This window comes from Coffea eugenioides, chromosome 6, assembly GCF_003713205.1.
Source record: "Coffea eugenioides isolate CCC68of chromosome 6, Ceug_1.0, whole genome shotgun sequence".
Taxonomy (NCBI): domain Eukaryota; kingdom Viridiplantae; phylum Streptophyta; class Magnoliopsida; order Gentianales; family Rubiaceae; genus Coffea; species Coffea eugenioides.
Genome location: NC_040040.1, coordinates 11,651,768 through 11,759,620, shown reverse-complemented (window position 1 = coordinate 11,759,620; position 107,853 = coordinate 11,651,768). Strand labels below are relative to the sequence as shown.

General features: G+C 37.2%; 15 protein-coding genes across 25 annotated transcripts; 11 read left to right on the top strand and 4 right to left on the bottom strand.

Annotated features, from left to right (window-relative positions):
- The first annotated feature begins 10,452 nt into the window (after nt 1-10,452).
- On the top strand, nt 10,453-13,981 carry LOC113776285 (protein LAZ1 homolog 2). Its single transcript, XM_027321411.1, has 8 exons — nt 10,453-10,587; nt 10,856-10,912; nt 11,190-11,298; nt 11,651-11,829; nt 11,907-11,995; nt 12,310-12,559; nt 13,353-13,586; nt 13,689-13,981. The coding sequence occupies exons 1-8, from the start codon at nt 10,453-10,455 to the stop codon at nt 13,857-13,859; spliced, it is 1,224 nt and encodes a 407-aa protein (XP_027177212.1). The 3' UTR covers nt 13,860-13,981.
- A 1,130-nt stretch (nt 13,982-15,111) lies between these two features.
- Nucleotides 15,112-22,716, top strand: LOC113776454 (pentatricopeptide repeat-containing protein At1g71210, mitochondrial). Of its 4 annotated transcripts, XM_027321620.1 has the most exons (5): nt 15,112-18,015; nt 19,170-19,221; nt 20,016-20,164; nt 20,247-20,460; nt 20,602-20,878. In XM_027321620.1, exon 1 carries the CDS (start codon nt 15,284-15,286, stop codon nt 17,945-17,947), a length of 2,664 nt encoding a protein of 887 aa, XP_027177421.1. In that variant the 5' UTR covers nt 15,112-15,283; the 3' UTR covers nt 17,948-18,015; nt 19,170-19,221; nt 20,016-20,164; nt 20,247-20,460; nt 20,602-20,878. The 4 variants fall into 4 exon arrangements, with proteins under 4 accessions (XP_027177421.1, XP_027177422.1, XP_027177419.1 ...); XM_027321621.1 differs by lacking the exons at nt 20,247-20,460; nt 20,602-20,878 and adding an exon at nt 22,663-22,716 and having other exon boundaries at nt 20,016-20,172; XM_027321618.1 differs by having other exon boundaries at nt 20,247-20,878.
- A 142-nt stretch (nt 22,717-22,858) lies between these two features.
- LOC113776455 (inter-alpha-trypsin inhibitor heavy chain H3) lies at nt 22,859-32,916 on the bottom strand. 2 transcript variants are annotated; one of them, XM_027321623.1, is made up of 13 exons: nt 32,385-32,916; nt 31,586-31,738; nt 31,279-31,491; nt 31,105-31,194; nt 30,800-30,913; nt 29,004-29,273; nt 27,390-27,546; nt 26,231-26,308; nt 25,646-25,746; nt 25,273-25,443; nt 24,159-24,233; nt 23,352-23,438; nt 22,859-23,227 (listed from the first exon to the last, which is right to left on the bottom strand). In XM_027321623.1, the coding sequence occupies exons 1-13, from the start codon at nt 32,775-32,777 to the stop codon at nt 22,880-22,882; spliced, it is 2,250 nt and encodes a 749-aa protein (XP_027177424.1). In that variant the 5' UTR covers nt 32,778-32,916; the 3' UTR covers nt 22,859-22,879. The 2 variants fall into 2 exon arrangements, with proteins under 2 accessions (XP_027177424.1, XP_027177425.1); XM_027321624.1 differs by having other exon boundaries at nt 22,859-23,224.
- A 1,136-nt stretch (nt 32,917-34,052) lies between these two features.
- Nucleotides 34,053-39,608, bottom strand: LOC113775567 (protein trichome birefringence-like 16). 4 transcript variants are annotated; one of them, XM_027320506.1, is made up of 7 exons: nt 39,321-39,608; nt 39,130-39,237; nt 38,950-39,040; nt 37,847-38,081; nt 36,867-37,049; nt 36,231-36,426; nt 34,053-35,436 (listed from the first exon to the last, which is right to left on the bottom strand). In XM_027320506.1, the coding sequence occupies exons 4-7, from the start codon at nt 37,998-38,000 to the stop codon at nt 34,608-34,610; spliced, it is 1,362 nt and encodes a 453-aa protein (XP_027176307.1). In that variant the 5' UTR covers nt 38,001-38,081; nt 38,950-39,040; nt 39,130-39,237; nt 39,321-39,608; the 3' UTR covers nt 34,053-34,607. The 4 variants fall into 4 exon arrangements, with proteins under 4 accessions (XP_027176307.1, XP_027176308.1, XP_027176306.1 ...); XM_027320507.1 differs by having other exon boundaries at nt 37,847-38,072; XM_027320505.1 differs by lacking the exon at nt 38,950-39,040.
- A 2,481-nt stretch (nt 39,609-42,089) lies between these two features.
- On the top strand, nt 42,090-44,885 carry LOC113773551. Its single transcript, XM_027318188.1, has 6 exons — nt 42,090-42,351; nt 42,474-42,533; nt 42,638-42,700; nt 42,790-43,478; nt 43,644-43,707; nt 43,813-44,885. Exons 1-6 carry the CDS (start codon nt 42,090-42,092, stop codon nt 44,883-44,885), a joined length of 2,211 nt encoding a protein of 736 aa, XP_027173989.1.
- An 87-nt stretch (nt 44,886-44,972) lies between these two features.
- LOC113773550 lies at nt 44,973-47,144 on the top strand. The gene has a single exon (XM_027318187.1). The coding sequence runs from the start codon at nt 44,973-44,975 to the stop codon at nt 47,142-47,144; it is 2,172 nt and encodes a 723-aa protein (XP_027173988.1).
- Nucleotides 47,145-47,335: 191 nt separating this feature from the next.
- Nucleotides 47,336-49,297, top strand: LOC113773549 (replication protein A 70 kDa DNA-binding subunit B-like). Its single transcript, XM_027318186.1, has 8 exons — nt 47,336-47,482; nt 47,603-47,879; nt 47,970-48,063; nt 48,155-48,279; nt 48,366-48,444; nt 48,560-48,692; nt 48,797-48,957; nt 49,198-49,297. Exons 1-8 carry the CDS (start codon nt 47,336-47,338, stop codon nt 49,295-49,297), a joined length of 1,116 nt encoding a protein of 371 aa, XP_027173987.1.
- Nucleotides 49,298-57,208: 7,911 nt separating this feature from the next.
- On the top strand, nt 57,209-61,269 carry LOC113773182. Of its 2 annotated transcripts, none has more exons than XM_027317758.1 (7): nt 57,209-57,438; nt 57,587-58,069; nt 58,225-58,374; nt 59,580-59,672; nt 59,869-59,916; nt 60,023-60,449; nt 60,586-60,719. In XM_027317758.1, exons 1-7 carry the CDS (start codon nt 57,384-57,386, stop codon nt 60,620-60,622), a joined length of 1,293 nt encoding a protein of 430 aa, XP_027173559.1. In that variant the 5' UTR covers nt 57,209-57,383; the 3' UTR covers nt 60,623-60,719. The 2 variants fall into 2 exon arrangements, with proteins under 2 accessions (XP_027173559.1, XP_027173558.1); XM_027317757.1 differs by having other exon boundaries at nt 57,210-57,438; nt 60,023-60,456; nt 60,586-61,269.
- Nucleotides 61,270-61,852: 583 nt separating this feature from the next.
- Nucleotides 61,853-66,671, bottom strand: LOC113773259 (protein ACCELERATED CELL DEATH 6-like). Of its 3 annotated transcripts, none has more exons than XM_027317864.1 (7): nt 66,569-66,671; nt 64,998-65,698; nt 64,732-64,881; nt 64,335-64,499; nt 63,829-63,876; nt 63,308-63,741; nt 61,853-63,118 (listed from the first exon to the last, which is right to left on the bottom strand). In XM_027317864.1, the coding sequence occupies exons 2-7, from the start codon at nt 65,617-65,619 to the stop codon at nt 62,504-62,506; spliced, it is 2,034 nt and encodes a 677-aa protein (XP_027173665.1). In that variant the 5' UTR covers nt 65,620-65,698; nt 66,569-66,671; the 3' UTR covers nt 61,853-62,503. The 3 variants fall into 3 exon arrangements, with proteins under 3 accessions (XP_027173665.1, XP_027173667.1, XP_027173666.1); XM_027317866.1 differs by having other exon boundaries at nt 64,377-64,499; XM_027317865.1 differs by having other exon boundaries at nt 64,335-64,490.
- Nucleotides 66,672-67,007: 336 nt separating this feature from the next.
- LOC113774492 (methylthioribose-1-phosphate isomerase) lies at nt 67,008-71,069 on the top strand. The gene is made up of 9 exons (XM_027319019.1): nt 67,008-67,266; nt 67,381-67,436; nt 68,363-68,521; nt 68,599-68,698; nt 69,089-69,231; nt 69,354-69,459; nt 69,990-70,128; nt 70,211-70,479; nt 70,570-71,069. The coding sequence occupies exons 1-9, from the start codon at nt 67,189-67,191 to the stop codon at nt 70,642-70,644; spliced, it is 1,125 nt and encodes a 374-aa protein (XP_027174820.1). The 5' UTR covers nt 67,008-67,188; the 3' UTR covers nt 70,645-71,069.
- An 806-nt stretch (nt 71,070-71,875) lies between these two features.
- Nucleotides 71,876-80,910, top strand: LOC113775376 (ATP-dependent DNA helicase Q-like 3). The gene is made up of 20 exons (XM_027320219.1): nt 71,876-72,004; nt 72,315-72,486; nt 72,653-72,760; nt 72,893-72,900; nt 73,000-73,083; nt 73,243-73,383; nt 73,475-73,509; nt 74,363-74,446; nt 74,829-74,917; nt 76,177-76,329; nt 76,406-76,502; nt 76,993-76,996; nt 77,089-77,238; nt 77,334-77,426; nt 77,508-77,573; nt 77,675-77,802; nt 79,268-79,362; nt 79,484-79,608; nt 80,011-80,117; nt 80,278-80,910. The coding sequence occupies exons 2-20, from the start codon at nt 72,336-72,338 to the stop codon at nt 80,729-80,731; spliced, it is 2,172 nt and encodes a 723-aa protein (XP_027176020.1). The 5' UTR covers nt 71,876-72,004; nt 72,315-72,335; the 3' UTR covers nt 80,732-80,910.
- Nucleotides 80,911-81,868: 958 nt separating this feature from the next.
- LOC113774951 (proteasome subunit alpha type-6) lies at nt 81,869-87,046 on the top strand. The gene is made up of 9 exons (XM_027319619.1): nt 81,869-82,097; nt 82,282-82,376; nt 82,528-82,609; nt 83,359-83,455; nt 83,805-83,863; nt 83,952-84,034; nt 84,516-84,611; nt 86,012-86,071; nt 86,642-87,046. The coding sequence occupies exons 1-9, from the start codon at nt 82,019-82,021 to the stop codon at nt 86,732-86,734; spliced, it is 744 nt and encodes a 247-aa protein (XP_027175420.1). The 5' UTR covers nt 81,869-82,018; the 3' UTR covers nt 86,735-87,046.
- Nucleotides 87,047-89,093: 2,047 nt separating this feature from the next.
- Nucleotides 89,094-91,757, bottom strand: LOC113773422 (protein STRICTOSIDINE SYNTHASE-LIKE 4-like). Its single transcript, XM_027318069.1, has 6 exons — nt 91,544-91,757; nt 91,179-91,391; nt 91,023-91,090; nt 90,428-90,664; nt 89,668-89,800; nt 89,094-89,522 (listed from the first exon to the last, which is right to left on the bottom strand). Exons 1-6 carry the CDS (start codon nt 91,700-91,702, stop codon nt 89,259-89,261), a joined length of 1,074 nt encoding a protein of 357 aa, XP_027173870.1. The 5' UTR covers nt 91,703-91,757; the 3' UTR covers nt 89,094-89,258.
- A 3,658-nt stretch (nt 91,758-95,415) lies between these two features.
- LOC113773547 lies at nt 95,416-95,880 on the top strand. Its single transcript, XM_027318185.1, has one exon. The coding sequence runs from the start codon at nt 95,416-95,418 to the stop codon at nt 95,878-95,880; it is 465 nt and encodes a 154-aa protein (XP_027173986.1).
- Nucleotides 95,881-103,939: 8,059 nt separating this feature from the next.
- LOC113773546 lies at nt 103,940-104,974 on the top strand. The gene has a single exon (XM_027318184.1). It carries the CDS (start codon nt 103,940-103,942, stop codon nt 104,972-104,974), a length of 1,035 nt encoding a protein of 344 aa, XP_027173985.1.
- The last annotated feature ends 2,879 nt before the right edge of the window (nt 104,975-107,853 follow it).

The window sequence follows — 107,853 nt, the reverse complement described above, 5'->3', positions numbered from 1 at the left end:
TTGTGATGTTATAAGATATTTAATCAAAAGTTATCTTTTTTGTTAATTTTTGTTATGACTATACCGCATATTTATGAATAGACATACCTTTATAATTAAATTTAATATTTGATATTTTTAGATGTCATATATTTAAATAGAAGAAAGTTATTTTGAACATAATATATTAAGATAATTTTATTAGGAAAAAATTTTGGCCCCCCCCAAAAAAAATCCTGGCTCCGTCACTGCTAACCATCCCCTTATGCAGAATTGGGAACGTCAAATGCACTTTAGGAACTAGGAAATAGCAACATGCATCGTTAGTGATGGATTCTGGTTCAATATGAACAAAAAGCAACAATAAAAACTGACCGCAGATTAACAAACAAATATTCATCCCGCAAGCGTTAATTTGGTTTTTGACTGTTTCAGCTTGCAATTAAGTCAAATCAGTAAATAGCAAAAATGGTTGGCACAGATTGAATCAAGGGGTTTTAAGAGTTGACATGTCTACTTGCCCAAAATGGTGTTTGAGTATGGCATGTATGAAATATGAATTTCCTCAAGTCAATAATTTGTTTCTCCTACAAATGATTAATGAAGCAACTATTGTGGCCCTCCATGTCTTAGTAGGTGGACGTAAAACGAAACTTGCAAAACATGCAATCAAATCACACTGGGCTCAATTATTGTTGCCTTCTTTATTTATCCCTAATTCATGACGCTAAAACAAAACATTAGCATATTGGCTCTGATGATTAATTACCAAAATTTGACACCTAGTTTGTTTAATTTGGCGGGGTTGGATCATGGCTGAACAACTCGAGGGACAAGAGATAAAGTTGTGGGGGTTCTTTTCTTTTTTCTTTTTTTTTTCTTTATGAATAAAACAGTCGTGATAGTATTGATTTTTATTTTTATTTTTTGAGTAACTATTGGCACTTTAGTTTTTCGTTATAGAATTGCTTCTTTGTTGACTCCTGCAAATAGATGACAATTAACCATCTACTTTAAACTTTTAGACATTTTAACGTTACATTAACATTTCTTTGGAAGGCAATTAGCTTTCCTTTTTTTTCCCCCCTGAAAAACAGTGAAATGATGTGATAATTCATTGCGATTGCTTGGCAGTATCCTTTTTGTATTTACACCTTAAAAAAAAGCAAGAAAGAAAGAAAGTGCGATGAAACATGCTCAGACAACCAAACATGGAGCAGGAAAAAATATGTAACACATTTTTGGGGAAGGTTTGGTAGGAAGTATGGGATAGACTGGTTTAGGTAGGGCAATATGTGCAGTCCATTTTCCAATGAAGATGTTTCTTTGTAACCAATCCTCCTGGCTCTCTCTTACATTCTCTATTCCACCGAAATATTTGACTTGACAAGTACATCTTTATGCAAGTTGAAGCTTAATTTCTTCTTCTTCTTCTTCTTCTTTTTATGCATTGCTTGGTCGAAATACTTATCTCAAAATTCCATGCTTGGGTAGAACACTACTATGAAAAACCCTTGATTGGATTTAGTTTTTTCGTAGACTATAATTTATAATCTTCGTATTCTTAGACGACACAAAATTTAAATGCACCTGATACAAAAGTTACTTGAACCCACGATTGTTAAGGGTTTACAAGGGCTTTTTATTTACGAATCCACAACATATGACATTCGAGGGAACATTTGTGGTAAGTTGGGGCGATACTTGTATTTCCTACAAGAAGTTGTGCACAGGAAAAGATGCTTGTTGATTATATTTTATAGTTTACAACTCTGCTGGGATAATGCATTCGCCTGCAAAAAAAGCATTAGCCAACTGCCTAATTCACATTCTGCTCAAGCTCTTGTTCGTTTCAAGAGTTGAGACTAAACCTAAGCCAGGAATGGGAGAACTTCATTTATCTGCAAGCTCTTCCTGTCTCTTCAGTCTTCCAATTAATCCTTCTATTTTTCTCTTAAAAAATGGCATAAAACATGGTTATTCTAGATTGAGGTTTCAGAAGATTGTACTTGTCTTCATGGTCCAGACATGCCAAATGAGACAACGTACATGAAACAGTACTTAGTTCGGCATATTAAAAGAAGTGCACGTAAATGCAGCCAGGATCTGTTCTAGCGCGGGATGCAAGAATTGCTAAATTGGGTCAGCAAAATCTTGGATTCTTCCACACATGACACCGGAAAAAATTTATGGTGTTTAAAATTCAAAGGCCAGCAAGGAAAAAAAGAAAAAGACCAAAAACGAAATTAGGAAGAGTCTGAGACACCAAAGAAAGAGTTATTCGATCAACATATACAGCTCCAGTGTTATGCATATCCCTAGATTTTGGGGCATGTAACTCGCAAGAAATGCAATCAAAATGGCACCCATGAATTACAGCCCTTGGAAGCAGTATACGGACAGGTTTTAATTCGTACTTCAAAAGTTCAAACGCATTCCATTTCCATATATACAAACTTGTGAGCTGCTCCTGTGGCTTGATCTTGATTAAGTCTTAGATTTGTATCAAGAATTTTGTAAATCAAGGGCACAAGACAAAAGCAGGCCTCCTCACTTTTTGAGAAACAATGTCACCACCTGAAGCTTGAAACTAAACTTGAATTTAGCTATTATGAAACGGATGGATACATGTGGATAGCTTATTGATCACAAATGAAAACAGGTTTGTGTTAGAATCTGAACATTTATTTAGTCCTGATATCTAACGACACTTATTAGTGGAACAGAGAGCAGTCTCGTCTCATCTCATGCCACAGAAATCGTACCAATGGGCGTCAAAAGTAGCCAAGCATTAGAAGCCAGAGACAACTACACCATAAAATTCACCCAAAAGAATGTCCATTTTATCGCCAACAAAACTCTGATAGGCCCGCCAATGATATTATATACTCCTACTTAAGGTTCTTCAAATTAATCCACCACATGATTTTCGATATCTTTAGTCTCACTTGGCATCCTTGCTACTCCTCCAAAGAATAATTAAGGCTGGATTTTTTCGCTGAACTTCTAATCTTCTATAGACTCTGTCCTGCCCTTTGTGCTGCAACTTATTTACTTTCCACTTATTCTAACATATTTTTACCCCCCTATTCTAACTTGTTTACCTCCAGGACAAATTTATTTGAAATCAAACTAGCGAGGATCCATCCATGCATTTTCTTACAAGGAGCTCCCACCGGAAATGGAAGACCACCCTGACACGTGAAATTGTCCGATTCACATGGCCCTAGAATTTTTGTCCAATTTCTGGGCTGATTTTTTTTTTCACCAAAATGGAGGACACTCACTCGGCAGCAGCCAGCAGCAATGGAAATAAATGGGAAGTTCGTCGCTTCTCCCGCAAGTTGGCAATGGCTGCCGGGGAAGACCCTACGTGTCAATTGACAACATTTTGATGAATGTTCATCGTACCATACCAGATAAACACGTGTGTTTCGTCAAAGAGGCCAACCATTCAGTCTCTTGGGCTGGATTCCCTATACATTTCGATTTCAGTTAACAACATTTTTCCATTTGTTTTTTTAACTGAAGAAAGAAATCTAGGAAACATTCTTCACTTCTTTTTAATCTATGTCTAGTATATGAGCTAGCTGATTGGCTGTTTATTATTAGTATCAACTTGCCTACCCTTTTTCTTGTTATCTTCCCAATGTACTGGTTTCTTGCAGACACTATTCATGTCTCATTGCCCAAAGGAAAACGGCTCAACTTATGGAAGCTGAGCGTGACTAAATGATGATACATATCCATTGTTAGTCCACTCAATTGATAGATTAGGGAATAATTAATAGAAGTCATAAACTAATTGTGTATGCAAAACATGTTTGACGCCCAATTATCCTGCGGCATATGTTGGTTAGAGCATAGATTAAGTTCAAGATGCCATTCCCAATCAAAGTAAAGAAAAGCAGAATCCTATATCATCGTGCAGGGATAGTTACTGATCATTATTCGCGATAGCTAGATTTGCTTGTCCATATTAAGCCTGTGCTCCTTGAAAATTCTCGTATAATGCACAGATGCATGCACTCTTGTACATCAAAAGAAAAAAAAAACTGATAAAGGAAAGAAGATAAAAATTTATTACTACTTTCTTAGCAACTACCAGTTAACTTCTTGTATGGTGTTGGTCCCCCACAAAAAGCAGTAGGGTTAAACTTTAAAGGGTTGAATAATCAAGTCTTCATAATTCAGGCAGATCGTTTTAGGCATATGTGCCCCCATTCGTGGAGGAGTCCTAAGAGCCTAAAGAGCTTTTTCTTGTAGCTTTCTCTTGGAGGATTACTCCTGGAAACTTTTCCTTGTTCTCTTCCGCTTGAGAAATGGAAGGTTTATAGATGTACACTCGAGCGCAGATTTATGATGAAAATTATTGTGGGAGGGATAAAAAAACTAATTTTAGTAGGTCATAATCAGAGTTTCCATTTTTTTCTTTTTTCCAGAGGTGATAAAGTAGCAATTTATGAGATATTGGGGGAGAGGCTGCTGCCACCATCCCACCATGCATGCTTCCAGGTTCTGCACGATCTTCACATTGAGCTCACAGGTGATATTAATCTCGACAGAAGCTCGTGATATCGATCAAGAGCAAAGGGCCCACATCGGAGAAATCCCCACTACCTCCATAACAAGGTCAAAGGAAAATGTCTTCACGAGGAGAAGTAACATGTTTGGCACGGTAATGCAGCAAAGTTAATCTTCTCTGATAATTTTTTTTTTTTTTTTTTTTGGTAGTGGTTAACTTATTGCACCTACAAAATAAGAATATAAGAGATGTGCCTACATGAAACTTTTCTTGTGTTCAGTTTGTCTGAAGGTTCCTACAATGCATAATACACAAGAATGTAGAGTATTGGAGGTCTCGACACAACTTTAAGAAAGAAGAGATAAATTCTCGACCTTGTACAAGCTGTCATGATGAATTCCTTACAGAACTTGCTTGGACTAGGGTTTTCTCCTTTTTGTTTGACGCATTTAATTATGCTTGATAACTGGCTTAATTAGTATGAAGAGTATCACAGATTAGCCATCACATTGATGATGATGAGTTCTTCAACCATTCACAAATAGCTTTAATATCTGCATCACATCAAAAGTTTTAGACTTCCAAAGTACTCACTAGATCTCTACTAATGCATGGATAATCCAGTTTACTCCAATATGGGTAAATGTCAAGCAAGCCGGCACGGCTATCCTGATTTAGAACCGAGGCAGTGGAACGTGGAGGTGGGTCTCCGATTAGGTGAGCAGCTGTTAAGCACACTTTTATGATAAGAATTCAGTGTGCAACTTTTAACACAAGAAGCCATGTGATTTTTCTTTACAAGGGGGCTATAAGCTGTCTTAGATGTTGGAGAAGGAACATATGTTCTACTTGAAAATCCCCAACATGACTTTCCCAAATGGGTAATTTTCACAATCAAGGAAAACGCAGGAGGCCGTGTGAATAGTTTTCCACCTTGGAATTTTGAAAGTGCAACTGTGGGAGGGTAAATCTTGTTGACCATGTTGGTTGATGAATGAGTTAAGAAACAGCAAATCAAGAGATGAATATCTTCCGTAGCACCATGTAAATCACCATGATCCGATGCCTTGAACAGATCAATCTTCCTTGGATACACAACGAAGATTATATATAGTACAAGTTTTTTTTTTTTTTTTTTTTGGCATTTTTGCTTACACGTTGAAGATGATTCCTGTGATAAGCTACTCAGTGTTAGTATGCTCCACACTAGACAGGTAAAATGGAAAAGGGGCCAAACAAATTGGAGTGGAATTAATTATAATAGACGCGAAAATCCTGCATCCATTACTGCTTGAGCATCTTCCATAATTAGGATAATGTGACTTTGAAATAAATCGAGTCAGTCAACTTTGGTTGTGCACTGATCAAGTTTAACTCCACATATTTTGTCAAACATCGAGAATATTAGATATTCGACTAGCCTGGGTTGGAACTTAACTCTAATTCCTTTTTAGATATTACAGTCAAATTCGAGCTCAAACTTGATCCAGCTTGAATTTGAGCTTAATTCAACTCTGTAACATAAATTAACATACTTATATCTCTATACAAGAGATACAATACATACCTGATCAACAATTAAGCTCCATGAGTTTTCAAATCTCACTCATATATGCTCCAACTTGAGTTTGAAAGTTATTTAAGCGTCCCAAGATTGAGAAACTAGGGGTTTTAGGGCATGCAAGGTTGAGATTTTCATTCGATTGTATAATTATTGTAGTAAATTTTGGTTAACAATAACATTACTTTATTACATATGTGAATTTTTTTACATGCACCAATTCAAAATGTGCTCTAATTTTTTGAAAGAAGTACAATAATCGCAGCAATTATACCTATTCCAATCCTAGAAACTAGACAACAAAACCTGTCTAGAGTACACCACGAGATGCTAGATTTGTGTACAACCCTCGCTGCCAATGAATGGGAGATAAGCCTCCGATCATTGGTGTTTGGACTCTTTGAGAAGAACATCAAATAGTGCTTAAGTGGTGAAGGGACAAAATGACATTTAGAACAATCACAAAATATAAGAGCGAGTCTGAATCATTATTATGAGAAATACAACAATTATCATTTATGAATTTAAAAATTTTGACTTCAAATTTTCATTCTTCCATTATCTTTCTCCTGCTGGAGAGAGAGATTCTTGAACCTTGCACGTGGAGAATGACATCTAGAAAGACTCTTTTTTTTTTTTTGGGAAGGAGACAACTAGAAAGGCTGAAACTAAGAAGCGATTGTTAACGATAACGTGCGCGACACCGCTACTCAAAGGCTACTGTTTTGCTTACCTGGATATGAAAAGAGTTCCCGACAAAAGGTTAGTGGGTAGATTTCGGACGAGCAATCCTAATGAGTGAAAATGGCTGGCGAGGCCCATGTGAAGTTGGACTGAAGCACTTGGGATTTTCCCAAAATGGACCTTAAATGGATTACCGTCCCTTCCTTATCTAACACCGGCTAAAAGACAACACTTAGCTGAAATTATGGCCACCAGCTGGTTGTCCCTAATTTTAGATTATTATTTAGTGGCTTTCAAGTTTGGACCCAAAGAAAGAAAATTACTATTAGCGGCTGGATTCGTCAAAAACAGGTATTCTTAGAGAATAGAGACATAAAAGGGTATCTAACACAGTAGTGAGTGTCAGTAATTTATGTTCATGATAGAGCAGCAGCAATTGCTGACAATGGTTTTGGAAATCTCGAGTTTGGTCAATTGTACCCACAAAATAAATATCACAGTAGCTGGGAATATAAAAAAATAGATTAAAAAATGTGTTTATGATACAAGCGAAAAATTTTTTTAGAAAAATTTGCTATCCAAACATAGCCACAGTTTCTGATTATTTTGCATTCTCAAATAATAAAAGACACAACATGAAACAATACTACATGTATCCGTAAGTAAGTCAGAGGAGAACGATTTTGGTGTTGACTCTTTGTAGGTTTCTAACTTACCTTTTCACTCTTGCAACAAAATAAAGGTAAAGTGGTAGTTGTTTTCCATGACTATTGATGGGTAGCAAATAATTACTTTTGCAGAAAATGTTGGAGATTAGATGCATAAATTTTTGGGATAATTTCAGGAACCTTCCCTGAGGTTTCTGACAGTCTCACTCTCCTCCTTTGTAGTTTCAAAAATATCACAAACTTCCCCTGTAAGAATTTAGGTCCCATTTCTTACATCATCATGGCCAAAAAGACTTAAATACCCTCACAAGTCAGCTAATATTTCGTGATTATCAGGACAAATACATTCCAACTCACGTAATTACTTTTTTCTACGCTATATCTAATCTCCCTTTTACATGTATACATAGTCAAACAACTAACACCTAACATGATGTACATTTTTTTTACACCTAACCATTCCAAATTTATGCGTACCATTACACTACCACCTTTTATAGGTATACACAGTCAAGTAACTAACATCTAACATAATGTATATATTTGTAAACTGATTGTACCTCATAAATCACTCCTGTGTAAGGTGTTTATAGGCAAATTAGTATTAGTCATGTAGATAAAACTACATACCCACTGCAGCTTGTAAGAAGATGCACAAGTGGATCAAAGCACCAATAATCATTCCAAATGTATACATACCATTGCACTTTGCATATTGCTGTGATGACTAATTGCAATATGCATGTGAACAAATAACTTCATGTTCAACAATTTCTATGCATGTCGATAACATGGTGTATATTATTTCAACCAAATTGTACATTCACTAAGTATTTATATACATGCTACTTATTGAAGTAAACTACCTCTCTACTAAATATTTAATGCACTCTCATAAGCACTAATGGTTGATTTAATATGCAATTGGAACAAATAACTATCTAGTAAAAGCTTTTAATATAATATTATTGATGAATAACATATTGTATCTGAAATTATCCCTTTTTTCTAATTTATTTTTTATTTTTATTAATTTTCATTATTTCACTAATATAACTTGTACACTTATCTCAGGGGCATTTATGGAAACAAAATTCCCTCTCTTTTCTGAAAACACTTTTTTATGTTCACTTTTGACATCATGGGCTGATTTTGTTACAAAATCCTAAACCTCAAGGGAGGTTTGTGATATTTTTAAAACCATAGGGGAGGAGAGTGAGACTGTCATAAACCTCAGGGAAGGTTTCTGAAATTATCCCTAAATTTTTTGAAGTAACAATGTAGTAACACTTTTGATGAGACAAAAAGGTCGCTAAAAAAAATAAGGAGGCAATTAAAAAAACGTGTTAATCATACAATTTTTTTTTTTTTCACTCTAGAGGAAGGACGGGTTGAGTGATACTAAGCGAGAGCCCTGAATCCAAAACCTCCCACTTAAACAATTTTTTTTAATTTTTGGCAAATAATAGCTTAGCCAGACAAATCTAATTTTATTTCGACAAAAATTCTCTACAAATTAAATTACAGAGAGTAAAATTTTGTAAAAATAATTTAATGCACGCTAAAACAGTAGTCAAGGCTGAAATAAGATATTTTATTTCATGAACCCGTGGAAATAGTTCTTTATTATAACTGCAAGTTCTATTGGATGCATACACATAGAGTATGCTTTAATCACTTGTAATAGTAATAATAATTAGAGGGAGCAGCTAAGTTGGAACCCTAACGTCCAAAATTAACACCTTCCTTTCAATAATGACTTGCATTACTCGCGTCAACAGTTGCTGTAAGCGCGAATTGGATTTGGGGCAGGGACGGTCATCAGTATGACCGTCCCTGCACGGTTCATGGTCCAGATTGGACCTCAAAAAAATGTGCGGCTCAGATAACAAGTGGTAACTCGATTTCCGCGCCAAGTGTGGGGCCCACCACTATCTGTTGTGAAAATACAACCTGTGGAAAAAAAGTTACACGGTGAACAAAAGAAGTTACGCGCTGTTGATGAAGAGGAAATTTGTCAGGGACGGTTGCACCTGCAACCGTCCCTGCCCCGAGTCCCGCGCGAATTCTTTCACGGTGAAAGAGTGTAGATTTAGCATTTAAAATGGCAAATTCAGAAAAATAGAAAGAGGCCCGAACTACAATTTTGGCCCATACCCCAATTGAAATGATGGGCCGAACTCCAAAACGGCTAAACGTGTCAAGTTTCCAACTGACATGGTAGCATACTCAACAGCCGAAACGTGTCAAAATTTTCTGACCCCAAAAAAAAAAAAAAAGAAACGTGTCAAATTTTAATCAAAGCCTAAACTTTAAAAAACAGATGACTAAAAATGAAAAAACCTCGTAACTGGTTGCATTGTCCTGAACTTCTTCAAAGTGGAGATACCAGACACGAGATTACATCACCTGATGAAGATTGTAATCTGATGACACATTCTCAAGCATAATTTTTGCAAGGAAAATTAACGGGAAAAGTTACAGAGGTCAGATTTTTGATAGATCGGTCAAATTGCATGCATTCATTTGTTGTACTGGCAATCTTTATTCTAGTAATGCCCTGTATGCTTATTTTTTATGATCTAGTTCTTCTCTTTTCTTTCTTTTTCCCTCCCAATTTTGTGGTGTGTGTTGTTAACAATTTCTTTTCATTGACCACAGTGAATATGAGGAGTCCATCTCTGGGGAGAGTTGAATGAATGGATTATCATAAAACGTTTCTCATTTTCTGCAGTAGTTGGAAGCCGCCTAAAATCTTGATAGTAAAATTTTGAGAACCCGGATAGATGGCAGAGGCATGCATAGCTTTGTTGTTGGATTAGGACCTAGTCAGTGGTCAGGGATGCTCATAGTCATTGGTACTTCTGATAATTTCATGGTCATCATGCAATTAACATTTCTCACTGTGTTTTCCGTTTGTGGATTTTTTTTTTTAAATTCTACATGTATGGTGGATTTCAAAATGAATCCAGGCCTCAGAACAAGTTTTAGAAAGTTGGCAGCAAAGAGATACATCTGGCAGAGTTGTAGTGTACATGTCACTCTCTCAAAGCTCATTCAGTTATCTCCACCATCCAGCCACCTTAATTGCAGGATGCTTTGGTTTGCTGGCTGTAGTGCTCTCCATTCTCTTGATTCTCCAACATCTTAGATCTTATACCAATCCAGCGGTTAGTTCTGCGAGAAGTTGGCTCATGCTTCTATAACAACTAGTACTACTACTTATGCAGCATTTTCCACGGAATGCTTTGATTCACATCCTGTTATTTGTCTGACTGTTTCCCTTCCACCTCTTATTATAGTCAAGAATATGCACGGGACTAATGTCTTGTTGGCTAAAGAGCAAAGAGAGTGCAATCTGAGTGAAGAAAAGACTAGAATTGATGTTCCGGAGTAGCCATTGTCCTCGTAAAATCTATATTTTCTTTTTCCTTGCAGGAGCAAAAGTGGATTGTAGCTGTTTTATTCATGGTTCCTGTTTATGCAACAGAGTCAGTAAGGATCTCTCTACCTTGGAGCGTTGCTTCTGTTCTGCACTTGTTACTTAGTCAGATCTTTGTTCAAATTTTAAGCCATATAGCCTTTTTACTGACATTTTGCTGCTCTTGATCTATCCAAGTCCAAAGTTAAAGAATCACTTTACTACCTTCCATTTGCTTGGTGAAGTGTCACTTATTATAACTGGAAATCATGACATAACGGGGCTTATGTTGAGAAGTAAATTTCATTTTATTGTCAAGTTTATGAATTTATTCTCTCCTATCTTTTCTAGATTTTATCACTGTGGAATCCAAGTTTCTCCCTGGCATGTGACATCCTAAGAAACTGCTATGAAGCATTTGCACTTTATTCTTTTGGGAGTTACTTGATTGCATGCCTTGGTAAGAGAAATTTTTAGCTTTTTCAAAATTAAGCATGAAGAATGGTGCAGATGATTGCATTCTGTCTTTCTAGCTTCCTGATCTAGACATCAAGAATTTAGTCTTATGGTATGAAGATTTTCTTTTTCTTTTTTTTAATCTATTTTGGAATTGCCAAGATAAAATCCCACATTAATTTTCTGTGCAGTCAAGAAATATGTCAACATATTAAGTTTCTCTAATACTCAGCTTTCTATATTATGCACCTTTTGTGAAGTTTTTGACAATGTACGCACTAAAAAGATTCATCTTCTCTAAAGTTTATCTCTGAAAAGCCACTCTGACAAATTACTTTCTCTATAACCTCTGGCAGGTGGTGAACAGAAAGTCATAGAACTGCTGGAAGATGAATCAAGACAAATGAAAGAGCCATTACTAGAAGGTGAGGAGAATCCTGAGTCAAAAGGAAGAAGAATTTGCAATTTCATCTTCCAGCCTTGTGTGCTTGGGAAGGACCTTCTTATAACAGAAAAATTTGGTCTAGTACAATATGTAAGTCAAAAAGAATAAATCTCCTGACTGTGTTGATTCTTGTCATTGTAAATCTAACATCCTCGCATAGTTTGCAGATGATTTTGAAGACTGTTTGTGCATTTTTAGCTCTTATCCTTGAGCTCTTTGGAGTGTATGGTGATGGGGAGTTTAAGTGGTACTACGGGTAGGTATCGTTTAATGGTGAGAATTTTCATTTTCATAACAGAAAGTTCGACCATCTCTATTTTATATTGTTTTATTAAATTCTAGAGCACAAAAAAATGTGATTCCTGGACCTGAAACATTATTACTTGCTATATTGTCGGAATCTTCAAAAACTTCTGCTGACAGTATCCTTAATATCAGTATTTTTAGTGCTTTCTTCAAGTTTAGGTTGCTTAAGAGAGTGGTGATTCATTAGCTCAATAGTTTATGCAGTGAGTTCAGATACTCACTTCAATGCAGTGGTTTTGGGATAGTCACTCAATGCTTCTGCAGGTACCCATATTTTGCAGTGGTTTTGAACTTCAGTCAGATGTGGGCATTGTATTGCCTTGTTCAGTTCTATAATGTAACTCATCAAAGACTTCAGGCAATAAAACCCCTTGCAAAATTCATTAGCTTCAAGGCAATTGTTTTTGCTACATGGTGGCAAGGAGTAGGTATTGCATTGTTGTGCTCTTTTGGTTTTCTGCCAAGGGAGGGGAAGTTTCAGACAGGGCTGCAAGATTTTTTGATCTGCATAGAAGTAAGCAAGTCGTCGCTTCACTTTGTATAAAAGCAATTTTCTTCTAGGAACCAAGTTAAGCAATTGCAACTTCTCTTTTGATATTTGTTATTTCTGAACGTTTGGGAAAACACCTAAAATGTCTGAAGACCTATAGCAGACTCCAGAAAGCGATTTTTGTGTATGAATGCTATAGAATGAGATAGCAGATTAGTAGAAAACATACCATTCATATGTTGTGTCGAAATGATGTTTGGCCACACTGCATGCTCAATAATGTCAGGTGCATACGCTATTAAAGAAGAAAGGGTGAAGTTTGTGGTACTAAGCATTGCTGCACCTGCTCTGTCACATAGATATGGCCATTGTCTTCTAAGTACTCCTGGAATATTTGTCAGGGAAAGCGAATTTATATCTTTGATCCGACTTTTAATTTAGTTTTATGATATTTTCCTAAATATAGGTATTGATTGGACTTTCTAGTATTTCTAACTATGAGTGTTTGAAAGCAAGTGGAGTCAACATTTATTATTTATTTGGCCATTTTTGTAACATATACCTAGAGAAACCTCATTGACTTGGATTACAGAAGATTGGCATATTTTTAGCTGTCAGATTTTTTAAACTTCTTCCTTTTATTCGTTTTTCCCTTCTGGGTTTTTTTTTTTTACATTTATTAACATGCTAAGTGAAGATAGTTTATCAATCATATAAAACTTGTCAGCTCTTTTTCATTCTGTCCCTGTATAAATACGCAAAAAAGACTTTCTCTGTTGCTTTCTTTATTGACATTCTTGATTTCTCATTTTAACAGATGGCCATTGCAGCTGTCTCTCACATGTTCGTTTTCTCAGCCAAGCCTTATCATTTTATTCCGGCTTCTGAGCACGGGAAAATTACCTCCCAGAAAACAGAAGCAGTGGTGAAGATAGAAGAAGACGGTGAAGTAAAACCAACTATTCTTGAAAAGACAGAAACCGAGGTAGAGGCTGCTGGAACAAGCGTAAAAGAAAGTGTCCAGGATATTGTTGTTGAAGGAGGTCAAAAGGCGAGAATCTTTACACTTGTCCATTTCCAATTCTAAACAAATCATGCAACAACCATTTCTTTCTCTGTTAAAATCTTGATTCTATTTTCACTCTACAAGCAGGTTGTCAAGGATGTCGTCTTGACCATAAACCAGGCAATCGAACCTGTAGAAAAGGGTGTGATTAAAATTCAGGAAACCTTCCACCACACATCAGTTTCATCCAATGACAACAAGGAAAAGCCAGAAGTAAAGGTTGAAGAACATGAGCAGAATGTCATGAGCGGCGGATAAGTATAAATTTGTAGTTCATAACCGCACTAACTGTGTATCCACCTTTTTATTTGTAAGTGTTCGACGTTTCAAAGTTCTTTTGTACAAAGCAGGGTGCCGAAATGAAGGAAAGCTTTTACTACTGTTTGTTATTACTCGCAGCAAGACAACAACAATTCCCTCCCATTTAAGGGAATGAAGGAAAGTGTGAGAGAATGTAAAAGTTAATCTGGCCTTTATCAAGTTGAATGCTATAACCCTTAATAAAATGGGAACTTTTTAATAAAATGTCAGAGAAAGTGTGGCTGCTGCTTAAATCGTTGGAATTTATGTCACTAAACCATTCGCATAGTAAGTAGATTGTCTGTCTCGTTGAGCTCACAAATTCAAACCATTGGCTTCTTATTCCTAGTATGAAGAGATGATCTTGAAGGGTTAAAGTTAAGATGAAAGTTAAGATGAAATGAAACAAAGCATTTGAAAACAAATTTAAGTAAAAGAGCTTTCTCAATCGAGAGTAGATTATACTTAATGCGCATCGTAAACAACACGATGATAATTGAAAAAATACATGATCGTAAACAACACGATGATGATTGAAAAAATACATGATGTAAGGTGTGAATTAAAAATCTAACCCCCTAACTTCAACTCGTTAAATAATATAATGAAATAACCTAATGAAATAAAAAGAAAAAAAATCATTCTCAACCATCAGCCAGACTATATAGTCTAGCTTAGGCTAATCTACGTTTTAAAAAAAAAAAAAAGAGTTTAGGCTAATGTACCATATAGTTTTACCAAACTCTAATACTTGATTACTCCACTTGCGAGAATAAGCTCAAAATCAAGCTAATTTTTTTAATGGTACTACAGGATATGTTTTTAATATCATCTAAAGTTTGAGTATCATTTTGTACTTTTTAATTTTCAAATTTATCCTAAATGACAAGGGTAAATTCATCCCAATTCAATGAAAAAAACTTCCCCACAATTACCAGCGAACTATTAATTGCACAGACATTAGGGTGTGCCTCAAGTGCTAGTATCTAATTAAGCAAAGCTGAAATTTCAAGGTCAAACTCAAATCAAGTAGAAAAGAGTTCCATATAGCAGAGCCAAGTTTAGGCTGAAATTGGGAGGCAAAACTCAAATCAAGATTCAAGAAGAAAAGAGTTTAATGATGTAGAACTGGATTTACAACTTTGCCCCCAGCGTCGTCCCCATCGAGCGGGAGCTTCGGCTTCCCAGTCCCCTCCTCCGTTTCAAGAAGCCGCTTTCTACAATGTGGCCGCCACTATTTTCAAAACCAAATCCATAATCGTGGCCAGTCCCCGCCACCCCTTCCTCCTTCCGCCACCATGATTACTGCTATCGTAAATCCAATCCCTCCATTATTTCTCTCCAACTTATAAGAAAGTAAAGCGTCCAAAACTTGGGTAATTATGCTAACCGTTCGATACGCTCGCCAAACCAGGTCCTCCTATCTCTACCCTCTTCCCCTCTACTTATTATACTCCACTTCCTCCGCCGCCGCCTCCAAACTACAAGCCCACCAAGCTATCCTACCAACTTCACCATCTTCATCCCCAACGTCGCCAGTTTCCTCCTTTTCCCGCGCCGAAGTACATCAAGCGAGTGATGTCTTATTGCCATTCAAAGAATGGTTTTTGTCCCGGAAAATCCCATTACTGGATCGAATCTTCGAGATTTTGCGGATGGACGATAACGCCGCCGCTGAGGCTTCCCTCTGCCGTTTGAACCTCAGGTTATCGGAGTCCTTAGTTCTCGATGTATTGAATTATGGCAAATCCGACAGGGATTTGCTTTCTTGTCTGAAATTTTTTGATTGGTCTGGGCGGCAGGTCGGTTTTGAGCACACTCGGGCGACTTTTCACGCGATTTTTACCATTCTTTCCAAGGCTAAGCTAATGTCTTTGATGCTAGAATTTTTAGGGAACTATAAGAAGCAAAAATATGTTCAACAAGGGCGGTTTTATAGTACTTTAGTGATTGGGTACTCAGTTGCGGGCAAACCTGAGATTGCACTCCAACTGTTGGGTAAAATTCGCTTTCAAGGAATTGACTTGGACGATTTCTCTTACCATGTTTTGTTGAATTCTTTGGTTGAACATGGCTATTTTGATGTTGTGGATGTGGTTGCCGATCAAATCAGACTTCGTGGATATGTGAATGGTATCACGCATTCCATATTGGTGAAGAGTTTTTGCAAGCAGAAGGATTTGGATAGGGCCGAGAAGTATTTAAGGCAGTTGATGACGGAGGATGTGAATGGGAAGGTAGCGTTAAATGGGATTCTTGTGGCCACATTTGTGGATGCTTTGTGTAAGAATAAAGAGTTTGAGAGGGCTGGTATGTTGGTGGAGGAGCTGAAAAAATTGGGTAGTGTTCCATTGCAGCCTGCCTATGGTGTGTGGATTAGGGACCTTGTTCAAGCTGGGAAGTTAGATGGGGCATTGGAGTTGAAGGCTAAGATGGAAACTCATGAGTATGTCCCGGATATATTTCGGTACAACAGTTTGGTGTCTAGACTGTTGAGGCAGAATAGACTGGAGGAGGTGTTTGACTTGTTGATAGAGATGAAAGAGCAGAACATAATACCTGACGGGTTTACTATGAATGCTACATTGTGTTTTTTTTGTAAGGCAGGGATGTTGGATGTTGCAATGGGGTTGTATGATTCGAGGGCAGAGTTTGGTCTTTCCGTGAATAGCATGGCTTACAACTATCTTGTAAACAGTCTCTTTGAGGATGTGACTATTGATGACGCCTATCAGGTACTAAAAGATGCAATTGAACAAGGTTATTTCCCTGGTAAAAAGACTTTTTCTATCATTACTGACGCTCTCTGCAGAGAGAAGAAGCTTAATAAGATGATGGAGTTGGTTCTTGTTGCTCTTGAGAAGAATTTTGTGCTTAGCGAATCGATCTATGACAAGTTCATATCCGCTTTGTGTAGGTCCAACAAATTGGAGGATGGTTACTTGTTACATGGGCAGCTCAACAGATTAAACAGGGTACCTAGCAGGATCACTTATTTTAACTTGATTAGAGGCTTTTACCAGTCTGGTAGGGGGGATATTGCTGCTAATCTACTAATAGAGATGCAAGAAAAGGGTCACATGCCAAACAGGAAATTATTTAGAGCTGTTATTTGCCATTTATGTCAGATGGATGATCCAGAGAAGCAGTTCTTCAGATTGTTGGAAATGCAACTCTCTCGCTATGAACCTACCTGCAATTTTTACAATTCCTTCATTGATGGAGCTGGGCATGCTGGAAAATATCATTTGGCTAGACATGTTTATAAAATGATGGAGAGAAGTGGTATTATACCAAATATGAGGTCTGACTTATTAATGTTGCAAAGTTATCTAAAAAGTGACAAGATCTCTGATGCTTTAAATTTCTTCCGAGATTTGTTGAAGAGAACGAAGATTGGGAAAAAGCTATGGCACACGATGATTGTTGGTCTTTGCAGAGCCTGTAGGCCAGACTATGCCCTGGAGATCTTCTGGGAGATGAGGGGAAACCAATTGAGACCAAGTATTGAATGCTATGAAGAACTTGTAAAGTTGCTTTGTGCTCGTAAAGAGTATTATGCGGCTTTAGAAGTTATTGATGATTTGTCAAAAATTGGTCGCCCAATGTCATCATTTATAGGGAATGTACTACTTTTACATTCTTGTAGCTCTCGTGAACTCTTCAATGCTTGGTATAATTCACGAAATCTGCAAAATTTGACAACTCATAGTATGGCAATTGGCAAGCTAATTGATGCCTGTTCTGATTCTATTGGAGGGGACCAAGACATTAATGCTATGGAAGAACTGATCCGACAATGCTTTCCTCTTGACTTGTATACATACAATATGTTGTTGAGAAGGATAAGCTTAAGCCAGATAAATCTTGCCTATGAATACCTTAACCAGTTACGCAAAAAGGGGCATGAGCCAAATCGATGGAGTTACGATATAGTAGTGCGTGGTCTTCTGAAATTTGGTCGGATTGCAGAGGCTAGAAAAATTATGGAAGTGATGTATCGTAAAGGATTTGATCTCACTGAGCGAACAAGGCTATGTGTGTAGCACATACTAAGAAGCTCTCCATGGAGGACAGCAAAGTATTGATAAGTTGTAGAACCATTTTTGAGCTTGTGAGTTCTTATTTACTTCCTTGGAACAAATATTTCATTTGTTGTACGCTACCCTTCAAAATTTTTCTGCTAGCAGGAAATGAGGAAAAGCCTGATAGTTTAAATTTTTAAAAACTGCTGGAAAATCGTGTTAAAATTCACTTCTTGTTGTATTCCATCTCACAAGTTAAGGACAATTAACTGCAAATTTGAATTCAATTTCTGCAGTTGATATTCTTCGGTAATGATACAAGTCGCTCTTTTCCATCTTTTCTGCTAAGATCTTATTTGAGTTCTAGGTTGTAGACATGTGAGAGAGAGAGAGAGAGAGAGACTCAGAAAAGTGGTAAAACAAAATTAGTGGTACCTTTAATTGAAAGTTTTTCCTTTTGTGAAATGGAATAAGAAGCCTTATCAAGTTGTGGTTATCAATGTGAATGGTGCCTTCTATGGCAAACTGTGTAAATACTAGATACCAGCATACTGGAAAGAAGAAAAAGCTCATATCACGACACAGCCTATATTTGGAGGAAAAAAACTTCTAGTAAACAACAGAAATTGCACATGGGTATATCAATTTTGGCTTCAGAAAAAATGAACTAATCCTGCAGTTTAAGAAGAACTAATCAAGATCTTATTTTCTGGAGCAGAACAGTTCAGTGAAAATTAATCTAGAATTGTGGAGTGATATTTAATAGCTGCTTTAAGACTTTAGAAGCAAGGTGGGCACGTGGGACTGAGAATGAAGGTACAAATGTTGGCATACACAGAATAGTTGATTACCTAGTATCACAATGTGTCTAAAATAGTTTATTTAACGAGAATCATACTTGAAATCTAAATGTGATTGCCATTCAAACCATACCTAATTCTTGGAACTTCAGGCTTCAATATTTTTGAATTATAGTTTCTCCTTTCAGCTCTATATATATTTTTACTGTTTTGAACTGAATTTCATGCTCTTCATGTACTTACTCTGAACCCCATTAGAAATACAAGGACAAGAATTGTCCTCATGATCAGTGCATTTTACTGTTGCTAGTTGGGGTAAGGCTTTCTTGAGTTTCGTCCTTAATATCATGTTAGGTTTCAGTTATAAATGAGTGGTTCACTTATTTTTGTCACTCGTTCTGATGTATCATGTAATTTATCTTTCTTTTCCTGATTTTCTGCAGGGAGACATTTCTTTTCCTACTCAGGATTTGCTTTCTGTTACAGAGGCCTGAGGTAACTTGTCAAAAAGACTTCAGTTAAAGAAAACTTGTGAATTTTATTAGGTTACGACATTGAGAGACATTGTAAAGCTGTTCATTTAGAGGTCTAACAGGGGGGCACATTGGAAAGGACAGTGCATTGGGATTAGAACCTCTGAGCACTATGTCTAGTTAGAATTCTCCTTTCTAAGTACTTTTAAACTTCTCAAGTATTTCTGAATCTTGCAGTGCATAAGGAGGTTGCTGATTGTAGGTGGCCTTAGATAAGATAATTGAGTAACAAGTGTATCTGTGGTTTATAGAGGGGAGGAAGGAAGGTTTTGTTTTCTTTTTGTTTTTTTGTGTTTTTGTTTTTGTTGGGGAGGGGGGGGGGGGTGTGTTTTGTGTGTTTGACATCATTTTGTTAATATTACTACTGCATTGTCCTGTTTGCTACAAAAGCCTCGAGCAAAACTTCATGATGGTTTAGCAGCTCCTGCCCGGTCTCAAATCAAACTTAGTACTTCATGTGCTACTTGTTATCTGAAGTCCTTTGGATTTGACAAAGCTGGTACAAAAAACCTACTACTGTGGCTAGTACCTTTTCTGACATCATGAAGAATGGAATTTAGTTATTACATTGAAATGTGAAGGTTTGTAAAGGAATTCATATTAGACTTAATTTGTATTAATTTTGATAAAGTAAAATTGATAAATGTCCCGAGTGACTGAGGCATCAAAATAAATGGAACTATGACACTGTATCTTGCTCTTCAAATTTGTGCGTTCAATAAGACTATGATCAATATGTTTTTCTTGTTTTAACAGGGTGTTATTGCTGCTAATGGGCACATTTTTCTTTGTCCTCACCAAAATCATCCCATTTCCAGCTGATGGAAAATTAAAGTAAAAGCTGCTGGCCTTGAATAGATGAAAGGAGATTTGCCTCTGAAGCTTAGTAAAAATTCTTGAAGCAGGTCAGAAAGTAAGAACTGATCTCTTTATCTATCGGTATATGTATGTATATATGTACATGTAACCTGGGTGTGATACTTCTAGGAAAGGGCAACAATGTCGTCTCGTCATAAAGTAGACAGTGAATCCTGGAAGAAGGAAAGATGTGGGGAACTTCTAGGAATTTTCTGTGTTTTGATCATGTCACAAGAAGTGGGATTTTACATCTTAAATCTTTTAAGTAGATGAGCAGAAGGCTTGGAACTGGTGCATGATCTTGGAGATTCAAAGCCTTGCTAGGAGCTGAAACTAAGACAAGGTCAGAATTGAATTAGCTACTCTGACATTCATCTTTTTGAGAGAAGATTATAGAGTGGGGGCAAATATATGGACCTGTTTACTGCTCTGATAACCCTCTTTAACTCACCTGAAGTACGGCATTTTCTGTTCCTGATCTCAGATAGCGGTTTGCTAATCCTTAGAATCTTCTTTAGATGGAGCTATTTAAGTGAAGAATTTGAGGATCAAAGTGCCGGTGCTTATTCAGGATAGTCTTTGATACGGTAATGATCTGCAGCCAATGAGATGTTGCTGATATTGAAGGCCTGGTTTGACCATATAAAGAGGGATGAGGTGAGAAGAAACAAGGAATAAAAAGATGTAAGAGAGGACTAGCATTGTGATTGAACCTAATATTTTAATGAAATATGGAAGTTTGGTTAAATTTGTTGATGAAATGAGACATAGTGGTTACTTTATAATCGATAAAACATCTTTTTTTATTAAAGCTTTCTTTTGATAGTAATTGTTAAGTAGTTGAAGTATACTGATCTTGTTATCTTAAGGGCATTTGCCCTTTGTGTTCTTGAAGGCCATGCTATTGCTGCTTCCCAAGTTATTTGTCATGATTTGAATCTCATTCCTGATAGTTTCAGCACCCAATCCTCCTTTTCCTCTGTATTCAGAAAAGAAATAGTGAATTTTACTATTCTTTTTTTTTCCCAACCTTATCCTTTTTTTTTAATTTTTTTTTCAGCATGAAAAAAGTGGGATTTAAGAAGCGAGAAATGGGAAAGGAGATTTGAACCTAGAACCTTTAGGTCGTGAGACCTCAACTTTGCGTTAAATTATGGCCTCTTTTGTAATAAATTTTACTATTCAATAACAACGTTCTAAAAAAAGTATTTTATAATATAAAGTATTTTTATTTTTCACTTTGAGGTATTCCAACCTTTCCATCAATATGGACAAGCGAATTATTCAGAGAACACAAGTAGCAGTTGTTTGAAAAGAGTTAAGATGAATGGCAGCTATATTGTTATTACTTCTTGAACCTAAGATTTCTTACACAGAAAAAGACAAATGGTTGGGGGAAGGGAAGATGGAGAGGGATGGGATAATGAATAGATAATGTACTAAATTTTTTGAGGGAAATATGACTCTGTACTGTTGCAAAGCAAACCACTGAATTTACAGGGAAGGAAACCTTTGCAAATATCAAATTTCGGGAATAAATTCAGCCCTTTAAGTTTTGTAATTTGTTATCCACAATTAGCAGCTTAGTGATTTGGTGTATTTATAAATCTTTAGATCTCTTATTCTGTTGCATGATTTGTGCCTGTTTTTTTGCCATTAATGCATATTTAATAACATGAAATTTTGAAGTTTTTTAAAAAAAAAGTGATTGATGTGCACTCAAACGTGCTAATAAATTGAGGGAATTTTTTTTAAAAAAATGATAATAAATTAGTGACTAATACACATTTAGCGCACAGTTTAGAACTGCGGTATAACAAGCGGCTGAATTGGGAACGCATCAAGTTGGAGGTGTCTACTAAAACTTTTAAAAGAAAAATATTCTTATCAATTTAAATTGGGCAGATCGCATCGGGTCCAAGCTGGTATAGCTCCATATCCAAACCCTCGACGTGTTGCACTGGCAACCAAGCCCGACCCGCAAATATACATTTTTCACTCCTATCATCTGAACGAGTTCTTAGGGGTAACTGCTTTGCAAAAATACGCTGCCAACATCCTCTAAATGTTCAGCTCGAAAGTCAGCCGCTTTGTTATATTCACGGAATACATTAATTATTGTCAAAGAAAGGCAAAAGCATTTGTATCTTTGATTGCATTTGAAGGCTCCTCCTCTAGGGACATATATATGTACTCGTTCTTGACATTGCAATAGCTGCACTGGAATCCGATCTCATATCTTATTCTTCGCCAAATGAAGACCATCTCTAATTGCTGCAAGCTTATGGAACAAAATATCTCGACTTTGTACTGCCACCATTACCAATGATGCGATGCTCCTTGGAAGATTTGAATCCTGAACCTACTGATATATCATATATGAATATTGCATTTTGCCAGAAAGTAGAAAAATATAGATAATCGAAAAAATGCATTTTTTTTTTTAGATATACAAATTGACAGATTTGAGTAACTAAATTGGTTGCTCCCATTTTTGCCATTCGAAAGATAACTCCAAAAAGATTGATTACATTTATGCATGCAGGTGTCTCTGGCATTGTTACAACAAAGTCAGTAGTGTGTTTGCAAGATACAGGGGGCTAACACAGGTCAACACAAACGAAAAACATACAACTGTATTACCAACAGTACGAGGTGCCATGGCTGGGTTGGTATAATTTTGTACATTGAACAGGATAAATACAGTATGCCGTATCGAGCACAAACATACAAGATGGTTAATTGCAAGACGCGATAAGTTCTCATCCATCCTGCCCGGGGCAGCATGCACCACAACAACTGTAGCAGCCTAGGCATGCCAAGGAACCGCAGAGTTGCGTTAGGACAACTGCACACTGGTCATTCAACCGTGAGCATACTTTAATACAGCACATGCAGCAGCAGTAATCGCAGAGTTTCCCACAACAGTTAGATGCTGCCTTTACTATAAGCTCAGCTGCTTCTGGAGGTTTAGTTTCATCAGATCCTGGCGGAATATTGTCAGCTGTAGCCGTTAAGTTGCCAAAACCAACTCCAAGGTTCCGTTTCACTATTATTTTCCGAGCCTTTGGATCTTCAGCTCTTTGAGGATCAACTTTCTTTGGAACCTGCTAGAATCAGCTCCAATTAAACAGGTGATAACTTACCATCATTGGAAAGTATAAAGCAATGAAAAAAAGAAGTCGAGCAATTAAAAAACTTGTAATTTAAAGCTTTTCTGGGAGTAACATAAACCTGTTTTTTGTTCACCGTGTCAGTCTCAAGCAAGAGTAAATGAGTGAACTCAGAAATTACAGAATTCTGAAGGCTCAATTTTGCAATCTGCGAATAGGAAAAGCAACTCCGTGATGACTTACTACTCAAAAGTAACTGGAAGATCGCGATAATAATGGTGAACTGCTGAGCAAACTCAAATGCTGAGGTTCTTTTTGGGCAAGCAAATATAAGCAAGAAGGCCAAATCCCCGAAATTTTTGCAGAAGAATCCAGATGATGATAAAAAATATATATATATATCTTCCAAAACCTTTTCTACATCAATTCTTGATAAGCCAAAATTTCATCGCACTTTCCTTGCAACAATTTGTTAATTACACTTCTCTCATAATATATTATAAACAGAACCAGTAATTAGCCCATATGCAATTAGTTTATAGTCCAATTCAAATCAACTATAAGTAACACAAATTAACACACCCATTATTCAACTATTATGAATTTTCAATTCTTAATTCTAGTTCTTGCAAAATTAGGATATTCAACTAACTTAATTTTCTGCCTAATAGATTTATGATTCATGGATAAATTACACTTTACCCTCCTATGGTTTAGCATACATAGTGTTAATTAAGTTGGGTAAATAAGTACACCAACCGGCACACAAACTACAAATGCAGGTTCAACTCTCAGAATTTAGTCAGCAAACGTGGAAATCCTTTTCAGCACTTATCAAACATGCACCCAACATTTTATAAGCCTATCAATGCTAATTCATTGGACCTATTTGAAGGTCATGCAATCCTAATGTCAGAACTGAAATGACCTTTGTCTCAAGCTCCTTATTTTCTGCAAACCAGGCTTCTGCTGTGAGTAGTTCAATCTCTTGCTTTGCTTGTACCTGCTAGACATAAAACAATTTGTCAGAGGGTAGCAGAGAACTTTTGGACATATCACTCCCTTCATACTTCAGTTCTAACATACTGTGGAGAATTACTTCATAACTCTTGGGATCAACTATAGTAGGAAACTAAAAGCATTATCTACATGAAACATCCAGGTGGTACTTCTTGAAGAGTTGGCACCTTTCAATTTAATAGGCACTTGCTATCATAATAACCCAAGTATCGTATCTTCTCTTTTGTTCATGTCGCATTTGTTTTGAAAGTATTATCCATCTTTGATATTGTTTTCCATAAAGCACTTAGCAGTTTTGGGTGCTTGATTAATCAATTCAGAAGTTAGCATCCCATCAAACAACAACATGGTGAGCTTTAACATAGATATCACTAGAACAAAACAAATCTCAGAATGAGACCTTCAACATTCTTTGTTACCATACTTTTTCACAGAATGAGCAAAGCAAATCTAGACTATGAATGATCCCTGCACATTCCCTCAGAATTTCAGCCGCTATGGGTCTGCTTTTTCCTCAGAACTTCAGCTGCTTGTCCAACTTATGACACTATAAGATAAGAGGTTCTTAGCCCTAATAGGACAAGGACTACCATTTTCCCTTCTCTTCTTTTTGTATTTTCAAGTATCTCTTTCTATTTCCATTGGCCTCTTTGGCTGGACAGGCTGTTAAAAGAAATACATGCAAACATATTAATGCTTGCCAATGTCATGGACATATATCAAGCTTGACCTTCAGTTGAAGATCTTCCAGTCTAAATTAAGAAAAACTGAACAATTTCATAGAAGAAAAGTAAAGAAATTTTGTAAAATTTTATAACTACTGATCTTTTGCTTTTGATAGCCGAGGATTTCTTTTTGTTGGACAGTTCTGAAGTAACAAGGCCAGTAAAAATAAGATGTTAAATTTAAAATAAAAACACAAATTTCAAGAACAGGATAAAATAGAAAGAGAATCTAAGCTACAATCTCTAGGTGACTAAGGGTACATTTATATACAGTAGCACACCAGATGTCTGTCTCACCTTGTGAAGAGGTATGTCCTTTGCATGGTGTACTTTCAGGTCTGCAGAAAAATTGCTTATATCTGCAAAGATTCCTGAAACTGCAAGGGTATCAGGGAATGTCCCCTGATACCTCCCTGATACTATCAACGGGCTTACAGATGAAAGATCTGGAATTCGAGAAGGATACACCTATGATGTTTATAAACAAACTTATTAAACAACATGGTTGAACTCCAATTGATAGGACAACCTGTCTTGAAATTGAAGTGAACTAATGGATGACAGATATATGCAGACACAGGATATCCTATCAATTTGATGTCAGGTAGTCCTATCAATTGATTAAGCAATGGGTGCCAGATGTATTCAGACATGGGAGATGCAATCATACCTCAAATTCATCAAGATCACCCACATTCTCCAAGGCAATATTCGCCAGAATGATGGATGAAGCTCTAGTAAATAAGCCTTCTATTCGAACGTCGATGGAATCTAATAAAACACCAAGGTGTATTACTAAAAAACAGAGGCCTGAAATTTATTTAGGTTTGTCTAATGAGTGACCTCAAGACACTAGTTAACTGTGCCACAAAGTGTTAGTCTTTTGGACAAGTAAAGTTAAACCTGGCAACTGTCTAAACCCAGGGGGCCAATAAATGCGAGTCTCTGGATTATAGATGGAAAAGTATGTGTGTGTGTGTGTGTTTTTTTTTAATTTAAGAAAAGTCTATTTTGTGAAAAGGGTATATCTTCCTGAAACAAAATCATTAGTATGATAATTCGACCTGTCCAAACCTACAAAACCCAATTCTCAGTCACTGCTCACAAAGTACAGTGATTCCCCTTTCCATTTTAAAGCACAAATTCTACTACAACTAGTTTATTCCATCAACATAATTTTCATAGGCTCTGCTGTCAAACCTTCCCCCTCAGCAGAAAATTTTCTTCTAAGACAATATCAAAACAAAAAGCATACCTGCATCATAAGAAGCATCATGGTGGCCACGGCCAATCATCGCAAGCATCCGAAGGAAATAATGGTTACAGAATGAACCTGAAAAGTGTCTGGAATTAGAAGGCAACAAACGAATAAAAGCTCATCTGTTAGAATAATTGGTTGTAGTTCATCCACCAGAGAAACACTGATGGATTACATGTATATTCAATCATTGAACTCCAAAGTGTCTTGCAGAAACATGTACTTTGCCCTCTTAAAAAGCAACCTCGATATGGTGCTTTTCTTTTCTGAACAATCTAGAGGCATCAATTAGGACAACTTTGAGCTCTCTATTGAATAGAAGTCCAGAGCAGTGATTAAAGGAAGATAGAACTCTCCACCATAAGGCAATGAATACAGAGAGAAGCCACATTACATAGAAGGAAAAGGAATCACTTAAGTATTAACCGAAGAGGTTACTCCTTAAAATTTGTAACAAACCATTAGATGATAGAATGTAAATAATGCAACTACAAAGGATTACAGTTTCTTCTTTTGGTTAACTTATATGCACAACAGCATAAGTGTTGACAAACAATTTACATTTTACTACCATGGGGGAAATGTTGAAATTAATTTGATCACTCAGGACATAACACGCTGATCTGGAACTCTTGTATGGTAGGCATGTTAGGGGCTACCACCTTGTTCATCTCATTTATTTCAACTGCAATTGAACTTTGACATGGTTAATGCCCATTCTCTTCAGTCTTTAAAATTGAACAACAAAAGAAAATGAATAAAAAAAGAAGCAAGCAGCATAAGAATTATGCACTTCCTAAATGACTCAATGACAAATAATTCTGGAGAAATCAATTTAACTTGTCAATATCTAATAATAAGCCATATCTGTTTTCCTCTTTTCATTGCTATAAGTAGGTATGCTGCTGGAACAATGCTTGTATGAATACAATGGCCGTGCAACATTTTGGCTACTGGAACCCAATTTCTAGTGTATTCTAGACAAGGATTTCTCAAGGAAAAAAATAAATCAGTATTGGACCAAGTTTTAAGAAACACCTTTACGGGAGGAGGAATTGAGCAGTTAGGATAAGGAAAAGCAAGTGTTTTTCTCCTTGATATTGTATTAAAGCTGATAGACTACAAGTGATAAGCAAATAATCGAAGATAAACATACCTATCCCAAATGTATAAATTCGTGGGAACATTTTTCTCTTATCCATCAAGCGACGTTTCATAACATCACAAATGCGTCTCTCATCTTCAACGGCGCCATCGGTGATGAGAAAAATAATAGGAATGGAACTTTTGGTATCAGATAACATCTCCATTGCCTGAGCAGAGAAATTTGATATAAGAGGAACTTCTCATAAGCACGGGGACACAGTAGACACAAACATTCAGATTTCTACAAACTTAAGGTAAAACTAGCCCAATAGGCACATTTGTGTACCAATCCCATGAGTCAGCATGCAACCATACCACACACATCTAAGCTTTAAGTTTTTGTACCATACAAACTCTAAAAAGAATGTCAGGGATAGAAGATTGTCATTAAGAAATATATATACATATATATAAATATTTTCATGTCAAGATTACTCAGTGAAGCTTTGTCACCAGATGATATTCTCAAAGATAAAGGATGTAGTACTCCTTCTAAACCTATTTCTATACAAATGGGAAGGTCATTTGTCATCTGTTTAAATATTGTGCCTTGACACAACAGGTTTGAAGACATTTTGAAGACATTCTTCAAGTTGCAATGACTGATGAATATGTACAGGAATACCTGAATCTCTTGGTGGTTGCATTACTCATCCAGTCTTAGTTGAAAGCTTTTTCATTAAAGTGTCTTTATTGAAATATATGTTTTATACAAGTATTTATGATGCTTATTTTGTCAAATCATGGCCATTGCTTCATCACTCTTAACCTCTCACATCTCAGGATAAGAGGTACTTAAGGTGCTACAGGGATCATTCTATGTTGAAAGCTTTTTCAAAATAAGGTTATTGAAAGCTATCCTTCATACAAGTATGTATGATGCTTATTTTGTTGAAGGAAGTCATGGCCATTACTTCACCACCATCAACCTCTCACCATCTCAACGTGGTTTTGTTAGGGGAAAAAAGTCAAGGAAAAACTGTCCATTGTAATCTCTATAAAGGGTAAAAATCTGTCAAAACCATGTATACAACACTGAAAGAGATAGAACCAAAATTGACTCAAATACTGAATTAACCAAATGAAGCAAGCTTTACTGACTTATCATATTATTAAAGGTTCCTCTAACAATTTCTTATATAACATCTCTAACTAGCATAGGTTAAGAAAGCGTGGCAATTCTTCTATGGATCTGGCACAGCAACTTTAAAATGTCAGCATTTCACCAAAGAATTGTCCTAAAAAAGACCAATCCTTTTTCGAGCGTTAAGACAAACACTGTTTTTTGGAGGTCTAGATAACTAGTTTATGTACTCTGTTTTAGAAACAAAAAATCTCGCCATGTAGTTTGGTTATGCCAAATGTTAATGTTGACTGAAACATTAAACTTACATGCACAACATATGCTCTTCCATTGAATTATATTCTAGAACCCATTTAGATATGTTGAATACCCGGCATTCAAATGGATAAATAGTAACCAAATAAAACCTAATTCTCCAGAGAAACACCCAAAAAGAGAGAGAGAGAGAGAGAGAGAGAGAGAGATATAGCTAGAGGGATGGAATATGTATACATTGCCAGAATATGTGAAGGTATACTTGTGCCAGAAAAGAATTAAGACCTGAGTCAAAGGAAGTAAAATATTTGTACTGCCGCCTGCAATAAGATTCATGTTAATCCACTCAGTGACTTTCTCAATAGCTTCTGTGGTAGCTGGCACCAGTGTTGATGAGAATATATAAGTTTCACCATTGAATGCTATTACATTAAATAGGTCCTCAGAGTCGAGCTTTGACAGAGATGAAAGAATAGCATTCTTGGTATCATCAAGAGGCTTTCCCCTCATGCTTCCACTTATGTCTATGACGAATATCAATGTTTTCTTGAAGACCTATGAGATATGAGTAGAAGATCACATCAATCCAATTTTTAAATGAAAACTTCATTAAGCATTCTCAAAAAGTAAAAGAAACTTAACAAGCAGAGGATGTAATGGAGCTCACATATCTCACTCTCTCTCTAGAGCAGATCAGTCCAGCAAAGTGTGGGAAACTCTTTAACCTATTGATTCTTTTGTTGAACATATATCTATGCAACTATATATGTCTATGATATTACAGTTTAACAGTAGATAAGACCATGTTTACGGATTAACCATCTAGTACTCCAAAAACCTTTTGGCCTACACAAGTCTCCACAGCTCTATATGTGTATAATTTTACAGATTGCAAGCAGATAAGACCATGTATATAGGATTGAATAACCTTCTAGTGGTTTGACAAAACATCCTGGTATTTGCTCCTTTAAGTACCAATATGGCTACATTGCAACCAACAGTAATTTTCAAAAGACAGAAGAGAACCAGTGCTAGTAAAAAACAGAAGAGGAATTAAATTTTTAATCCAGGTCAAAATGTCAAAGCTGACCAAATACGTTCTTAACTGGTGTCTAAGGTAAAAGCCAACACTAAGAGTGAATCAACAAACTTTGCAGCTTCAAGTACGTTATTATGCTCAGTAGTTTCACATACAACTTTTTTCACTTCATACACAATCAACGTATTGCTTTGTAATAAACAAAGAAGCACATTAAGGGTACATAATGCCAGATGACCCCATAAAAGAGGATATAGAAATAAAAGCTGAGCTTTAGATTTTACATTTTGACTCAATTCATGACCTAACCATTTGGATTTCAAGAATGCATTGCTTCTGTAAACAACTCTGACAACTCAAGCACATCCTCATAATGACAAGAGCCAAGTGGAAGCCAGTCAGATCGTAAGTAGTGCTACTCACAAACATTTTATATTCTAAAGAAAGTGTCTTAGACTGTATCCGTGCAATATTGATGACACGTTAACTTTTGAATCCCTTTTCTCAGGTTCTTCAGTTCTTTGTCAGGCATTTAACGTCTATTGACAACATCAAGAGAAAGTGAAAGTTAAATTCAGAAAGAAAAGAAAATTCAGTATTCTTGCTCGTGATTGGTCACTTCCGATGCATCCTGAAGCATGTTTAAAGTTGCAGCAAGATCTTTATCTCTTATAAAGTACATCATTTATATCTTGGCATGAACATTTATGTACATATGTAGCCATAAAGACCATATGACCAAATTAGAAAGCAACCATGAGACAAAGGTAACACTTTGATACGAGAAGAAAAGAATAAGCTAAGTGGGACAGAAAATTATCAAATTATTTGCCTAATTTGAAATTTACAGTACAGGGCTGAAGGTGCTCTTGGTATCCAGAATAAACTACCATGAGCATGATCATGTACCAACTGTCTAAGGAAGGCACACCGAAAATAGTTAAAAGAAATTCTTTTGTTCTCTTCTTGCCTTTCAGAAGTTAATTGCAAAAGAAAATTTCTTTCAATGTCAAAAAGCCAAAAGGAAAGGTGCTCAACCAACCTTTCTAGACTGGTTTCCGGGAAAAAGATAGAAGCAGAAAGCTTCTCGTCGATCAACGTCAAACAGTGATGGAGATTGTAAAAGCGCACCACCATACATTTGACTGGTAGAAATCTGCAATGACAGATAGAGATTTGCAAGAGATGAGTTATCTAGAGCTGAATTCGTGTTGTATAATTTTGCTCTGTGCTTTCATTTTGTTTTCCATTTTTCTTCTTCTTCCCAAACAAAAACACCATAATGTCTGATTTTAGAAGAATGAAGTACTATGCAACTTACATAAACAAAAGCGGGTAGGGCCTTACATTATACGTAAAGATGAAGTCACAACTTGACCATGTAAGAACTTCTGATTCATATGAGAAACCCAACTGTCCTGCTTGGCGCCTTAGCTCCTAGAGATGCCACAGTTCATTTTGTCAGTTAAAAGTTTGCTCAAAACTACATCAAATAACAAATTAACCTAAGTAATTCTGTACCTTGAGAGGATGGCTGGTTGTCTTGCACAAAACCTCTGTTTCTGGACCACAATTCACATTTAGGTGTATCTTTTCCTTTTTAGAAATTTTCTTTCCAGCAGGTGTGACATAGTCAGGGAAACTAAAGGGAATATTCAAGGTGAACTGGCCATCATGATATGATAATTTCTGAGACCATTTAACCTTAACAGAAAGATTTGATCCCCCATCAACCTGAAAAAATAAAATAAAATAAAATAAAGATTGTGCGTAACAGGTAACAGGTAAAAATTAAACAATAAAAATCACAAAATGCGCATAGGTTCACCTGTGGTATGGTAAGAGTGAAGATATGCGGCTTTAAAAAGCACACATCTTCAGCTTTGGCTCCCTTCTCTGCATTTCTTTCGTCGTCCATAGAAATTAATTGAGTAGAATATGATTTTTTGGGCACCTCAACCTCGACACCTAGAATTGAACCCTGTTAGCCAAATAATTTATTACTTGAGAACAAACAACCATCATTGTTTCACTTCTTGTGAAACAGCAAAACATTCTGAGAGTACAACACGTAAAATCTGAAAAAGCATGAAGATTATATGCATGTCAAACCAAACAACTAACTGGGTTGCAATTCGTCAACCCAGAAGGCAATATTCTTAAATTGTCATGTCCTTCTAAATGCTCAAGTAAGTTAAAAAGGAGCAATTTAAGGCAGTATCCATTAGCCGTATGTATCAAAACAAGGAAAGCTTTCTGCAATGCAACTTAACAGAAAGCACCAGGATTGCAATTTTTGCATGGTCATAGGAGACTAAAAGCTTGGCGCACATTTCCTGAAGTCGTTGAACTATGTTTGTTTGACATTAGCATGTTACCGTCCTGTAAGCTCTATGAGATTATGACGTTGAACTTGAAAGAGACGCAATGGTTTGATTACGTATACAATTCTCAGACCGGCCATTTTTTTTTTTTTTTTTTTTTTGAGCTGAGCTCGGGCAGCTTGATTCGTCCCTCCCATGAAAACAAGTAACACGTGATCAAGGGTAAAAAAACACATGTTCAAAAACTTCTATCAAACAGGAGTTCATCTTTTTTTCCTTTTGTGAAAGGGGGGTTGTGTTCACCTGTTCACCCATAGGAATTACAATACGACAATCACAGCCGCGGCTACCCATGACGCAATGCACTCGCCAGGAGCCGCTAACGGTAACGAAAGCCGTGTCCAAAAAGCAATCAACTTCCAGCGAAACGCCGTTCATCTGGAGCGGAATGAGCGCGGGAGGATCGCACCTGCCGTGCACGTGAGGCTGATAGCTGGGAACGTCAGGGTTATCGACGATAGCCGGGTCACCGATGACGGCATAAATCATGACGGCCGTGGGCAAATACATCTGCTGGGGCGTCTTGTCCATGGGCGTGATCGGCTTGGGAGGCGCAACAGCCCTATCTTTCCCAAAGTAGATTCGCTTAGAAAGCCTTAAGCCGTCCTCCACGGCCCTCGCAAACTCCTCCGCCATTTGAACAAAATCGTTAAGCCGCCCCACCCGATAAACCTGAGATTTTGGAGTGGAAGCAAAACTATAAACGGGGAGAAAAGGAAATGGAAGAGAACGGAAATGTGAAGAGAAGATGGAAATGAAAAAGATGTTTTGCTCAAATGGGATCTCGGAGAAAGCGATGAAACGTTAACGGCTATGTTGGTGGGGTTTGATTTGATTTGATTTCTTTTATTCCTTGGTTGGCTTTGTTTGTTTGTTTTTAGAGTTAACTCTTTTTTTTTTTTTAATATATTAGCATGTAAATGTACCTCTGGTTGACGAGCGCAAGCAAGCGAATGAAAGCCAGCATCTGGATCGTTTAATAGTTGTACGTAACTTAATAAGTGAGTTAATGCCAGCATGGAAGGCTAGCTGTCCGAGTTTATCCAGACTGATTTGTATTCTTGGACATTTGCCGAGTGTCCGACTGGACATTTGGCGAGTGCCGGGGCTGGACAACTAATACCCTGATCAAAGATGAGAAAAATGTAAGAAAACATAAATTTATTTAATGGTCGATGCACCAAGACCCATTTCTCCATTATTACGAGGAAACATTTTATTATAATAGCAATTACTAAAAACAATAATGATTTCTTGGAAGATTGTGCTAGTATAGATAGCGTTGAAATAATATAATGATTTCTTTGAAGATTGTGCTAGTATCGATAGCGATTTCAACGCTATGATATGATAGTGAGACGTAAAATCCAACATCAGCCGAAACAATTTTTTAAGAATTTGTTACCCCACCTCTCACGTGGGACTCCTCCTTGTTTCTAAGCCGTAACAATTCCCAATATCAGCTTCAACGAATTATGAAGGTCAGGAAAAGCACCGACAACAATGTCTTCGAGCGTCGCGACTACCCCCATCTAATCGTCCCCGTGTTACGCTAAAGTGAGGACTCTGACTCTCAGAAGTCAGAAGATCATATAGAGAACACCTGTGACTTCAGGTAATTACATAGTAATACTTGCATCCTTGGAGTTAGCTCCAAGTGAACCAAAAGTTTGCGGAAAACAGAAGCAATTGAAAAGGCACTGTGATGCGCTTTTGTAGCTCTGCAAATCTTAAAAAATAATAACCAGGAAATTGCCCCATTTATTAGGCCTGATCCTCAATACCGCACGATTCATTTATCTCTGCCATTTGCCTGCTTACTACATGAGAGTACTTCTTTGTTATCTCAACATTAAGCTGTGAATAAAGCATCTACCAATCCATCAAATGCAGATTACGGAAACAGCCAAATATTATCAAAGGCCATCGCGTCTGAATTGGCAGCAGCAGACTTATTGAGTCCGGCTTTTGATTGCAGCTACCATATGGTATTGACCTACAAAGTTCGCCTGTCCGGCTGATTACAGAACCAATTTGAATTTAGGGGTCTACCTCTTACACTATATATGGCTTCCCCTCTTATCAGCAATCCAGATGCACTTCACTTCACTTGCATTCCGGAGTCTTGGACAAAACTACAAGGAATGACCTTTAAGAATGTGAATACGCATCTGCTGCTAGCTGTAACGGGTATCCTACTAGTTAATTAGAATGGTGAACTCTGATTACAAAATAAAATAATGGCGGTTTAGGCTAATTAAGCGAACAATAAACCTTCTGACTCTCGTGTGAAACTCTTCCCTTCAAAAATTTTTGCCCCCGATTGCAGGCTTCAAATGAGCCACTCGACTGAACAGCAAGCACTATCCACTTACAGATTCCTCGTCAGGGTGTCTTGACTCTTTGAACTTCCAAATTACAAATAACAGACACAATTTCCAGCACTGAGAACAAAACTTTAACGGATCAGATTTGTGCAAAAAGAATTTCATTCCATGTATCTGGAACACCAGGTAAGCACCAGTGCAAACAATCTTGCACTCCTGGTGTGGCTTTAATACTGTACCGAGATATATGACCCTCATCTCTCAGCTGAGACAAAGCTGTGATGTCTAAGAGCTTAACACCAGTTCCTTTAACTGCCCCAGCAGCAAGGGGATCAATAGACTCATCTTCTACAACTTCCATTCCAGCAGACAGAGGAGTGGTATTGTCACAGGTTCCTCCAGTATTCCAATCTCCATTAAAGAAATGTCTTGGTGATATTGACCGATAGAATGCTCTCAAGCCAGGATACCTGGGAAGCTGTGAATTTACCCAGCCAACGATACTATACACAGTAAAATTCTTGGCGCCTGCAATCTCAGCAATCTTCCTATTGGTGTTAGGCACACCACCAACATGCATGACCCATCGGTTGGCCTTAAGCTTCCCTCTGTTCCAATGGTGTCCTGTATTTAGGACAAGAACATCAAACTTATGAATAAAACGCTTCAGAAATGCTGGTGGCCGATCCAGATGCATTGCAAAATCAGTCGCCGGATTAGAAACATTAAGGGGCTCCAAGTCACAGAGACTTGCAGACCAATAGTAAAGGACGGTAGTGTTGGTACTCGGGAACCTATAAGCCCAACCATCAGGGCGTGTAGCACCACGAGCTTTGACAAGACCATACTCCTTTCCCACATCAAGAACATCAGGCCTCTCTTCTCCTCCTGTGATCATGCACATCATAGATTGGAACTGCTGCCTACCTAATGAATCCCCAACAAAAGCCAGAGTTTTATTCACCATCCTGAGAAGATTCACCAAGAGCCACACTCCAAAGTTAAGAAGAGAGAGAGAGAGAGAGAGTAAACTATTAAAAAGGCAAACAAGATATCATCCAGCTCATGGAATGGAGAAATTATATCACGTGAAAGAACAACAAAAACATGCTTCAAATAAAAGTTTCCACACTGCATGAGGTGCACGACAGCATGCAATGGAAGGTATCACACACAAAAGAATAAGTCAACAGATGAGCTCCGTCTTCAAAATGCTAAACCTTGAAACACACATAAACAATAGATCCACTTTTCCTTTATGAGGGGACTGAATTTAAATTGGATGTAACATTTGAGAGATGTAAAATCGGGCAGTCTTTGATTCAGTATATGATCAGATATGGGGAAAGAATTTGCATGGTAACTGAACCTAAAACAGAAGAAATGTTTTTATCTTGATTATGTTAAACACTTGCACTTCAATCTTAGCCAAGATGACAAGTAATTGTTCTGGCACACAAGATGACATGTCAAACTAGTTTTTTCAACATGCAATATTTCATTCACATGTTTTCTCTTTTTCATCATCTAGTCAGAATTTGCAATTTCCTTTCTATTTCATTAAGCTAAACAAGCTCGAGCTCAAGTTTGAATTTGGCTATTTCCAGATTATTCAATCTCCCAGACAGGCACTCAAGCTCAGCTCTCAATTCAATTAATTAGTAGGAAGGTTGAGGCTTGGTTGGCAGCACAAGCAAGCAAAATATGTAATGCTGAATTTCGACATATTCATGATGAACATAGAGGAGAAAATAAGACTTACCTTGTCAAAAATTTTGGACCTGTGAAATCTTCCATGTCACAATCTTTTGGCCGCCAACGTAATTTCTCGTACTCAAAATCAGTGCGCTGAGTCATGCGGCAAGCCCACATAGATGACAACCATTGCTTACAACCCAATCCAGAATACAGAGGTCGAGCATCATCAATAACCCATCTACCTTTTCCAAAGTTACAGTCTGGAAATAGAGAAAACAGTGACTCAGTACAGTAGTTTGTGTTTGATGAGATCCTTTTAGCTATACATCAAATTTAAAGTGAAAAAGATGAACTTAAATGTGTAACATCAGAAATATGATGTGCCTCCATGCTGTCACCACTCAGTGCACCAGTAAAGCATATTTGTAAGTTCCTTTTCTTTTGATAAATAAAATATTTGAAAAGGCTTGCACACATCAGGTGTCAGAGAACATTAGTTCCTCATGAAACAAAACCCATATACTAAATGTAGTTATATTCCAAAGAAAAATGCCAAATTGATTTGGAATAATCACAAGCCAAAAATATATATTAGTGCCAAAGTTACTAATGAGTTTGTTGATTTTGATCTTGCTGGGATGACGAATTTTTTAAAGTACCATACTCCCAACAGTAGACATGACTATATTCCATATCCCACCTTGCCTTTGTGTAGAATTCACATATTGATGATGTTCATCTTCAGCAGAAGACTGTATGGCAGAGAATTCCAGGTCCTTAGAACTCAGCGGTGAAACAAAGTCTTTTTCATCCACTCTTAGACTACTCGTATTTTGTGAAACATCTTTTGTACCAGCAGCTTCTCTGATGCTGAAAGGAATTTCTGCACCACAAAGAGAAATACCAGAATCTGATTACCTGAAGCCGATGACTTAATAATGGAGAGAATGGAACACCAATGAACAATTGTAGTGGATACGAGATAAACAGACATGATGTTATCTGGTATGTGAAAGAAAATATGGTGCAGTAAAACATATATAGTCGACAGATAGACATCTGTATAAGACAAGAAGTAAGCCATATTGACTACCAGAAAGACATATATACTTTTTGACATTTATATTCTACAATATTAAAAGGCTAAGTTGAACAAAGGAGAATATATCGGTTCCAGACATTTCCACATCTAACACAGACTAAGCAAGTTCTACATGTCCCACAAAATTCTATTCTATTATTGAGAAGAAAAGCCAAGAAACAAGATACATCACAATGGCAAAAAGCATCCAAGGCAACAACACACTATTAACATTTGGTCATATGTGAAAAGAGAAGTTAGAAGTCCATTTCATAGAACAATCCAGCCAGGATTCAACTAAATGGGAGGATGCTTTATGTTATTTTAGTTTGTCATCTTCAAAACCAAGAGAACAAGCTTTCTGGTATATTCTTCCTCGGCAAGAGAGGTTTTCTTATACCTCTGCCCCATCTTTCCTGTCGAAATGGTTGTATAACAAAGAGAAACGAGAGGCAACTTTCCACTTAGTTCTTTAGTGCTTCAATTTCCACAATTGTGATAAGGACTTGCAAACCGGAAAAGGAGAACATCACAAAAAGAGCAAAGAAAAAAAAATTAATGTAGCAAATTGAATGTTGGATCACATTTAAAACACAGACCTGGTGTCAAATATGACAAATCACTCTCAGGTGGATCTAAAGAGGTGAGCAACGTAGTTTTTGTCCATGCCAACATAAGAACAGCTAGGCATACGAAACCAATGAGGATGAGAGAGACCTGTGCAACCTTCAAGCCATAAAAGCCTCCTTTCATCCTTAATACTAGTTTATGCGAAGACTTCAATTCATCTCAATGTATTGCTGTCAGTTTCCTTCATATTAATACCTGTAGAAGCTTTAACACAACAATAGGTAAGAGGCAGGCAATGACTCTTGCTTTTGGGAGTTCAAATCAAACTTATTGGATATTAATAACTCAAGCATCTAAACAGCAAACAGACACTAAAGAAAATAAACAGAAATCAATGGAAGCATGGTCAACAAACTTGAAAGCATGTAACAAATTCAAATTTACAAAATCTCATGGTACGACGGGTTCAAAATTGACAAGTGGATATCAAAATGCACAAGTGATTACTAGCAAAATGCTATGACTACAATCTATAATATAACGAGGAAAACATTCTACGGCCATGACCTATCATCATAGCTGCAACACAACATATCAATAGAGGCAGGAAAGAAAGAGCCGAAGTATATGTAGTCCAATGGCCCAAGCCTTGACAAACATCATTAGGCACAGGTATTACTAGCAAATCTAAGTTGTTCATTATGAAATCTAACACCAAAGTGAGGTGCTTAAGAATCAAGCTAGGGCAGAAGCAAAATACCAAGAATGCATGTTTAGTTCCTCTGCTGAAGGCATCTAATCAACATTCTACAATTTCTTCCATGAAAAGCTGATAATTTGGCAAGCATATTTGTTCCTGATAACCAGGACAACACAAGACAAAAGCAACGTTTTTTCAACCTGAATATACCTAAAAGTTCCAGCAAAGTAAAATAATAGTACTAGCACTTTAATATAATTACAAAAAAACTGAAGCTTACACTCATAATTCTCAACTACATACCAAGCAAAAATAACAAGCATTTACCATAACAAATTTTTGCACCCACACAAGCACAAGTAATTTTCCTCACAAAGATATCACATTCAGGGGGAGCAAAAACAATAAAACGAAAAAAATGAATGGCCCAACCTGTACTGCGGATTTGCATGTATTTCGCAAATATTAGAGAAAGATTTTAGAACAAGGAGGGGGTAAGCTATATAACACCACATTAAGCTACCTGAAATATAAGCAAAGAAAATATATAAATCTCGGATCAATCAATTCGCAGATCCCGAGATAAATCAAGAATACAATTACAACACCTACATCCAGCTCTTTGCTTAAATTTCACGAAACATTCAGCGGTCCTCTGCACAACCTCATCTCCAGCAAAGCAAAAATAAGAGACCACAAGGGGATGCCAAACGACGTTGCCTAATCACAAAAGAAATATCATTTCAGATTACTTACAGCATAAAATAAAATACAACATAAAAATAAATTGCACAAACGCTCACCTGAAATTAGCCACAGCCGAACCTCCAAAAGGTTCTGATCTTAATTACCAGAAACAGAAACCGCAGATCACTACAAGCTTCCTTATCGAAAATAGTGACAAAAGAGACAGAGGGAGCGGCGGTGAAAATGACGGCGCCGTGTGAAGTTTAACGTAAGAATACAGCTGGAGGACAGAGAGGGGGTGGGGGTGGTGGAGGTTGTGGGGAGGAGAAGGTGAAAATGACAAATTGAGAGAGATGGCGGGGCGGAGCGCAGACGAGGCGAAAATCACGGTGATGTCGTCCTATTCAACACAGATTTTATAGTTTGACGACTGACTGTGATGCCAGGATGCTCCTCAAGTCGGGACTAATTTTATTAAAAGTGACCGTGTTTATAATTTTAAAATCTTTTAAAATATCTGTCAACTTATCAAACTCAAACTTATTTTCATTCTTTTACTAATATTTACATTTTTATTTATTTTTCATATTAAATTTAAATTTAATTTTTAATTTTTAAAGAACAATTATGTAAGCAAATCTACTAACATTACCGTTAAATCATTATTTTTTTAAAGTTAGAGATTTCAAAATGTGAGAAATAATTTAGTACGGAGGATGGAGGAGGATCGGATTAAATAATAAGAAGATATGAATTATAAGTAAGAGGCCTTGAACGATTAATAAAAAAATTTTAAAAAATTTGGGATTGAGCAAGTATTAGTCAAATAGTAAGGATAGAATTAATTGTATTAATTATGGGAGAAGTGCATTGTGGGAAACGAATGAATCGTGTATTAATTAAGGGAAAAGTGCACTATAGGAAAGGAATGGATAGTCTGTCAAAGCTTAGTTAGTTAATTAGCTAAAATGGGGAACTTTCCTCGAGATTTGATTGACTCTCAATTATTCTTCTTAGGTGCAGCCGCGCTAGTGGGTGGGTGGGAGGAATGTAGTGGATTTAGTAATTTATGCTTTTTTATTTGGTGTTATAGTCTCGGTGGTGGGGCCTAGGGTCGTAGTTTTTGTTGGATCCTTCCAGCACTTATTATCAAGGGTAATTTCAGAAACATCAGGGAGGTTTCTCACGCTTTTACTGACATCTTTTGAAGTTTTCAAAATTTCACCTGACCTCCCTTACTTTTGAGTTTTAGGTAACAATGCAGTCCAAATCATATTACTTTTTTTCATGTGTGTGAAGATATTTTTATTCCATGGATGTCGTTTTGCTTCTTGTATTAATAGAAGATTAAATTATTAGAATGCTTACTAAAGTTGAACAGTATAAGTACAATACAAAAACTTGTTTCAAGTGGCAATTGTATCTAAAATATCTAAAAGGGGGAACGCCCATTTGCTACAGTCCATCCATGGCCCGGTTTCGGCCGTAATTCTCGTGACTTCGTGGCCTATTTTGGTCTTTCCACCGTATATGTCTTGCAATAGTTTGTTGCTTGTTTTCTCCTTCTATATTCCTTGTGCTCTTAGAATCACGAACTAATATATTATAATTATTATAATGGCCAACAAAGATATTGCGCTTTAATGACCCTGTACCGTGCCTTTGTCATCTGTCTTGCCGCTGCAGCCTTCAGTGTTTCCATCTTCCCAACTTTGTGCTCCATCCATGCAATCCACATATATACAAGTAGAACCTATTGACTCTATTGCCCTTGTCGAATATTAAGTTGACTACTCCTCTTGTAATATTCATCTTTATTATATAACTTTAGTGTGCATATTTAGATCTTTGCCCTTATGGTACATTTGTGCATGTGTGTATTTCACGGACCCTTCCCTCAATTGTCTAACTTTGTACAACAATCTCAATTGCTGATTCCTTGCACACCCTTTCATGTTGCTCATTAATTACTGATAGTGACGGTCTATCAAGTAGCCATTTTCAGTCACTTATATTTATCCTTTTTCACCCCACTATATACGTTTTCTGTACTCTATATGTTTTCTTTTTCTATTACCGATTATCCAGTAATTTTTCTATCCTACAGTTGGCATCATGCCCTTTGAATTTTTCGCTCTAATGCTTTTTTCCTCCCGTTTATACATGTTTACTTCCACGTGCTCTTTCTTGTACCGCTCCTGTTTGCACTCCGTTTCTTTTTCCTTCTCTGAAAGCCACCCAGTCAATAGCCGTCTCTGTGTTCCTTGGTCTTCATCTTCGTTTTTGCTTCTCCACTCGCCATGACTTCCATCTTGGTGCTGTTATTCTGTTCTTTACTATATGTTCTATAGTTCTGCTACATGTTCATCTTCATCATCTTACCCATGGTTCCAGCAATGAATATTCTATCTATTGCATATTTGTCTAGGTGTTAGCCATTTACTTCTTCCTTTTACATATCATCTTTTTCTCGCCTTATAATTCTTTGTATTTTTCCTCAGGTCATCAAACAACAACGTTTTCCTAGGTGTTAAAAATCAGTAAGAGAAACCAATTTCTTTCCATTATCTTTTGCTCATCACTCAAAGCTCCGAAGCCGAACCAGTTTTCTCCCACCTTAACTGGTATGCACATGACTCTTGCCCATAACTCTTCCATCATACGTTTGCTTTTGCTGCGCAGTTCCGTTCTTAAGAATCATGCGAACGTCTTTTACTTATTATTTTTTTCCTATGCATGTAATCCTTATCTAATGTATATAATGTTTTGGTAACTTACACATGAAAACGATATAATCATCCTTCTGCTTCATATTTTTTATTATCCAATTATAGCAACTATTATTTTTATTCATTTTATCGCTTTCCTATAGTTTGTTTGTGACCATGCCGCGAAAACGAAAATATGCTTCGTATGAAGAAATGTGTCTGCACAAGAATCACCGTCGTAGGGAAGCTAGGGCGTCTATGCTTGACCCAATGGTTCATACTAAAAATCCAGCTAAACTTCAAAGCAACAATATTGTATCATCGACTCCAGTATCGCTACTTTCTGAGAATCAGCTGTCTGATGCTTCAGAAAACATAAGCCTATCGCTTCCTATGCCATCCGAACATGTCCTCAAAACATCTGACATACCTTCAGCAAGTAAGACACTTCCTTTAGTCGTCCATATATACTTCATCTAACAAAACATTCAGTACACCAATTTTCTTTAAAAAATTTATATTCATGTCTTGTCTAAGAATCTTTGTCCACCAATAATGCAGCCTGTTCATATTCTAACAACCATGTCTACTGTGATGTCATATATGGACCAAGTAATGGAGGTATTTATACCTTTGTCACTGCTATAACTTCTCCCACTATTGAATATTTGTTTCGTGCAAATTTTCCTAAATACCTTCGTCCATCTTTTACTTTTTACATCCAGTTCAACAACAAACAGTGTTTCCTAGCTCTCAAATGACCAGCAACATGCCAAAACAAAATGCTGGTACATACGAAAACTCTATCTATTGCCTAAAATACTCAATAAATCTATCTATATCTGCGCCATCTAATTGAACAGTCTCCCATTCTTAGGTAATCAACAAAAGGTCAAAAAAAAAAACCAACGGATTGATAGGATTCCTACTCAACCCTCTGTTTTACCTATTGTCCAAGATTGTGTTTTTTGTGGTGCTAAACGTTTCTACCTTGAGCCACCTGGTTTTTGCTGTGCTTCTGGTGAAATTCAATTAGTTGAGACAGAAATGCCAGCTCAGCTAGCAAAACTGTACACTGCTAATACTCCTGAAGCAATTGAATTTCGCCAATGTATCAGAAGCTATAATAATATGTTCGCATTCACGTCTCTGGGAGTTCATTCTGATAAAGAGTTGAATAAGAGAGACAGAGAAATCTATACATTCAGAGTACAGGGGCAAATGTACCATTTTCTCAATCCCCTGGTTCCAATGGACGGCTACAAGCCATCAAATGTACAGTTATACTATTTTGATACTGAGCATGAAATTGCGAATCGGATGGCCATTTCTGATAAATTCCGAGAAACTATTCTGGAACAACTGCAGCAAATTCTGGATCATAATCCCTACGCTGCATTTTTTCGCAGTTTAAGAAGCTTTGAAGACATTTATAACCATAAAGTTTTCTTAAACTCTCACCCTTCTCTAGACCAGCGTGTGTATAACACTCCAACAGTCTCTCAAGTCGCTGCCATATGGACAGAAAATGACCTTAATATAGGAGATTCTTCTCAGCATATACAGGTATATCCAAGGAGTGGTAGACCACAAATCATTAAACACTACTTTGGATGTTATGACACGTTACAGTATCCCTTAATTTTTGCGAGAGGTGAGACCGGATGGCATGAAGGCATACAAAGAATTTTTAAAGATCAGCAGCCTGTACAAGATTTCATGACATGTCAGGGCCATGATATTCATATAGACCATTGTTCTTCTGCAGAGGAAATAATTAGAGCTGAGAATGCAGGTAATGAATAAAATATGATATGTCTTATGTATAGTCCTTGCTACTATCTTTTTCTCATCCACATAGTCTGTCATACCTTTTGACAACTTCATTGTCTTACACCAGTTTTGCAGAAAAGAAAGAAAAAAAGGAGCACTGTCTCTTGTCGTGAATACTATTGCTACAAGTTTCAAATGCGCCTAATTGACAAATCCTTATTACTGCACTGTGGGAGACTCTTCCAGCAATTCTGTATCGATACATATGTCAAGATAGAATCAGCAAGGCTGGATTTTCATCGGAATAGGCAACGACAGATCAGAACAGATGTTTACCAAGGAATTTTAGACAGCATTTCAAATGGAGAAACCTCTACATCAAACATTGGTAAACGAATATATTTGCCTGCCTCTTTTATTGGAGGCCCTCGAGATATGAAACGAAGATACATAGACGCCATGACGCTGGTTCAAAAGTATGGAAAACCTGACATATTCTTAACAATGACTTGTAATCCAGCTTGGCCTGAGATCAAGAAGCATTTATCTAATGGCGACGAAGCACACAACAGACCTGATGTAACATCAAGAGTATTTCGTGCCAAACTAGAGATGCTCAGAAATGGTATTATCAAAAAAGGGCTTTTTGGCAAAGTTGCAGCATACACGTATGTTATAGAATTCCAGAAAAGAGGCCTCCCACACGCATATTTTTTGATAATCCTTGCAAATGGATGGAAATTGGACTCACCTGAAGCTTATGATCGAGTTACATCTGCAGAATTACCGGATCCAGCTTCTTTCCCTTACCTCCATTCTGTTGTGGTTGCTCATATGTTGCATGGACCATGTGGAACAGCTAATAAAAACAGCCCATGTATGAAGCAAAATGGAAAATGCAGATTTGCCTATCCAAAGGAGTTTGCTGAATTCACAAGGCATAACAAGGATTCGTATCCTCTATACATGCGCCGTCATGATGGAAACACTGTCACAGCTCGTCACTTCCAGTTTGACAATCGTTGGGTTGTTCCCTACAATCCATACTTACTTGCCAAGTATGATTGCCACATCAATGTTGAAGTTTGTTCCACAATTGAAGCTGTTAAATATATTTACAAATATATCTACAAAGGACACTCAAAGATCCTATATCAGCTCAATGCAGCAGAGAGTGATGGAGCAGTTGACGAAATATAAAATTTCCAATCTGGACGTTGGATATGTGCACCAGAAGCAGCATGGCGAATATTTGCTTTTGACCTCAGTAACTTGAATCCATCTGTCATGGCACTACAGATGCATTTAGAAGGAGAACAGTCAATGATTTTTAATGAGGATGATATTCTGGAAAGACTTGCAGTGGATGAACGAATGTCACGAACTATGCTAACAGAATTTTTTCGGATGAACAGTGTAGATAAACATGCACAGGCCCTAAAATGTCTTTATAAAGAATTTCCTCAGCATTTTGTATGGAATGCAACCCACAGAATATGGGAACCGAGACAAAGACGAAGCACAATTGGAAGAGTAACTGCAGTGCATCCAACTCAAGGTGAAAAGTACTACTTACGGATGTTACTAATGCATGTCAGAGGGCCTATGTCTTATGAAAGTCTAAAACACATTGGTTCCAGAACAGCTTCAACTTTCAGAGAAGCTGCAGAAATTCTAGGCTTATTAAAGACTGATGATAGTGCAGAACAATGTTTACTTGAAGCTGTATCATTCCAGATGCCTTATACTCTCCGTCATTTGTTCGCTCTCATTCTGGTCCATGTAATACCTCCTAATCCAATGTTGCTTTGGCAGAAATTTGAACCATACCTGTCTGAAGATATTTCTAGAGACAAGTCTTTATCACCTGAGCAGACAAAACTCAAAGTCCTCCAGCTCATTGACTCTCACCTGCAATATATGGGCAAACATCTTGCTGATTTCAACATACATGTCCCTGACACTGATGCTTTTTCCATTCAAAGAGACACACAAGAAATAGAGGCCGAGCTCGACATCAAAGTTTCTGCTGAAGATACAGCATCAGTTGCTCTTCTCAATGATCATCAACGATCTGCTTACAATAAAATCATCAATAGAATTGACAATAACATAGCAGGAGCTTTTTTTATAGATGGGCCAGGAGGAACAGGGAAAACATTCTTATATAAAGCCTTACTATCAACTGTCAGGTCTAAAGGCCAAATCGCATTAGCCACAGCATCATGCGGTGTTGCTGCTTCTATTCTTCCAGGAGGACGTACAGCTCACTCTCGATTTAAGATTCCAATTCATGAGGATAATGACAGTGGCTGTAATGTTAACAAACAAAGTAGCAGTGCAAGATTAATCAAACAAGCCAAGCTCATCATCTGGGACGAAGCAACAATGGCCAAAAAATATGCTATTGAGTGCTTTGACAAGCTACTAAGGGATATAATGGACTCAGATACAGTATTTGGTGGCAAGGTTATCGTATTTGGTGGCGACTTTCGTCAGACATTACCTGTTGTCGTCAAAGGGTACAAAGAAGATTACATTTCTGCCAGCTTGGTAAAATCTTATGTTTGGAACCATCTTGAAAAACTCTGCCTGGTTGAAAACATGCGTGCACATTTAGATAAACCATTTTCAGATTTTCTTCTGAGTCTTGGTAATGGAACTTTACCTTCCTTTGATGACTCGAAAATAACATTGCCACACTATCTTACAATACCTTTTGTTGATGATCAATCTTCACTTTCTGCTCTGATCACCAGTGTCTTTCCTGACCTCACAGCATTTGGTACACACTCATTGCATACACTTAACAGAGCTATACTAACTACCAAAAATGAATTTGTGCACGAGATAAACAACCTCCTGATCACAAAGTTTCCTGGTACAGAACAGAGATATGTAAGTTATGATGAAACTATAGACCAATCCAAACAAGCAGAACACGAGGACTTTTTACATTCATTAGAACCTCCAAGCCTACCACCATATGAACTCATTCTAAAAGTCAATAGTCCTATTATATTACTTAGAAACCTGAACCCAAAAGAAGGTTTATGTAACGGAACACGACTAATCTGTCTTGATTTCGCTCCCAATGTTATCCATGCACTCATTGCTGTGGGAAATCATACCGGAAAGCAAGTCTTTATCCCAAAAATCTCATTACAGTGTTCTGACAGTAACATTTACATAGTACCCTTCAAGAGAACACAATTTCCAGTCAGACTTTGTTTTGCCATGACCATTAATAAAGCACAAGGACAAACACTCGACTTTGTGGGCTTGTACTTAAAGGAACCAGTATTTGGTCATGGTCAGTTGTATGTTGCTTTATCTAGAGCTAAAACAGCAAATGATGTTAGAGTTTTAGTTAAGCCCTCTCCAGATGAGCAGACTGACAGAGTTTCTACAAGAAACATAGTATACAATGAAGTCCTATCAATTGCTGGTGTTATTTAAGTACTGTCTCTCTTTAGCTTCTATCATTAACATTTAACTTTAGCTTTATTCGCTTGCTCCTTATAATACACAAATATTATTCTCCTCTCTTAAATTATGCGTTTTATATTAACATTTTAGATCCCATTTCATTCACATTACCATTTACTTTTCTCAATAATATTGTCGCTCCCACGCTCTACCTTGTAGTCATGGATAGCAGATGCATTTTAATAAAAGACTTCCAGGAGAAACAGCGCCAATGGTTTGCCAAACTTTATGTAATAGAAGTGACAAGAATCTTTGACCCGACTCCAAGAACAAAGGCATACCGACGGCTCTTATTTGCAGATGATCAGGTACATATATATCTGTAACATATACAATAAACCAGTACTTAAGTTTGCTATAAATTATACAACAACATTATATTCCATTATCTATCTATATACCTGTAACCTACAATTTATATTTCACAGAATGACACGATTCAAGGCATCATCTATCAACAAGACCTGGCTTTCATTGGCGAAATATTCAAGCTCCAGACATCATACTACGTTGGTGGTGCATATATCAGCAAAATTCAAGATTCCCGCCACCAAATGGGTACAACACCTCTTCAGCTAACCTTTGACAAAAGGTCCTTCATACAACCAGCTGCAAGTCCTTTACCAATGTCATTACCAACGTATTTTCCACTCACTTCATTCTGGGACCTGGACCAATATCAAGGCAAAGATGACCAAAGACTCAGTACACAACACATCCCTTCTAACATTTATTTTATATAAATCATTAGTTTATGTCCTGTTTTCATTTTTATTAATACTAACCATTCAACAGACATCATGTGCATTGTCATTCAAGCATTACCTCAAAGACTGATTGCTGGAGCCAAGCCATCAATTATCCAAGAATTCATTGTTGTCAATGAAGAGTAAGCAAAACAAGATTTTATACACTTTATCTTACCTATTCATCAACAGGAAATGATTTAAACTTTCATTCTATTTCTCTAACTTTCACAGACAGCGTCCACTTATCCTCACACTCTGGGAACCTTTTGTTGACAATGAAGGAGCTCAGCTTCTTCAAATTGCACATACCTACCCAATTGTTGTGATTCTCAGGCCTATAGTAACCACCTTTTATGGTACATTTTGCAGAACAGAACCATTTCTTTCTATATTACAAAACCTACAAACCAAATATTCTAACACAGCTTTGATATCCTTACAGGCATCTCTCTCAGGACCAAAGGAAGTACAAATATACTCCTTGATCCCCCATTTCCACAGATCAGCACCTTGGCAGAATGGTATGCATGCTTTCACACTCAAACTTGCTTGTCTATTACTTACATTTCTATATAACCATGACTCAATAATGCAAATCAGTAAATATATTACTATTACTACCACTGCTTGCTACAGGATTGAAGAAAACAAGAACTACATTGACAAGATAAAAGCACAAAAACTGTACGAAAAGGCAAACCAAAAGATCAAGCCACCACCTGAAAAAGATATTCGACAGATCTCACAAATTCTTGGTGCATACATTCTGGTAAGCTAATACACTAACTTAACTCCAAACATCAAGTTTGCTTTATATTCAAATACTACCATTATAGACATGTATCAAACTCACTTTAAATTATATATGACCAGCCAAAAGATTTCTGGATAAAAGGAACAATTCAGATTACGAATTCTTGCCAACACTTCTATATTGCTAGCTGTGCCGACTGTGGTTGTACCACCAATGCACCTATGGACTTTGAATTCTCATGTCACAATTGTAACAAGAGTCAAACAAAACCTATCCCCAAGTAAGTCATTATCCCATTCACAGCAAAAAACACCTCTTATTTATCACACTTACACATATATATATCTCTATATCTATATATACATATATCTATCCATCTGTCTAAAAATGTTTCTATAAACACACAATTCTACAATTATCCATTTTCATATATTAACATATCATTTTTCTATTATACATCTCCGTCTACATTAGTATATTACTTGTCATCCCTAACACACTAAAAAATTCTCTAACACAGGGCCAGACTATTTGTCCAAATATCTGATGATTCAGCTCATTTGGATGCATTTGTTCAAGACAGTTATGCTGAGAACATAATTGGGCTCACAGCAACATAAATCTATGACCAGATAGCATCTGTGAGAATCACTAAATTACACAAACAAATTTTTACAGTACTTCAGAAATATATACAATAATCCAAAAAACTCTCTTTTCTTATTCTCCTCAGCAGGGACAAACAATTCCAATTCAAACAATCAATGATAGACTCTTTGCACAACCTGTCTACTGCCAACTAAGGACCAGCTCCAACCGTTCCACTCCACAGGGATTGCCAAGCTTCTTTCTCTCCTCATATGTTGCTGTCTCCCAACAATCTGTCCCTGCAATTGAAGCTAATCCACATGAAGAATCATCCATCAGCACTCTCACAAGTCCATCCATCACATATTTGACATCTGAAAAACAATCTGCTGAACCTCCAAGCAACAAGACAGAGCCAACACCAACTTCAAAGCTGACAGATTCTGAAATCACTACCACAGACACCACATGCACACCAACATCTTCTGCTAAACGCAAGCTACAACTGGAACCTGAAAAAGATAGCAAACAGCCAAAACAAGGTTAACAATGTAATCTTATCTAAAAAACAGCTCTTTTGAACCAACGTTGCATAATCTCTGTTAATACCTTTAGACTATATCTTTTGGCACAATCTGTTCCACCTCTCTTGTATCTCTAACTGCAACTTTTGTGAGCATCGTTAACAATCTAATGTTGTATAAAAAATGCTCCTTTCAACCAATAGTGTACAATCTCTGTTAATACCTTTACAGCATATCTTTTGCTAAAATATGTTTCAGATTTCCTCACCTCTCTGCCTGCAAGTTCTGTGAACATATATATATCCATGACCTATTCTATGAACAACTCTGTCTATTCACATATTATAGCTGAATGCATATCTGAATTTTGTAGTTATTCAAGTATAATGACAGTGGTACCAAGGATATATTCTTTCTACATTAGTGTTTTTGAATATCAAAGCTGTATATTCAGCTTTTGCAGTGGCAAGAAATACAATAATGTGGCCTGGTTTCATATCATGTTCCTCGATAAAGACATTCCAGTTGTTTGTGATATATTTCCCTTCTACGGTCGTTGAAATCGTTTTGCAGCCTGTAGTGAGCTTAAGAACTGCTGTCCGTTCTGGATTTATTCCTTGTCTCAAGGGTTTGGGAATTTTCTGCAAAAAAATTGAGAAATAGCCTCAATGTATCTGATATGTTTTATGTTGTCAAAAATTCTGTGTTATCAATGTGGTCAAAAATGGCAAAATTACCAATTGCAATCTGTCCTCGATCGAGTATACATGGTAAAAAGCTATGTTTTTTGTCAGTGCTTGGTGAAAGTTCGGACTTAATGATGAGAAATAGGTTCTATGTATTGCTGAACCTCCAGCTGGGTCTGAAATAGATGAATGGATAAAATTGTTAGCACACAGTTAATTATGCAAACAGTTCATAGTTTTGTAGACAAACATGGTCTTACCTCCGTTCACAGGAAATGGATTCGTGTTTGTTGCTGAGAAAGCAGCTGTCCATGGTAAATAATTTTGGAATTGGTGTTCATTAAATATTATTGTATCGAAACTGTTTTGTGTATCATATAAAAAAAAAATTAGATAATAGTTTTGTATATTATTATCCATTATATATGCATTCCACCCAGCTGTCAAATCTCGTCCCTGCAATTGGATTTGCCATTCCCTATGTCCATGCTTCAGAAATATTGTCGTTTGAATTTGTTGTTGAATAGCATTAAAGAACGACATTGGAATTTTCTGTAAATATCATAACGTCATATACTTATGTCAAACATTTCTCACAAAAAAATATGAATATGGGTTCAATGAGTACCGGATTCAACGTGCTGTTCTGCCGTATTACAAAGCATAATTTTGGAGTTGGCTCTTCAATCTGATGTCTTGTCGACGAAGCCGTATCTGTAGATGATCAGGTTTTCAGTAAGTATAATAGAATTTATTCTATTTAGCGTAATCTTATATATAAACTGTTATTCAAGGAGTAAGAACTTAGACAAAAACATACCTGATAGAATCGCGTCCATACTACCATAGGAAAACTTTTATGAATAAACAATATCAAGGGTTAAAGCTCCTTTTATAGCTCTACTTCCTCATTTTGTCGGCCTATTTGTTTTCAATATTTATGAATAGTCAAATTCTCATCAACATTTTAGTTATTCTCTTTGCAAATTTGTTCGTATTTGATACTATATCTATTGAATATTTTATTGTTATTTCTTTGATTTTTGTCACTATATTACAAATGATACAATCATCAACGATACATATGGCATATAATGCACATGTACATATAATTGCTTTTTTCTGCTTGGAAACCAAATAATTGACCTGCTGGTCTCATATTTTGTTTGATATGATAGTTAGTCATTACTCACGTGAATATCTATCATACTGTTTTTGAATATATATACACTATTTCTTCTTTATCTATTCTATTAGGTATACCATATTTTTGTTTCTTGCTTCTTGTCTTTACATATTCGTTGTTATCTGTATATTACCAAAGTATATATATATAATGCTTAATTTATTTCTTGATTTTTGCTAATTTAATTACACACTTACTAAGCAATTATCCACTAAATAATCACAAATTTACTAACTAAATTGTTTAATGATCAATTACTAACAAAAAATAGTTTGGTAGCTAACCAATAGTTTAGTGACCACTAAAATTTTGTACCCTAATATTTATTTATTTGTAAATAACTAACAACCAATAAACACGCTCATTTAATAGTATGGTCTTTGATTCATTTTTTGCAACTTTCTGTAAGCCATGTCCTTTCGTCCTTTGTTTGTTAAACACCCCCAGCCCATAACAAAATTTACCATCCCCAACACCCCCATCACACAAAAAATCCAACACCCCAACACAGGCTGCGCAGGGCCCAAAAACTAGTATAAAACAGTTTAACTACCTCTACACCCTCAAACTATTATCATTCTTTGCTGTAAGTTTTTGAATGATAGCTTAGCAGCGTGCTATACAACTTTCGTTAACATAAGAATTATTATGATCAACCAATCTTCACGGTATACATGTAGCGCAATATTTCAACATTGTGATCAATTTAAAATTTCAGTTAACACACATAATATGCAATATCTTGAGTTAAGTGTCAATGATCAACTCAAAAATTCACCTAACAAACAAATTGAATATTTAATATCAAGACTTCAACAACAATCAGAGGTGGTATGGTTGATCAAGCAACATTAGTACAGGAAAGTTAAAGTAACAAAGAAATTCATACCTGTATTGCTATAGTTGTAACTATTTCAAGACAAAAAGATTCTTTACTATGTTGTTGTTACTTCAACGTATATCAGGAGTAGGGCTGCAAACGAATCGAGTCGCTCGCAAGCCGCTTGCGAGCGGCTCGAGTCAAGCTCGAGTCGAGCTCGATATTAATCGAGCTCGAACTCGAGCTCAGAATATTAAGCTCGTTAGCTCGCGAGCCGACTCGCGAGCTTGAGTATATATATATATTTTTTTTATTTTTATTTAATAATAAAATTATGTATATAATATATATATATTTTTTATTTATTAAGAAAAAAATATTATTTTATTTATTTTTTAAAAAATAAAATAATTATTTTTTATTTTTTTCGAGCTCGAGCTCGACTTGATTCGAGTCGAGCTCGAGCTTGAAAATTGCCGGCTCGTCGAGCTCGAGCTTGGTAAAATTTAGTCGAGGCTCGGCTCGATTAGTTCAAAACTCGATTCGGCTCGACTCGTTTGCAGCCCTAATCAGGAGCACTAGTTTAATACATTTTTTTCCAAGTTTTTGTTCTTCTTTTTTCCTCTGTTTCTTCCTATATATTTCTTCCCTTGCACTTTGTATGATTAGAATATCATGTAAGTGATCCCATCTCCTTATCAAATCATAGTAGGCACAAAAATGGCGCTAATATTGCAACCCAGTTGGCACCTTACTCACTAATCCAGGTTTAATTCATGCATTAGCCATCAAATTTGTGTTATTGCTATTAAGTTTAATTAACTACTTTGGATGCCTTTTTTTCCAACTAAACAATAGTAATAAATCCCAAGTTCATAGGACATACTAGTAATTTTGACCCTTATGATGTCAACAAAGAAGCCCAATTTTCTATCAAGGGAGGTAGGTGAAATTTTGAGAACTTTAGAAGATGCCAGTGAAAGTATTAGAAACTTTAGGGGAGGTTTCTGAAATCATCCATATTATCAATGAGCAGGTCACATTCTCAACCCGACAAGACGGGCTACCTGGATGTGAGCGCATGTGTGATGTAGCGTACCAATTACTCATTTCATTCAATTGAAAGTGTCATACTTTTTTTTTTCTGTTCCAAAATATTTGTTGTGTTTGATATTTCTAACTATTTCATACTTTGAAATGTTACTTATGTCATTCATTAATGATGTATAAAGACAAATGTGATGTAATTGTTTTATATTTTTTACTTTAACCATCACATGATTTAAGAGCAAAAGCGGAACAAAAGGAAATTTTTTTTTTGTAGTGTGCACTATGTATAAAAGGCACATATTCCCAAATATAACTAAATATACGAGACGAAGGAAGTATAAATTTTGTTTTCCTAATTGGGATGGGGATAAATATATTTCTCTTCTCCTATTTTCAAATCTTTGATGGAGCGATAATTTATACCGTTAATATTAAAATTTAGCATAAAATACAAGAAATTCCCTTGTGATTTCACGAAAAAACATCTTACCCTCCTATTATTTAAAAACCTCCACATAAACACTCTAAACTTCATAACTAAAGTGAAAATTACTTTATGAACCGACTGAGTTACCGGTGGTAGCAAGTTGAATACCCTTGTCTAACTTTATATTTCCAGTTTATATTGGTAGAGGTTATTATGCTGTTATGGAAAATCAGAGGTAAAGAGCCTACTATTCATTATTTCAACTGAATAGCGCAACCCAAACGGTGATAGATAGACGTCGGTGTGCAACTATAGCATCGTTGATGCGGCTTTTAGCTTCGAGTGATAAATGATAATCTCGGGCAGTGATCGATTTTTAGCCACCAGAAGCCAGAAGAAACTCCACAAGCATTATTAACCTGGGGTATGCCCGTGCTCCTCTGCTGGGCTTTGTGCTACTATTTGTGTGATGGCTTGCAATTCGGCAACCTGCCAATCCGGCGGTTGCTACAGTGAAGACAACGGCGACAAAGTAGATGATTAATTTCCACAGCCGCCGCCAGCTGTGGCTACTGAGTCCACCCAGTAGCTCTTATCCAATGGCAAGAACTCGGATTCCGCCTTTTGCGTCAAATGCAAGCTTAAAGAATCTATGGCAGCGGCATTCTCCTCCTCCTCTGCCTCAGCTCAAGTTACCGGCGGAGGCGGTGGTGGTTCTAGCGATAGCAGCCGCTTCTGTGGAGATTGTTTCCGAAGCAACCTTTACGAGAAGTTTAGATTCGCCGTCACTTCTAATGCTCTGATTTCGCTCTCTGACAACGTCCTCGTCGCCTTCTCCGGGGGCCCTTCTTCTAGGGTGGCTCTTTAGTTTGTTCATGAGATGCAAATGAAAGCACAGAAGAATTTTGATGCAAGCACAGATAGATCATTGCCTGTCTTTGGCTTTGGGTTTGCTTTTATTGATGAAAGTTCGAGTATTTCTATACTTGCTGACAAATTCAGCCAAGCTGTTGAAGAAATGAGATTGGTTGTCTCGAATTTGGCTCCCCAAGTTAAGGAGTTCCATGTTGTTTCTACTGAAAGTAATTATTTTTCAGATTCCAACAATGGAAGAAATAGATTGAAAGAGCTGCTAAATGCTGTTGCTGATGTCACTGGAAAGGAAGATCTATTGGTGCATTTGCGAATGTTAGCCTTACGAAAGAGCGTTGTGATGCTGCTGCTTCTGCTGATGCTTTGTCTCGAAAGAGTTCGATCAGATATCAGAGAAAATGAAAGAAAACCAAAGGCAAAAAAAGTTATAATTTAAGGGAGAAACGGCTTTTTCTTTTCCTAGAAATGAAACTTAAGATTTTTTCAAAGTAATCTCGCATGCTCATACTCAATAGGTCGTACTCTCGGTTACGGGTCAATTTTTACTGTAGTTATAAAATTTAGAGTGTTTATGTGAAGGTTTCTAAACTATAAAGAATAAGATGTGTTTTCGCGAAACTACAAGGGATTCGTTGTATTTTACCCTAAAATTTAAGCAAAACCGTGTAGACTTAATAAAGAAGAGGTGTAGATTTAACTTTTAGCTTTTCTCTTTAACTAATTTTCATTGAAGAGATAAATTTAAAAATATTTGTTTTGAGTGTACATAAGTGATTGAAAATACGAGGTTTTTTTTTATTTTGTCTTTAATATGGTACTAAATAACGGGGACATGGGGTGTGTGGTTTCAAAGTTTTTATTAGTGTTCATTCATTAGTGCATGTAACCCTTTTTAAACTTTTTCCAATTTTCCTTCTTCAAAAAAAAAAAAAAAAATAGAGTTCCAACAAAGAAAAGAAAAGGAGTTTTTTTTTTTTTTTAAAAAAAATTCAATAAGAAAGGAGTGAGACTTAAAGAGTTTTATCTTACTAAAAGAGAAATATATTGCATACATAGGTTTTTTTTTTTTTTTTTAAATCCAATAGACAAATGCAATAATAACAACCCAGTACACATTTTGATTTGAGAAGATCGCTCAAAATGTCTCTAACATTTCATCAAATGAATTTTTTATGTCTTTTATAAATTCAAATTAATAAAATTTGATCCCTAGGACTTATTTGGAAAGCTATGTTTTTCCGAAATTTTTTTTACATTTTTCAGGAATAAATTTTTTATTTCAAATATATAAAATTACTATAATACATTTTCTACAAAAATGATAGAAAATAGCAATCCAAAATGGGCTAGAACTGACCACTTTTTAACATAAAATTATCATGTGATCCGCATATAGTTATTTTTTATATACAAAAATATCACATTCCACCTTTTTAATGGCAAAAAATGAATACATATTATGATGTCAAATACCACTTTTTTAGGAGAAAAACTAAATATATTTCATATTAGATCCTATTTGTTTAGAGGTAAAAATGAATATTGATCACGCCATTTGTCTAACTACAAATGAGATCTAACATTTTACTCATAAAAAAATAATTATGTATGGATCACGGGATAGATTCAAGATAAAATATGGTCAAACATTTAGATTGGAACTAAATTTTATTGAATTGATCTTAAAAGGGATGTAAAAATTTTAATTGGAACCAAATTTTTTTGATTTGATTTAGCTCGTTGGAGAATTAGAACGGGGCACAAGAAAAATCAGCAATGGAATCCAATGCCTTGCTGACATCTTTAACTACCCCATTCCCAATCCTCGCAAACTACCCCTTGAACTAATCCATGCCCGAACCTCGCAAACTACCTGCCCAGGTTTTTAGCATTTTTGGGTCTTCTTGAATCTTTGCTAGTTCAATCGCACCCGTCGATTACTTGCGGCCCTTTTATAGTCTTACCTTATATTGCTTGTACAGTAGTGGTTACGGCATTAATTGATAGTGGTATTAATTATCCAATAGATAAACTGAAACTGAATTGTCCAGCTAAGGATGTTGCTAGAAATTGATGACGCCGAAATTGGAGCCTGGAGCAAGAAAACAAATTAACAAAAAAAATCGGTATATCTCACTTTCCTTTCCTATGGTAATGTTCTTGATTTGCCGATTACACCCCTTTACAGTTTTCCTTTCCAGACATCATCTTCCCGTACTAAATATATATTATTATTGTCAAATCTAGTACCTACTTCGTAAAGGAGAATTTAATGCTATGTACGGCCGTATTTCCAGTCAAATAGGCCTCTTTTTTCTAATTTTTTTTTTGTGAATATACCATGCTGCATATCCAATTATCCAGAAAGTAAGAATTTCACAGCAGAGGAATAGGAAAGACTGCACGAGTACTTCACATTGGAAACGAAGACCAAAATTCCGGGGAGACTAGCTTTGGACATTCAAGTTGATCCATTCCAAGCTAGATCATTTGGATAAACACCGACTTTGCTACCTTTGCACGTTATAATTTCTACATTTCTTCTCGTGTCCATGGCCTCTTCATCAACACAGTCAGCACAGACGATCAGCAGTAGCAGCATGGGTGGTAAGTTCTACACTCTCTTCTTGTATGTTGCTCCGTAGTCATCTTAACTCTGAATTTTAGCCTAACTAACAGATTTAGGTAATGGTAGTGGCATTTGTTTTATAGTACTAGTATTATTTATTGCTGATGAGAAGGGAAAATATGACAGAAAAAGACATGAATTTCTACCTTCCTCTATACAAAGCTGCAATAAGGGGTGATTGGGACGCTGCAAGAAAGTTCTTTGATATTAATCCAGAAGCTGTCACAGCCATAATCGCGAAGAATCATGAGACGGCACTTCACATAGCTGTTGGGAGAAATGAAGCATATCGGTTTGTGGATGAGCTAGTGAAGCTGATGCCTCCAAATGCTCTCTCTGTGACAAACAAATTCAATGAGACAGCCCTTCACTTGGCCGCCAGATGCGGCAATACTGAGGCAGCTAAATTGTTGGTGAACCGAGATCCTGATTTGCCTTACGTTTGGAGTGATACAAAATTATTACCTCTGCATTTGGCTGCTTTGTTCAGCCACAAGGAGACGCTAATCTACTTGTTAACGGTGACAAGCAATGATGCTGAACCTAGCCCTTTTGTTGGTCAATCTGGGATCACTCTCCTGAATGTTGTTGTGACATCAGGATTCTATGGTGAGTACTGAACATTCCCTACTTCAAGTGGTTGGAGTACGAATTAGCCTTTCAATCTCATTGGTTTACGTGTAGAGCAAAGTTGCCATTCTCACTGGATCATGGAGTTGGGTCATGTTTTATCTGTTTTTATCAATGTCTGTGAACTCTTGCAGATGTGGCTCTGGATCTGCTTCGAAGCTATCCTAAGCTGGCTACAACTATATCTCCTGGAGGGAATACACCATTGAGTATCATAGCTGGAAAACCTTCAGCATTTCCAAGTGGAACAAGCTTAAGTTTTTTCCAGCAAGTAATCTATTTTTGTTAGTCTCTAACTCCTGTTTCATCCATCTATAATTTGCCGCCTCTTGATATCCCTAGTTAAAAGTTGGAACTTAGTTCAATGAGTTCTTAATTAAGAGATTATGCCACATTTACTGAACTCCAATTTATCACTTGGTCCATGTCTTTTAGCTCCCAAACTTGCTTGGTCATCTTGTGCTGCTAGGAACACAATCATCTGTTGTGCTGTACTTACAAAGAATTATTCATTGTGGTCTCAGTTCTCACAGTTTTCAAAGTACCTTGCTGGTTGCAGTTTCACTAGCTTGTTTTTGTTTTTCTAAATGCTATAATAATACTGACAGATTATCTTTAAGATTTCAACTACTTCATGTAGATTGCATTATCAATGTCTTTCATTAACAGCTATAGTTATAGACCACTAGGCTCCCATGTCTGCACAGATACAGATGCCACTAGAAGTGATGTTCTTTTTCCCATCTCAGATGAACTATATATCTTATAGATATTCTGTGTTTCCAAAGGTAGGCTTCGAAATACATAAATGTACACTTTTTTCTTATAGATATTTTGCGTCTAGGAAGTTCATCTTCCTCACACATTGCACAAATATGTAATACATAAATGTACACTTTTTTCTTAAAGTTTACTTGCAAGCATGATACTGGATTAGAAGTTATATGAGTGGGGTGGTTCCCTAAAAATTGGTAAAAAGGCAGGCCTCTAGGGAATATGTGTTAAAGATAAGGTTGTATCTCAATATCCTCCACGAGGAATGGAATTTGGAGAGTTGTCAATTTTTATTTTTCTTGGTTGGTCAGCTTTAGTGTTGGGAATTGTTTTTTTGCTGTTTTAATAGAGAAAAACAATGGAGCAAATTAGAAATGGGAGATTTAAGCTTATGCTAATATGTAAAAGAAGGCATTTTACCACATTAAGTGGATTGGATGTCTGAAAATACGGTATACATTGGAGAGATTCAGAAAATAATATCCAACTTACTGACCAACATGCAATATCGTTACACAATAACGATTTCTTGTTACTCAACCATAAGAACCGTGGTTGAGTAATCCAGAAGCTGCTTCATGCTAGATAAAAGGAAACTTAGGCACCAAACACATATTTTCTCCCTTCTGGTTTTTAATGCTCTGAAAGGCCAGAATATGATTGTGGTTTGATTTATATGCTAAAGGAAGCACGTTTTACCTTATTCATTGTGAAGGTGCTCCAGAAAAGTTAGAGAAGCCCTTTGATCAGAACGAAAGACAAGATATTGAAAACCAATCTAAGAAGTCAAGCAACCTACTCTTATATGGTATGTCAAAATTTCCTGTTCAATGTATGCAATTAATTCATGGATATTTATGCTCTGATCAAGCAATTTGGATATTGATATACGTTACAAAATCTCATTCACCATCCATGTATTACATGCCATTTAATGATACATGGATGCCTTCTGGTTAACAGGAATAACATACGGTTTTGACATTTCTAGTTTTGTTGTGCAGGGTGCCAAAAGTTTCATTCAAAATTTTGGGAAGTCATCAGAAGGATAGGTATCGTGCATAAGCTGTTGCATATAGTAAACCGTGAGAACTTCTTTTTTACATAAAACCGTTGCTCATGCAATTGTTCTTTCTTATTTTGTACTTTTTTGGGCAGTGCCATATGTTAAACATATACAAAACATAAAGTTGATGCATCATCAAGCGGTTGAACTGGTAAAATGCTTGTGCATGGAAGATGTGCAAGTTGACAACTCAATATCTGCCAGAATATTTAAACCAGCAATCATTCTGGGGGCAAGACTGGGAGTTTACGAGGTTGTAGCAGAAACATTGAAGTCATTTCCTAGTGCAATTTGGTCTTTAGACCAAGACGGCCATGATTTATTCCAACTGGCCGTTATGAACCGGCATGAATCTATTTTTAACATTCTATATGAAAAGGATGAGCATTCACATTTGGTGACACAGAATATTGATAAGTACAAAAACAATATCTTGCATTTAGCTGGAAAGTTGGCACCTCCTGATCAACTTAATCTTGTCAGTGGTGCAGCTTTGCAGATGCAGCGAGAATTACAGTGGTACAAGGTGACTGATGTTTTAGGTCACTGCACACCACATTGTCGTTAGATGCACTTGAGTTAGATATTTGGAAGTGCATTAGATCTTAAAATAGGTCACAGTATGCCTTGTCTGAAGCTTGAGGTTTCCATGCAGGAAGTCGAAAAGTTTGTCCAGCCCAGCTATAAAGTGAAGGAAAATGTTGATGGTAAAACCCCCGGGATGGTATTTACTGAGGAACACAAGGACTTGATTTCAGAAGGACAAAATTGGCTGAAAGACACAGCAAAATCATGTACATTTGTTGCAGTGCTGATTGCTACAGTTGTATGCACCTCAGCCATAACTGTACCAGGTGGCAGCATTCCTGACAATGGACATCCAATATTCGCTAAAAATGGTGCTTTTATCTGCTTTGCCATTTCAAACGCGCTCTCTTTATTTTCATCTTCAACTTCAGTAATCATGTTTTTGTTCATTCTGAATTCGCGCTGTGCTGAAGCTGATTTTCTATACTTCCTACCGAATAAGTTGATTATTGGACTTGTTACATTGTTCCTTTCCCTAGCAGCGCTCATGATAGCATTTGGTGCTGCAATATACATTGTCTTTGCGCGTCAAAAGTCCTTGACCATAATCCCACTTTCTGTATTAGTCTGTTTCCCATTGACCTTGTTTATGTCCTTGCAATATCCTGTTATGAAGGATATGATCAAGTCAACATATGGCCCAAGCATATTTGGTAAGAAAAGCAGAGCTCAGTTTCTGCAATAATTTGTGAATATTAAGTTTTATTCTTTTGTTGGCACTTCAAAATCTTGTAGCAAATCAGTTATCATATACCTTTATTTTGTTTTTGTTTTAAAATGCTTATTGTATAAAATCAACTCGCACCTGGCTCTAGCATTTATGTATGGTTACTGCAACATATATATTACCAAACGTGCAGGAGTGTAGTTCTGCAACCTAGAACTCTACCGCTGCTTTTTTTTTTTTCCTTCTTCTTAAGGCAAAATCCATGGAGGAATTATATTTTGAGCAGGATATCATGGTGGGGATGGAAATGGTTCATGCTACATTTGCCATCCGTGCAGAAGTTATCACATTCTTTTTGGCGAGATAAACTAGTGAAGGATGTCCAAGCGAGTTGATGAAGTCTCCACTGAGGATGCCTCCAATACATCTACTCTTCAAATTAATATGTTTTTGTAAACTAATTTGACATGATAACTTTTTTCATGAAAGTAAGAGAAGCACTGATAGGAACAATCAAACTATGATAGGTGGAGCACTTCATAGTGGTCATGCAGAAACTAGCAGGTGCCCAACCATGGAATATAGAATTTGACCTGAATAGGACATTTTCACTGGAATGCAATTGTTTAACATGACGATCATTGTACACAATTGCTGGTAAAAGGAGTAGATCCGCCAAACAAGTGCTAAATATTGCAGAGTTTGACAACTTTCGGGGTAAAACAATTTGACAACTTTCGAGGTAAAACAATCATAAAACCTTGAATCGTTACCATTGTCATGGCACATGATGGTTCCTGTCATCTCATTTTGTACCATGATCATCCGCTCTGTATATCGGAAGACCTGGAAGACAACTGAAAATTCTCACATCATTGAGAACTTCTCAGATAAAATAGTAATATGGCATACGGCCTTGGCCCGGATCATCTGACGGATAGCTGATAATCAATCTATTGTATGCTGCATACAAGCTGTTCATTTTGGTCCTATGTTCTTACAGACTCCCAACAAGAGGAAAGGAAACTCAATGTTCCCTCTAAATCGATGAAGGCTCATAATATCTTGGGACAAAAGCGGTGATGATCCTTGACAGAAGGAAGGCTTCATGATCGCAAGCAACATGCACATGCTCTTCCTTGATATGTCATAATTCAGTCAAACAGATATACGTACAACTTTGAGCAAATGACAATCGCCTTGAGAAAAATATACATTCTTGGGTAATGGGTAATTAGCTAATCAACGTATCTCCGTGCCTCGTAGTCAGTCTTGACGTACAGAAACAAAGTATTAAACAGGATGCCACCTTATCGATTTAAAAGAGAAGATCTTCACTTCGCTTACCAAAACATCCAGGGCAGTAAGTGGATCGAATCATGTCCATCAGGAGGGGAAATTGCAAAGTTGCAAACAAGGTCACAGGAAGACAAGCAATTGCAGCTATTGGGACAATTGTCCATGCCCTTTTATCACCAAAAACAAGGTAGATGGTGGCACTAAAGGCTATCATCATGGTTGTTATAGAGATGAATAGGGTGACAAGACCTATTATTAACCTCCTAGGAAGGGAGTAGAGAAAATCAACTTCTGCATATCGTGCTGTGAGGATGGACAGAAACATTAGGAGGGAAGCAGTGGAAGAGAACAGTGAGAGAGCATCAGCAGCAGCGAAGATATTAAATGCTAGATCATTGGAAAAAATGGGGTTGCCAGTGTCTCCATTGTTGCCCCCAGGCACAGTAATGGATGCTGCAAAAGCTATTGTAGCAATAAGAGTTGCTGAAACCGTACAAGAGTTTGCTGCATCTTTCATCCATTTCTCTCCTTCTTTAACCAAGTCTTTGTGTTCCACGGAAAATTCCACTGCTGGAGTTCTTCCACTGGAGTTTTTGTGAGCCTTCGATTCTGGGAGCACATGTTTTTCCACTTCCTATGCAGGAAAATAAAGAAATCAGTTGAAAATAGGCTCAATTTTAACTGCCCACCATGTGAAAATTTGATTCATGGCTTCCCCACTCCTAAAAATAACTTATGTTGGTTCTGTAGAAACCAGTCCAATTTACAGTGTGCTTGAGATAAATAACACCTATGATGTTTAGTGTGCAGAGAAACTGTTTACCTTGTACCACTGTAGCTCACGCTGCATCTGTAGCGCTGCACCAGATACAAGATTAAGTTGAGCAGTAGGTGCTAACTTACCAGCCAAATGCAAGATGTTGTTCATCTTGTTATCTACAAGACGCAGAGCCAACCGTTTATGCCCACTCATCTGATACAAGAGGTTAAAGATGCCCTCCCTACGGTTGGCAACAGCCGTCATGAATATATTGTGCCCCTCATGGTTCCTTGACCAAATTGCTGGCGGAAACGAATGCAAAATCTCTTCAACAATCACATTATTCCCAAAACTTGCCCCAACAATGATTGGCTGTTGAAAAAATGATGCAGCTGTTGCATAATCCAACTTTGATACTTCGGTGCACAGGCATCTAACAAGTTGAAGTGCCTGCAGATGCATAAATTTTGTCTCTCGTGCATCTCTGACATGTGGCACTGCAGTAAAAGTCCTCAGCTCTTGGCTACTGTAATCTGTAATCTGAAGTAGTTTCTGTCCTAGCTTAGTTAATTATTCACTCATACCTAAATTCACAATGATTTTCCAGAATGCTGCCTGCAACTTTTGGCACCCTGTCATTTGATAGGTAAACCAGTTGCAGTGATAGGAGGAAATTTTGCAACAGAAAATGAAGACAACTATAACATGTCCATCAAACCAACTTGTGGAGAAAGACACCAAAGGTCAAGAGACCACAACAATGAAATACCTTGGAGATGATTACGGATTTAGTTTTAATATTGTTCAATCGACTAAACAGAATGGGGGGCCACCTCATATAAAGTTGATACTTCAAGCAGAATTGTTTACTAATATTTTCAATTCTAATTTCCAAATTTTCTTTTCCATCCATGTTCTTTCCTTTTTCTTATTTCATTAATTTGACTCCAAAGTATAGGCAATGGTGTCTTAATCAACCTGAGAAATTCTCACAATCCACTTTATTCCAGTTAATGTTAAATCGGATGCTCTTGTCCTTATTGCAAGAAATCTTCACTCGTTATAATGCATTCTTCCTAAAAATCTCTACCTTCTATGAACTTCTGACCATAATAAGGGACTACAGACAAACCACAAAAGTTGAGCTTTCGAATGCAGCAGCAGATTCTTGCACATGATTGGCAGCCAATATCTGGATTATCTGGATACTTTCTTTTTGGGTGCTCGTAGAGATTCCAAAAGTATGCTGGCATACCTTCAAGAAAGAAACAATGAATAAAACTATAGTATTTACTAAACATGTAGACCATTTTTCAATTGATCACTTATGTAGTGTTTCTGCCTTGACTATTGATTATACAGATACAACTAATATGGTTGTAGACCAATGATATCAGCAGTGCCTTAGCCACTTCTTCCTGCTATAGATTCTTAAATGATCCGAAAATGGAGAACCTCACATTCTTACAATGAAGGAAGTAACTCACGTGAGTAGAGAAATGTTTCCCAAATTTTGACTGAACTTCCACCTGAAACTGACAAATCCTTTCTAGCAATTATGCTCAATGCAGAGTTACCTGCAGGTGATTTTGCTGTAGCCAACCCCGGATAGAGTTGAATCATATAGAGGGCTAAGTCTGTAGAGAACATAAAATGGTTTATGTTGAAAGGGGGCAGAAACTTACTTATTCTTCAATCAGGTGAAACTGAGAAAAAAGCAATTCAAAGAGATTGAAATAGCGCATAAAATTACCATAGAACTCTGCAATTATCATTAGATTCAGAAGCTCTGCACCAGATTCATCTCTGAAAGGATTGGGCTGAATGTCGTCTCTTGTGACAGTTAATAAATATGAAACCGCATCCTTGTTGGCATAACCAGCAGCAAGGTGGATAGGCAGAAAACCAGTATTGCTTGGAGCATTAGTCATGGCAGGACTTCTGTTCACTAGTAGCTTTGCAGCCTCAACATTGCCAAATATGGCAGCATAGTGCAGGGGTGTCTGACCGGCTTGATCTCGCAAACTTGGCAAAGTCTCAGGTTGGATCAATTCCAACAACTCTTTGACAAAATTTATTGCCATCACTGTCCCAACTGCAATGTGCAGTACTGTCTCCAAAGAATGAGTAATTTTAGCAGTAACTGCATCGGGATCTCGATTAAAGAATTCTCTGGCACTTTCCCAGTCACCTTGTAGTGATGCTTTATACAAGGGGAGGTACCAGTTGAGATCCTTCTCAGGTTCCTTCTTTTCCAATGGTGTTGGTTGGCTGGGACTTTGATCTTTAGCCTTGAGAAGGAGTCTCATTAGTGGTCCAGGCTCAGGACTGGTGCTGCTGTTATTTATCTCAGATGCTGAGGAAGAGCTAGCCATTTTCTTCTAAAATGATCACTTATCAATTTCTTGAGGTACTGCTTGATTAAGTAATGTATTATGATATCCAATCCACAGTCTGCAAGCCAAAACGAACCTCAGAAAATGACTTAAGTTTTTCCAACATTTCAAAGTTAATCAATGCTCAATCAAGCCAAATTGCATATGAAGAGCAGAACTTAAAGAATGAGTCAATTTGGGGAACAAGTACATCTATTTCTGCTGCTGTTATGCTCAAGTGAACCACACAAGTAGTAAAAAATCAGAATGCAACATATTCCTACAAGGCCATCAAGCACTCCTGCAGAGAGCAGTTATTTTCAGGGAGACATCATGCTTGTTACTGCCAAAGTTTCTTCCAGACCAAATGATTGTGTTTGTCAGAAAGACAGTCACCAGCACATATATATCCAGATAATACCTAGCTAACTCACTTAACTGAAGGAAAACCTGAACTTAAAATACTATCCCCCATTTTTGGTAGTAAAAGGGTGTGCATCCAACAGCTCCAATACACAGTTCTAGTACATAAGATTCCATCACTGATGCATAACTTCACATTTGAGAAAGTAAAGGAAGAAAAGGAAAAACATGATTATAAACATTCCCATTTTCACACGCACACACACAGAGAGAGAGAGAGAGAGAGAAGTAAACTACTTGAGAGAAATTTCTCCTGATGGCAACAAAAAAGTTAAAAACTCGCTTGACTAGATGGATTAATCGTCCATTGTCCTCTATGTACCATTTTGATGTTGCTTCATCGCCTTACACAAGAATATAGTAGTACTACCAAATAAAGTAGAAATCCATGATTAAAAGTGCAGAACAGGAGAAAAGGAACTCTCGAATTCTTAACTACTTCTTATATAATACTTCATACTGCAGCTAAAAACTAGAAGACCCAGTTAAGTAAAATCACTTACCATGCAGGGCCAAATCAATGTACCTGAATTATATCTTACCAAGATATTTCTGACCAGCTACTAGAGGGAAGAATGAACTGTATGCATACTTGCTCTGCTTCTTCTGCTAGCCAGTTGAGTCTCCATTTACAAAGCCTCGAGGAAGCCTAGCATCACCTGTACAAATGATCTATAACTACTGTTGATATTAATTTGCTTCATAACTACCTCGGCCCCTAGGCTATCTACATCCAACATAAGGTAACAACGGATTTTTCTGTGAGTTTGTTCGAGCTACATAAATGACACGAAATGAGTTAGATTTGACAACTGGGCTAACTGACCTTAAATTCTCCAAGCACCCCCCAAAGCCCAACAAACAACCCCCGAGCCCAAAACAAAAAACAAAATTGACCCAAACGAAAAAAAATATTCTCGGATGTTTGCTTAGTTGACTACTTTACTTATTATTCTGCTGCTTTTCTTGCTCTTGCTGTTTGTCCACGCGAGAGTCGATGTCCGCTTGGGTAGAGCACCAGCATTGTAAAGCTAGAATTCAACTGTAGCCCGTCTAAATTAGTTCTATAATCAGGGATTTGATTACCTATTTGCCTGTTCCGGGCAGTAATTATCGAGAATTTGAGTTGAATTGAAGGTTAACCCGATGGAAAATAGAGTAGAAAAGCAAAATTCTCTGCAGGCCATCCTTTACAAGCGTGGTTCGCTTCAATTGCTTGATCAGGTACGAACGTGTATATATGCAAGTCTATAACTATGAAAGATTTTTTGTTTTTTTTTTGGGGTCTGTTTCTGTTTTGGTAGTTAATTGGTTCGTTAAATGTTGGTGGTTGAACAGAGGAAACTTCCACTTGAGACAATCTATTTGGATATTCAAGACGCAAATGATGGATGGTAACTTACTTTTCTTTTTTTTGGGTTTTAGCTTTCTGAATTTGAAAATGTTTTTTTCTTGAAGAAATTCGATGCTATGGTCAACCTGGGCTTTTCTATCCTTGCCGTTATTATTGATTGAATTTTGGAGCGTCCAAATTTTACTGCATTTATGGTTTACTATTTGATGGAAGAAAATGAAATCAATGGAAGTCATGTGAATCAGCATAACGGGGGCAGTAGGAAATAGTAGTTTGCTTCATGTTATTCCTGATAAAGCAGGTTAAATAATCATAGATGATAGGATTATTGCGAATTTTATTACATCGCTGGAAAGCATCTTCATCTAGTTTTTTCAGGACTCTCATGTGCAACTGAAGTGAAGTTTTGCATCATTTTTTTCCCCACAATTACAGAGAGCTCTGTATTCAAGTAAACATCTTAATATTTAGTTTTCTTTGAACCTCACTTCATAGGAAGTCTCGAGGTTTTTCCTTGGTTGTCAGGAAGTATTGGCTGTCTACTGATGCATTATAGTTACGCACTTATTTGCACGAAGGGAATGGTAGATATTACAAATCTTGGGGTTTTCTTGCATTCTTTATGCATTGACATCTAATTCAAGCAAAAATGAATAAACAGGAAATCTTCAACACGGTTGAATGTGAGATGCACCTCCATTGCTGGCTGGAATGGCTTTTTCCAAATTCCATTGCCTTGTAGTGACTTTAAAACAAGATGTTTTGCTGCATTACCCATCTTGCTTGTTCTGATCTCTCATGCAATTTTCTGCTGACCCTTGTAGTTTCTTTTTCTTCATGAATTATACTGTGGTTAGGCACTTTGATATGCTTCAAAAATGTTTATTTCTTGTGCACGTGCATGGTTGTGAAGAAAACAATTGAGCGCTCGGTTATAATCTTCCTTTTCTTCATTTTTTGTATCAGGGTTGCTATAAGGGATATGGTTGTTCGTGGTGCACCTGCTATTGCTATTGCTGCTGCTCTTTCCTTGGCAGTAGAAGTATCTAACCTAAAAGATTTTAGTGGGACATCTGATGACGCAGCATCTTTCCTTGGAAAGAAACTGGAATATCTTGTCTCCAGGTACAGTTATTCTAATACAATTAAAATACTTCATGCTCTCTTTCCTTTTTTAGGATTAAAACTAGTTTGTATTGCAGTCGTCCAACAGCTGTAAACCTTTCAGATGCTGCGTCCAAGCTCAAGGAAGTCGTATCAAAGGCTGCTTCCACTGCTAAAGACACTACGGGTGTCTTTCAGGTAATTACATTGCTTTGTCTCACTTGAGCAGCCATTGCTTCTTATGTTTTGACCTTTATTGAAGTAGCAAAAGCTGCAAAGGACTGTAATACACTCTTGTATGGATTCTCTGGCTTCTTTTCTCATTTTTGCACTGTTGTTGATTGTCTATTTTAAGCTACACATGGAGAGAACGGTGAGGGTGTCCACTACTTTTTTGGCAAGCAATTTATTATGTGTAAAATAATTTGTCCATATCATGATTATGTTTAGTTGTTGCCTTGTACTTCATTACATGACCTCCATAGATTCTTTTGGAATATACATATGCATAGATGCTCTAAGGTTTTTGGTTCATTGATCTAAATTGAAGTCAGACCACATTATGAAAGATTAATGTTTTTGTGTTAGGCTTACATAGAAGCTGCTGAGATAATGCTTCAAGATGATGTTGCCTCAAATAAAGCAATTGGCTCCTATGGAGCTCGATTTCTTCTGCACCAACTGAAAGACTTTGACAGGATATCGGTTTTGACCCATTGCAATACTGGCAGGTAATTTCTATGAACACTGCCATCCATATCATACCATAATCATATGGGAACTCAATTGGATCATGGCAACTGATCTTCTCATCTAGAGGCTTTCTAATTGTTGCTTTTCATGTTTCTAATAGCCTCGCAACAGCTGGATATGGGACTGCTTTAGGTGTGATTCGTGCACTTCATGCTGAAGGAGTGTTAGAAAGGGCATACTGTACTGAAACACGTCCATTCAATCAAGTGAGTTCTAGGTTTTTGTTCCCTTTATCACTGTCTAAATTTAGTGTACCAGTGAGGGTTCTGCAAAAAAAAAAAGAAAAAAAAAAAGGATGTCTGACATATGTAGAAGCGAAATTCTTCTTCTTCTCCTCCTTTACTTCTCTGATTGCATGCATGGGTTGGAAATTCTCGAATCATGAACTCCTTGTAAGTCAACATGGTTTAAAAACCATTTACACATTTATAAAAGGCTAAATGTATACCCATTTATCTTTGCTTCTGCCTATGTTGACATGGATAAGCGTATTAAGCCCTGTTGAACTCTCCCTGTCTAACCTGGTGAGAGCGCCAAAAGAGAATAGACATTGAATGAAAAAAATAGGACCATGATGGAGTTATATTCCTACTTCAGCAGAGTCAATTTTGCTGGAGAAATGCAAGATAGCAAATTCATAAAAATACTCTCGTTGTCATGGTCTGTGGAGCTCATGATTTTGGTATATCAATCAGATGGGTGTCTATAATTTCTTCAATTTTTTTGTGTTTGTTAGGGATCCAGACTGACAGCATTCGAGTTGGTTTACGAGAAAATTCCTGCCACTCTAATAGTAGATTCTGCTGCTGCAGCACTAATGAAGGATGGTCGAGTCAATGCTGTTGTTGTAGGAGCCGACCGTGTGGCCGCTAATGGTATTTTTGACATTTATCTTGTATTCAGTTGGTAATCTCAAACTTACATGTACTTTTTTTAACTCCGTTTCCGGAATAATAGGTGACACAGCCAACAAGATTGGTACTTACAGCCTTGCTCTTTGTGCAAAGCACCACGATATTCCATTTCTAGTGGCTGCACCACTTACTTCCATTGACTTATCCATTACCTCTGGAGAAGAAATTGTCATAGAAGAAAGATCTCCTAAAGAAGTGTTGCATGCACGCGGTGGACTTGGGGAACAGGTCGCTGCTTCTGGAATTGCTGTTTGGAATCCAGCTTTTGATGTTACCCCTGCTGATATAATTAGCGGAATCATCACAGAAAAGGTAACTCTCTCTCTTATTCATATGCACAGGCACACCCGCATTTGTACTGCTTTCTTTGGCATTTGAAACTGAAGAACCTGTAATCCTCAGGGTGTTATAACAAAGAATGGGACTGAGGATTTTGATATTAAAGGCTTCGTGCGGAAGGCAACAAGCAATTCGTAATGGCGGAAGCAACTTTCCTGGCAAATGGCAAAACATCTTTGAAAAGGAGACGTCTCTTCAGCCAACAATTGAGCATTTCAAAAGCTCGGCAACTTAAACTGGGGCACGCCTGTTACAGTATTACCCTAACTAAATCGGGGCAAACCATGTGTTTGACCTGGCCTGTGCAAAGTTTAGCAAATGCAAAAATTTTGCTGCTCTACTAGTGCTTGTTACAGTCTTGTTAATGCATGATGCCCGTCATGCTTGGGTGTTTTACGAATTTTTCAGAATTATGTCATCTGGGCAGCGAAAGTTGTCGAAATAATATCAGAAGACGTGTATTCTTGACGAGTACTAATGCATGATGCCCGTCATTGTGTTTAATGCTCACCATGCCTGTGTACCCTATTTCGTCTAATGTGCTGATTTCAGTCTTTTGTCCACATATTCACTTCATGGCATGCCACTGGGCACTTTTGAATTCTCTTCCAGGCGCTGAAATCACCGTGCCTCGCCTCGAGATTCGAAGACAAGTTTGTTGAGACGCCTTTAGTCTATCGACTACGTCCTTGCCTCTGTGAAAATTGATGTGGAACATGCTTTCTTAGACTGATGCTGCGAGGCATATGGTTGCCTAGAATGTTCAACTCAGTAATAGCCTTATCACCCATGAATTCAATTGTTGGCTTACAGTTCAGGGTCGTCACTCGTAAATGGTGTCCCTTCGCCTGCCAAGCTTTCTTTGTTCTGATGTGATGAAGTCGATCAAGATAAATGCTAATTTTCTAATCTTGGCCATCTTTTGTTGCAACCTTCAGCCGTTGAGCAAGTAAACTAAAGATGTCCCATGTAGTTGCAAGCTTCCATTTGGTAGTAGTTTCTAAAATCTAGAATGATGCAGAGTTTCATTACATGAAGGACCATACTTAGTAATATGTCCAATTAAGCAAAGTTGAGGATTCTAAGATCCCTTTAGATTGCTATTTTTTGAAACTTTTATAAAAATGATATATTATAATGTGAAGTAAAAAAAATAATTAAAAAATATATTCATAAAAAATATAAATTTTTTTTGACAGAAACTTAATAATCCAAATACCACTTTTTGAAAGAAAAAAACAAATTCCCCCATATAATATGTTCAGAATTAGCTACTAACCTTCAATAATATTTACTCGCACCAAATTTCAATAGAAAACTAACAATCCAAACACCACCCAAAATTCCCCGGTCCGTGTAACGTGTCCAAGACTACGCTACTAACCTTCAATATTTCCTCGCACCAAATTGCCTTCCACTCTCACGAGCCAGAATCTGTTTCATTTTTCGCGGCAAAACCCCCCCTTTGGCGTCTCCACTACGATTCTCCCAGTTTCAGGTTCTCCCCCTCCCCCCGACCGACTATAATCTTACATTCTGATGCATTTGTTGTTAAATTTGTCAATTAATCCTGGATTGTTTAGTTCTTCATATTTTAATTCATGTGTGTTTGTTCTTTTTTCTTTTTTTTTTTGTTTCTTTCACTTATGCAGTCCAAATTTTATGAGAATCAAGCTTTTCTTAATTTCTTTCTTTCGTTGCGCATCCCGTCTTTCTGGTTGATGGGAAAATGCTGATGATTTTGTGTGCGTGAATGGATATTCAGACTAAGGAATTTTTATGTTGGGTGGGTTTCTGTTATGCTATAGGTTGGGGGCTGGTGAAAGATAATGAAGAAATCACCATTACCATTGCAAAATATATGTGGGCCTGAGAAACAAAAAATTGGCAAGGAAGCTTTAGTAAAGCTCCTTAGGTGGCATTTTGGGCATTCCGAGTTTCGTGGAAAGCAATTGGAAGCTATTGAAGCGGTACTTTCAGGTTCGTTTAGCTATTCACTTTTAGTGGTATGGTCTGCCCATTCAAAACTTCTTGAATTCCCTTCTTTTGTTTTTCTTCTACAGGCTTATTAAAAGTCTCGTGTGATTTGAAACATAGTAACTTGATTATCCCACTATTCTGAATGTTTGTGTTGGTTTGAATTTAGGAAGGGATTGCTTTTGTCTTATGCCAACTGGTGGAGGGAAATCGCTGTGTTATCAAATTCCCGCCCTGGCAAAAACCGGCATTGTGCTTGTTGTCAGCCCTTTGATAGGTCCATATTTGTTACCTTAAACGTGTTTTCCATAGAGAAAGTTTAAACTACGAAATACCTTTTTTCTTTTATTTTCAAATGCTAGGAGATCTCATTGCTTTTGTTTCGTTCTCCTTCTCCATTTTCATGCAGCCCTAATGGTAAGTGTATTCAGAGTTTGTTGCTGTTGTTATATTGTGTGCTTATATATAAGATACTGTATGTAGGTAGATTCTAGTTAATATTTCTATTTTAAACAGGAAAATCAAGTAATGGCATTGAAAGCGAAAGGAATAGCTGCAGAATATCTTTCTTCAACCCAAACTGCACAAGTTAAAAGCAAGGTACTTTTCTTGTGTATATGGTCATCTTTAATTCTCAATAGCAGCCTGAATACACGATTCTTTAAATGTCAAAAGCCCATTGGTAAGTCTTTATAAGTTGATAATCACGCATAATTGAGACATTGTGCTCATGACGACATCTTTGTTTTGAATTTACAGATTTATGAAGACATTGAGTCTGGAAAGCCATCCTTAAGGTTGTTGTATGTGACACCAGAACTGATTGCGACATCAGGATTTATGTCAAAATTGACCAAGATCCATGCTAGAGCATTGCTGAATCTTATTGCCATTGATGAGGTTTGACGAACTGCTATAGTTGGGTTTGTAGCTCTTTTTTAAGATGCTTCTGAAGTTAATTTATAACCGTCAGTGCTGTTCGAACTTTTAGGCACATTGCATTTCGACATGGGGCCATGACTTCAGGTAATGCCTCTGAGGCCATGACAATTATTCAGATATCTCTTTTTACTGTTTTCTGGTTTCAAACTCCAATACTTATTAACACGGAAGATGAACTTGAGAAGTATCCTCCTTTTCAGATGGCCCACCTAGATGGCCATTATTATATGTATTTTCTTTCTACTTTGCAGAAGATTTCGGTCTTTGAAGTAGATATATACACAGGAACTTTAGTGAAGTCACACACAAAATGAAACACTATAAGTTCACAAAGTTATCATCCATTAAAGCAAAGGTAGAACAACTTTTGGTGGAATTTGGTGTCAAAACTCCAATCTCCTTTCCCTTCTCCCTCCAAAAAATAAAATGAACTATAATAAAAATAAATTTAAAGTAAAATATAAAATATAAAAAGGAGTCCCATGTATGTGCTCTTTGATGCTCAATTATGTTCTTCCTCGAAAAAGTTGAATCTAATGTGTCTTGTGATTTTTAGGTCATCTCATTTCTTTCAATTTAACGAGCTTACTTTTTATCAACTTCCCACCTTTTTTAGATATGTATGTTTCTGGAACCTTCAAATCGATTGTAAAAAAGGAGACAGGAGATATCCTAACATTGGCATACTGACTTTTAGTGATGATGCCTTGTTTTAGGGCATCTATATTTTGTTCACATATATAGACTCTTATAAATTTTACTTAATATCCCAACCATAAAAGTGTTGCATGAAAACCATGACAATTTAACCAAATGGTATTGGGGTATATGCTGCTTGCTGATGTGTAAATAGTTTAAGCTTTTTGTGGACAATGTACTTCCTTATCCTGTTATTAATTTTTGTTTTTGCTTGTAACTTCTCACTGGCGTGTAATAGGCCCAGCTACAGGAAGCTTTCTTCTTTAAGGAACCGACTGCCTGGCATACCCTTGTTGGCATTGACAGCAACTGCTGTCCCAAAGTAAGTTTCATTTTTTCAACTTAAAGTTGAATTTCTAGTTCAAATTTAGTTGTTCAAAGCAATGGATCCAGATGCTTCTTGTACTCCTTCCACTAATTCTGTTAAAATGTTAAATTAAATCATCTTCAAGCTCAATTCCCCTTTGTATGCTTTAGTTCCTTGTAGTTTTGAGTGTGTTCATGGAATTATGAAATATCAGTTTTAAATTTGCTTATTGTAACTAATCTTGGACGGCAATTGTTCAGTGAGTATACTTCTTTTGACTCAAGAATGGAAGTTGTTATATGAAATAGTTGTTGCTTTCTTCTATAAACCTTTTTTCAATTATCTTCTTTCTGATGGAAGTTGGAGAAAGTATTTCTTTACTGCATACTCCTTTCAGAGTTCAGAAGGATGTCATAGAGTCCTTGTCCTTGCATAACCCATTGGTGCTGAAATCATCCTTCAACCGTCCAAATATTTATTATGAAGGTCAGCACAATGTGGTTTGCTTTACTGTAATTTTGGAATTCTTTTCGATTGCATCCATTAACTATTTGTGTTTGTTGAGCTGCATGAGTATCCATTTATGTTTTAATGGTCTACTTGGATCACTCATCCACATTGTCTTAACCTAGCATGGTCAGTGAATCTCTATGGCTTTTCTGTTGTCATGACAATGCAGCACATTAAGGAAAAGACTTGAGTACAATCTGACACTTATACATTAATTTATTCAAATACATCTTTTGGAAAGGTGTAGGATGGTAGGTTCTGCTATGATTTTCTTAAGGACAAAACTAGAAAATTTCCTTTATAGAGAATTGGTTTGCTGAGAAGATTCAGGCATTTTGCTTTATCTCTTTATTATAACTTAAAATTCTATAGACAAGGTCTTCATCCTGTGAGAATATTTATATCAGATGATCTTTTGGCCTAATAAAAGCATTCCTTAAATGTTCATAGAGTTAGTTTCTTTTTTCCCCCTTTTTGGTTTAAATTTGCTGATGGCTTTTGTAATTTTGTACCTTGAAAAACAATTAAAATGGCTTCAAAGTGTGTTTGGATAAGAGATTATTTCGGATAATTTTTTGAAAAAATTACTGTAGCATTCTTTTGATGTTATGTATGTAAGATAAAAAAGGTGATTGGAAAATGTGTTTATGATGCAATCAAATAAATTTGCACAAGTAATTGTCTATGCAAACAGAATGAATTTTCAAGTGTTTTGGTCATGGCAATTGGCATCTTAAACCTTCAGGGAGAGTTTCTCAAAGACATGTATATGATATGTAGCCTTCTTACTGGAGGTTTCCAAAGGTGAGATGCTATAGGATGAAGTAACTTTATAAAGAAGTTTAGCACCACCTGAAAATATTGTCTACTTACTGATTTGAAGTTTGACAGATGGGAATGTTAAGATAGTGCGGTCAATTTCAGGTGTGGTCACTGATAACAGCCTTAATGTATAAACCAATGTTCTTTCTTTAAAGTATAGAGCTGGTGTGGGTCATCCCTATCAAATTCTAGTGTGAAAAGCAGAAACAGAAATACAGACTAAAAGGAGCCTGGTGGATTCAGGGATTAGCGAAATGAGGAGACTGAACAATATGTCATACTGATTTCATGTCATTTAGTTTATGTTAGAATTTCTTTTCACTGTGTCTCTGTTGGAAAGTGTGTATTCAATTTACTGGGTATGTCTATGAAATTTCAATCTGCCTGTCTTATTAGCTTACTTCATGATGCAGTTCGATACAAGGACCTTATGGATGACCCATATGCTGACTTATGTAATTTCCTTAAATCACACGGAGATATCTGTGGAATTGTTTACTGTCTTGAACGTACAACTTGTGATGACCTGGCTTCTCATCTATCAAAACATGGAGTTACTTGTGCCGGTAACACAGCTTGTTGTTTTACCATCTTTAGTTTTTGGGCTTCCTGTAATCCGTACTGATGTTGCTGTGCTTTCAGCGTATCATGCTGGACTGAACAGTAAATTGAGGAGCTCTGTATTGGATGATTGGATTTCAGCAAAAACACAGGTTGTCGTGGCAACTGTGGCCTTTGGGTATGGTCATTCCAAGTGTAAAGTTGATCTTTTCATTTTCCGGAATTAATTTTTTTGTGAATTTGTACTTGCCACTGAAGCTCTTTATTTTAAACACTGTGGACCAGGACTTAGACATTAATCTAAGTAATTGATGCAATCTTTTGAAACTCTCCTCAATTACAATATTGCCATTGTTGTTCGTGGACAAGTTATCAATACCTTAAACAGATTACATCTTTTCATGACAAATTGTAATTCAAGGATAAGGGGAACAAAAAGAAAAAATAAAAGAAGGAAAGGGCTCCTCATATGGAAGTTTTAAAATTATAGCAATAATTTGCGTTGTTCTAGCACTCTTCTTTTTTTCCTTTTTCTTTTCCTGTATGCTCTGATGTTATGCTCCAACTTTTCTGATTAATCTTGGTTGTTCAATCTTGTCTGCTTTGTTTTCTATCAATTTCCATTCGAGCAACTTCGGTTGATCCTTGAGTTGGTGACTTCATTGCAGGATGGTATGCAACTTGTACGTCTTCTTTTTTGTTAGAAAATCGAGCAAGCTCCAGTAGGTTTTGTTGCTGACTTGGTTCCTGGACAAAAATTTTAGGGTATAGATCGAAAGGATGTCAGAATTGTCTGCCATTTCAATATTCCCAAGTCCATGGAGGCCTTTTATCAGGAGTCAGGTAGAGCAGGGCGTGATCAGTTGCCATCAAGAAGTCTTTTGTATTATGGAGTGGATGACAGGAAGAGAATGGTTAATATTATGCTTTGCCAACACAAATTTCATATTTCTCATTTTGACTATCAAGCACTGGAAATTTACCCTGATTCTTTTCAACCATATTCAAGGAATTTATTCTGGGTACTGCTAAGAACAATAAGTCACAGTCCTCAAGCTTGCAGGATGATACCTCAAAGAAATCCTTGGCAGACTTTAGACAGGTAGTTTTTGAGGCCTCTATAATTCTAGATGTGATGTTTTTTGTCTGATTCGTATGGATCTTGACTTCATAATTCGTGAAGATGGTTGAATATTGCGAAAACTCTGGTTGCCGTAGGAAGAAGATCCTTGAGAGTTTTGGAGAACAGGTGATAACTGCTGGTGTCTACTAGTCTTTCCATTCCTAATTGTATTTTGGACCATTATTAGATGCTTGAGTGATACCTCTCATGTTATCTTTGAAAAGTAGGTACCTGCGTCATTATGTGGAAAAACCTGTGATGCATGCAAGGATCCTCATTTGGTTTCCAAGTATTTGGGGGAGCTTACAAGTGCTTGCACTTTTAGAAATCATTCCTCCAGAATATTCATCAGCAGGTAGCTCAAATTCTAATTGTATCAGATGTACGTGTATGCATCAACTTTAGTGTAAATGAGATTACTTTTACTTGAATACAAGTTGTAGTTTCTTTTTGATAGTTGAAAACTCTTCTGCATGATTGGTCTAGCTGGTCTAGATCAGATGTTTCTAATGAGATAGTTGGTAAGTCCTTTGCTTTGTTTTTTCCAGGTAGACTAAATTTAAGATGACAAAACTATGATGATTATACCAAAACTTTTCTTTCTGTCTTGTTTGATTAACCAATTCCTTGATGACCTTTTAGGTTTTCCAGTCTATCTATAGCTAGTAAACTTGTCATGTCTGTAAGTCGTTGAACTTGGCCATTGTTTATAAAATAATCTATGCAAAGCTATTTCTTCTGCATAATTGAGGAGGGAGGAGAGGAGGAGGGAGGAGGAGGAGGGAGGGGTTGGTGGTGGTTTTGGTTGGTTCAATTTTCAAAAAATACCCTAAACAAATTTTAAATTCTAAAAATCCCCCAAAATGCGTCCCAAAAACACCACCAAAAATATCTACGGTAAAAGTTTTTCAAATACAATGCCACAGTAAATTTTTTCAAAAACACCCCCAAAAAACAGCTAATCCATAGTTTTTGGAATGAAGCAAATACTCAGTAGCTACATAAGCAATAACCCAAGACCTCAGAGTTCCTTGGGAGCATTAGAATGAGTACAACTGTGTTACACTCTGTTGATTAAAAAGTCTCTCCTTTCTGAGTGATGCTATTCCAGCTGCAAGAAGGATCATAGTCTGCACATGGGCCAAAGTGCTCTGTGGAATATTTTCCAAGACGACCCATTAATTTCCTAGCCTTGTTTTTCCATTTTTACCATCCATTGAGGCTTGTGTGCTTTTTATAATCTGCTTTAATGCAGTCTTCTCACATATGTTTAACGTGATTTATGGTGACCCATACTATTTACAGAGGTGTTTTGCCTAGTACACTTTGTATCTGTAGCTCCGAAGGATAGTATTTTTGAAAGAGCAGAGTACATTTTGTTAAAGACTACTTAAACAGTAGTTAGGCTTAGTTTGCTGTTGATGAGGACGTGTTGCTAAATCATTTTATTAATAAATTGGCAGAAACTATGAAATGAATTATATAATTTGATCATTGTTACATGATATGCTCTTTAGACTTATGCTTATCTGCATATTTTATGAGGCCAAATCTGATAAGTAACTCCATTTCCATATACTGTATTGCTGAACTTGTTAAAAGATTTACAGATTTTGCTGAAAGTTAGACAGTTTTTTGACTGCATGACTGCATGTGGTGCTCCGGGTTCTTGTATATCCGTTCTCTCCTTTTTTTCTTTTTCTGATTTCGGATAGTTGTTTTAGCTTTTATCCCAGCTCTTTTGACAAAAGCTTATGACCGGTTGCTTGCCTTCTTCCCTGTTAGCTGGGTGACATGTATGGATGTATGTTGTCTTGCAGCTCTGCAAATCTCCATGATGAAGAACAGATTTCTGAGTTCTGGAGTCGTGATGAAGAAGCAAGTGGATCAGAAGAAGATATATCTGATGCTGACGGTATACCTCAAATTTAACTAAAATTTTCTGGAAGAGCAGTTCTTGTGTGCTCATCTGCATGTGGTGATGTGTTGATATAGAAGCCTGAAAGCTTTTTTGTTGTTGATACGAGAAAATTTAGATGTTGACGGTCCAAAGAACATGTTCGAATCAAGGTCAGTTACAAATTCAAGCCTGAATGATAGGATTGAATTGTTGCAACGTGCAGAAGAGAGTTATTATCGAAATGACTTGCCGGACAAACAGGTAGATATTCTGTTCTTTCCAAGTTAATCTCTATGCGTGGACTCAATTTTATAGGCTCTTCGACATTGCCTGTCAATAGCCTGATACATGGTAAAATATTGCTTCTTCTATTAATCACAATCACCTTGATAAATTTGCTTCTCTTGCTACGCTGTACATTGTCCCTGAGGGCTAACAATTAAACTATGAAACTGATACTGCATATTGGTATTGAGCTTTACTTAATGAAGCTGATGGACAATATTTAATGCACCTGCAATCTTATATACTAATACTGTTAAGCTTCAGATGGGAATATTTTAGGCTTATGAATTGGTTTAATGTCGTCTATTTTTTCAGTAGCATGATTACTTAGTTAACCTCTTCTTTAGCTTGCATTTCGCTAATGTTTCCTACAAACAGGTTCACAAGATCGATAAGAACAACATAACAGAAGCATTAAGAGAGGCTGGCAAGCAAAGATTATTAAATACAATGAAGCAAAACCAGCAAAAGCTTGATGTTTTACGGTATGCCTCTTTCCCACTCTGCCCAACCTCCCCCCCGCCTCCCCTCCACTTTTTATTTGGACACCTAGGTGAAGAGTTGAATGCTTAGAATGGTACCCACCGCTAGGCTGGTATAGCTTTTGATTTCCTGTCGTCTCAATTTTCCCTTGTTGCTTTGCAGGATTGATTATGAAGAATCTGCCAGGACACTTGAAAATGAGTGTCACAAGAAGTATGGGAAGAGTGGCAAATCTTTTTATTTATCTCAATTAGCAAGTACCGTGAGATGGATCTCTACAGCAAACTCGGAAGAATTAGTGAATAGGCTCAACAGCAGCCAAAGTCCTGGGTGCAGTGCTATGACTGCAAAGTCAGATTGCTCTTTGCCTTCAGTATCTCCATCAGGTGGCAAGTCAATAGTTACAGATGATGAAAAATTGCATGACAGCAGCGTATCAGAAACCCCTTTAAGAGCATTGCAACATGCTTCTGAAGACACGAAGTTGCCACCAATTCCATCTTTCTCTGATTTCATCAATAGCCGAAATCCAAATGATAACAAAAATTTGAAATCCCGAAAGCAACCTCCTAGTAGAGATCACAAGAATCCTGATAAGAGGGTGAGAAACCAATAGGCTGAATTTGATAATTCTTCACCTCATTTTGCCTATTTTCCTCTTTATATTCTCAAGTCCTTCAGCCAGGCGAAGGTGGCTCGCATTTGCTCATTGTATGTCCGCTTTCAGCAAAGATGATGTGTGTGGTTTACGGTTGACTTAGGAGCGAGGTCGTTTTTCTTTTTCTTCACCCATTATGTTTAAGGATGGCAATGGGGTGGGTTTGGGGCGGGAGATCCCTCCCCCATCCCTTGCTCCGTTGCCAAAAAACTCCCCCCCTCGCCTCCGCCCCATCCCCCTTCTCCGTTCCCCCAACCTCGCCCTACCCTGCTTCTTCTAGAAGTGCTTGCGCGTGATAATTTGATTTTTTTTCTAGAAGTTTTTATTCAATAGATCAAAATTAAATTCAAAAAAATAAAATAAAATATGGAGCTGAAAAAAGTGAATCAAGAAAAGTGTTGAAATAAAATATCAAGAAAATTAAGAAATTCAATTAGATTGTATAGATGATATTTTGGATTACTCATAAAGTGCGTACATATTTGTGCCAATTATCAATTAGGAATTTGGATAAAAATGAAATAAATGTTATATTTAGTTGTCAAATATTTGAAATTTATTATTATTAGATTATATATTATACTACATTTATTTCTATTAATAAATTGAAGCGGTGGATGGGATGAGGGTATCGGGGTATCGCCCCCGACTCCCCGACTCCCCCCACCCCATTTAAAACAGGGAGAGAAAAATTCCCCCTATCCCCATTCCATTACTTCCCCATGAGGTGGGTATTCACTTCTGTTGCCATACCTAATTATGTTTTTTTATTTCTTCTATAAAAGAAAAATCACATAATATTCTGTGTCTATAATCTATAATCCAAAAAAAAAAAAAAAAAGTAACAGTTACCGTTTTATCAAGTACATTTTATCCCAGAATATCACTTCAAATATACATAGCTCACTGGGGATGTATATGGGCTTGACAGTGCAAAGTTTGATACAGCCCAGAGGATAGTACGTTTCCGTACCTCAAGCCCAAACATGTGGGTTTAACAAAGCCATCGGCCTAAGGTCTGAATGGCCCAATACTGCTTTCGGGACAAGCCCACACGAGGGAAGCTCGGCTACTTGTCTTGGAGCCAAAGCTTCTTCCTTGCTTATCAGTCTTGGCAGTCTCTTTTTCTTCCAATTCTCATCGAAAACTGCAATTTTCGTTGCCACCATTGAAGTTCCACTCATCCATTAAAGCAAAACAATTTGAAGAGAAAAAAAAAGCAAGGAGAAGAAATCGAGTAGAAAAATGAGTAGTCGTGGAAGTGGAGGTGGTTACGATCGTCACATCACGATCTTCTCTCCCGAAGGTCGTCTCTACCAAGTCGGTAAGCTCCTTAAATTTCTTTTAAACCCTATTCACTATCTCTTCCGCAGCTTTCTTTAGAATTTGCGTCCAAATTTATTAATTTGGAGCTAATTTTAGTTTCAAATATTTATATTTTGGACGCGGTGGGTGGGAAGAATGGGTTTATTGATGTTTTTAGGGTTTTTAATTTTGCAAATGTACAGAGTACGCATTTAAGGCCGTTAAAGCCGCCGGAATAACCTCCATCGGCGTGCGGGGGAAGGATTCCGTCTGTGTTGTTACCCAGAAGAAAGTTCCGGTTAGTGCAATTATTAGCTCCTCCTTTTTCTTTTTCCTTTTTTTTTAAATTATTTTTCTCTAGTGCCGAATATTGATGTAGAGACTTGAATATTGCAATATGTTTTATGGATTTTGGAGGATTCATGTAAAATTGAAATGCCTGTGAGCAGGACAAGTTATTGGATCAGACTAGCGTCACCCATTTGTTCCCCATTACTAAGTATCTTGGACTTTTAGCTACTGGGATGACAGGTTTGTTGATTTTTATCCTTATTATTGTTTTATCTTTGTTTACTTCTGTGGTCCGATTGAGGTTCTTATGAACATTGCTTGGTTAAATGAGAGTTTTTATATAGGTATATTATAAGTAATTTTCAGTCTTTGGGTTCAATTATAGTCCTGCATTGTTAGAGGAATGGTGTTTTCAGTTGTAGCTGTGGGTAAACCTCTTAGAATTATTAATTTCAGGCAGCAAGATTGTAAATTGACAAAGTTACAGCTGAGATGATTTTTATTCTTTTCTTGAAGACGCTTATATACATAATGTCGTGCAGGTCATGTACTGTGTAACAGTTGTGCATTTACTTAGATCTTTTAGTACTTGTTTCCAATATGACTTAGCAGGGAACTGTCTTTTTACATTTATATGTTGCTAGGTTATAGAAAATTTTGCTATAGTCGTTTAAATGGGTATTACGTATGCATATGTTAGGGTAGAATGGCGAGTATTCATTGCCTCTGTCAAAACAATTTGAGCTTGCCTTCAAAGTTTAGATTCATCTTGAACGGTATCAGAGCTGAAATTTTTGTAGGTCATACATATTAGGAATTTAAATATCTTTTCTTATCAAGAGTAACATTTATCTAAGGTTTAGAGAAGTATGAGTGGAAATTTTGTTGTATTCTCCTGTTTTGACATAAATTGTAGTTATTTTGCTCCCAGAATAAGTGCCCATTGTTTGTTATCATGTGCTGATCACATACTTATTTTCACTGTTTAGCTGATGCAAGGACCTTGGTTCAACAAGCTAGAAATGAGGCTGCTGAATTTCGTTTCAAATATGGTTATGAGATGCCTGTGGATACATTGGCAAAATGGCAAGTGAATTTTTTTATCGCTGTAAATCCTGTTTCTCAGGAACTCCTTATGTATTGAGCCCATTTCTCTTTATGCAACCTTGATATCAATGTGTCAACCTGTTGAATCTTGCAATCTAAACTGGCTGTAGTGGAATAATGTTGAAATTGTATGATTTTCAAGCATCTTTGGAAGTTTTGCATTTTGTTCCTGATAACTACTCTCTGCCATTATGCCTCCTATTCTTATATTTTTGGTGGCTTAAAAAGCAAAACTTGACTTTTGAGAGCTTTTTCCGCCATGTGTGTGAAAGGTTTTTTCTTTTGTGCTAACAATATCTTTGTGTATGCTTCTGTGCCTATACGTCAGGATTGCTGACAAATCTCAAGTTTATACTCAACATGCTTATATGAGGCCACTTGGAGTAGGTTTGTCTCTAACCAGTTGTATAAAATTTTGGAAGTTAACTGTCTTTCTCATTGTTAAAGTGTTAACATATACTTTTTTACTACATAGTTGCAATGATATTGGGTATTGATGAGGAGGCAGGACCTCAACTATTCAAGTGCGATCCAGCTGGCCATTTTTTCGGACACAAGGTACTTGGAGATTTTTCTTTTTTCCAATATATCAGTAAAATAGCAGCTTTTACCATGTTCGATGATCAAGCATAAGCAACTAGTGTGACTGAGGAAAGGGGCCTCTTAAGTTAAATCACTCATTGCATACTCATCTCCAGTTACCAGGATGCCACTAGTTAACATTTACAGATCAACTTCATTAAGCTTTCTCCATTGAACTTGTTTTGAATCAACCATTTTTAGTGCTTGTCTAATTTATATTTTGAGTCTAAATAAATCTAAAATGAATTTTGTGAGAATTGTATAATTGATTATTGAAACCTGAAGATGTTTTTTTGTGGTACTTCCTTTGTATATTTCTCTTGGCATGGCTTTAATTCTGGATTCTGATTACCACTTGAGATGGCAATGTCATCTTTTTCTTTTGGCTTTAGGAAGCCTAAAGAATTGGTGAACTACTATAAGTAGTAGATGTTTAATTTGCTGTTACCATTCTCAGGCCACCAGTGCTGGAGCTAAAGATCAAGAGGCAATTAATTTCTTGGAGAAGAAAATGAAAAATGACCCTGCTTTCTCATATGAGGAAACTGTACAGGTAAAACGAATAAAGGACGAGACTGTTCCTTGCATTTTTGTTTGGTGCCATATTTTCCTTTGTATTGTTTACAAGGCCTAGAAGATGATCAAGTTGGAACCTGGCCATTGTTGAATTCACTGTTATAGTAAAATTTGGAAGTACAGCTGATGCTTAAAAGATACAAGTAAACTGAAATTTGAATATTTAGGGAAAATACTCTGCAGGAAATGAGATGTTGAAGGTGGTGTTGAAATCATGAAAGACATAGCAGATGCTGTAAAGAGAATTGTAAATGACGGAGAGGGTAGTGTGGTCCAGTATTCAATTTTGGGCAAACTAAGATAGGTTTAGGCAGATCTTCTACATATGAAAATAGAACTTACTCTACTTCTGCATTTTTGTGTAATATGTGAAAAAGTAGGAGACATCGAGGTTTGTATTTATCAAAGATCAGTTCATCATGTTATAGGTGATTTACACGTGCTAGTGACAAGAAAGCATCATGAATAGTCCCCCCCCCCTTTTTTTTTGTGTGTGTATGTTCCGCTCTTTCTGTCTTATTTATTTACTTATCGTTGGGAAAAAGTATGCTGAAGTATACAGCAGATAGCAACCTGCAGTCGGCCTTATCTATCCATTTACACTTCAAATGAAATTTGAGATTGATTTCATGCTTAGGGAAAGCCTTGTGTGTGTGTGTGTGTGTGTGTGTGTATGTTCTGCTCTTTCTGTCTTATTTATTTACTTATCGTTGGTCATGAAAATATAATTGTTGGGGAAAAAGTTTATTTACTTATCGTTGGTCTTATTTATTTACTTATTCATTTGAATGTTTAGTGGGGAAAAAGTACGCCGAAGTATACAGCAGATAGCAACCTGCAGTCAGCCTCATCTATCCATTGTGTACTTCATATGAAAGTTGAGATGGATTTCATGCTTAGGGAAAGCCTATGAATATCACAGTTAGATTGTTGTAATTTGTAGAACTGTTGACAGTATTCCAAATCCTTCAAATGTCTGTGCACATCCCCTTCTGTTGCTTGGGTGCTATGTTCAAGTAAAGCTAAAGTTGTGTCCATTCCTTGTCAGTAAAACTCCAGATTCTTGCAATCATTGACAGTTTCAGATTGCAGGATTTATTGAGGGACTGAAAATCAACATGGAGAGTAATAAAAGGCAGGCATACCAGTTATTGAATTACTGCTAGTGTACATCAAAATAAACACCAAAAATAGCTAATGATAGATGCACACGCCTGTGTAAATATATCTAGAATGGGCATCTTCTAATTAGCCTAACTAAGATTATTGTCAATGAAGTCTATAATGGAGTTGTTTCTAAACCAGGGTTACTCCTAGTCTTTTCTGGAGTTACCTTCCCCATTACAAAGTTGCAGTCTAATATATTTGTTCTTGTAGACTGCCATTTCTGCGTTGCAATCTGTTCTGCAAGAAGATTTCAAGGCTAATGAGATCGAGGTATATTTTTCTTTCTTTCTTGTGCTTTTATTGATTGTTGGATGAGAAATTGTGCAACAGTTAGGGCAGAACTGTTTCTCCTGATTTCTGTCTGTTAACAGTTTTTGTTATTTGCATTGTGACTCAATTCAGTTTTTAGATTTCATCTTTACATATCAGATCTGCATCACTCATCTGAGTAATGATCTGTAAGAGGTTTAGTGAGAAGTGTTTTCTTTTTTTTCCTTTCAATCTTACTATTATTATCGTTGTTGTTGTTTTGTTTGGTGGGAAGGGTGGTGTCGGTTAACTGATGAGTTAATTGCACATTTACAGTTTAATTTTAGTGAAAAACATATAAAAGATGGATATGGTTGCTTCGGTTGGGAAGGGCAGTGGGTTTTTCTGGTTGGATTCATAACATGACAAGGATGATCTAGTTTTCACATAGTATTTTGTTCCACATTTGTATGGAAATCTACATATGTCGAAGTCAAATGCTCTGTTCAACTTCCTTGCAACATTGGCTCTACTTGTTTACTTTGCCATATTTGTTACAGCTGCTGCATTAAAGTAGTCGGGTTGTTGCAGGTTGGTGTTGTGAGGAAAGAGAATTCAATCTTCAGGGTGTTGTCAACCGAGGAAATCGATGAGCATTTGACTGCCATCAGTGAGCGTGACTGATTGGTCGTGGAAGTACCTGAAGCCTTTTCTCATGTGGTGTGAAAATCAACTTCATACGCGTGACTTGTTATGGATGTTTGGTAAGGCATTAGGAGGGTTCTCATGCATGTATTGGACAATCAAAAGATAGTCAGTCATGTTTCGATGTTGTCATTATTGGGATTGTCGCTGAAGGTGATTCTTAGAATTCATTCTGGACTCTTTTCCTTCGTACCGGAAATTCACCTAGAAAAAAAATTCTTCACAACGCTGAGACGTGTTTGACATTTTTTGGCTTTACATGTTTGATGAGCATCTTTCAAATGTCTCAAACTCTTGTCCTTGCTTTTGGTCTGATTAAACTTTTCTTCTAGCTTGAATTGGTGTCATTGTCTGGAAGATAATTTGAAAAAGAAAAAAAAATCATAAGTTACAATATCCCAATGACTATATGGGGACGGCCATTAAATGTTGAAGAAAATTTTTCATTTTCTTCACCCTCCCTCCAAAAAAAAAAAAAATCCAAAAGAAATGAAAACTCTCTTTTCTCTAGGTTCAGCAACTCCTTGATCACTTGACTGTAATTATGTAAGGGGCACAATCCGTGTTACTATTATTGGTTGTAGTGCCGCGTTTAAGATAAAAATTAGGGATAATATCAGAAACCTCCCTCCCTCAAGGTTTCTCTTCATATCATCTGGTACTTTTAAAGTTTTAAAAGTATCATTTACTTTTCTTACTTTTGTTATTTATGTACCAAAATTTTTAAAAATCTTAAATTACTCTTTACTTGGTAAATAAAAATGTTTGTAAATTACTTTGTTCACTTCAAGAAAATATCACCTAAAAAATAATTTCCTGTGGTACTACTACATCATAATCCTATATTCCATAAAACTATAAATTTGAAAAGTAAAAAAGATATTTGAAATAAATACACTTGTACCAATTTAACTCTATATGCTCAAAACTATTTTGTACAAACCTCACATTTTTTTTTCCAACATCTTCTCAACCCTTACACAAATCATTAAATTGTACCAATTATTTAAAAACTAATTCAAAATAAGTAAATAAATCATACATCACTTTATCACAATCACAAAGAGTAAAAGAAAAATAAAATTCAATTTATTATAATTTATAAATGAAATATTGCATAGCCATTCAAAAAATAGGTAAGAGAGAATGATGGAAAAAGGAAAAAGAGAAGAAAGTGACTTTCATTTCATTTCTTTTTTTTTTTTAATTTTTGAGCTCTATTTATTTGATATGTGAATTATGCATCAAGTAAGGATTAATATAGTCTTTTCACAATTACTAAGGGAGGTAAGTAATAATTCGAAAACCTCAAAGGCGCCAAGTGATATTAGGAGAAACTTCAAGGGAGGTTTCTGATATTAACCCTAAAAATAAGAGTAGAAAATTGGGGCACTGTATGTTGCAGAAAGTATTGGAGATTGAGACCACCATGTGGAGGGAATTGAGTTTTTTCTCAGGTAAAAAGGCTACTGTATTTGTGTATCTGGGGCATGGCCTCTTTTTTTTTTGGTAAGAATGACTTTGTAGCTGAAGGTACATTTTATTACATTTACATAGACATCTTCTGTGATGGTACGTTATGGCTCATTTTAAGAAGTCTCATCAAATTGCTGGCCTAAGAAGAGAAAAACAGCTTTGTACGCTAGACAATAATGGCAAGTTTATTGGGTTTAATTCTCTAAAATTGTGTGTACTTTTTCTAATCTAGCAATTTTCTTTTAACAGAACGTTAATCAGCATTTTGTTGTTTTCTTCTTCACACGATTATCTTTACTCTTTATGAATTAATTAAACTTCGTGGTAGATTTTTCGACTCTTTGAAGATGTCCATGAGAATGGATGGAGAACTTAAAAAGGTGTTTCGAACTCTAGTTAATGAGATTGGGGAGGTTTTTATTGGAGCTGGACCGCCTTTGAAACCCGGAAGCGTAGGGTAGCAGTATTTACGGGAATGAGGCTAATTTATCCTTTGCCTCACTTTCGTTAAAAAGAACTGCATCAAAAATTGAATTTTATTCTGCATTAAATTGTAGTAATCTCCGTTTGCTAATCGGAATATCATTTGACTTTCTTCCCACAGGTATTCATAAACAAAGGCATTTAGGCAGAAACTAAAGGTCAGTTTGTTGGGGGGGTGCTTCTGCTTTTGTAAAAAAAAAAAAAAAACTGTTAAATGATAAAAGTAATTTTGAGGTGTTTGGTGACCATCATCCCATAATTTTAGGAGCAGAGTTTTTGGCGTTAAGAGCACTTTTAGTAAAAGTTAAAATTTTATGGTTTTAGACTATCCATTATTTTTTAAAAAAAAATATATATAAAATTCAATCATTTTATCGTATGTTATAAACTCAACAATGAGGTAACTACATTTCAAAAATTTTTAATCACACATAACACAGAAGCACTTACCGAAACAAACACACATAAGCACTTATTAGCACTAAGTAAGTGCTTGAGTTGAAAACTCTAGTAGGTGAAGTGCTTTTTAAAATTTTAGTAAGCATCATAAAGGCAATTTTCCTATGAAGTCGGAATTTAGACTTCCCAAGTATAGATGACCCTCAAATTCAAGTGCAGATGTCACAAACGACATAGTCTTTCCAGTCGGGTCGTCTAAAATCTTGATTATCTTGCCATCACTACCCACATTAGCTACCGTTGCTTTCTCGTATACGCCATGGACTTGGATCATCGACCTTGGAAAAGTCGCTACCAACTTTTTTAACAGTTTGGAACCGTGCAGATATTGCAGCCTGCTCGGCACTAGCTGCAGCAGATATAAATCTTTAATGAATGGTAGAAAGCCGAAAACAGATGAGCTTCACCATTAACAATTATTATGTCCAGCCAAGAACAAGCAAAAGGGTTGATAAGTGAGTAGAGGTGTTTAATTGATTAGTTGTGTTAGATACCTCAAGAAGTGCAATCCAGAACGTGCCATCTGGAGCCAGATTAATGTTGTCTGGTCCTCCAGGAAGATTGTCAATGAAAACCTCTTTTACTCCTCTCTTTTCCTCAGTCAGCCAGTACTTGAGGCACCTAAATCTGGTACAGAAGACAAATAAACAGGGACGTCATCTGATGCTTGTGACGTGTTATCACATTGTTTAGCCAAAAAATCAAAGTAATTGTAATTTGAATTGAATTGGTTTAGTCTGATCATGATCACTTGCAGAGTTCGTGCTCCAAATAATTCTTAAGACACTTTATTAATCCTACCAGCCATTTAGTGATTGTCTGGCTGAAACATGTCGCTTAGTCAGAGTGTTTTGGTTGTTATCAAGACTTGAATATACTCTTTCTTACTAAATCCATCAAACGCATGTACAGGTTTAAAGGGCATAGGACTGATCACAATTTATTTCCTCTTATTCTTGTTCTAATTTTTCTTTTTTATTCAATAGTTGGCAAGGGGGAGGGAGTGCCAAGACGAGCTCCAACCTCTTGCAAACCTGCACTCTGCTGCAAGAATTCAGCCACCGGGCTATTAGCAAAATGGCAAGTTTTTTTTTTTTTTGAAAAAAACAGCAAAATGGCTAGTATGTTAAAACTAAACTTGATTTTCATTCTTGCATTCAAGTCGATGATGTTCTAAGCCCACACCCCACCTCCCAGGTGGGTTTTTTGGTGGGGGGCGGGGGAGGAATGGGACATTGAACAAAAAACACTTACTTCCATGTTTCACAGACGATCAGATAATCTTGGCTGGGGGAGAGCGCAACACCGTTTGCAAAGTATAGGTCACCTAGCAAAACTGATGTTTCATTCAATGCAGGGTCGTATCTCAGAAGTTGGCCATGAGGTTTTGCCTCCAGCAAGTCAAGGTACCAATCATGGAACCCAAATTTAGTGCTTGCCACACTGAAGTATACACTTCCATCTGATGCTTCGATCACATCATCTGCAAACCTGATCCACCATGTTCCAATATAATTGTCGGCAAGAAAGAAAGAGAAAATCCAAAGAAAAGAAAGAAAACCAAGAATATCGCAGATTAATAGAATACACAACAACTTTTGTTAGTATTGGTGAAACTGTTCCTCTCATGGTTTTACCACATTTAACATTTAGCAGTCAGTCATAAGGATCAGAAGGCACAAGTGATGAAAGAATGCGTAACTACTTGCAAAGTTGTATAAGACAAACGGATTTACATCTGTACAAGCCCCATGATCACTTAATTTTGCTCAAGACGACGGAGCTTATATTTTAGTTGTAACTTGTAAGAGGAAATTCTGGACTTACAAGTAATGGCCTGTAATCATACCTTATTTTGACACCATTAACATGGGACGCAAGATTTGTTACTCCATCTTCCGTAAACCACAGCAGGCCCTGAACATAAAAAGAATGTGATGCAGTTATCCATGTAGTTGTAGAGGGGCAGAGTTTCCAGTTTCAAATGCACTGATGAGTGTTGTACCTTCTCACAGTCGCATACAATGATTCCGCCAGCTGCTGCTGTTGTGATTCCGAGTAATTGGTCGCTGTTAATCCACTGCCAATTTTCCCAGGATCCATTTTTGTGCAATCTTTTTATCCAACCATCTCTTGTGGCTGTATACAGAACTCCCTTTTCGTCTATGGTAACATCTTCTGGTTTCACCAGAAGTCCTTCTCCAAGTTTCTCTGCATCCTGCCAGTTACAATTTTTTTTTTTTTGGCCCAGGGGAGGAAGTGGGGAGGGGAAGAGAAAGTTGTAAGCATAATTTTCACTAGCCAAGTGGGAAATATATATATATATATATATATATATATTATATAAACAGATGAGATGAAGGTTTCTACCTGTAATTTGCTGTTAGATGGAACAAGACTTGAAGAAATTGCAGGAAATTCTAGCATGTCGGGTGAGATTGGTGAGAAGAAGGAAAGTTGGAGTCCTATAGCTAGTATACAAGCTATGAGGAAGCTTGAAATTGTGGTGAAGCCACTGATAAAATCCATAACTGAATGAAAGTTTCGCTCTGCAAAATCTTTCCCAGAAGCTTAGACGGCTTGTCAAAAGTTTGAAGGGTCAAAGAGTGATGATTGAATAAAGGGATAATTGCAGAAACCTCCCCTGAGGTTTCTGATATTTGCACTGACCTCCCTTGTGGTTTGAAAAATTACACTGACTTCCCCTGAGGTTACTAATCCTTTGCAAATTCAGTCCAAACGATTAAAATATTGTTTTAGGAAGTGAAATTAGAATTTTTTACCAAATTTGTCCTTTGTACTACATGTCCAACGAATAACAAAGTACTATAAATCAATTAACAATTAATAAACTTTAAGGAGTATAATTTATGGGCAAACACGCATTACTCATTTAAAGTATGTTGGCCTAATCAGCAACATCCTTCAGATCCCGACTCGAAGGGACTAACCGCCAAACCCGTAGCACCCAGGGGTGCAGCCTCTTGTGCTGGACGAGCGTGGTACAGTGCTTTGCGTTGCCATTGTGGTTAAGGAAATAAAATTGAGCCTTCGCTAATAACTATAGCTTTTAGTGCAATGATAAGCGCTTGATCCTGACAAAGTACCGGCTCTTTACAGGTATTTTACTTTCAAATATTTAATTTATGATAAATATATCAACATTTATAAGTAAAATTCAAAAATTGTTATAGTAATATTCTTGCAAAAAGAAAATCGATAGGTTATTTATTTAATATAAATTAAATATTTTTTTTAGAAAAATAAATGCCCCATAAAGTATTAATATTTTTTGGCTTTCATCCATTACACGAGTAAAGTATTCGCTCTTTATGTGCATTTTATTCTGAATCATTTAATTTATGTTAAATACATAAATGTTTGTAACTAAAATTGAAAATATGTTATATTAATATTTTTACGGAAGAGAGATTAGTAGGTTTTGTATTTAACAAAAATTAAATATTTGAAAGTAAATACAAATCTATATTTCAGCGTAAATATTTGTATTAAATTAAATGTTTGAAAGTAAAATACCCTTAAAGAACCGATACTTTAAATAGTTAACGCCTCTTTATAGGCAAACACGCATTATTCATTTAAAGTACCGACTTTTTACGAATATTTTACTTTCAAACATTTAATTTATGATAAATATATCAATGTTTGTAAGTAAAATTCAAAAAGTGTTAAAGTAATATTCTTGCAAAAATGAAATCGGTAGGTTATTTATTTAATATAAATTAAATATTTTTTTTTTAAAAAAAAGAAATGACCCATAAAGTATTAATTCTTTATGACTTTCATCCATTACATGAGTAAAGTATTGGTTCTTTATGGGTATTTTATTTTGAATAATTTAATTTATGTTAAATATATAAATGTTTGTAACTAAAATTGAAAAAGTGTTATATTAATATTTTTACGAAAGAGAGATTGGTAGTTTTTGTATTTAGCAAAAATGAAATATTTGAAAATAAATACAAATATGTATTTGAGCGTAAATATTTGTATTAAATTAAATGTTTGAAAGTAAAATACCCTTAAAGAACCGGTACTTTAAATAGGTAATGCGTATTTGCCTATAAATTATACTACTTAAAGTTTATTAATTGTTAATTGATTTGTAATATTTTATCATTCATTGGATATGTAATACAAAGGACAAATTTGGTAAAAAATTCTAATTTCACTCCCTAAAATAATATTTTAATCGTTTGGACTGAATTTGCAATGAATTAGTAACCTGAGGGGAGGTTAGAGTAATTTTCAAACCATAAGGGAGATCTGTGTAAATGTCAGAAACCTCAGGGGAGGATTCTGCAATTATCCCTTGAATAAGTGCTAGAATAGGTCTGTTTTAGGCTTTTAGCGCCGTTGTCTTGTTGAGCGTCTGCTGATACGATGTAAAAAATATCGATTAAAACGTCCATCATATTTTATTAAATAAGATTTTTCATTCCTTACTTTTGGGATATTAATTTTATACCTCTTATAAATTTAAATTAATAAAATTTAGTGTTACCTAACTTTTCAACCATTTTTTAGTTTAAAATAATCACATGACCCAAATACAATTATATTTTATATACAAAAAGATCATATCTTTATTTTTTTTAGTGGCAAAAATGAATCTAGATTAGTTCATATCCCACTTTTTTTAGGAGAAAAATTAATATACTTTAGATCAAAGCCTACTTTTTTTAGAGGCAAAAATAAACATGAATCAAATCATTTATTTAACTACAAATGAAATCTAACCTTTATGCTTCTAAAAAAATAATCATGTGTGGGTTACATGATGGATTCAAAGTAAAAAATGATCGAAAATCTGAATTAGGATCAAGTTTATCAACTTGATTTTGTAAGAGACGTAAATTTACTATTTTAAAAGTGAAAGACAGAAAAAATTATTTAACGAATCTGGAAGGAATATTTTGGATGATTTTACTTAAGATGTTCTAAAGCCAGTTATCCTAGTGAATTATCCAAAAGAAGATATGAAGTCCTAGCACTTTCCATAAATGTACCATTAGTTTATTAAACTATATGATTTGGTACGGTAAAAACGTAACAGAGGGGAAGCAGAAAAATTTAAGGGTAAATTATCCAATTGGCCCTTGAACTCTTTGTCTAAGTAAAAATAAGCCCATCATCTATTTTTTGCTGACTTTAAGCCCTCAAACTTGTAAAATTGGGCACCCATGACCCTTTTAGCCAGTTTCTCCGGTTTTGCAACCGGAAGGCCAATTCACACGAATGCCAGTGTGCTTCTTCAAAGGGCATTTTTGTCCGCATTTTCAAAGCAAAAAGGAACAACTTCTCCTTCTTCCCTCCATCTAACCTAACCCAACCGCTAACTTATTCAACAAACGAATTGCAGAGGGAAGAGAGAGAAGTCTGCAAAGAAACAAAAAAAAGGAAGAAGGAGAGGGAAGTAGAGCAGAATATCTGCAAATATCTATCATATATCAAAATGCAAATTATCCCGGTAAAATGCATAAAATGGTATGAATGTTGGAGGGCGAGATCAGGATCACACATGGTGGCTAACAAGAGAAGGTTGTTTTCCCTTGATGCGGTTACCACAATAGTCTCTGTCATGTCTAAGTCGTTGTAGTTGAGGCCAATAGGGAGTTTCCAGTCAAAATGGTAGAGCAGAAGAGCTAAAGGGAGCTCAACATTCGCTAAACCAAAAGAAATTCCAGGACAAATCATTTGGATAGAGAATAGTGAGATTACTAAATGGTGGCTCTCCGGCCACTTGACGGGAATTGCATTCAAAATCGAGTCCAGGAGTCTATAATTGATCAATTTTTGCCTCTGAAAACTAGCAGCCAGTGGTGGTGAGACAATGCGTTGCCTCGACCATCTCTTCCGAGCTCATGAGGCTTTTATAGAAAAACTAGTTTTTTTGGCCCTCGCGCTGTGCACAAGAGTGCCCAAGATCTACTTAAATGAACTTAAATCAAAAGTTAACGAAAACATGTAATATTTAGCAAAACAACGGTTATAAACTCATCCAAATGGTTATGTAGTAGAAGTGCCTGTGTCTGTCAAAATCTCAAATCCGGCTAGCTGTGAGGCGTCCAGGGTTGAATTAAAGCAGCCCACCAGTCCAACCCGACGAGCAATTTAGGTCCCATGCTACCGCCTGATCTACTTCTATAGAGACACAAAAACAGAGAGGATTGTCTGCGAAATCTGACTTGAGCTAGAGAGAATCCTAGAGCTGAATTAGCATGGACGACGTTCCTATTCACAAGATCCAAATTTCTGGTCCTGCACTGGCCTCCCTACTCCTCCGTTTCTCCTCTTCCCCCGGGGCTATTCACGGCCTTCTCTTCGGCCACGTCACTGTCTCCGCCACCTCCTCTCTCTCCGACGATCCCACCTCCAATCTAGACCCTTCTTCCGCTGATGTCGACGCTGGCACCGCCATTCCGCTTCTTACAGCCACCGTCACCTCCTTCCTCTCCCTCCTTTCGCACCTCCCTCGCCCACTCCAACCCCTCGCGAATCCTAACCCACCTTCCTCCTCCCTCCTCGGCTGGTTCTCCGCCCGCCACAGAACCCCTCTCCGCCCCTCCCTTAACGACTCCACCACCACGCACGCTCTCTCCTCCTCTACTCCCCTCTCCCTCTTTCCTTTTTTAGTTTCTTTGCAGACTTCTCTCTCTTCCCTCTGCAATTCGTTTGTTGAATAAGTTAGCGGTTGGGTTAGGTTAGATGGAGGGAAGAAGGAGAAGTTGTTCCTTTTTGCTTAGAAAATGCGGACAAAAATGCCATTTGAAGAAGCACACTGGCATTCGTGTGAATTGGCCTTTCGGTTGCAAAATCGGAGAAACTGGCTACAAGGGTCATGGGTGTCCAATTTTACAAGTTTGAGGGCTTAAAGTCAACAAAAAATAGATGATGGACTTATTTTTCTTAGACAAAGAGTTCAAGGGCCAATTGGATAATTTGTCCAAAATTTAATGATGTACAACTGGAGATTGACTTGGATAAAAGCGTGGGCAATGGACAACCAAGAAAGAATGAAAACAAAATGTCATGTTAACACATGACATGACATGATTGCTGATGAGTGATGATAACGTGTTGCCTTGTCGAGTTTCATTAGCCATATGAATGATAAAACCATCACGTTTGCATTTCTTTTTTTAATCTTTATCTCACGGTGCGAGTGTGTACGTATTCATACGCGGTAAGGCAGACAATTACCTGCACACTGTATACTCAAACCTGTGGCTAAATCATTTGATCCCAAGTAGACATAAAAGCCACTGGAAAGTTCCAATCTTATGAGCAGCACGTCCAAGGATTGCTTCACGTTTCATTGACTTCAGGGCCTTCTGAGAGTTAACAGGGTACGCGTGTTTTCTTGTTTCTTGGGAGATTCAGATTAATGGAAATATCTTCGAGTGCTGAAGAAGAGGTTGAGTTCATCAACTGTGAGTCCTGTGGATTCACAGAGGAGTGTACTGTAGCCTACATATCTCGAATCCGCCAAAGGTATTGTGGAATGTGGCTTTGTGGTCTTTGCATTGAAGCAGTGAAAGTTGAAGTCCTGAAATCAGAAAGACTGATCAGTACCGAAGAAGCTTTGAATAGGCACATCAGCTTCTGCAGAAACTTCCAGTCTACCAGTCCTCCTTCGAGTTCTGAGCATCCCATGTTCGCCATGGGAAAGCTTCTAAGGAAAAGTTTGGATACTCCCAGAAGTTTGAGATCCTCTTCAAGCTGCCCCGTTCGGGAAGTCAATCAATCATCACTTGTTCGTTCAGCGAGCTGTTTCTCTTCTCTTCCTTCATGATGGAAATATGCAAACTTCCAATTCAAGCGGATTTTTGACGCTGGTAATAGATGATCTTTTTTGTTAACCATACAAGCTTCTGTGGAGCATAAGATCAAATATTTAGCTTTACAGCAAGATAGTAGCACTCCTAGTTTGTTTCTTGATCCCTTAACAGTGTGCATCACTGCATCCGTTATACGTATGTCAATATTCCAGGATAAGAAAGGTCATAGCACTTTGTCGCTGATTTTACATATTAAAAAGCAATCTGCTTCTTGGCATTGAAGGTTTTTCTTCTCATACTTCTTTTGATGCTAAATCTAAAAGTAATCAAAGGTCAAAATATATGTTTTGCTTTATCCAAATTTTTAACATACAAGTCCTGCAGAGCTGTGGAAAAAAAAAAAGGTTGTATGATAGGAAAATGTGAAAAAGAGATTATTTAAGAATTCAAATGTGGAGAAAAAACAGTTGTGTGCTTTCTCTGTCCATCTGGTATTTTGGTTCTGTTTTGATGGTAGAGAGTTAACCAGTTAAGAGGTTCCCCCTTTCCTTTGAGCTTGAGAAATGATAGGATGAGCCCTGACAAATTTGACTTTTGGGGTTCTTTCCTGACAAAGTTTTTAAGCATCTAACAGCCAACTTAGCTTAGAGGTAGAGAGGCATTTAGTATACTGTCATTTCATACCAGTGACGTTGAAGATCTTATCCTTAGGCACACCCTGCATGAATTGAATCCAGTGAATAATACTAGAAGATATCTCATATCAAGCTGGGATGGTTGTTTTTGCTTATCTCATGTTAGTGACCATTCTTGGATGAATTAAAGGCTCAGTACGTACTTGCGCCAACTCAGATGGTAAGGCTTGAACACCTAGAAAATCATTAGGCAATATATAAGAATCACAAGAAGCACTGGTGAGACCTGCAACTTGTCCTGACCATATTATAATCTATTTCCACCCTTCTTTAAAAACTTCTAACAATCCAAAGAAAGGAAAAGATACAAGATGAAATTTATTTTATGCACATGGAAAATTGAGTTTCCTGTCCCAAGATAGTATCTAGATATTCGACAGCAACTTCCCTTTGTTTTTCTTTTTTTGCGTTCTAAAGGTTTGACAGCAACTTCTTGCAATTGAGGCCACTTGGCTATTGCAAAGCTACAATTCCAGGAATCCACCTTCATTCGTGATGTTCGAACCAATTAGCTGTGGTACGCTAGATCAATTTGAAAATCCAATAGAAAATCTCCAAATAAAAGGTTGTCCCCTGCCTTCAACCAGCCAAAGTAATAAAACTTTGAACATTTCCCCCCCAAAAAAAATAATAATTTGAACACCATCGAACAATGAACCTGTACCATACATTGTGACAGTCACATTTATGCAAGCTGCAATAGCAAGTCCATCATTTTTTTTTATTTTTTTTTTTAACGAAATGCAATAGCAAGTCCATCATGTTTTAGTTAGAAAAGGTTGAGCCATGTGCAAATTAGCAATGAGGGATTCGTTGTCCTTGATATAGGACAAGTAATACATAACAAGGTGATTTTGAGGAAAGAACAGAAAAAGTAAAAAAAAAAAAGTTGTAAGTTCAAGTCTTGCAAATTTAGAAGTTTTGTTCAGTCATATATAGTTTATACATATGTCACTAGATATTGATTTTGTTTCATTTATCTTGCAATTTAAAAATTTCCTAAAACTAAAGTTTGTTGGTTATATATATGTCGGACACAGTTATAAAATTTTCTATTTGAAAATGTCTATAGCTAAATATATATAGAAGTTGACCTTTGACAAAAAAAAAAAAAAAATGTCTATAGCTAAATAATTAGGTATTCTTACTTAGTTTGATCGCATTACTTTAGTTGATCATATTGTTTCGAAGGAGTTTACCTAACCCGATATTTCGTGATTCATGCCTACCAGTACTGGCCAACAATATCAAAGCTTTACAAGGACATCTCTTGATTTTTCTAATTACATGCATCAGCATTATTGCAGTAGCACTTCCTGTGGGATATGGGAGTAACACCAGAGATAATTTGGTATCCTTACATTCAATAATATCTATAATGTTGGGGAATGATATTGACACCCCTACATTCCAAATTCATATGCTTTTCAAGTTCTTCAATTAGATGATATAAAAAAGTTTTATGCACAAAGATGGCCTCAATTAAATATAAAGATATGTGAATCCGGTTCTCCCTAGTCATACAGTATTAGACTCTTACAATTGCTTTCGCACCTATGTTTATCTTAATCTTGCAAACCACTCACCTCAAGAGTGAAAATTGAAACTCAAATTCTCATGAGAACAAAAAATAAGAATTGCCAATTTACCACCTTCAATTTGCCACAACTATTACAAGCAATAATTAAGGGTGTAAATAAGTCTAATCAATCTGAATATCTTAATACTCAAGTTTGTTTGTTTTATATTATCAAGTTTGAAATTGTTTAATCTTAGAATGTTTAAGTTATCTGACTGAACAACTTGAAAATTTTCCTTTTAGAGTTATGTTGAGGGAGAGTTATGTTAAGTGAGTCAAACTCAAGTTGAACTTAAACTTTGCTGAGCTTATATAGGGGAAAATTTTCCAATGGTCCTTAAACTTTTATCCAGGTGAACTTTTAGCTCTCCAACAATTAGAAGTAAACTTTTGGTCCCCGATCTATCAAAAGTGCAAAATATTGGTTCTTCTGTCAATTCCAGCAGTTGAGAATGACAGAAAGCAACATCACATGCGATGCACGAGGAATTAACAGGGGCATAATTGTCTGCCCACGAGATTCTGCCAATAATTTCAACAAGAAAAAGAATCAGAATCACCACCACCATCATCAAACTAAGAGGATGATATTCTTCCACAGAACATGTGCACCATTTGCCTAGACCACATAGATTTGAAGCTCAAGGTGAGGTAGCTTTCCAGGTCCATTCATGTCTTCCACAGAGATTGCCTAGATAAGCGGTTGATTCCAGTCAAGTTACTTACCCACTCAGTAGATCTTTGTTGTTGTCGTCATGTGTTCTTGCCGCTGCCACCGGAGATCTACCTCTAGCCCCATTCCAGCACAATGCTTCCTTAATTACCAGTTGACTTTCTTTATTTTCTTTTATTTTTTTGGAAAATTTTAAAACATCATCCACGCAAAACATGAGATAGTTTTAGATTTTTACTTATCTCTAAATTGTTTTGATACGATTTAGTCTAATATCTCTCCCCCCCATTCTCTCTATTCAAATTTTTTCATTTTTTTTGGTTTCTCATCTTCACTATATTTTTAGGGAAAAAAAATCCCAGTACCACCCATCGGTTGACCCATCACTGAGAAATCATTCAAGGGGATTATTGAAGAAAAAGAGGAACCAAAAACCTTGATCTGGTTTCTCACCTAAAAGTTATCGTATGTCTAATGGAACTGACAATGATATGATGAAAGCAAGACCTTGGTTCTTCATAAAATTGAAGTTTATTTCATTGCTGCTGGTACTCATGATTGCTTTGTATATCAATCTGGGGTATTGATTCTCCTTTCATGGAGTCATCATCCATCAATCTCTAACATCTTGAAATCCTTAAAGCTTCCTGAACCCTCACAACTTGCTATTTCGGCAAAAGCCAACTTAAATGGGTTTGAGAGATTGAAGCAACTTTCATTTGACTCAATTTCTCATCTGTTCCTGCTGATTAACAATATTGGCAAAGGAGATAATATTCATGAATCTGACTCATTTGCAAAGCGACGTGTTGGTTTCCAGCTTTCTGGGTGGACTACAATGCCCTTCATATTTTCTCATGCGCCACACGTAATAATGGTTTTCGTCACTCATAACTGCTGAACTTGACAGAAGGACCAATAATTTTTTTTTTGATAGATCGGATGCCAAAAGTTTACTTTTAATTGTTGGAGGGTGAAAAGTTCACTTGGTTAAAAATTGAAGGGCTATTGGGATTTTTTTCCTGCATATATAACTATTTATACTTAGCTTGATTAGTTGGCAAACTTAAACTTAAGTGAATCAAACTTAGGCCTTGTTCTCAACTTATTTTCAAAACCTAATTTTAGTTTTTGATTTTCGAAAAAATATTTTGTTGTATTTTTTACTAATTTTGAAAGCGTGATTTAAAATTTTTTTGGGCAAAAAAAATACTAAAAATTAGAAGTAGGTCTTGAGGTACTTTTGGGTCTGATTTTAGATTTTTTTTTTCTGACTTCCTTTTTCATGCAAACAAAAATGCCCTTTAAATTTCAACATAATTACTAAACTACCTAAAGATTAGGAAAAAAAATTTATGGTCACCCTATTTTTATTCTATTCTGATCCCAATTCTAGATTCATTTGTGCCTCTTTTTTCTCATCAAACATTTAATATTTACAAGAAAAATAATTAATTCCATCAAAAATTATTTAATTAGCACAAAAATTCATTTATGTAGCATATAAGTATATCCTGATCATTTTTTTTGTCAAAATTATCTTTTTAACTTTTTTTTGAGAATGCATATGCATTTATTAAAATAGTTTTTTAACAATAAATGAGAACACATGAGTTATTTTAAAAAACCCAATTTTCAAGAATCAGTTTTTAAAAAAATCAGCTTTTTATAAAATTAGAATCATTTTAAAACAAGCCCTTAATTCAAGTAATTTGATTCTTCTTTCAGCCCTTCCTTAAACAAACGTTAAGTATTTAAGCAGCAAATTTAACATTTTTTTGGTGGCTTATCTTAGCTACTTAAGGACTACTATTTAATTGCACTTCATAAAAGGCGCACTTTTTTTTTTTCCTTTAACAGTAGGACCATAGACAGTAGACGAGTAGAGCAGTACAGCAACTTTTCAATTATAGATCGTAGGTTCTCTAATGAGACATACAGACCTTTCTCCGTCGTATTAATCAATAACCATCTCATTCGTGCATTTAATTTGAGGGCCCAAATCGTACGGCCCATTCCACGTCGATTCCATTATTGTGGGGCGGACTGAGAGGAAATTTTTTGGGAGCTTGTGGTGTTGCTAACATTATTGTAGCTTAGAAAGGTTTTATCAAATAACCACCACGAAAATAAATTTGTTATATGAGGAATTATTTTTGATGTCCCATTTTTTTCTTTCAGGCTTGTGAACTTTTTTATCGTGACATACTGTTGAACGATTTTTGAGAATCTATGATATTGTTGTATTGGTAGGTATAACGGAATTATTAATGCACAAAATAACTCTGTACGAGTAAATTAACGCATTTTTTTTATGGTGGTCCATCTCCTTTTCAACTCTCAACTATCAAAACATCTACTCAAGCAAAATTATCGCCCTACGTTTAGGCGTTCAGTTTTGTCTATTTTTTTTTCAACCTATCTGATAACGAAATATCCTTTATTTAATCGACTTTAAGTAGTAAATAACAAAATTTCCTTTGGCTTATACACAAGCTGGCGATCCAACACCAGAAAGGAAACAAAACCTTTGGTATAGGCATCACAGCTGTGAATGGCGCAAACCAGGGAATTGCAGCTTGGTCGCTAAAGGAAAGGCAAGCAGGAAACAAAGCTCAGGACACTGCAGAGGCAGTGAGGCTCTGTATGATCAAAGCAGCAAAGAAGGGATGGAGCGACATCAAGATACGAATTGAAGACAGAAAGCTGCTAGACCAATTAGGAGCTGGAAAAGCCAGGAGCTTAGAGACAGCCACTATAATAGAGGACATACAAAAAATGACCTCATGGTTTCGAATGTGCTTTTTTGACAAGTTGAATGAGGATATTGATAGTTTATGCTATAATTTGAACAAAATTGCTCTTTTAAACTTATGTGACATGGAGTGGAATTACTCTACCCCTGAGTGCTAAATGCACTGGTGTAAAAATAGGAGCCTGTAGTGGGGCAAATCCGCGTTGACACGTGTCAGATCGGTCGACTGCACACAGCAGGTCGGCCAAGATATCTAGAGGTTGGCACGTGCCAGCTCGGCATGAGGAAGCCAGCTCGGTCGTGCCGGTGGCCTCCTATGGTGGGCTTGATGGGCCGCCGTTTCCGAACATTTAGGGGCCGCCGCATGAAACCCTAGAAAGACTCCGAACCCTAAGGGAACTTTGACTCCCATAAGGAAACTACAACTCCCCCGATCCTATATATACTACGTTGCCAAGGCTACGCAAGGTACGCACACAAGTATTCTATACTACTACTATATTCTCCGGCCAAACTGACTTGACCGTCGGAGCTATTCCAGGGACATCTGTCCCGCCTCCGTTTCTTTCTCCTCAGGTCCCCTAGCACGATCTAAGCACGGTTTGTCCTATCAGGTCGGCCGCACCAGACCAGCCCGGCTCGTCACAGCTCAACTCGGACGCGATTTTTGGCAGTCGCATCAATTGGCGCCGTCTGTGGGAAACACGTTACACTTCATTGCGAATCATGCCGAAAACTAGGTCGCAGAGGAACGCTGGTGGATCCAAGGGGACCGAGCGTAGTGGCCCCCAAAACCCCTCTCGGGATCCAACACCTGGAGAAGGAGGGGCGGGGCCCTCACGAATCCCGCCTGAACAACTGGTTCAAACGGTGGCAGAAAACCTGCCCACCTTCGAGGCGATCGTGAACTACCTCAAGGGGCAGTCGGAAGGTCATCAGGACAAGGAGCCAAAGGTTCAAGGGGCAGATCAGTCAGGATCTCGAACTGGGAGTCCCACCAAAACTGGGGCCAAGCGAGCGCACCGGGAAGTCACGCGGGAGCAGGTTGAGATCGTGGAACCTTCTCACAAAAACTCCCGAACTGAACACCCGGAGCCCGTCCGGAGGCTCCCCAGGGGGGACCTCCCCCCCGGAGAGAACGACAACAGGTGCAGGATGAACTGGACCTACTTCTAGACCCTGAGGCGGAGAGGTACATCACTTCCCCCTTTGTGCTTGATATCGAGGAATACCAACTGCCTGCGAAGTTCAAAATTCCAAACATGAAGCCTTACGACGCAACCACGGATCCGGAAGACCACCTGTTCGTGTTCATGACGCAGATGCGCTTGCAGACAGCTGCGGACGCGGTCAGGTGCAAGACCTTCCCAATGTTCCTGGAGGGAAGGGCCCGGCAGTGGTTCCAGGGGCTTCCCCCTAGATCGATCGGTTCTTTTAACCAGCTCGCACGGCAGTTCTCAGCACAGTTCGTTTCCTCACGAGCCTACTCTAAAAGTACCGCTCACCTCATGACTATTCAACAGAAGCCAGAGGAGTCCTTACGCGAGTATATGGTGCGCCTCAATAACGAGTCCCTTCAGGTTCGTGATCGCGACGACAAGGTGGTCATGGCCGCCTTCATCAATGGGCTGCGCAAGCAGAAGCTTTACACCGAGCTCGTGAAGAGACCTCCCAAGTCAGTTCGGGAAATGCTAGATCGAGCCCATGAGAAGGCCAATGCGGAGGAAGCCAACCGCCTTAAGACTTATTGCGTGCTGAGGGATGACAAGCGCAGGAGGGGTGCCGACCAGGGGGATACCCGACCTGGCCTGGGAAGGAAGAGCGCTTATGACTGCCTTCCCCGGAGCCGCCCGATGGGGGGAGACAAGTCCTGGACTGGCCTCACGGCACCCCGAGCTCGAGTGCTCGCAGTGATGGAGCAGGAGGGGCTATCCCGACCTCCTCGACCTTTGGTTGGGGACAAAAGTAGACGGGATCAAGGTCTGTATTGCGCTTATCATCGGGATGTGGGGCACGATACGGAGGACTGTCGTCACCTCAAGAAAGACATTGAAAAGCTCATCAAACGAGGTCATCTGGGGCAGTTTGTACGAGAGGAACGAGCTGACCAGCAACGGGGAAGGCCCAGGTCGGAACGCCCGAGCTACCCGCGGGACCGGCCTCAGGGGCCCCGCGGCCGAACTCCCGAGCAGGAAATACAGAACCTGGCGGGGGTGATTAACACTATTGCCGGAGGACCTGCGAGCGAAGTAGAACCAACCATGGACTGGCCCGCTCACTTTCATTTGGAAAAATAATCTGAAGAGGTCCAAGGAATAGGAAATTTCGAAGACTCGGCACATGATAAAAAAGCCGAGGATCGACCTGATGGCATTGGGAACGAGCTGGGTTATTCGAATTCCCCAAAAGGTCAGGATCTGGTAGAGGAATTGGGGAATGGGAAGACGAAGACCAGCTAGGAGCTGATCCCTGTAAATGGCCACGAACTCAGGTGGAGGTCGGCAAGCGTACTCTCCTGGTTGGGCAGCCCTAGCCTCGAACTGGGGGGGGATGTCATACCTCCCCACCAGCTCGTCGACATTCCCCTGATCTAGCAGAGGGGGGATAAGCTCGACTTCGCCGAAGTCGATGTCCGGCCCCCTGGAGGGTCCTGCCCTAGTCCGAGCTGGGGCTACCTCTAGAGGAATCTCTAGGTCAGCAACTCCAGCGTCAGGACGGATGGGCTGGTTGGTTTGGTCCATATCTAAGGCAGGAGAACGTAGGGGGGAAGGAAGGTATTCAGACGAGCTGGAAGAAGAAGACCTAGAGGAAGAGGAGATTATCTCTATGGGTGCAGGTCGGACTACTCTACGCCTAGGGGCCGAGCTAGTGATGTCTGATTGTGTGGACGAAGAAGACATAAAAGGGAAGAGAAGACTTACTAGTGGATGAGGAGCGGATATGTGCTTAGAGGGGAGCGCTACTCTGGGAGGAACTCTCTAGGCAGGGAGCGAGCTGATAAAATTTGTGAAAGAAGAGAAATGAGAGGGGAAGTGCGAAAGTGACGTCTGGTAGGGCCTATTTATAGGCCACCAGGGCGGGAAGGTGAAGAGTCCCGAATTGAAATTTCAAAAGTTATTGCTGAGAAACCGTCACCTTGGAAAACGCTTGAGCTGACAACTGACGTCATGGGCGGACGTGACCCCTGAAGTGACGGTTATGACAGCATGCGTGGCGGTTATCCGGACAAGGTGCGCGGTCGTGGGATCGTGGGTCCCACCCCAGGATGACCTGACGCTTCGGAATTTGGTCCAGACTCACGCGACCCTTCGGTGACCCTAGACTCAAAGGGGGCTAGTGTAGTGGGGCAAATCCGCGTTGACACGTGTCAGATCGGTCGACTGCACACAACAGGTCGGCCAAGATATCTAGAGGTTGGCACGTGCCAGCTCGGCATGAGGAAGCCAGCTCGGTCGTGCCGGTGGCCTCCTATGGTGGGCTTGATGGGCCGCCGTTTCCGAACATTTAGGGGCCGCCGCATGAAACCCTAGGAAGACTCCGAACCCTAAGGGAACTTTGACTCCCATAAGGAAACTACAACTCCCCCGGTCCTATATATACTACGTTGCCAAGGCTACGCAAGGTACGCATACAAGTATTCTATACTACTACTATATTCTCCGGCCAAACTGACTTGACCGTCGGAGCTATTCCAGGGACATCTGTCCCGCCTCCGTTTCTTTCTCCTCAGGTCCCATAGCACGATCTAAGCACGGTTTGTCCTATCAGGTCGGCCGCACCAGACCAGCCCGGCTCGTCACAGCTCAGCTCGGACGCGATTTTTGGCAGTTGCATCAGAGCCCTTGCTCCAACATTGTACAGTTTGATTATGATATATAAAATTTCTACTGTTTCAGAAAAAAAATATATATACACAAGCCGGATGAAGGGCGTTATCCTATCTTTTCCTTTTTTTCAAAGAACATTTTCAGTAAAGATGAGGCCTCGTAGTTATGAAATAAAGGTCTATTTATAAACTCTTGCTAAAAAGTAAAACAAAAGTATAAATGGAGAAAATTTACAACATGAATACAAGATTGAGTTATTATTTGTTGAATTTTTTGTAAAAAAAAAGGTATAGTAATAATTTGATATATGTAAAATAAAAAGATGGTTAAAAAATATATTCACCAAAAAAAGTAAAAATTTGAACTGATTAGGAGCTTAGAGCTTTTTATGTGCACAGAAAGTTTGGACAGATCCTCTATTTGGAAAACGAAAACCAACAAAAACCAATAAAGCCGTGATGAACTTAGTACTCGTGATTTGACGATTTGACTTTTAGTTTGGAACCCATTAGTTAGTAGGGCTATCCCGATTTGTGTAATTAGCACCCTTAGCTAGTTTCCTTAACGCATAAGATTCGCTATGTAAAATGACAGGCGACGGAAATGGTACCACAATTCTCGTCGGTTTAAGACATTATTATTGCCAATTTGTCTTTTTGTCCCTTTCATAAATTTCTTCGAACTTCGAACAAAAGACGTGCCCTTTGTCCGAGTAATGTAGGACAAATGTGTTTTACCACGTGGTTGATCCCATAACCCAACTATTACGCTATTGCTCTCCAAAAAAGTAAAAATAAATAATAAAGAAGCAAATGCCCAAGCCCGTTTCCTTTTCCTTTTCCGGCACGAATGATCTCCGTCCTCGCTCAATCTGATCTTGAATATACCCGCCTCACCTTCCAACCCTGTTTGGTACTTGAGGTTTTTGTCAAGTTTCTCTGTTATAAGTTTTTTAAAAATTTTAGCCACAATAATCTCAAAAAACTTTTGAAACTATACACTTCAAAATATTAAAAAATTTACACACTTAAAAAAATTTTTAAAAAACTTCTACAGTAAGTTACAGTAAAATTTTAGACAAGTACCAAAAAAACTTACTTGCCAAACGCCTGTTTCTCCTTAATTCTTTTGTATTTGACACCATGTCACATGTCATTTAGGAACTTAAAATTTAGTTTTTTTTTTAAATAATAAAGTTGAAGTTAAAAGTCAGTCGAAAAGAACAACTTTAAAGAACTCATTTTCTTCTATTTGAACGTTATTTTAAAAAAAAAAAAAATTTAGTTCTTCTACTTGAACTTTGAGGAATAATTTTGGAATGTAAATAAACTTATTATCAACAAGTACTT

Coding starts and splice junctions, on each gene's coding strand:
- LOC113773547 (XM_027318185.1), top strand. CDS start 95,416: ATGGACGACGTTCCTATTCACAAGATCCAAATTTCTGGTCCTGCACTG.
- LOC113776454 (XM_027321621.1), top strand. CDS start 15,284: ATGCTAACCGTTCGATACGCTCGCCAAACCAGGTCCTCCTATCTCTAC.
- LOC113774951 (XM_027319619.1), top strand. CDS start 82,019: ATGAGTAGTCGTGGAAGTGGAGGTGGTTACGATCGTCACATCACGATC. Junction 82,610..83,358: donor TTTAGCTACTGGGATGACAG/GTTTGTTGATTT, acceptor TTCACTGTTTAG/CTGATGCAAGGACCTTGGTT. Junction 84,035..84,515: donor GCCATTTTTTCGGACACAAG/GTACTTGGAGAT, acceptor TACCATTCTCAG/GCCACCAGTGCTGGAGCTAA.
- LOC113776455 (XM_027321623.1), bottom strand. CDS start 32,777: ATGGCGGAGGAGTTTGCGAGGGCCGTGGAGGACGGCTTAAGGCTTTCT. Junction 30,914..31,104: donor ACTTCATCTTTACGTATAAT/GTAAGGCCCTAC, acceptor CTGTCATTGCAG/ATTTCTACCAGTCAAATGTA. Junction 23,439..24,158: donor ATAAGGAGCTTGAGACAAAG/GTCATTTCAGTT, acceptor TCCTATTCGCAG/ATTGCAAAATTGAGCCTTCA.
- LOC113773259 (XM_027317864.1), bottom strand. CDS start 65,619: ATGGCTAGCTCTTCCTCAGCATCTGAGATAAATAACAGCAGCACCAGT. Junction 64,882..64,997: donor GATAATTGCAGAGTTCTATG/GTAATTTTATGC, acceptor TGTTCTCTACAG/ACTTAGCCCTCTATATGATT. Junction 63,119..63,307: donor GTGAGCTACAGTGGTACAAG/GTAAACAGTTTC, acceptor TTTCCTGCATAG/GAAGTGGAAAAACATGTGCT.
- LOC113773182 (XM_027317757.1), top strand. CDS start 57,384: ATGGCCTCTTCATCAACACAGTCAGCACAGACGATCAGCAGTAGCAGC. Junction 59,673..59,868: donor AAGCAACCTACTCTTATATG/GTATGTCAAAAT, acceptor TTTGTTGTGCAG/GGTGCCAAAAGTTTCATTCA. Junction 59,917..60,022: donor GGAAGTCATCAGAAGGATAG/GTATCGTGCATA, acceptor TTTTTTGGGCAG/TGCCATATGTTAAACATATA.
- LOC113776285 (XM_027321411.1), top strand. CDS start 10,453: ATGTCACTCTCTCAAAGCTCATTCAGTTATCTCCACCATCCAGCCACC. Junction 11,299..11,650: donor TTACTTGATTGCATGCCTTG/GTAAGAGAAATT, acceptor AACCTCTGGCAG/GTGGTGAACAGAAAGTCATA. Junction 12,560..13,352: donor ATTTTTTGATCTGCATAGAA/GTAAGCAAGTCG, acceptor TCATTTTAACAG/ATGGCCATTGCAGCTGTCTC.
- LOC113773549 (XM_027318186.1), top strand. CDS start 47,336: ATGGATAGCAGATGCATTTTAATAAAAGACTTCCAGGAGAAACAGCGC. Junction 48,064..48,154: donor TTCATTGTTGTCAATGAAGA/GTAAGCAAAACA, acceptor TAACTTTCACAG/ACAGCGTCCACTTATCCTCA. Junction 48,693..48,796: donor TTCTTGGTGCATACATTCTG/GTAAGCTAATAC, acceptor ATATATGACCAG/CCAAAAGATTTCTGGATAAA.
- LOC113773551 (XM_027318188.1), top strand. CDS start 42,090: ATGCCGCGAAAACGAAAATATGCTTCGTATGAAGAAATGTGTCTGCAC. Junction 42,534..42,637: donor ATATGGACCAAGTAATGGAG/GTATTTATACCT, acceptor TTTTACATCCAG/TTCAACAACAAACAGTGTTT. Junction 42,701..42,789: donor CATGCCAAAACAAAATGCTG/GTACATACGAAA, acceptor TCCCATTCTTAG/GTAATCAACAAAAGGTCAAA.
- LOC113775376 (XM_027320219.1), top strand. CDS start 72,336: ATGAAGAAATCACCATTACCATTGCAAAATATATGTGGGCCTGAGAAA. Junction 77,239..77,333: donor TGGATGACAGGAAGAGAATG/GTTAATATTATG, acceptor ACCATATTCAAG/GAATTTATTCTGGGTACTGC. Junction 77,427..77,507: donor CCTTGGCAGACTTTAGACAG/GTAGTTTTTGAG, acceptor TAATTCGTGAAG/ATGGTTGAATATTGCGAAAA.
- LOC113773550 (XM_027318187.1), top strand. CDS start 44,973: ATGGCACTACAGATGCATTTAGAAGGAGAACAGTCAATGATTTTTAAT.
- LOC113774492 (XM_027319019.1), top strand. CDS start 67,189: ATGGAAAATAGAGTAGAAAAGCAAAATTCTCTGCAGGCCATCCTTTAC. Junction 68,522..68,598: donor CTGGAATATCTTGTCTCCAG/GTACAGTTATTC, acceptor TTTGTATTGCAG/TCGTCCAACAGCTGTAAACC. Junction 68,699..69,088: donor ACACTACGGGTGTCTTTCAG/GTAATTACATTG, acceptor TTTTTGTGTTAG/GCTTACATAGAAGCTGCTGA.
- LOC113775567 (XM_027320506.1), bottom strand. CDS start 38,000: ATGAAAGGAGGCTTTTATGGCTTGAAGGTTGCACAGGTCTCTCTCATC. Junction 36,427..36,866: donor GAATTCTACACAAAGGCAAG/GTGGGATATGGA, acceptor CTCTATTTCCAG/ACTGTAACTTTGGAAAAGGT. Junction 35,437..36,230: donor GGTCCAAAATTTTTGACAAG/GTAAGTCTTATT, acceptor GAATCTTCTCAG/GATGGTGAATAAAACTCTGG.
- LOC113773546 (XM_027318184.1), top strand. CDS start 103,940: ATGAAGCCTTACGACGCAACCACGGATCCGGAAGACCACCTGTTCGTG.
- LOC113773422 (XM_027318069.1), bottom strand. CDS start 91,702: ATGGATTTTATCAGTGGCTTCACCACAATTTCAAGCTTCCTCATAGCT. Junction 91,392..91,543: donor CATCTAACAGCAAATTACAG/GTAGAAACCTTC, acceptor TGTAACTGGCAG/GATGCAGAGAAACTTGGAGA. Junction 91,091..91,178: donor TTGTATGCGACTGTGAGAAG/GTACAACACTCA, acceptor TTTTATGTTCAG/GGCCTGCTGTGGTTTACGGA.